The sequence below is a fragment of the Miscanthus floridulus genome, chromosome 14 (assembly GCF_019320115.1).
Source record: "Miscanthus floridulus cultivar M001 chromosome 14, ASM1932011v1, whole genome shotgun sequence".
Taxonomy (NCBI): domain Eukaryota; kingdom Viridiplantae; phylum Streptophyta; class Magnoliopsida; order Poales; family Poaceae; genus Miscanthus; species Miscanthus floridulus.
The window spans coordinates 8,805,891-8,931,021 of NC_089593.1; the positions used below are offsets into that span (position 1 = coordinate 8,805,891).

General features: G+C 42.8%; 9 protein-coding genes, 1 long non-coding RNA gene and 3 pseudogenes across 12 annotated transcripts; 9 read left to right on the plus strand and 4 right to left on the minus strand.

The window, feature by feature from the left end:
- Positions 1-9,241: 9,241 nt before the first annotated feature.
- On the plus strand, positions 9,242-21,224 carry LOC136504280 (xylan O-acetyltransferase 12-like; annotated as a pseudogene).
- Positions 21,225-21,512: 288 nt separating this feature from the next.
- Positions 21,513-28,546, plus strand: LOC136504279 (probable leucine-rich repeat receptor-like protein kinase At5g49770). Of its 2 annotated transcripts, XM_066499147.1 has the most exons (8): positions 21,513-23,335; positions 24,452-25,579; positions 26,165-26,188; positions 26,297-26,776; positions 26,907-27,022; positions 27,117-27,377; positions 27,606-27,803; positions 28,031-28,546. In XM_066499147.1, the coding sequence occupies exons 2-8, from the start codon at positions 25,438-25,440 to the stop codon at positions 28,097-28,099; spliced, it is 1,290 nt and encodes a 429-aa protein (XP_066355244.1). In that variant the 5' UTR covers positions 21,513-23,335; positions 24,452-25,437; the 3' UTR covers positions 28,100-28,546. The 2 variants fall into 2 exon arrangements, with proteins under 2 accessions (XP_066355244.1, XP_066355245.1); XM_066499148.1 differs by lacking the exon at positions 21,513-23,335 and having other exon boundaries at positions 25,440-25,579; positions 26,165-26,255; positions 26,339-26,776.
- A 15,330-nt stretch (positions 28,547-43,876) lies between these two features.
- LOC136504299 (uncharacterized) lies at positions 43,877-44,347 on the minus strand (the record flags this gene model as incomplete). The annotated part of the gene is made up of 1 exon (XM_066499170.1): positions 43,877-44,347. A coding segment is annotated over one exon (471 nt), but the record flags the coding sequence as incomplete, so codon positions are not given.
- Positions 44,348-48,119: 3,772 nt separating this feature from the next.
- LOC136504302 (uncharacterized) lies at positions 48,120-49,579 on the minus strand. Its single transcript, XR_010770843.1, has 3 exons — positions 49,157-49,579; positions 48,674-48,766; positions 48,120-48,236 (listed from the first exon to the last, which is right to left on the minus strand). It is a non-coding gene; the product is annotated as an uncharacterized lncRNA (long non-coding RNA).
- A 2,269-nt stretch (positions 49,580-51,848) lies between these two features.
- On the plus strand, positions 51,849-64,420 carry LOC136502983 (uncharacterized; annotated as a pseudogene).
- Positions 64,421-64,567: 147 nt separating this feature from the next.
- Positions 64,568-68,882, plus strand: LOC136504275 (protein DETOXIFICATION 44, chloroplastic-like). Its single transcript, XM_066499141.1, has 12 exons — positions 64,568-65,223; positions 65,506-65,652; positions 65,737-65,897; positions 66,489-66,624; positions 66,818-66,914; positions 67,047-67,147; positions 67,385-67,548; positions 67,630-67,701; positions 67,794-67,910; positions 68,001-68,096; positions 68,222-68,343; positions 68,510-68,882. The coding sequence occupies exons 1-12, from the start codon at positions 64,824-64,826 to the stop codon at positions 68,559-68,561; spliced, it is 1,665 nt and encodes a 554-aa protein (XP_066355238.1). The 5' UTR covers positions 64,568-64,823; the 3' UTR covers positions 68,562-68,882.
- A 244-nt stretch (positions 68,883-69,126) lies between these two features.
- On the plus strand, positions 69,127-71,751 carry LOC136504295 (uncharacterized). Of its 2 annotated transcripts, XM_066499162.1 has the most exons (4): positions 69,127-69,425; positions 70,976-71,176; positions 71,271-71,329; positions 71,477-71,751. In XM_066499162.1, the coding sequence occupies exons 1-3, from the start codon at positions 69,162-69,164 to the stop codon at positions 71,322-71,324; spliced, it is 519 nt and encodes a 172-aa protein (XP_066355259.1). In that variant the 5' UTR covers positions 69,127-69,161; the 3' UTR covers positions 71,325-71,329; positions 71,477-71,751. The 2 variants fall into 2 exon arrangements, with proteins under 2 accessions (XP_066355259.1, XP_066355260.1); XM_066499163.1 differs by lacking the exon at positions 71,271-71,329 and having other exon boundaries at positions 69,157-69,425.
- Positions 71,752-72,846: 1,095 nt separating this feature from the next.
- LOC136504288 (PRA1 family protein B2-like) lies at positions 72,847-73,819 on the plus strand (annotated as a pseudogene).
- A 1,172-nt stretch (positions 73,820-74,991) lies between these two features.
- On the minus strand, positions 74,992-76,101 carry LOC136502984 (uncharacterized). The gene has a single exon (XM_066498214.1). It carries the CDS (start codon positions 76,099-76,101, stop codon positions 74,992-74,994), a length of 1,110 nt encoding a protein of 369 aa, XP_066354311.1.
- Positions 76,102-87,004: 10,903 nt separating this feature from the next.
- On the plus strand, positions 87,005-91,546 carry LOC136504273 (laccase-23-like). Its single transcript, XM_066499138.1, has 4 exons — positions 87,005-87,153; positions 87,238-87,643; positions 90,217-90,345; positions 90,435-91,546. Exons 1-4 carry the CDS (start codon positions 87,022-87,024, stop codon positions 91,523-91,525), a joined length of 1,758 nt encoding a protein of 585 aa, XP_066355235.1. The 5' UTR covers positions 87,005-87,021; the 3' UTR covers positions 91,526-91,546.
- A 350-nt stretch (positions 91,547-91,896) lies between these two features.
- LOC136504272 (L-type lectin-domain containing receptor kinase SIT2-like) lies at positions 91,897-94,231 on the plus strand. Its single transcript, XM_066499137.1, has one exon. It carries the CDS (start codon positions 91,897-91,899, stop codon positions 94,060-94,062), a length of 2,166 nt encoding a protein of 721 aa, XP_066355234.1. The 3' UTR covers positions 94,063-94,231.
- Positions 94,232-95,303: 1,072 nt separating this feature from the next.
- Positions 95,304-96,855, minus strand: LOC136504297 (SWR1 complex subunit 6-like). The gene is made up of 4 exons (XM_066499167.1): positions 96,604-96,855; positions 96,355-96,457; positions 95,572-95,673; positions 95,304-95,481 (listed from the first exon to the last, which is right to left on the minus strand). Exons 1-4 carry the CDS (start codon positions 96,712-96,714, stop codon positions 95,471-95,473), a joined length of 327 nt encoding a protein of 108 aa, XP_066355264.1. The 5' UTR covers positions 96,715-96,855; the 3' UTR covers positions 95,304-95,470.
- Positions 96,856-122,566: 25,711 nt separating this feature from the next.
- LOC136502985 (uncharacterized) lies at positions 122,567-123,133 on the plus strand. The gene has a single exon (XM_066498215.1). The coding sequence runs from the start codon at positions 122,567-122,569 to the stop codon at positions 123,131-123,133; it is 567 nt and encodes a 188-aa protein (XP_066354312.1).
- Positions 123,134-125,131: the final 1,998 nt, after the last annotated feature.

Here is a 125,131-nt window from a genome sequence, read left to right on the forward strand (position 1 = left end):
AGAATCAAGCTTAATGGAGGATACATTAGCATTTTTGCTCTTGTTATTGCATTCATGCTCTTTATGACCAACTTGCTTGCAACTAGTGCAAAACCGACCATTGTTCTTCACAAAACTAGTCTTGTGAGGAGCAAAGGTCGTCTTGCCTTTCTTGGGGTATAGCCCAATCCCTCTTTGTAGAGAGAAGCTCTTTGACTACCCAAGCACATAAGCAAGCAATCCTCACCACCATAGGCCTTAGCCAAGGTGTGAGTAAGTTTATTGACCTCCTTCTTGAGATTCTTATTCTCAACCATTAGTGAGGCATCACAAGTGAAACCATCACTACTAGATGAGGTGGAAGTAGAAGTACTACAAGAAGGGTTAGCGGGAGCAACAATGATAGGCATAGATAATGATTCATCAATTATATCATAAGTTATAACACCCCTGGTGTTACGAGCTCGTTTAGCACCGTGATTTAGGTCTAAGAAAAATTTCTGAAACAAATTTCTCGGGTTTTTAATTTAAGTCGTACTTGAGGCGATAAGCGATTCTTGTATGACTTAGTTTCGTGGACTCGAATCAACGCTCAAGTTAAATTACTCAGTACATAGAAATATTTAGGAATGTCGAACGACGATGCCAGCGAACGGTATGTTCTGTTAGATTAAGCATGAAAAACAACTTTTATAAATAAAATAAAATTCATTAATAAATAGAACGATATATATATATATACACTCACGTGTTTATTTTGAAAAGCACGCTCAGTTAAAAAGCCTTGGTTTAGTTATTGACTAGCGAGCGAACGGATCCACAGCGATGACGGGACGTCTCCCTACCCTGCTCCGTCGCTTGTCGTCGGTAGTGCGTTCCCTTGTTTGAAATCAATCAACTCCGGTTTATTAGCGTCGTCGAGTTACGTCGTCATGCCACTGTTCCCTCTCCATCGCGTTCTTTCTCTGAGAACACTTTAAAGGGAGTTGGCCGAGCTTGTACTGCTTTGCTCGTTTTTTTCTTTCTCACTGCGCTTCACCCTGTGCCTCTGCTGCCCCTGTCTGCCCCTTTTTTGGGCCGAGTTAGGCCGTGCTAGACTGGCCTCTCACTCCCTCCCTTTTCCTCTGCTCTGCATGTCTGTCTCTGCTTGTTTCTGCTAGCTGCTACCCCCATGTACGATGGACTGTCCGAGGAAAACAACCATGTAGCGTTGCGCATGAGAAGTGAAGCAAGGAGCATCATTACTGTGCAGTGGCAGTGCAATGAATCTGATCGGACGGCCACTACCTCCATGTACTACAGATTACAGACTACAGTGCACAACGACACGGAGGCCTGCATCGTACGTGTCGCGCGTGTCCCTGCCCACCTCGTTCTGTCGCTCTAGTGAACCGCTGAAGCACGCCAACGCCGCTTGCCGATGCTTGCTAACTGCTGCCCCTTTATCAGCTCCTCCCGTGCCGCAGCGCTGAACCGCTCAACTCACCTCCCTCTGTTGCCTCGTGCCGACGCCGCCGTCCGCGCGTGCTCTCGGCCCACGCCGGACCCGCTGCTCCACGGCGCTGCCCTCCAGGCACCTCATCCACACCCATAGGCGCGCCCAAGCTCACGTGTCCCGTGTCACCTCGGCGCTGCCCTCCCACGCGTCCAAGTCAGGCTGCCATGCCGCATCCTCCCGCAGCGCCCGCCATGGTCAGCCGCCGACGCCACTACACGGTCACCGCACGTGTAGGCGCGCTCGAGCCCATGCGCGGCTCTTCGCCCTGCCTCTCATGCGCCTGTGCCGCTCCACCTCCTGCTAGCCTCACCGGCCGCCATGCCCGCGCCGTTCCACCGCTCCATCTCCAGCGCTGGACCCGCTACTACCTCTTCCGTGCGCATGCTCCTCGGCCGTGCTGGTCCATCGGCGCCCTCCTCTTCTTCCCCGCATTGCGCGCCATCACTGTGTCGCCGCCACGCCGTTGCTGCCGTCCGTCCGGCCGGAGCTTCTCTGTCGTCCGAGCCTCCAGTGCCACCGCACGCACGTCGCCGTAGCCCCGCACATCGTCCTGCCATCCTCGCCTGGCCGGCGCTGCCACTGCCGGTGTGCCCACCTCCTTAGCTCTCGCGGGCAGCCTGCTTGGGGCACGTCCGGTCACTTGTTGAGAAGCGGCGGCTTCGCGTGATCGGACGCGTAGGGCGCGCATCAGGTGATGGATGACGTACGCTGACATCGGCTTCGAGAGCGCATGCAGAGAAGAGGAGCGAGGATCAGACGCTGGGGCACGCCAGGTCGACGTTGACCTAACGCGTCCGGTCAATAGAAAACGCCTTGGGGAGCTTACTAGAAACGACCGGACCCTGAGTGGCACCGAGTCCGGTCATTGCTCAGGCGCGTCTGGTCATAACTTAACTAATCGCATGCTCGAGATTCGACCGTTGAGATCGAGCGGCTCTGATTCAAACGAGGACACGTGGACAGCCGTAAGCGATAGGACGCAGGGGCGCATCCGGTCAGCCCAAGACTGGCCAACGGCTCTTTGAGTCTTGGGGCTCTGTAAATAGGAAGGTACCGGCTTTGGGCTCACTCTCTTGGCACTTTGACATTCCTAATATTCTTGTGAGCCTAAGCAAACACCTCTCACTCATCTACATCATTGATTCATCATCATAGTGAGATTGAGAGTGATTCCAAGTGTGTTTGCTTGAGTAATTGCATCTAGTGGCACTTGGGGATCGTTGTGGCTGTGGACCTTTTGTTTCTCTTGGTGGTTACCGTCACCTAGACGGCTTAGAGCAGCGGAGGAGGATTGGCATGAGTTGGTGATTTTTCGTGGCCATCTCTCGGTGATTGTGAGGGGTCTTGTACCGTCCCCGGTAGAGAGCCAAAAGATAACTCTATTGGATTGCTTGTGTCATTGAGTTACCTTATTTGTGGGTAGATTCTTGCGGTGTCCAATTGTGTGGACGAGGTTCGTGCAACACCTCTTAGCCACCGAACCACCAAGTGTTTTCGACACAACGGGGACTAGCGTGCCGGCAAGCACGTGAACCTTGGGACAAAAATTGGTTGTCTCTTGCCCTTTGATATTCTCCCGGTGATTGAATTGGTATTCATTTTGTGAATGGTTCACTCCTCTACGCAGCGGTATAATCATCCTACTCACTTATTTACATTCCCGCGAACTAGTTATAGCAAGCTGTTTAGTGTAGCTAGAATTGAGAGCTTGCTTTGTAGTTTAAGTTTATATAGTGGAGCTCTTTAGTGTAGTAAGTGTGAGAGCTCTTAGTGAGCAGTGACTTAGCCAATTGTATGCCTAGTGATCATAGTAACTAGAATTGTTGGATAGATGACTTGCAACTTTTGTAGAGCTAGAGCAAATTTGTATTTCATTACTTATCATACTAATTAAATTGCTCTAATTAGTTTATAGTTTTTTAATAGACTATTCATCCTCTTTAGCCATATTAGGATCTTTGAACGGGTGGGAGCCAGCGACACGGGGGAGAGCAGCCAGGCATAGTGAGGCGCGGCGAGGTGCATGCCCGTGGCAGCTATTTGTTTGATTCCTGTCTTGTCATGCTCTCTCTTTCCCCCTTCCACTGTTTTGATGGAACCGCCAAACAGAGCGATCAAATATATCTTGCCCACTCGACATAGTGGATTCAGCTCGCCCATGCGGGCAAGGAAAACCTCGCCTTAAAATAGAAGTGCAACTGTATAATATCTGGACATTCGTCACTAATTGATGCTAGTGCTACAGTCTAATTAAGGAGCATTACATTGTCCACACATTCGTTCCGTCGGTAGGATTAGTAAGAAAGATTGGATGCCACCGTGCAATTAGCATCTGTGGAAACTACGCGATTAGTACGTAGTTCATTGCATCGGAGCTTGGCGCTACTCTGTAGCTCTGTCTAAACGGCAATTAGCACCTGATCTGATTACAGAAGTAATTGGCAACCATGGAAATGCCATGCGCTGATGCGCCCATGCCCTATCATATGTGGAGATGGTCAGAGGGAGTAGAGAGAAGAGAGAAGAGAGAAGAGAGGGAAAGAGAGAGGTGAATGAATGATTGTCGGTCGTACTAACAACACTGCATGCATATGGTTTGGTGAGGAGTTGTCGAGGAGGGAGGCATGACACTACTCCTTTTTTGCTTGTCCCTGCATCGTAGCCTTGTAGGTAGTCGGTCCTTTGTTGTCTTGTCCATCTTTTGACTTGAGAGCACCGCCACCAGTGCTCTGTGTTCAGTGTTCACTGTGTGGCTGTGGGTCGTGGATGCTGCCCTTCCTTCCAGCCGACAGAGAGGGATGAATAATCCAGGATTTGCATCAGCCAATCCCAGCTCGTCGTACCGGCCAATTAAGTGGGCACTTTTTTGTACTAGATAGATATACAGAATCAGAGCCAGTACCAGTACGCGAAAAAAGTCCAGTCGTGCAGTCATGACATGCATATGCATACGACGACCCCTGAAAATCAAATCCACCAGTCGCGGTAAAACGTCAATTTCATTCCATGCCTATGGACGACTCCGGTAAACCTCAAACATTCCACATCACATCACATCACAATTCACTGATGATTCACATAGGCCCGTTCGCTTCGCTGAAAAAACAAACCAAAACATTATTCTGGCTGATTTGTTGTGAGAGAAAAATACTATTCCAACTAAAAAAATAAGCTGAAAAAATACGGATTATAAGAGAAGCGAACGAGACCTATGCTCAAAGAGAGCCAAAGAGCACAGTACCCGGCCCCATGGCCCACACATACCATACCAGCAGTCCAGTGACACAAAAGTGTTCAACTAATATAATAGTACGTGCCTTTTTTTTTGAGTAGCCTTGGACAGCCACTAATGACGCATAAACATAATCTCACTCTTAATTAAATGTACTGAATGAATCTTTATTCTTTATTTACATGCTTGTCTCTATCCATCCTATCCAGGACAAGAACGAACGTACCTGCAAGGCCAACGACAGCATCATGTGAGTATTAAATGTAGTATGTGTTATTTCATACTGGTTAGCTATTTGCAGGCAGCCTAGGCCACTAACTGAGTTAGTTTTATCAGAGGAGATGGTTTTTTTGGGGGGAATCTATCAGAATCTTATATGGATCTGCTTTGTCTTCAGTTCATTTTGTCTGAATTTCATTGCTGATTTTGTTACAACACGTGCATAACAGGAACCATGCATTGCTTTGGTTACAATACCTGCATTATTCAACAAATACGAGGGGTATGTCGAGGTACGCTGGGAGGTCCTCCGGAACATATTGAGGCATTACAAGATAGTTGATGAGAATGTGATCAGTAGTAACGAACAAGCTTTATCAGAGATTAAGAGGACTGATACTAAAAAACGTGAGCTCGCCAAGATAGTCAAGTAAATTGGCATCACTGGGAAGAACACACCATCTATAATTCAGAGGTTGAGTGTGTCACAAGGGACTAACCATATAATGGGAAAGAGATGCATTCTAAGACCAACCATAATGGGAAAGAGATGCATTCCAGGCAAAAACAGCTATTGAAATAGTATATGAACTGATATCATAGGTCAATTTGATGCATGGTCCCTTCTCTGGTTTTGGACAGAAACTTGTAACTGTCTGCTGACAATTGAAGCGCTCAGTAGCATATGGTTACTCTGACTGATGCACCGATAGGCCAACCTAACATAATAAGAGACCACTTTGAAGCTAACAAAGAAAAGGACTCAGTCTGATAAGGATGAGGATGAATTGAAGACAGCATAGCAGTATATGTCATCTCAAGCAGTGATTAAATGCTAAGAATAATGTCAGAGTGGGAAAGCATTCCATTAATCAGTGCTTGAAGCACATTGTCCACGTACAAATCGTCGGTGGGATTAAAAAAGATTCGATGCTGCATAATGTCTCTAAGTCCCACAGCTTGATTTGTCATTAGGACTAAACATGGTTGGTGCGATGGTTGAGGCTGGCACAGCATGCTACATTTCTTGCTCGTCCTAGATGTCCAGATGTAGGTAGGGTAGGCCCCTGGTGGTGGCCTCGAATTTCAGAGTCACTGCACTGCACTGCAGCATCCCAGTAGAATGTAGGCAGTAGGCAGCCGACAGGAACAGTGTTACTTGACATGCTTATTGTAGCTAGATGTTGCTCTTCTACCTTCCCTGCTGATGAATTGTAGGCAGAACCATAGAAGAACCAACAAACTGCCATCGTCCTCGGCAAGGTTTTTTTTATCGGCCGAAATTCGTGGAAATTTTCGAAATTTCCGTTCTATCCACAGGGTCCGATAAAATTTGACATCGGCCAAATTTTTCCTTTCTTTTCTGCTTTCACACAGACAACCCAAATTCAGCCGTGCGACAATCCCACACTATAATGTTTTATTTTTGTTTTTTATCTGTGAACAAGTGATGTTTAATAGCTTATGAATAGTTTCAAGTCAAATTCTATGGATTTTTTTTAAAACAATTTGAATTTTTTTGAATTTGGTCCGATATTTCCGATATATCTTGCTTATCCTATTTATCCATGACCTCCGATAAATTTTTATTTCCGATAATAAAACCTTGCCTCGTACACTGCAGACTGCCCAAGATGCATGTGCATCTTCACTCCACTCATGCAAAGTTCCAGACAGGTTAACCCGTCCCTGAGAGTATGTTTCGCACGCCACGTCAGCTACAGTGAATGAATAGTGTTGATCAGACTGAACAAGCACATCATACCTTCCTGTTTGTACTGCATCATCATCATTTCAAACACCAAAAGACAGCTTTATTCCATGTGCAGAACCATGCAAGCAACAAAGATTCCAGAACATTCATCAGTACCATGACTGCAGTCATTTTAGTCTGTAACTGATTGTGACAAGCTTCAATCTAGGAATGACTGCAGAAAGAATAGGCTAATTACTAGTATTTGGTGGTGGATCAAAATCAGAGCTTCCTTGTGGTTATGCGAACATTCAGTGCATTTATCGTTAACATGACAATTACAACGCACACCTTACAACTAATACGTGCCTTGCACTCTTATACATGGGCCTTGTTTAGATGCCATCCAAATTCCAAGTTTTTTCACTCTCTCTCCATCACATCAATTTTTAGCCGCTTGCATGGAGTATTAAATGTAGGTAAAAAAATAACTAATTACACAGTTTAGTTGGAAATCACGAGATGAATCTTTTGAGCCTAGTTGATCTACGATTGGATAATATTTGTCCAATAAGACAAAAGTGGTACTATTTATCGGGTTGAAATTTTTTCGCAATCTAAATGAGGCCATGGACTGCTATTCAGGAACAAATACTACTGGTTGCACGGCTTCTTATTGGACTTGTGCAGGAAGCCAACCCGTGCCTGATCCTGCAGGGAATCATGTGGACCACCATTCGGTTGCAACTACTGATACAGATCTTACCAATCAGCTGGTGTACAATGCAGTAAATAATGGTACCCATTGTCCAGCCAACAAGCATGTTTCCCTGGCCTCTTTTCTTCTCTGCTGCTCACTATTCATGCTTTTCAGACTGAATGTACCAGGCAGAATAGTTTTCTGAAAATGCAAAAGCAAATTATATTCACATCACATATATATTATATTATACCACTTGACAGCCAAGCATTATGATTTAGACCCCACAGGGATAGGACACGATACTCCATAAAGCAAATGTGAGCACAGGATTTCACCTAACCCTTCCTTTTGGTCTTTGGAGCCACTCATTTCTTGGTACGCTTAAAGAAGGAATGCAGAAAGGGCCTATGATTTATAGCACCGAGTAGGGTCATTTTAAGATGCCAAACCAAATTAAAGATAGAATGTGTTGATTTATGATATTACCTCTAGGCACTTCCATCAAATTAAATAATCATAGTGCTCCCAAACAATTGCAATAGTGAGGATCTGCCCTACTATTTTTTTGGGTGGCAAGTGTGGAAAGGAAGGCAAACAAAAGGCAAGGCTAATCATTGATGGTGCGTGTTTGCACAACTCAACGTTTTTCAGCAGATGTTTTTAAAGGAATTCACACCGCACTGTCTTCAAAAGTGACGCATTCGTATCTCACTTATTTTTGTTGATGCACTGATAGGCCAATATGATGGGCCCCCTTTTATTTGGACAAAAGTCTGTAATGGTTGACTCAGAATTACTGAATTAATCTGTAGTATGCACACATGTGGCTTGTGCAAAACATGTAGCTTTCCAGTGTATTCTTAAAAAAAGAAGAGCGACTAACTGTGTATCTTAAAATAGAATGCTTAATTTACTCTAAGTTTATGCATAGATAGGCCAAATTGATCATGACAAATTCCCCCTTTTAATATGAATCCTGCCACACAATAGAAAGGAACACAAAACTGTATCGTGTGCCTCACAGCAATGCTTCATATTTTTAGGTAGGGAGAAGGGGACCGTGTCAAACATAAATCATTTACTAATGTACTGTGTTGGGCAGAACAGACAATTTGCAGAGATAATTCCTTCTTAAGAATTCTGGAAAGCTGAAAGTGTTAGTTCTCAGGGAAATAAAGACTGCACACATATTGGTTTACTAGAGTATAACCAGAAATAGAGGATTATGATGATTTGAATTCAAACATTAGTGATGTTTGCGTTCAGGAGCTTAATAGCTTTAGATTAATCATTATTTATGCTAGGCAAGGATGCATGCTGGCCATCAGCCCATCACCTTTTTTGTTGCTTGAGATGCACTCATTGGTCTTTTGGAGTTGACACACTCAGTAGTGTTTCAGTCCTTTGTTTATTCATTTATTGGCATGCTACAGTACTAGCTAGTCCTATCTATGGTTGGTGTGAGTGGATTGGTGCAGCCGTCGGTGACACAAATAAACACTTCTACATTCTGATATTCTAAACTTTTTGTTTCATTTTTTTTTTGGAAAAAATACTAGTGACAGGTAGATAATATCTGGAGCACACATGAGACTCATCTATAGATGATTTTGCAAATTCAGACAGTATAACCATAGTACACCGATGTATACACACAAACTTTCTATTTCTGATTTCCGTACAAGGGCTATTCTAACTACTTTGACCTGCAAAAAGATTTCATCTCTACAACAACAGTCCAAATAGTCCGACACTACCCCCCTTTTTTGTGGTTAGCCCAAGGGTCAGTGCTCGGGTTGCTTGAGTATCACTACTTTTTGTAGAGCTGGACCATATAGCCATGTGCAGGTGTGTTGCTAGCAGCATTGCCATTGTACAGACTCGATAGGTGACCATAAAAGAGGAGAGCTAAGCAGTATGGTTCCTGAAGAAAGAATGAAGACAGAAGGCCACTCACAAGGCGATAGCAGCAGGTGGCAAGATGACGGTGGTCCATTCTCCGGTTGGAGTGAGGAGCATCGTGACCTCCTTGGTGGCTTTCTTGATCTTGGCCAGCTCCATCGTCTTCCTCCTTGACAGAGGCCAGGAAGAGCAAGTGCAAATGGCAGTCGAGCATGGACGCCAAGAAGTGCAGGTGAAGCTGGAAGCTGGGCTCCAAGAACCAGCGATCAGAGGGACAACTGAAGAGGGGGACGCCAGCAACGAGGAGTGCAACTGGTCGAGGGGGAGGTGGGTGTACGACAACGTGTCCCGGCCATTGTACAACGGGCTCAAGTGTGCCTTCATTTTCCCTGAGGTGGCCTGTGACAAATATGGCAGGAAGGATGTCATGTACCAGCACTGGAGATGGCAGCCTCATGGATGTGACCTCCCGAGGTATGATGATTACAGATTTCCAAGTATTTTTAGCTCAAGCCCAGAAATTCCAGCATATCTAAAGGTGCACCTCTCGAGCAATAAGCTCTGTCAGTATTAGTCAAGAATTTTCCAAGGGTAGTAAATGGTTTTGTTTTGAGAAGCATAAAAACACTGAATTAATCTGTAACTGAATAAAAACACAGGAATAGCTACAGCAGAAGAGGAAGAAACAACTAGTACTGAGATTGCAAAACTGATCTCGTTAGAGTTGTTAGCTGGAGGCCAACAAGAAACTAATTAAACATGCATGGCAACTAATTGATAGTGAAAGATCCTACCTTTTATTTTATCATTTGTACCATTTCAAAGCTTGTATGTAAGAGTAGAAAGGAGATCAAATTTAGCATAACTTTGCACGGTATTTTTGACATTCTGTCTGAATTTTACCTTTTTTCAAAACAGATTCGATGGCATCAAGCTGCTTGAAAAGCTGAGGAACAAGAGATTGGTGTTTGTGGGTGACTCAGTCAACAGGAACCAATGGGTCTCTCTCGTGTGCATGGTGGAGGCCTCAATACCAGATGACAGGCTCAAGATACGCATCTACAATGGCTCACTCATCTCCTTCAAGGCATTGGTATGCTTCCCTTCACAAATCTACAGCCTACAGAAACCAACAATTTTATTTGGTTAGCCTGTTTGAACATATAATTATTTTTCAGGAATACAATGCAACAATAGATTTCTACTGGTCACCACTACTGGTGGAGTCTAACAGCGACAACCCCATTATCCACCGGGTGGAGTACCGGATCATAAGGGCAGACAGAATCGAGAAGCATGCCAGTGTCTGGAGGGATGCTGACATCATTGTCTTCAATTCTTACCTGTGGTGGAGGAAGCAGAAGGATGACATGAGGATGAAGGTCATGTAAGTACATTTTCTAATCCTTCCTAATCATAGATCATAGGTATTGCACCGTCAGTTTCGCATATCAGGAAAAAAGATACCAGAACTGGTAATTAAAATGCACTAACATAGTTACCAAAATGCAATCAGCGAATAGGTAATTAGACCTGTATATATGTGAAGGTATGGCTTCATTTGAAGATGGTGATGCAAAGTTAGACGAAATGGAAATGGTCGATGGTTTCGAGATAGCTCTCAAGAAACTAACCGAATGGCTTGGAGAGAATATTGACAAGAACAAGGACTAGGATCTTTTTTGCAGGATCATCACCAAGCACATTCCTGGTGAGAGAGATACCCACGAATCATTTGCAACACAAATAGTACAATACCAACATCTCCATGACATCTAGTGTTCACATATGGTACTTTACTTTCAGGGCTAGCAACTGGGGTGGAGAAGACAAGAACAAATGCCTTAATGAAACAGAGCCGATCTACAAAACCGGATACAAAGCTGCAACTACAGGACTACAGCTTGATGGCCACGGCGAAGTCCTATTTCCGAACATTGGAGCCGAAAGGCATACATGTTCAGATACTGAACATCACCGAGCTGTCCTGACTACCGGAAGGACGGGCATCCAACGGTATTCAGGAGGACAATTTGTTCCTCTAACGAAAGAGCAAATCGCTGATCCCAGCCAGCTACGCAGATTGCACGCATTGGTGCCTTCCCGGAGTTCCTGATGTCTGGAACGAGTTTTTATATGGCTATCTTGTGCACAAATGAAATACAACGTCAGGTATACAAACGAACTCGAACTCAAAATTCAAATTTTAAAATTTTTGAGTTACTATTTACAGCACTATTTAAATTCGGCGTTCACTATTTAAATTCGCGGCTACTATTCAAATTCGGGATATGAACAGTGCTCGAACACTCACCGCGAGTGGCTCAACCACTTTACTATTCAAGGCACGGGGCCTCTGCAAGTATGGCATGATGTCGCTTTCACGATTAGTTAAGCTAGTGCTTAGTGAATATGCGTATGCGGATGAATATTTTTAAGGATGTTTTGCAGGCTGGCGAGATCAACAGTTCAGCCGGTCATGCGACTATGCTTGTGACAATCCTACTCGGTACTCACCGTATGCATCACTGGCCCGCTTCAGAACCAGGCTAACCCGGTTTATTCCCTCGCTATCCCCAGCCACGCACACACAGGACTCAGGCTCTATCGTCTCCCCAGGCAGTTCCACCCGAAGAGAACACTTCTCTGCGCACACAGGGTTCTCTACAAACGCCGCTACCAGGGCTAATACGAGAACAACACACGCAGAGGCTTCTCCTCTAGGGTCCTTAGCATAGAGACATCGTCCCATATGAACAAGCTTGAAGGAAGGCAGGAATTAAAACAGAAAAGCTTAATTCATTTCCACAGAACAAGCTTACATACGGCTTTCCCTTTCGGGAAACCCCAAGCACTTAGCACAAACATTAGGGATTACCTTACAAGCGCAGGAAGATCACGAGGATCTCCTTTATTCTCTAATTTACAAAGGTGCAGTGATACAACGGTAGTGGATGATTACTACTAATGATGGATGATTCTCAGAGTCCTTCTGAGATCATGTCTTCATGTGTATGTGTGTGGGTGAAGAGTTGGTGGAGTGGGTGATGGATGAGAGTGCGTGTCTGAGGCTTCGGTGTGATGCTTGGCTCCTTGATGATGTTTCGATTGAGCTTTCGATGCCAAATGAATGCGCCCGACGTCTCCATTTATAGCACGAAGGGAGTGTCCTTCATGCTTATCGTTTGAAGGAGCCTTTGAGGCTAAGTCTTCAATTATTCCTTTCTACTATTGCCTGGCCACTTAGACAGAGAATGATTGTCTTGGCTATAGTAGAGTGATTGTATATTCTTTTTGCGCAGTCCTCCATCATGCACGGTAGTATCCTTTTGGATATTCTTTGGTATGGTCTTCCATGCCCAAATGATTGATGTTTTAAACATCAAATCAAGGATAGGCATGTAGTATTCTATCATGGCATGTAGTATTATCTCTTCCCCGGGTAAATTGTTGATAACACCTTATCAACATAGGTTATATATTTCTTATATGGAACATATGTATTTTAATTTTCATCATATTGAAATCTAATATTCTGGTCTTTGTCCATGACCACGGATATCCAACATCTCATCATCATTTTCCTCATAGTCGGATTATCTGAATATCTTCTAATCTTGTTACAATTTTATCTATATACTTTTTAGATTTTATATCTCTATACCAATTTTATGCTAATGATTGCAGACTAATACATTCTATGCATGAGTTTGCTATATGAAAATCTTCTATATTTTTACCTAGCTCCAAGGATCTGATGAAAATGTCACTGATAATTATATAGATGAAGAGCTAGGTGAAAATATAGAAGTATTTCATATAGCAAACTCATGTATAGAATGTATTAGTCTACAATCATTAGCACCAAATTAGCATAGAGATATAAAATCTAAAAAGTATATAGATAAAATTGTAACAAGATTGAAAGATATTCAGATAATCGGAGAAATACCAATGAAGCATTGTGATAAAAATGGTATATTATGTAAGATTAACATAATAAATCCTGACTATATAATCAAGACAAGCCCTATAAAAGCAACACCTAAAGATATAAAAGAATTTAAGATGCATATCGAAGAATTACTAAAATTAGGAGCTATAAGAGAAAGCCGAAGTCATCATAGATCAGCTTCATTTATAGTCAGAAATCATGCTGAAATAGCTAGAGGAAAGTCAAGAATGGTTATTAACTATAAAAAACTAAATGATAATACTATAGATGATGCTTATAATATCCCAAATAAGCAAGAATGGATAAATAGAACACAAGGAAGTAAATATTTCTCAAAATTTGATTTGAAGCTGGGTTTTAGCAAGTAAAAATGGTAGAAGAATCAATAGAATGGACTGCTTTCACATGTCCTCAAGGCCATTTTGAATGGCTAGTAATGCCCTTAGGATTAAAAAATGCCCCTGCTCTATTTCAAAAAAAAAATACAAAATATTTTTAATAAAAATCAAGAATTCATATTAGTTTATATTGATGACTTATTAGTCTTCTTAAAATTCTATAAAGAGCATATAGCTCATCTGGAAACCTTCTTTAGAAAGGTAGAACATCATGGGTTAATATTGTCTAAAAGAAAAATGGAGATATGTAAGGAAAAGATAAACTTTTTAGGTCATAAAATAGGAGAAGGGAAAATTTATTTACAAGATCATATTGCAAAGAAAATTTTAGAATTTCCAGATGTCATGAATAATAAAAAAAAACCCTACAGCAATTCTTAGAAATAGTAAATTATGCTATAAATTATATTGAAAATTTAGCTAAGCTAGCTGGTCCATTGTATGCAAAATTAAGAAAAAAACGGGCAAAAACATTTTAATTCTGAACATATAAAGTTAGTAAGAACTATTAAAGAAAATGTCAAAGATTTAAAACCCCTAGAGTTACCTTTAGATGATAATTGTTTTATTATAGAAATAGATGCATCCAAGTTAGGATGGGGAGCAATATTAAAGCAAAAACCACACAAGTACTCTCCAAAGTTAGAAGAACAAATATGTAGTTATGCTTCAGAAAAATATAAGCTAAAAACAATAAATAATATGGATAGAGAAATTTTAGCTGTTATTAATACAATAAATGCTTTTAGATTATATCTAGGATTTAAATAGTTCACAGTCAGAACAAACTGCAAAGCTATATGCAGATACTACAATAAAGTCAATAGTAAGAAAAGTTCAACTAGGCGATAGGTTCTATTCGAAGATATTATTACTGGAAATGGCTATAAAGTAATATTTGAGCATATAAAAGGTAAAGATAATACATTGCCTGATATATTTTCACGATCTTCTATTTTACAGGAATGAAGAGAGGATGAAAGGTCCTAATGGCTAGAGGGGGGTGAATAGCCTAATAAAAATTTCTACAACAACACTTAACCAAATGGTTAGATAATTATGAGGCGAAGCGAGTGTTGCGCTAGCCTACTCAAAATGCAAGCCACCTACCACAATTCTAGTTTAGATAGTGTCAATTCACATAAGATCAATGACACTACCCTATGTTAGTGTGCTCTCAAAGGCTAACTAAAGAGCTACACCAACCAAGCATGCAAGCTCTCACAACTAGCTACACTAAAGAGCTTGTCAACTAGTTTGCAGTAGAGTAAAGAGAGTGATCAAGAGGGTTATACCGCCGTGTAGATGAATGAACCAATCAATCACGAAGATGAATAACAATGATGACCAATCACCTCGGAATCAATGATGAACACAATGATTTTACCAAGGTTCACTTGCTTGCCGGCAAGCTAGTCCTCGTTATGGCGATTCACTCACTTGAAGGTTCACGCGCTAATTGGCTTCACACGCCAAACCCTCAATAGGGTGCCGCACAACCAACACAAGATGAGGATCACACAAGCCACGAGCAATCCACTAGAGTACCTTTTGGTGCTCTACCGGGGAAAGGTCAAGAACCCCTCACAATCAGCACGATCGGAGCCGGAGACAATCACCACCTCCGCTCGATGATCCTCGCTGCTCTAAGCCATCTAGGTGGCGGCAACCACCAAGAGTAACAAGCGAAACTCGTAGCGAAACACAATCACTAAGTGCCTATAGATGCAATCACTCAAGCAATGCACTTAGATCACTCCCAATCTCACTATGATGATGAATCAATGATGTAGATGAGTGGGAGGGCTTTGGCTTAGCTCACAGGTTGCTATGTCAATGAAAATGGCCAAAGATCTGAGCCACAGCCGGCCATGGGGCTATAAATAGAGCCCCCATCAAATAGAGCCGTTATACCCCTTCACTGGGCAAAACGCGCTCTGACCGGACGCTGGCCCTCAGCGTCCGGTCGCCCGATGGCCGATGGACGCCACGCGTCACCAGCTTCAAACACAGTTCGTCAGATTCCAACGGCTACGAAGCTGACCGGACGCTCCGATCAAAACTGACCGGACGCTGAAGCCCCAGCGTCCGGTCGTTTCCAGTAAGCTCCCCGAGGCATATTTTTCTGACCGGACGCGTCCGGTCCACCTTGACCGGACGCAGCCAGCGTCCGGTGCTCAACCCTAGCCTACTGTGCCGTCTGACAGCTCAACCGGACGCAGCCTTTCAGCGTCCGGTCGCTGAGTGACCCAGCATCCGGTCAGTAGACCGGCGCCAGCATCAATTCGATCAACTCCATTTCAACTCTAACTTCTTCACCCTTGCTCCAATGTGCCAACCACCAAGAATTTTGCATCCGGCGCAATAGAAAATAGACATTTCATTTTTCCAAAAGAGAGAGGGACCCAAACCCATATCAACCCTGCAAACACCTTGTGCACATGTGTTAGCATATTTTCACAAATATTTTCAAGGGTGTTAGCACTCCACTAGATCATAAATGCATATGCAATAAGTTAGAGCATCTAGTGGCACTTTGATAACCGCATTTCGATACGAGTTTCACCCCTCTTAATAGTACGGCTATCAAACCTAAATGTGATCACACTCTCTAAGTGTCTTGATCACCAAAACAAAATAGCTCCTACAAGTTATACCTTTGCCTTGAGCTTTTTGTTTTTCTCTTTCTTCTCTTCAAGTTTAAGCCATTGATCATCTCCATGCTATCACCATTGTCATGTTATGATCTTCATTTGCTTTTTTACTTGAAGTGTGCTACCTATCTCATGATCACTTGATGAACTAGGTTAGCACTTAGGGTTTCATCAATTCACCAAAACCAAACTAGAGCTTTCAGAGGAACAAGTCCTATTGGGGGTGAATGTTTCAGCTTTGAAATTGATAATAAGTTAAGAATTTTTTCACCAAATACTTATAAATTTAAGCCTCAAGTCCATATTGTTCTAGATGATATACAATAATGCATTTTAGATAATTTCTGGTTCCAATATAACAATAAAAGAGAAGATAAAGGTTATATGCTAGCAATATTAAATAGTCTGATTGAATATTTTCATATGATTAATAAGAAAATACAATCAAAAGAACCATATAGCAATATAGAGAAAAAACCCATATATGTTATATATAGGGGAAAACGCCAGGAATTTATATATCATTTGAAGAAGTTATTGCTCAGCAGATAGAGAAAGAAAAAGATGGAGGAGTGTCTTGAAAAAAATATTTAAACATTGATCAAGCTCTTTCATATGCAAGAACTATTCTAGAAGTAAACTATTATTTAGAGCCTACAGCCAAAGACTATATCTAAAAATATAGAAAGGCCAATGAAACAAAATCAATATGGGCAGGGCCAAATATTAAAGAAGAAGGATCGTCCAGACCACATACATATAAAGAAGCAGTAAAAAAAGATATAGATCCATTAAATGAAAAATATGTTAATACCAAGATGAAAAAAAAATTAGAGCCAATAACTCTTCAATGGAAGAAAGACATAAAGAAAGAAATCTTACAAGAAATAAAAGGTGAAATAGATGAAAAATTTGAGAATATAATGAAAGACTACGAAGAAAATATTAAGAAAGATTATGAGTAAAAAATGAATATACATATATCAGACTATGAGAAAAATAATGATGAGATGATGAATATCCGTGGTCGTGGACAAAGACCAGAATATTAGATTTCAATATGATGAAAATTAAAATACATATGTTCCATATAAGAAGTATATTTCTTATATGGAACATATATTTTAATTAAAATACATATTTTAATTGTTGATAACACCTTATCGACATAGGAAGTATATTTCTTATATAGAACATATGTATTTTAATTTTTATAATATTAAAATCTAATATTCTGGTCTTTGTCTATGACCATGGATATCTAACATTTCATCATTATTTTCCTCATAGTCTGATATATGTATATTTATTTTTGACTCATAATCTTTCTTAATATTTTCTTCGTAGTCTTTCATTATATTCTCAATTTTTTCATCTATTTCACTTTTTATTTCTTGTAAGATTTCTTCATTTATGTCTTTCTTCCATTGAAGAGTTATTGACTCTCATTTTTCTTTCATCTTAGTATTAACATATTCTTTATTTAATGGATCTATATCTTTTTTTACTATTTCTTTATATGTATGCGGTCTGGACGATTGTTCTTCTCTAATATTTGGCCCTGCCCATATTGGTTTTGTTTCATTGGCCTCTCTATATTTCTGGATATAGTCTTTGGCTACTGGCTCTAAATAATAGTTTACTCCTAGAATAGTTTTTGCATATGAAAGAGCTTGATCAATGTCTAAATATTTTTTTCAAGACACTCCTCCATCTTTTTCTTTCTCTATCTGCTGAGTAATAACTTCTTCAAATGATATATAAATTTCTGGTATTTTTCCCCTATATATAACATATATGGATTTTTTTTCTATAATGCTAGGTGGTTCTTTTGGTTGTATTTTCCCATTAATCATATGAAAATATTCAGCCAGACTATTTAATATTGCTAGCATATAACCTTTATCTTCTCTTTTATTGTTATATTGGAACCAGAAATTGTTTAGGATGCATTCTTGTATATCATCTAAAACAATATGGTCTCGAGGCTTGAATTTGTAAGTATTTGGTGAGAAAATTCTTAGCTTATTATCAATTCCAAAGCTGAAACATTCACCCTCAATAAGGCTTGTTCCTCTTTTCATTCCTACAAAATAGAAGATCGTGAAAATATATCAGGCAATGTATTATTTTTACCTTTTATATGCTCAAATATTACTTTATAGTCATTTCCAGTAATAATATCTTCGAATAGAACCCATCGCCTAGTTGAACTTTTCTTACTATTGACTTTATTGTAGTATCTGCATATAGTTTCATAGTCTGTTCTAACTGTGAACTCTTTAAATCCTAGATATAATCTAAAAGCATTTATTGCATTAATAACAGCTAAAATCTCCCTATCTGTATTGTTTATTGCTTTTAACTTATATTTTTCTGAAGCATATCTACATATTTATTCTTCTAATTTTGGAGAGTATTTGTGTGATTTTTGCTTTAATATTACACCTCATCCTAACTTGGATGCATCCGTTTCTATAATGAAATAATTATCATCTAAATGTAACTCTAGGGATTTTACATCTTTGACCTTTTCTTTAATAGTTCTTACTAATTTTATATCTTCAGAATTAAAATATTTTTGCCCGTTTTTTCTTAATTTTACATACAATGGACCAGTTAGCTTAGCTAAATTTTTAATATAATTTCTAGCATAATTTACTATTCCTAAGAATTGCTGCAGGGTTTTCTTATCATTCATGACATCTGGAAATTCTAAATTTTTTTTTGCAATATGATCTTGTAAATATATTTTTCTTTCTCCTATTTCATGACTAAAAAGTTTATCTTTTCCTTACATATCTCTATTTTCTTTTTAGACAATATTAACCCATGCTGTTCTACCTTTCTAAAGAAGGTTTCTAGATGAGCTGTATGCTCTTTATAGGATTTTGAGAAGACTAATAAATCATCAATATAAACTAATATGAATTCTTGATTTTCATTAAAAATATTTTATATTTTTCTTTGAAATAGAGCAGGGGCATTTTTTTAATCCTAAAGGCATTACTAGCCATTCAAAATGGCCTTGAGGACATGTGAAAGCAGTCCATTCTATTAATTCTTCTACCATTTTTACTTGCCAAAACTCAGCTTTCAAATCAAATTTTGAGAAATATTTACTTTCTTATATTCTATTTATCCATTCTTGTTTATTTGGGATATTATAAGCATCATCTATAATATTATCATTTAGTCTTTTATAGTTAATAACCATTTTTGACTTTCCTCTAGCTATTTTAGCATGATTTCTAACTATAAATGAAGCTGGTCTATGAGGACTTTGGCTTTCTCTTATGGCTCCTAATTTTAGTAATTCTTCGATATGCATCTTAAATTCTTCTATATCTTTAGGTGTTGTTTCTATAGGGCTTGTCTTGATTATATAGTTAGGATTTATTATGTTAATCTTACATAATATATCATTTTTATCCCAATGCTTCATTGGTATTTCTCCGATTATCTGAATATCTTTTGATCTTGTTATAATTTTATCTATATCCTTTTTAGATTTTATATCTCTATACCAATTTGATGCTAATGATTGCAGATTGATGCATTATATGTATGAGTTTGCTATATGAAAATCTTCTATATTTTCAACTAGCTCTTCATCTATATAATTATCAATGACATTTTCATCAGATCCTTTGAGTTCTAAATTGGTCTTTCCTGAAGTAGAATTTATAGTCTTTTGCTCTTCTGTTATATATGGAATGTTGTCTTGATAAGGGATAAATATTATTCCTTGCTCATGTATAATTGTTATTTGTAAAGAGAATTGTAAAAATCTCAATCCTAATATCATATCATCATGTATCATGGATAGATCTCTTATTGTAATTTCATCCATTATGTATTTTGTGTTATTTATTTGTACTTCAACATCATAAGCTAGTTGATTATGAACCTTTTTTATCCCAGACATATCAGTAGATATTTCTGCTTTATCTTGATCTATTGTATGAACTATTTCTGGATATTTTGCAAAATATTTATCATGTATAATATTTTTTGTACAACCGGTGTCTACTAATGCTAATATTTTATAGGAGATATTAGGCGTTAATTTTACTTTTACCGGTACTCTTATTCCTATAATTTCTTTAAATGATAATTTAACTATGTATTTGCTATCAAAGTTTATTATAGCTTCTTTTAATTGTATCACTTTATCATTTTTTTTCTATTTATCATTGCTTCCTTTAACTCAGTAAGACCTCTATGATTATCTTCTATCTTATTAGCTTCATTGAATTCTATTTTATTCTTTAACTCTTCTAATTCTGCTTCTAAGCTATTTATTCTATTCTCTAAATTTTTAACTCTGCTTGTTAATAATTTATCTTCTGATTCTAGCTCTACTTTTTGTCTCCATTTTTGGTTAGTAATTCTTAGACATGAAGCACATGCTTGCTTTAAACATTTAATACATGTAAGTCTATTTTTTTTGACTAGGATAGAATATACAAAAAGCATATTTTATATTATAATCACATCTTCCTTTTATCCAATCATGTTCACAGTCTTCTTGATTCATTAATTCTATTTGTATTTCTATTGAACTATTAATATTTTCAGATATTACATCTAACCCTTTCATAGCATTATCTAGATTATGTAACTCTTCATCATCTAAAGAGTCTATAAAATCTTGGTAACTCTGAGCATTATTTTCTTCTTCTTCATTTGTAATGTATTCAATATTATTCATCTGCACAACTTCTTTAACTTTATGAGTCTCTTTGTCTTTAGTTTTTAACTCATCTTCCTGTTTCTTTATCACAACAGGTGTTTTACAATATTTATTCTTTATTTCTCTCTCTTTCTTGATATTATTAAGTCTACATATTTTACGTCTAAAGTAGAGTTCTTTTTCTCTTATGGCAGACAATTCACATAACATAGACGTATTATATTCTTCAGGAATCTTACTTAATTTTTTCTCATAATATTGAATCTGACTATCTAAAGTACCCATTATAAATAAGGTATTTGACCTATGTTATACTGACAATATATATATATATATATATATATATATATATATATATATATATATATATATATATATATATATATATATATAGAGAGAGAGAGAGAGAGAGAGAGAGAGAGAGAGAGAGTATATTCAGTAGCCAGCTACAAAATAAGTTATTCTATAGCCACTTCCATTTACGATAATTTTATATACTAATTTACGATAATGTCAATACATATTTACGATAGTTGGGTTACTATAACACATGGGGATATTTACAATACGTTATAGTAAACCACTTAGTAAGGAGTTACTATAATCTCGTAAATTAACATAGTAATTATCGTAACTCAAGGTGGCTACAGAATAAGTTATTTTATAGCCAACTACAGGGTAGTAGTTCTATATATATACTGTACAAATGGCATACTCCATTCATTTAGATTAGGATGCTCTTGTGCAGAGAATGGTTGGACCTATTACATTTACATGTAGAGACAGACAAAAGGAGAAAAGCAAGGATCTGTCTGTGCATCACCTAATGGGATCAGTGTACTATTTGTTTACATCTAACAGAGCAACATGGAAAAGAACAAGTTAAGAATGATTAGCTGTCCTAGACTCCTAGATGTCCCTGAAATCCAGTTCAATTCAATTCAGTCATACCAGGCAAGGAACAAAAGCACACTTGACATTTGAGTGGTGGGTACTGGGCAGGTCAAGGAGAGAAGAGAAGAGCAACCTGAAGCAGCTATCGCTGAGCCGAACACAGGTTCCATGTGCCTTCTAGGCTATGGGATACGGGCTGAAAGGCCAAAACACTTGGCTGATGTGGCCCGACAACGGCCCAAGTTTAACACTCGTCTCGTTTCGTCGTCCTCCTCGCTTATGGCGGCTGCATCTACTGTTTCCTCCCGGATTCCGCCTCCGCTTCCCGAGTCCGACGACGGTAACGCCGCCGCCGCAGCCTCAGGCTTGGTCCTCCTCGACAGGTGGTGCTACATCGCCAACCTCGTCAACGCCATCACCGCTGAGGGTACCACGAGCACCGGCTTGCGCATCCAGGTGACCTTCCGCGCCGCGCGCCCGACACTTGTCTCCCACTTCTGCGTCCACTGCCCCGGCCTCGACTTCCCCAACGCAACTCCCAAGGTCATCACCACCGACGCCGATCTCGTCCTCCTTTGCGTCCCCGTCTACCCCGCCGCCATCGGCCACGGACGGGGCTAGGACTACTTCGTCTACAGCCTGCGCGCCCGTCGCCTAGATCTGGTCCCGAACTCGAACTACAGGTGTCTCACCGACTCTGCAACTGTCCTTCTTAGCCGCGAAGACGAAGACGGCGCCAGCTGGTATGCCATCGCTGCCCTCCGTGTTCCATGGCCGCCGCGTGCTCATTGGGTGGGATTTCGACCTCCACCTGTACAACTCCTCCAATTCCTCAGAGGGGTGGATCTCCAAGGTGATGTCTGTGAATGATCTCGTGAGGGACAGGCAATCCCTTTACCTAATAGTACCCAAGACAGGCTGTACCATGAGACTGAGAAGACCATCGCAATCGGCGGTGAGGGTGGCACAGTCGCCTGGGTGGACCTCTGGCGTGGCATCTTCTTCTGCGACGTGCTCAGCGAGTGCCCTGTGCTCCACGACGTCCCACTGCCGGTGCCGGCACAACCCTGTTCGTTTGGCTGATAAGCCAAGCTGAAAAGTACCGTTAGCTAATTTGTTGGGTGAAAAAGTATGTAATTGATTCCCAACCGTGGGAGAAGGAGAACTGCTGGCACCGTCACTCAGCAATTGATGTTAAAGATGTCACCTTGCAACTGGATGCCAGCAACGCGTGTTCTTCTAACTTGTTGGCTATGCTGCGCTGCAGCAAGACCACAGAAATGTTGAAGGAGCTTCAGATGTCATGCCCCATCATAAGCATGGATGACGATATTGTTTACTTGCTTTCTGCAATCAAACCCAGGCATCTGGACAAGTTTGAAGTGGTTCTTGCTATTGATGTGAGCAAGGGAGTGCTTCGGGGATTGGCCGAGCTTGATGCCCAGAAGAACTTCATTTTGACGGACAACATCTTCAGCAGTGACATCTGCAGGCATCTGAGGAAGGTTACAGGTAACTTGTGTATACCCTGTTAGGTTCACTGTGTGATGACTATGCTTGTGATGTTTAAGGTTTATTAGGGAATTATTTTGTTGCTACATTTCTGTTCATTAGGGTCTAGAGCTTAGCAAGTTAATAATGCACTTAATACAGGAGCCGGGGCTTGGTGACATTGATGCTATGGAAGGTTATTTATATGAGTACATACTTTGTTGCCAGAGTTGTATATCAGTTGATTAAATAAATCCTGGCAATTCAATTGGAATAAGTTTGTGAATTGTGTTTTGCTTAATTTGTGTTCTGTTTGTAAGCTTGGCTCAACATTTTAGTGGCAGAGGATATGCAGCCAAGGAACTGTGTTGAGCCTGTTCCTGGCCACAAGCAGCACCTTATGTGACGTGTTATTCAATTTGCATTTATGACAAAAATTAAGTTCCTCTGTGTTTTTAACTCATATGACAATATATTTGACCAAAATGAACCTGGATAATTGATTCCTGCTTTTATGTTTGTCTATCCTTTTTTTTGCTAGTTATTGTGACTAACATGAGACATGAAAACAGTTCTTGCTTTAGAGATTTTTTCCCTGTTCAAAACATGAGATATTTGCTTTGATGCAGGCACAGTCAAAGCATGAGGTGATTATGAAAATTGTGAATCTGGAATTTATTACTTGTATTCTGCAGACATAGAGTCTTTTATTTATGTACTAGTGAATTTGTGCGGTGTGCCGAGAGTTGAGCTCACTTAGTTGCAGCCATGTATCCTATTATGACGTTTCGTGTGGGACACTGTGTACAAAAAACACTATGTACTTCCGGATGATTCAATAGTGTTCTGTGAGAGAGAATAAACTGAAACAAGCTGAAACAAATCGAGACAAGAACAGCCGAACATGCCCGTCTTATAGTGATAATTCGGGCCGGTAGAGTCATCATTTGGTTTTTGTTGAACATATTTTTATCTGCTTCGGTTTTGGTTGGTCTTTGCGCCCATGTGCAGGCGTACGGATAGTCTAGTATTATCGTATGGACAAAACTGCCCTTAATATTTCCTCCTCTTCATCTCACTTACAAGTGGGCCTTATTTGTCATCTCCTTCCTCCTGCTCTCCCCAATCCATCTCCAGGTTGCGGTGAGCGGGGTGGTTGTGACGTCGACACCTGGAGCCTGGAGGATGGCGGCGACGGCGTGGTGAGCGGGGCAGAGCTCCCCGGCGGCGTAGCCAGCCTAGGGGCAAAGCTCCCCGGTGGCGCGGCCAGCTCCGGGGCAGAGCTCCCCAGCGGCGCGACCGGCTCAGGGGCGAGATACCCGGTGGCGCGGCCAGACCAGGAGCGCATACACGTACATGCAAAAACAGCTTACACAGATGTGCATAAGTTCATTCTCCTCTCTTCTCACTAATTATTTTTTCTTTCCCTTTCCATTGATCTAAGGCTCTAAGCCACCAACAATGCTTCTTTACTTGAACTGTTCTAACACAGCTGTTCCTTGGTTTGTGAATAATTTTCAGTTAAATCATCATGGGAGCAGAAATTGCTTTGCACTTTTCCATGTTTGCTTTCTTGAGCGGATCAATTGCATAACGTCTTTGTGATAATAGAGAATCCCACCTTTCTCCTGTCCAAAAAATATTGAAGTCGGTCTAAATCTTTGACAGCATTGTCTACCATCAGTTTTAGGGGCGGCCCACTCCTCATAATTTTGTGTTAACACTATGTCACTGGCACTTGGGCAGTAAAACTTAGCATGCGTAACAACGCCAGAACCCAATCAAAACTCCCTGTATGTTCTAATCTGGCAGCTTGTGCTGCAACCCATAAAAGTTAATCCAGTTAAACAACAGAGAACACGAAACCTATAGCCCTCTTCATCTCTTACAACAGACGAAATAAGCGATGAAAAGTATGTGACTGAAAGAGACATATAGCTGTCATACTAGCATAATTCCTCTTCTCTCCAACACACTATCAATCAAATATAATACAAAAACGCCAAGATCGATACACACAAGACAACATTAAACTAGTGATGTGCCATATGCTACTGATGAGGAGAATATCCAGCGGAGTTTGCTAAGGAAGAGGAGCAAATAAAAGGTTGGCTATAGGGGCCATGGCAGAGAGTTCTTTGCACCTCTCTAGCTCGATCGATTTGGTAGCTTCAAAGAGAAGCATGGAGAGAGGGTTGTTTCGGCTGATTCCGGTTTTGGTGATGGCTGTACTTGGCTGCAAGGCTGATTGTGATTTTGTGGCAGGTACGCTACGGTTCACTTAATTATCGAATACTCTTGAATATATACTCTTTCATGCATCAAATAAATGATGTTTTGTAGTTGTGATCAACTGTCCCAAACTTGCACATTGAGTTTGAATGTTTAGAAATGGCACTGAATAGATTTATCTTAAAAGCTACTCTCTCCATTCCTGAATAAATCAATTTCTAGAGTTGTTTTAAGTCAGACTTTTTTTTACGTTTGACTGAATTTATAGAAAAGAACATAAATATTTATAACACAAAAATGAACATATTATGAAAAAAATTTATGGTATATCTAATGATACTAATTTGGTATTATAAGTTTTGTCGCTTTTTTCTATAAATTGATTTATTCAGGACTGGAGGAAGTAGTTTTATAAATTTGCTGTATTTTATACATAAGTAAAAGATTGAAGTAGTTGACCTCAGTAACCTCCAAGGGTGTATTAGATTTGTAGTCACCTTGTTTTTTTAGTATTCCCCATTCCCTTTTATAGGCGAAGTTTAACATGGCACGCCTCTCAAATTACATTTTGATTATTTAGTTATTTTGTATCTAATGAAATCTGTCTTAAACTTGCAGATGGTGAATACATCAAGGTCAGACGTAAGTCCAAGGCCTTGTTTTATGCATCCACGCTGCGCACCTCATCAACATTCATCGACACTAAAAAGTCTTAACTCTACAATTACGTGTTCACAAATTATATTTCAGGTAGCACATTTGCAGTCCTGATAGTTTTTGCGTTCCTAGTAGTCGGCATCGCCATCGCGATCACCAAATACCTGAGGAACAAGAAGAAAGCAAACGAAACCACTACAGAATCATCACTAAAATCATCACAAGGCAACTACAGAGTACATAAAGGGGAGGTGAACAGCAAGTGGTCAGGCTTGTACAAATTCACCAAGGAGGAGATCGAGAGAGCGATCAACTATGCGAGCATTAGGATCTACCTCGGCTCCGGTAGCGCAGGGCAGGTGTACCAGGGGGTGCTACCCAGTGGGCAGCTTGTTGCAATCAAGCACATTCACAAGACGGCGATGTCAGGGTCCTTCATGAGGGAGGTGGACCAGCTGTCCAAGGTGAGGCACCCCAACCTGGTGTGCCTCTTCGGCTACTGTGATGAGGAGGGAGATCAGTACCTGGTGTATGAGTACTGTGCCAATGGAAACCTTGCCCAGAGCCTACTCAGTAAGGGAAATGTATATATTCAGCTTTATTTTATTTGAGGCTATCATCTAGTATATAGCGCTTCTCGATCGGTTCATTCGGAAACAAACTCATACAACAATGTTCTGTTATGTTCTTGATTGGCATGCAGGAAGTGACTCTGTGCTACCATGGGAAACAAGAGTGAAGATCCTGAGGGATTGTGCTTCTGTCCTTAGGTTTCTTCACACACACCCCGATGGATGTATTGTCCATAGAGATATCAAGGTGAGAATAATGCTAGTTGAAATTTGCAGGCATAACAACCTGAGGTTGCTTCATTCTGAACCATAACATGCTCTTGCTATTGGAATTGTTGCAGCTCACAAACATCTTGCTGACAGAGAACCAGGTGCCAAAGCTGGCTGATTTCGGGCTGGCAAAAATGCTAGAAATGGAGGAGACCAAGGTGTTCACAGATGTGAGGGGAACCATTGGGTACATGGATCCCGAGTACATCACACACTCCAAGCTCACTTGTTCCAGTGACATATACAGTTTTGGTGTTGTCGCTCTGCAGCTTCTGTCAGGAAGGAAGGTCATAGAACTTGACATTGTTGCACGTGATTCACTTACGAAGAAGGTAAATATATATGATCTTTTATTTCTCAGATGATATATACGCCAAGTGTGTGGAAATGATTCTACAACTTCAGAAGCAGCAGCTGTTTTTTTTTCTTCTTCTTTTCATGTTTACCGAGCAAGGCCCGGCTATGTTCATTTGCAGTATTATGATCCCTTGTATTATCAACAGATTTCCTATTTTTATTAAATATTTGACAATATTAAGTTTTTATTTTTTTATCTGAAGGCCAAGGATGTAGTGAGCGGGAAAAAGCCACTGGAGGAATTCATAGATCCACGAGTTAGGGATGATGTTATCATAGAAGATTTCGTGTTAATACTGAAAATCGCAGTCCTTTGTGTTGCGAGTTCAAGTGTAGGGCGCCCCACCATAAAGGATGTGTTCGAGGAGATGGACAAAGCCTTGAGAAATACAACCATAAAGGTTCAAATTCTGTCATCTATTGCATAGTCTTTTAAACTGGTCTGTGATACTCTTAACTAATGTAAAACATTTTCTTTTAACCAATCAATTTACAAACTAAAAGAATTTTCTGCTCTAACCTTTAACCACACAAATCTCACATTACTACCACTGGAGTTACACTGTTGCGCCTACAAAATGCTTGCATTCTAGCTATGATGGATCGTATTAATATTGTCATTTTGCAGACTAAAGTAAGGAAGGAGATGAATGCAGCAAATTTGATCGGTCAATATGCAAAAGTGTTGGATGTATAGATCGCGTTATGCCTTCAGGTATTACAACCACCGCGCGCATGGAAGTTCCAAGGCCATACTTTCGTCACATGGGTAAAAGGTTCTGACGAAGATGCTCCACGGTAAACAGATTTGACAAAGGTGTGGTTGCAGTGTGGTGAGTGGTGACTGGTGTACCTGCAATACTATTAGTTCTATGATAGCAACTGCCTTGCGCGGTTGCCTGCATGTTGATACTGAAGGCTCTGTATATACACTTGTAATTAAATGAAGTGAAGACGAACCTATATATATGTAAACTTCAGTCAAAATTTGGGCTAGGTGGGTGCAAGTTGGCGGGCTAGGCCCAATACCGGCCCAACATTAAATGGGCCTCAGCTACACACGAATTAGGCTAGTAGCAACATCTGTGGATATGACGAGCAGCCCATCTATGAAAAAAACCCAGAACTAATTCAGAGATTGCTTGTGCTCACTTGAATTGTGATTATTTGCGAATACCAGTCCCCCTTTTTTTCTCAGAGGAGAATTGCTAACGTATCGTTTATTCATGAGAGAGAGATCACTCTTTAGTTAGCAACGGCATGTATATGCGGAGAATATGGGGAACAAGTGCCACCATGTCTGTAAAAAAACTAAAATGAACAGCATTATAGTCCAGGATGATAGATGTATTCAGTGCACATTATGAGAGTTCATTCTTCATTGACGGAAAGCATTCAACCACTACTTGCCTTTGCACTCTTCACCTACCTGAAGCGTACTTGATTATTCTCTTGCACATGACTCTATATCCCAGACAAGCTCACAAGAACATACATGCAGTCTTGCGAATGTCCGTAGCAGTTGTACTGACTCTTCTTGGACTTTCAGGAAGTAGGGAACCATGTGGAGCAGCAAGCATTAGGTTAACAGAGCAGAGCAGAGGGGAGACAGGGAAATGGCCCATGGACCTTGGAAAGGAGGGAAGCCCCTGCGGGCCTTGAATCAGTGGGCTGACCAGGCCCATGAAAGTAATCTCAATGTTTATCGGCCCACAACAACAATCCAGGCATCTCCATGAATTTCCCTTATTTTAAAAAAAAAGAAAAACAGAAATGACCCACACAATTTCCACTTTTGCAAACGAAATCTGAATGCAGAAACGCCTAGCTCCAGTCATGCATGCGACTTTTCGCATATATTTGTCTCGTTTCAGCTTGGTTTGGCACAAATAGCAGCCCCCTCCCTGGTCACGCCTCATGCGTTTATTTTATTTTTATCTTCTGTTGTTTGAACTTTGAATTTTTAGCTTGCTGGTTGGTGAACGTCAAATCTGCTACTAGTACAACCGTAAAAACATGCGTGGTCAAAAACAGTGCACACAGAGAGAACAACCGTAAACATGCGTGGTCAAAGAAGTAAAATATCAAAATATGTCACAACGGGATTAATGTTTCTCATTCGAAGGGTGCTTTGCAGCACTCCTCTGTTTTTCACTGGAAAATGGCTTCTCCTACGTAACGTTTGACAGGGCTTCTTCTTGAGGAGCCCTGCCAAACATGCCCTCGGTATCATAAATGTTGATGTCTTTTTTCTGTAAACACGATCAAACTTAGACTAATTTGATTGAACAAATTAAATAATGAAAGTGCATCTAGCCCTTTAGTGGGTTTTGGATGATTGAATGACAACGTGATTAAAGGACTAACTCGTTTGCTAAGTGTGGATAGATAATAGGTTATCTCACAGGTACTTAATGAAAGCCAAAATGATGTGTTGTTGTATAAACAATCTAGTTCAAGCACAAGACAACAATGCAAATGGAATTCATGCAAATGCTTAATTATTGTGGGATATCCATGTACTATGTGAAAGCAAGCTTGTAAAAATTAATTAATGAGACATAAGGGATTACATATGGATTGGTCTCATATTTGAAGCTTGCTAAATTAAAATGAAAAAGATAACAATACATGAATGGATGATTCAACACAAGATGTGACAAGATGGCTTGAGATGGTGAAGATAGCAAGGAAAGGCTTCGAGGTACTAAGCAAGGGTGAAGGGCAAACGACGGCTTGACGGCCGAAGAACCTAGCTAGGGTGAAAAAAAAAGTACTTGCATTTAGCTGAGGTACTAATCAAGCTATGATGTTCATGTTTATGTGGATGATCAAATCACTATTGGAGTGTTTGATGGAAGTGACTTGATATATTTGGGATTATTCAAGTTTGATGAATGGAATCAAGTCACATGCTCAAGATGGCTATGCTCAAGTGAAAAGATCAATATCAACATGTTAGCACCCTTACTTGATGAAGATTGAAAAAGACGGCATCAATTCAAAATAGATCAACTCAAGTGGTATAAATTCATTTTTCCTTTTATCTTGAGTTTAATAGGTATGTCGTACTATTAAGAGAGATGCATCATGTTGGTAGATAATATTTCATAAGTGCTCAAGCCAACCCATGTGAGTTTTGAGTATTTGAGCGACAAAAGAGCTAACTTTATCTTAGCTGGTCTGGCAATATACCGGACATGTCCGGTATTTGCCCAGCAGCTGTAAAATTATTGTTCTCGGGTTGGTTCGTCGGGAGTTCCGACGTAAGTCGAGAGTTCCGACGGTCGGGAGTCCCGGCAAGGGTTGGGAGTTCCGACGTCTCGCACTTTAACTGACGAGGGTTCACTGTCCTGGTCATACCGGACGTGTCCGGTATGCCTGACCTGAAGCCAACGGCTATCTTCAAAAGCCTTGAGGGTCAGGAGTTCCGGCATGCGTCGGAAGTTCCGATACCTCACTAACTTTAACTCAGTTACATGTTTTTCAAATTTGCTAAGGGTCGGGAGTTTCGACGTGAGTTGGGAGTTTCGACGGCCAGAAGTCCCGGCATTCATCAGGAGTTCCGACGCCTCACAAACATCACTGTAACTTAGTTACCGTTGGCGCAGTGTAAGTGATATCGAACGTGTCCGGTATGCGTCCGGTATGACAACGGCTATAAAACAGCTAGTTTTTTAAGGGGGCTATAAATACCCCCAAGCCTCCACCTTTGGAGGCTGCTGATTCTGCTGACTTACACACACGTTTTTGAGCCTTGCCAACTCTCCCAACCCTCTCTTAGTGAGTGATTGATTAAATTTGCCAAATCAAATTATGGGTTGAGTGCAATTCAAAAAGAGAGCAATCCAACTACTTAAGCACTTGTGCATATTGTCAATCTCATGATTCGCATTTGTTACTCTTGGACTCTTCGGTCCTAAACGGTTAGGCGTCACCGGAGAGCACTCGAGAGATTGTGGTGTGCCTCGGAAAGTTTATAACGGTCGATTCCGCCGCCTCGGAATCATCTAGTGGAAGGAGGAAAAGGAGTTGGAAAAGACTTCGGCTAGAGTGACCTTCGTGGTACCCTCTAGGGCTAACCTTCGTTGGGTCGCCCGCAGCCCCCTCAATAGAGAGTAGGACTCGAACGAGTCCGAACTTCGGTAAAACAAATATCGTGTCTTAATTTGTATTTCATTCGATATTTGTGTTGCTCTAGCTCTTGTGCAGGTTCTCTATGTATATTGATATCTCTAGTAGGTACCTGTAGTTTGGTTTGAAGACAGAAATCGAAAGGAGCAAATTCGGGGCTGTTCTGCAGAAACCGTGCATACCGGACACGTCCGGTATTAGAGCTCTGTGCTGAAAATATTTATTTTCAGTTCTAACTTTGTGTTGCAGGGTTATAGCTTCTAGATAAATTATTTATACCTTGTACACTGTGTGGCTAACTTGTGAGGGGTGGTACTACTCTTTATTTGGAGTTTCTAATTTGGAAACTCCCTTTACTAATTGTTTCCGTATTTAAAGATGTTAATTTTCAGAAACGCCTATTCACCCCCCTTTAGGTGGAATCCTAGGTCCTTTCAAATAAAAATGCCTATATTTTGGGATGAAAAGAGTAGTCAGTACATATGTACACATATTTCCTTCGGTTCTCTGAGAGAGATCGTTCGTTGCTAAAAGAATCTTTGCAAGTTGAGATTTTTTCCCCTAGAAAAATCAAAAGCTGAGATTGATGTTAGGAATTTAGGTATTTTCATTATCAGTTTAATCTAGAAATATAACATCAGTAGGTTTATGACAGCATATATGTGCATGTGTATATTTCTTATGAACGCTACAGCATGCATAGATGACATACTGATTTATACAGTAAGAATACAAAATACAGTAATCACAGAGATTAGACTGTACCCAGCGGAGGGTCCCATGCCGAGGGCATCGGAGGCTCCATTCGCACTAGTCGACATAGTGCGTTGCTTAAAGTCACGGACCACAGTCGATGCAGGAAGATGTTCGCAGTGCAGTCCTATGAACGGATCACCCGGAAGAAGACACCTTGACGTTCTAGGGAGTGGACGGATCCAAGAGCGATCTCCAAGAAGAAAATGGACGAGCAGTCATGGATCGCTCCCCAAAAACCTAATCGCTGCTCACCCCGTGCAGGATTCTCAGGCGAACGAGGCTTTCGAAGGCACCTGCTCTCCCGCTCCTCTATGCGCGTAGAGGTACGAAACGGGGAAATCAGAAGGCTGCTAATCTGTGGTTCTCTCGGGAGTGGTTGCAGAAGATGGGGTCTGGATTGACAGAAGACAAGATATATGGCTGCTGACGACGAAGAGAAGACGAAGGCAGCGAAGAATCCTAAGAGACGGAAAGCGGAAGCAGAAGGGACAGTAACTGACGCAGTCAATTCACCTCCACCATCAAGGAGCAAAACTCCAGTGATAATGTAGATTTAAGTGGCAAAAGACTAGCCACGTCCGCCTACCACGCCACGCCACGCCCATGACCACGGCCCGGTCGGCGGCAGCGCGTGCGCGCGTGTGGCACACCTTTATCTTTTTCTCAGCTTCTCAATTTAGATAAATAATTTCCAACCATATAAGCTGAGTCAGCGTTCAGTCAAAATCCCGTATGGTATTAAACCATACAACACTTAATGTTACGCACCATAAAGTTTTATTTAATTGTTAAATATTATATGGACCAAGCCCATATTATATCCAATAATCCCCACCAAACTCTAGGGTTTGTAACAAAGTAGTCTTAAAACCACATTTCTTTTATATACCAGTGTTTCGATGGAGACTGTTAAGTTGAACATCGATCTAGAACAATAGTTTCACTCAGTCACAACTGAATAATGGACTAAGTCTTGAATTGACAGTTTTGTGTGAGGTGAATGTCACTAAAGTCCTTAGCTGATACTAGACAGCAAAAGACATCCCCTCTATTTGAAGCATATAAGTCATACTTCAGTGCCTTTCATGAGTATTTAGAGATCACCCAAATCTCATAGACTGTGACCAACAGTCTGACTCATATAGGTGTGTTCCTCAAAAGATATTCTGTAGGACAACATCTTTGCTTTGACAAGCCACTTGGAACACATTAAGGTAAAAGTCAGCCTGCCTTACAAAAAGGAAAGATATGCATCAGAAATGAGTCTTACTAAGGATTTTTCCTCATAATTTACTACTAGCTTGTTTCACCGTCCTACTTCACGGGATCTCCGATCACATAGAACATGTTACCACTATAGTAAATTTCAAGTGGGTCTCAAATCCATCTCTCTCGATGCACTTTCTATCACATTACGTGACAGGTCCTTCGTGAATTGATCTGCTAGATTGTTAGACGCGTGGACATAGTACAACGCTATTACTCCAGAGTTTCTTAATTTTCTAACAGATTTTAGTCGTCTCTTAACATGTCTTGTGGACTTCATATTATCCTTAGAACTGTTAACCTTCGTAATCATAGTCTGGTTATCATAGTTCATAGAAATAGTCGGTATGGGTTTTTCAACAACCGGTAAATCCATAAGGAGATCACGAAGCCACTCAGCCTCAGATCCAGTAGTGTCTAATGCTATGAGTTCTGCTTTTATTGTAGACTTCGTTAAGATAGTCTGCTTGCAAGACTTCTAGGAGACAGCACCATCTCTAAGCGAAAACACATATCCACTTGTGGCATAAAGCTCATCGGCATCAGAAATCCAGTTGGCATCACAATAGCCTTTCAGCACTTTTGGATGTCCAGTATAACAAATACCATAGTCCATGGTCCCTTTTAGGTAGCTCATTACTCTCTCAAGAGCACGCCAGTGATCATCTCTCGGGTTTGACACAAACCGGCTCAGCTTGCACACAACAAATGAGATGTCAGGCCTTGTTGCACTAGCAAGATACATGAGCTTGCACACGACAAATGAGATGTCAGGCCTTGTTACACACAACAAACGGAGAGTAGGACTCGAACGAGTCCGAACTTTGGTAAAACAAATATCGTGTCTCAATTTGCATTTTATTCGATATTTGTGTTGCTCTAGCTCTTGTGCAGGTTCTCTGTATATATTGATATCTCTAGTAGATACCTGCAGTTTGGTTTAAAGATAGAAATCGAAAGGAGCAAGTTTGGGGCTGTTCTGCAGAAACCATGCATACCGGACACGTCCGGTATTCATACCGGACACGTCCGGTATTAGAGCTCTGTGCTGAAAATATTTATTTTTAGTTCTAACTTTGCGTTGCAGGGTTATAGCTTCTAGATACATTATTTATACCTTGTATACTATGTGACTAACTTGTGAGGGGTGGTACTACTCTTTATTTGGAGTTTCCAATTTGGAAACTTCCTTTACTAATTGTTTCCGTATTTAAAGGTGTTAATTTTCAGAAACGCCTATTCACCCCCCTCTAGGCGGCATCCTAGGTCCTTTCAAATAAAAATGCCTATATTTTGGAATGAAAAGAGTAGTCAGTACATATGTACACATATTTCCTTCGGTTCTCTGCGAGAGATCGTTCGTTGCTAAAAGAATCTTTGCAAGTTGAGATTTTTTCCCCTAGAAAAATCGAAAGCTGAGATTGATGTTAGGAATTTAGGCATTTTCATTATCAGTTTAATCTAGAAATATAACATCAGTAGGTTTGTGATAGCATATATGTGCATGTGTATATTTCTTATGAACGCTACAGCATGCATAGATGACATACTGATTGATACAGTAAGAATATAAAATACAGTAATCACAGAGATTAGACTGTACCCAGCGGAGGGTTCCATGCCGAGAGCATCGGAGGCTCCATTCGCACTAGTCAACATAGTGCGTTGCTCAAAGTCATGGACCACAGTCGATGCAGGAAGATGTTCGCAGTGTAGTCCCACGAACGGATCACCTGGAAGAAGACGCCTTGACGTTCTAGGGAGTGGACAGATCCAAGAGCGATCTCCAAGAAGAAAATGGACGAGCAGTCGTGGATCGCTCCCCAAAAACCTAATCGCTGCTCACCCCGTGTAGGATTCTTAGGCGGACAAGAGTTTCGGAGGCACCTGCTCTCCCGCTCCTCTGTGCGCGTAGAGGTACGAAACGGGGAAATCAGAAGGCTGTTGATCTGTGGTTCTCTCGGGAGTGGTTGTAGAAGATGAGGTCTGGACTGATGGAAGACAGGATATATGGCTGCTGACGGCGAAGAGAAGATGAAGGCAGCGGAGAATCCTAGGAGATGGGAAGCGGAAGCAGAAGGGACAGTAACTGACGCAGTCAATTCGCCTCCACCATCAAGGAGCAAAACTCCAGTGATAATGTAGATTTAAGTGGCAAAAGACTGGCCACGCCTACCTACCACGCCACGCCACGCCCACACCCACGGCCTGGCCGACAGCGGCGCGCGCGTGCGTATGGCACACCTTTATCCTTTTCTTAGCTTCTCAATTTAGATGAATAATTTCCAACCATATAAGCTGAGTCAGCGTTCAGTCAAAATCCCGTATGGTATTAAACCATACAACACTTAATGTTACGCACCATAAAGTTTTATTTAATTGTTAAATATTATATGGACCAAGCCCATATTATATCCAACAATCCCCACCAAACTCTAGGGTTTGTAACAAAGTAGTCTTAAAACCATATTTCTTTTATATACCAGTGTTTCGATGGAGACTGTTAAGTTGAACATCGATCTAGAACAATAGTTTCACTCAGTCACAACTAAACAATGGACTAAGCCTTGAATTGATAGTTTTGTATGAGGTGAATGTCACTAAAGTCCTTAGCTGATACTAGGCAGCAAAAGACATCCCCTCTATTTGAAGCATATAAGTCATACTTCAGTGACTTTCATGAGTATTTAGAGATCACCCAAATCTCATAGACTATGACCAACAGTCTGATTCATATAGGTGTGTTCCTCAAAAGATGTTCTGTAGGACAACATCTTTGCTTTGACAAGCCACTTGGAACATATTAAGGTAAAAGTCAGCATGCCTTACAGAAAGGAAAGATATGCATTAGAAATAAGTCTTACTAAGGATTTTTCCTCATAATTTACTACTAGCTTGTTTCACCGTCCTACTTCATGGGATCTCCGATCACATAGAACATGTTTCCACTACAGTAAATTTCAAGTGGGTCTCAAACCCATCTCTCTCGATGCACTTTCTATCACATTGCGTGACAGATTCTTAGTGAACTGATCTGCCAGATTGTTAGACATGTGGACATAGTCCAACGCTATTACTTCAGAGTTTCTCAATTTTCTAACAGATTTTAGTCGTCTCTTAACATGCCTTATGGACTTCATGTTATCCTTAGAACTGTTAACCTTCGTAATCACAGTCTGGTTATCATAGTTCATAGAAATAGTCGGTATGGGTTTTTCAACAACCGGTAAATCCATAAGGAGATCACGAAGCCACTTAGCCTTAGATCAAGCAGTATCTAATGCTGTGAGTTCTGCTTTCATTGTAGACTTTGTTAAGATAGTCTGCTTGCAAGACTTCCAGGAGATAGCACCATCTCCAAGCGAAAACACATATCCACTTGTGGCATAAAGCTCATCGGCATCAGAAATCTAGTTGGCATCACAATAGCCTTGCAGCACTTTCAGATGTCCAGTATAACAAATACCATAGCCCATGGTCCCTTTTAGGTAGCTCATTACTCTCTCAAGAGCACGCCAGTGATCATCTCCTGAGTTTGACACAAACTGGCTCAGCTTGCACACAACAAATGAGATGTTAGGCCTTGTTGCACTAGCAAGATACATGAGCTTGCACACAACAAATGAGATGTCAGGCCTTGTTGCACACAACAAACAGAGAGTAGGACTCGAACGAGTCCAAATTTCAGTAAAACAAATATCGTGTCTCAATTTATATTTCATTCAATATTTATGTTGCTCTAGCTCTTGTGTAGGTTCTCTATATATATTGATATCTCTAGTAGGTACCTACAGTTTGGTTTGAAGATAGAAATCGAAAGGAGCAAGTTCAGGGCTGTTCTGCAGAAACCGTGCATACCGGACATGTCCGGTATTAGAGCTCTGTGCTGAAAATATTTATTTTTAGTTCCAACTTTGTGTTGTAGGATTATAGCTTCTAGATACATTATTTATACCTTGTACACTGTGTGGCTAACTTGTGAGGGGTGGTACTACTCTTTATTTGGAGTTTTCAATTTGGAAACTCCCTTTACTAATTGTTTTCGCATTTAAAGGTGTTAATTTTCAGAAACGCCTATTCACCCCCCCCTCTAGGCGGCATCCTAGGTCCTTTCAATTGGTATCAGAGCTAGGTTCTCACCTAAAGCTTCACCGCCGTGAGAAAAGAATGTCGACGCCTATCGAGTTGGAGCCGGTGCTTCTCTAAAATGATGGTTCAAACTTTTTAACTTGGTCAATACATGTACTCAATGCTTTTAGAGATATTAGTCCTCTTGTTGAGCATATTATGGATGCAAGTATACCTCTTTCTATAGTTGATTAGAGCAACTACAAAAATTTGTCAAAAGAGGAAGAGATATGCGTGCAACTCAATGCTAAAGCTATTAATATTATTTTGAGTACATTAAGTGTAGAGATTCAAGATGAGGCAATCTTCAATGGACAACCACCTCCGGAGAGTGCTCATCTCATTTGGACTAGACTTTTTGATTTATATGGAAAATCCAAATGTGATGATACACTTGAGATCGAGTCAATAGAAAGTATGTCCATTGTGTCTTCATACAGTGAAGAAGCCTCACAAGACCTCAAGAGCGCCGAGCCGGAGCAAGAAGTGCAAGCAGCACATGACTTGTTGTCTGCCTGCACATACCGGACGTGTTCGGTATTACTACCGGACGTGTCTGGTATGGCCGAGGCAGCAGACCAGCAAGCAGCTGTTTGCAATGATGCTCAAGCCCAGTGGTGACCAAGTGATGAGTCAACCTCAGTATCTCATGATACTCATCACTTGTGTCTCATGGCCAAGAAAAGCAAGAAAAAGAGTAACAAGAAAGATCAAGAAAAGGAGAAAGCACAAGTAGATGATCAAGATGAGAGTGATGTTGAAGTTGAAGACAACTACAACCTTGATCATCTCAACCGCAAGGACAAGTTCATCATCATGAAGATAGTTGAAAAGAATGATGAGCTTGAAGAAGAGATTGAGAAGCAAGAGCAATCACTTCAAAAGCAAGAATTGTTTCTCATCTCCAAAATGGAAGAACTAAAGGCTCTAAGTGAAAGGTATGAAAAATTGTCAATTGAGCATGCTTTAGTTACTAACTCCTCTTCTAATGTTTCACAACTAGAGAAGGAAAACTTTGAGCTCAAGGCAAGGCTAGATGAACTATCAAACAAGTATAATGTGCTACAAGCAAATTATGTTCATCTAAAGTGCTCTCATGAGGAAGTAGTAGAATCAAGCATCATGCTTGAGGTGGCTCATGAGGTTATGATTACATCGGTAAAATTTTCTCAACCTCTCACACATCCACTCACTAGTACACCATCTCAATTAAATGTTTCTTGTACTAATGAGTGTGCTCCTTAAGCAAGCCAATCTTTGATTGAGCTAAATCTCATAGAAAACATAGAGCTCAAAGAAGAGGTGAAAAGATTAAAGAAAGATATGATTCGATTGAAGGGTAAGGAGAAAGCACAACCTTCTCAAGATAACCGTGATAACATGGTGAAGAAGCCTGAGAAGGGTTCAAACCTTGCTTCCTCCAAAGCCCAACAAAAGAATCACATCTCAAACAAGGCCAACCCAACCAAGAGCAAGAAACATGGAAAAAGGATGTGCTATGGTTGTGGATTGTATGGACATGAGTGGGCTATGTGTCCACACAAGAGTTGGGCCGACAAGGTTGAAGCCGCCAATCAAAAGGCCTCTACCAAGGAGGCCAAGCAAATGAAGAGTGATGGACAAAGCGCTTGTCTCATGAGCAAGAAATTGGAACATCTTACCAAGAAATGCCCAATGTACAAAGAGGCAAGAAAGGAAGCCCAAGTTGCAACAAGAAGATGCTATGGATGCAATAAGATGGGCCATAAGGTTGATGGATGTCCGTACAAGCAAAACAAGCATAGAGCAAACAAAGGCCGCATATGCTATACTTGTAAAAGAAAGGGGCATCTAAGCTATGAATGCCCAAATGGTAACTCACCTAAGCCGAACACATTTGTTTATAATAATATGCTTAGAAAGACCACAAATGGAGTTAGCATTAGCAAGGTGATGTGTTCACCACAAACTAGTGCTAAAGCCATTTGGGTGCCTAAGCACTTGTTGACTAACTCAAAAGGACCCAACAAGAGTTGGGTACCAAAGTGTGCTTAGGTTAATGATGTAGGTACTTTATGATGAGATGAAGGCTTCGGGGTGATTAAGCAAGCAATTTGACAATATTCACTCAATCTATCAATCAATTTTTATCATAATCCCTTATATGATTGACCCGAAGATAATTCAATGAACATATCATATATTTCATCCTCACCATTGGTATCAAGTACCTAAACCTTTTAGGATAGTCACTTTGTTCATTTCGTGTTCTATAGTTCACAAATAGGTACATTTGTGGCACACCTTTATCCTTTTCTCAGCTTCTCAATTTAGATAAATAATTTCCAACCATATAAGCTAAGTCAGCGTTCAGTCAAAATCCCGTATGGTATTAAACCATACAACACTTAATGTTACGCACCATAAAGTTTTATTTAATTGTTAAACATTATATGGACCAAGCTCATATTATATCCAATAATCCCCACCAAACTCTAGGGTTTGTAATAAAGTAGTCTTAAAACCATATTTCTTTTATATACCAGTGTTTCGATGGAGACTGTTAAGTTGAACATCAATCTAGAACAATAGTTTCACTCAGTCACAACTGAACAATGGACTAAGCCTTGAATTAACAGTTTTGTGTGAGATGAATGTCACTAAAGTCCTTAGCTGATACTGGGCAGCAAAACACATCCCCTCTATTTGAAGCATATAAGTCATACTTCAGTGCCTGTCATGAGTATTTAGAGATTACCCAAATCTTATAGACTATGACCAGCAGTCTGACTTATATAGGTGTGTTCCTCAAAAGATGTTCTGTAGGACAACATCTTTGCTTTGACAAGCCACTTGGAACACATTAAGGCAAAAGCCAGCTTGCCTTACAGAAAGGAAAGATATGCATCAGAAATGAGTCTTACTAAGGATTTTTCCTCATAATTTACTACTAGCTTGTTTCACCATCCTACTTCACGGGATCTTCGATCACATAGAACATGTTACCACTATAGTAAATTTCAAGTGGGTCTCAAACCCATCTCTCTCAATGCACTTTCTATCACATTGCGTGACAGATCCTTAGTGAACTGATCTGCCAGATTGTTAAACGCGTGGACATAGTCCAATGCTATTACTCCAGAGTTTCTCAATTTTCTAACAGATTTTAGTCGTCTCTTAACATGCCTTGTGGACTTCATGTTATCATTAGAACTGTTAACCTTCGTAATCACAGTCTGTTTATCACAGTTCATAGAAATAGTCGGTATGGGTTTTTCAACAACCGATAAATCCATAAGGAGATCACGAAGCCACTCAGCCTCAGATCCAGTAGTGTCTAATGCTATGTGTTTTGCTTTCATTGTAGACTTTGTTAAGATAGTCTGCTTACAAGACTTCCAGGAGACAGCACCATCTCCAAGCAAAAACACATATCCACTTGTGGCATAAAGCTCATCGGCATCAGAAATCCAGTTGGCATCACAATAGCCTTTCAGCACTTTTGGATGTCCAGTATAACAAATACCATAGCCCATGGTCCCTTTTAGGTAGCTCATTACTCTCTCAAGAGCACGCTAGTGATCATCTCCTAGGTTTGACACAAACCGGCTCAGCTTGCACACAACAAATGAGATGTCAGTCCTTGTTGCACTAGCAAGATATATGAGTGAACCAATGATCTAGGAATATCTCAACTGATCCCTTGCTATCTTTGATTTTTCCTCAATAGCACACTAGGGTCATAAGGTGTAGGAGCAGGTGCACAGTCACTGAACCCAAAGTGACTCAGCACCTTTTCCACATAGTGGGTTTGTAACAGAGTTATCCCACCATCACCTTCTCTTAGAAGCTTGATATTAAGAATAACATCAGCCTCTCCCAGATCTTTCATCTCAAAATTATTAGTTAAAAATCCCTTCACCTCTTTGATCACTTTGAGGCTGGATCCAAACATCAGTATGTCATCAACATATAAACACAAAATAACTCCTTCACCCCCATCATACCGATAGTACACACATTTGTCAGCTTCATTCACAACAAAGCCAGCAGATGTTAAAGTTCTATCGAACTTCTCTTGCCATTGCTTAGGAGCTTGTTTTAGGCCGTATAATGACTTTAATAATTTACACACTTTGCCTTCTTGACCATTTGCCACAAACCCATCCGGCTGATCCATATAGATCTCCTCCTCCAACTCTCCGTTTAGGAAAGCTGTCTTAACATCCATTTGATGAACGATAAGACCATAAGAGGCTGCCAGGGAAAGCAAAACTCGAATTGTGGTCAATCGGGCAACCGGTGAATAAGTATCAAAGAAATCTTCACCTTCCTTTTGAGTGTAACCCTTAGCCACAAGCTTTGCCTTGTACCTCTCAATAGTACCATCAGGCCTAAGCTTTTTCTTAAACACCCATTTGCACCCTGTAGGCTTGCACCCATAGGGATGATCAACAATTTCCCAAGTTCCATTGGACATAACTGAATCCATCTCACTCCGTACTGCTTCCTTCCATAAGTTAGCATAAGGAGAGGAATATGCCTCTTCAATGGTCGTTGGTGTGTCATCCACAAGGTACACAATATAGTCATCACCAAAAGACTTTATAGTCCTCTGTCTCTTGCTTTTCCTGGTGACTATAGTGTCATCCTCCTCAGGATTTTGCACATAGGGTTCCTCAATTTGTTCTATCGGAGTAAAATTTTTATGCTCACGGGAAATTATAAATTCATGACTAGTTGTGCTAGGTGCATTTTTCATGGAAAACTCATTCTCAAAAAATGTAGCGTCTCTAGATTCCATGATTGTATCAACAGCCATCTCAGGAACACTAGAGTTTATAATTAAAAATCTATAACCCACACTGTGAATAGAATAACCAAGAAAAACACCATCAACAGTCTTTGGTCCAAGCTTTCGCTTTTTATTTATTGGCACATTCACCTTTGCCAAACAACCCCAAGTTCGCTGGTAAGAGAGATTTAATCTCTTCTTCTCTCATTCCTTGAATGGTGTAATTTCTTTGTTCTTTGTGGGCACTCTATTTAGGACATGACATGCTATCAAAATAGCCTCACCCCACCATTCCTTAGATAGTCCCGCAGTCTTCAACATGCCATTAACCAAATTAGTTAGAGTGCGGTTCTTTCTCTCTACAATCCCATTGGACTGTGGTGAGTATAGTGGCGTCCTCTCACGAATAATTCCATGCACCACGTAAAACTCAGAAAATTCATTTGAGAAATATTCTCCCCCGTGATCGGACCGCAAACGCTTGATTTTCTTCTCAAGTTGATTTTCTACCTCAGCTTTATAGACCTTAAAATAATGCAACGCTTCATCTTTTGTTTTTAATAAATACACGTAGTAAAATCTAGTACAATCATCTATAAATATCATGAAGTATTGTCTACCGCCTTTAGTCAATTCACCATTTATTTCACATAAATCAGAATGAACGAGTTCTAAAGGTGCCAAGTTCCTCGCCTCAGCAGCCTTGTGAGGCTTGCGCGGTTGCTTTGATTGCACACACACCTGGCACTTAGAATCTCTGACTAAGTTAAATTTTAGGATTAAATTTAGATTTGTAAGCCGCGTGAGACAGCCAAAATTAATGTGACAAAATCGTGAATGCCATATATTCGACTCATCCAAAACAATAACATTGTTCATTACTTTATTACACACATCATCAAGCAAAGATAAGCGGAACAAGCATCCGCAATCATAACCTTTTCTAACAAATATTCTATGTCTCGACACAACATATTTATTGGACTCAAGCACAATTTTAAAGCCATCGCGACACATCTGAGAAGCGCTAACAAGATTCTTCTTGATGGAGGGGACATGCTGCACTTTCCTTAATAGCATCGTCTTTCCCGAAGTAAACTTTAGAACGACCGTACCAGCACCAAGAACACGCGCATGCGAACCGTTTCCCATCAGCAAGGCTCCACTCCTGCCGGCCTGATAGGAAATAAACAAAGAAACATCAGCACACACATGAATATTAGCACCACTGTCCATCCACCACTCAGGTGAAAGACAAACTGAAAGAACAAAGGGTAAAGAATTACCATACCCAGATATTCCTCCTCCAGTCTCACTAATAACCACATTTGCTGATTTCTTTTTTTGTTTGTATTTGCGGTCTGGGCACGCACTTGCCCAATGCTCATAACTCCCGCAAACAAAGCATCCTCCACCTTTCTTGTTGTTTTTCTTCTTAAACTGTGTGGTCTGCTTAGGCTTTGCATTGTTGTTCTCTTGCATGTTCTTCTTCTTTTTATTACGAGATGCAAATGACTTTTTCTTCTGCACCATATTGGTAGCGGAAGACCCAACTCCTTTTCCACAGTTGTCTTTTGCTCTCGCCCTCTCCTCAACATCAAGAGATCCAATAAGCTCAGCCACGCTAAACTCTTGTCTGTTGTATTTTAGAGAAATAGCAAAATTCCTCCAAGAAGGTGGCAACTTAGCGATTATACTGCCGGCCACAAACATGTCAGGCAACAAACATGGGAAATGTTCTAGTTCCTTTGCCAGTACTTGTATCTCATGAGCCTGTTCGACCACAGAACGGTTTTCAACCATTTTGTAGTCATACAGCTGCTCCATAAGGTACAACTCATTACCAGCATCAGAAACCCCAAACTTTGCCTCAAGAGCATCCCATAATTCTTTGCCTGATGTGCAAGATATGTAGTTTTTCTCATACTTGGAATGAAGTGCACTAATCACGGCGCCTCAAAACAGGTTATCGGTAGCCAAGAACTTTCGCTCCTCCTTAGGAGTAAACTGTTCAGGCTTCCCCTGTGCGGCGTGATAGCAGTTCATCGTAACCAACCACAATACCATCTTTGCACGCCATATCATAAAATTCTTGCCATCAAAATTATTCGGCTTCAAAGCGACAGCAAATCCACTGATAGAAAATTGCCTATGATTAGGTTTTTGGATTGTTAGGAATTTAGGCATTTTCATTATCAATTTAATCCAGAAATATAACATCAGCAGGTTTGTGACAGCATATATGTGCATGTGTATATTTCTTATGAACGCTACAGCATGCATAGATTACATACTGATTGATACAGTAATAATACAAAATACAATAATCACAGAGATTAGACTGTACCCAGCGGAGGGTCCCATACTGAGGGCATCGTAGGCTCCATTCGCACTAGTCGACATAGTGCGTTGCTCAAAGTCGTGGACCACAGTCGATGCAGGAAGGTGTTCGCAGTGCAGTCCTACGAACGGATCACCAGGAAGAAGACGCCTTGACGTTCCTGGAGAGGATGGATCCAAGAGCGATCTCTAGGAAGAAGATGGACGAGCAGTCGCGGATCGCTCCCCAAAAACCTAATCGCCGCTCACCCCGTGCAGGATTCTCAGGCGGACGAGGGTTTCGGAGGCACCTGCTCTCCCGCTCCTCCGTGCGCGCAGAGGTACGGGACGGGGAAATCAGAAGGCTGCTGATCTGTGGTTCTCTCGGGAGTGGTTGCGGAAGATGAGGTCTGGACTGACGGAAGACATGATATATGGCTGCTGACGGGGAAGAGAAGACGAAGGCAGCGGAGAATCCCAAGAGACGGGAAGCAGAAGAGACGGTAACTGACGCAGTCAGTTCACCTCCACCATCAAGGAGCGAAACTCCCGTGATAATGTGGATTTAAGTGGCAAAAGACTGGCCACGCCCGCTCGCTCTGCCTGCCTACCACGCCCACGGCCGGCGGCGGCGGCGGCGCGCGCGTGTGGAACGCCTTTATTCTTTTCTCAGCTTATCAATTTAGATGAATAATTTTCAACCATATAAGCTGAGTCAGCGTTCATTCAAAATCCCGTATGGTATTAAACCATACAACACTTAATGTTACGTACCATATAGTTTTATTTAATTATTAAATATTATATGGGCCAAGCCCATATTATATCCAACAATTGATAAGTCCAAATAAATTAACCATCATCAGGAGGCTGCTAACGAATATAATAACAACTCTTTTTTTGGACGTTAAATAGGAGTGGCGTACCCCTACTAGTATTTTATTAAGGACAAGTTAGAAAAAAAATACATTACAAAGAGAGATAAAAGGGAGCAAGTGGGAGGGGGTTCAGGATACATAAAAGAAAATAATAACAACTCTCGTAAGTCGTAGAGGTGTTTGGTTCTCATGGACTAAAGTATTTTGCACTAAAATCTACACTTTAGTTGGACTAAACAGCTAAATACTTGGACTAAAAGTGGACTAAAATCATTTAGTCATTTAGTCCACAAAACTGGACTAAAATGAACTAAAAGGTGTTGGAGACACCAATGCCTCTTATTTATTGCCCCCTCTCTCCACTTTAGTCAATTTTAGTTCAAGAAACCAAACACCACTTTAGTCCACTTTTAGTTCATAGACTAAAGTGGACTAAAACTTTTAGTCTATGACTAGAGAACCAAACAAGACCGTAAACTATATATACCGATACTATAAACTATATATATGGGGTTAGGGTCAGCTAACATGTGTAGGTACAACTGGATAAGATGTAGAGAGTAATAGATAGATGTATATATGATCGAGCCGCCGGCCGGCTGCTTGAAAACATGCAGCAGCACGCAGCTGTTTTCAGGTTACAATAAGACAAATGTATGTGAAATTTTTGGTCTGAAAAGCTAAATAGGATTTATAAACTCACTCCTGTATTAGATGTTGATTTCGATTTCGACTTGATTGCCTGCAACTACTACGTCACGTCTCTGCCTCCTAGTTAACAAATAATCTGCCTGCCTGCTACCTGTATTATATTATTACATATACATAGCCCTCTGCATGATTACTTTGTAATGAGGCCAAAACAAAACCCTGATCATGTTCTGTTATCTGTGTGCCATCCATCGATCCAAGATGGATGCCTATATACATCAATCATATACAGCCATTTCCATGCATTGCATGATACATACAATCCAAATTGCTCAATTAGCAAGCTAGTAGCATCTAAATAATGATCATATGCGTGCAAGCCGAGCACAGCTTATACATAGCCTGGATTAGATTCGTATGCATGTTCGGATGTTCCATTCGTTAACCCGCAGCCAATTGATGATGAATTAACTCTCTACAGATGAATTAAGGGAATGTACTACAATACAAGTGCTTGGACGCACAATATTGTGTCAATATGAAAAATGATGTTTATATTCTTCACGACAAATAATATTAGACGACCATACACTAGTAGGTATTGACTCTGATTTTGGTCATACCGATAGAGGCCGCATCGCTCGAGGTCACACACGCAGTGAAGGAAGATCTCAACGTCGATGTGGACCAGTAGGTCGACGAGGCTAATTAGATGCTCGTTCTTCGCCCGTGAAACCTGCAAACACCTCCAGGGAAGACCTAGCGGGGAGACGCACGGTGGGGGTGTTCTAGGATTGGCAAGGTCACTTAAAACGCGGGCAAATCCCATCGAGAGAAGTGATGGACCAGCAAGAGGGTTGGAAGAGCTTGAGATAAAAGATAAAAAAAAAGGTAAGGTAGATTGATTTTGTCCATTGTGTATTGAATACCTCAACCGGGCATGACCCTCTAATATATATAGAGGGTGGGGACTTATCCCAATGGAAACCTTCCAAGGATGCAATCTGTAAGTTTTCCATGAGATCGGAGGACTTTGGATCAGAATTGGAAATAGGTAGAGTCGGATCGGGAACGTCGGAACTTCCGACACCCAAACCAACTCCCGAGACCTGGGAGTCTCACGCAACTAGAAACTTCTGACATCTCAACCTCCCAAGTAAACTAGTAATTTGCGCATGCCCATGCGCGCGTGATAACATCTTTGCGATTGTGTTTGAGAAATGAAATAATGCTGAGATAACAAATTATCAACCCAAACAGTATATAGAAAGATCACCACAAAAATATAGCACAGAACGCAATCACAAACCAAGGAAAAATGACCAAAAAAATAGAAGTCAGTCGCTGAATCGCAGGAAGATTCATTGTTTTCCCACCATACATAATGTCAGCCGCAAGTGTATTTCTTACAAGACCATCTGAACCGCAGGGTCCATAGTTTTCCCCAGCTGCAAGTCTATTAAACGGGATAATCTAGCCAACACTGCAGTATTGGGGGGAAATCATATAAGCAGAGGTGAACACGGGAGCAGTTAAATAAGACATCAACGCAGTCAGTAGCCCATTATGCACAAACATAGGAGCAGCTAAATAACACTGAAAAATGTTGTAGGAAAGATTTCCTCTTATCACTTTAAGGCCACAGGTTAATTTTGGTTGCATGATGCACCAGACATCTCTCGGACCCATTTTCATTTGTATTATTTGAATGGAAGCTAAAAATAAATGTTTTGTACAAAGCAGAAGGTGCAACAGGCAACCAGACATACCGGCCAATCTAATGCTACTCTCCGAGAAATACTGAACTATATAGTTGCTAAAGTAAAAAAAGCATGGAATGCAATAGAGGATAATTTGAGAACAACGATCACCTCGTGGAGACTGTCCTCCATCAACTTCAAGGTCCATAACACCTCCTTCTCTAGGATCTGCAACCACCAAAAGCGAACTTTTTAGCCTTCATGTATACAGCTAAAGGACTATAAAAATTTGTCAACAAATTCGAAACAGAACTGCATTTGTAGCATGTGTTGAAGGACATCCGTACAAACTTTAAAATTACTAACCAAGGCTTAACAGATACCTGGATTCCTCGGTTGAACTACTTTATAACTGTAGCTCCATTTTGAAACAACAAAAGAACTTAGCAAACTTATATTAAGAAAAATTGGTTTCGAGCACGTAGCAACAATTTAAATGTAACTGAAAACAGTGGAACACACTATACTGACATTTCATCAAACAGTTCAACGAATCTAAACTGTTTGATGACAAATTGTCTAGGGAATAGCATATGCTACCTTTGGGTCAGGAACACATTCTTGCTAAGGCAAGATAACTTATCGGGGAGAGGCACAGGTGGTACCTTGAGCTGCAAATGGTGGTCGACTGCAAGTCACCACTTTCGATGCCGGGTCGCATAGGCACTGGAGTGATTGGTATTGGTATTACATAGTTCCTCAATGCATAAAGATTAGAAATCAATAAAAGATTTTTTTTATCTATCAAAGGAGAGCAATCAATTAATCTTACAGCCTTTCTGTATTATATAAAGCGAAGCTTTGAACAAACAAACTAAAAATTGCCTACATCTGTACAACTCGGATTTCGTTTGAGGAACGCAACAGTCAATGTAACATTTGATGGGACAAAACTGGTGGCAAGGCAAACCACAGTTTCCATCCATTTGAACAATCCAAGAGAAAAGAAATCGCAATGTATCTTTATTTTAGTAAGGAAAACATATGTTATATGACATAGAATAACTTTATTGGCAGGTAGGCAACATTTCTAAAATAATGTCTAGATATGCTTCTGCAAGAGAATTAAAGTTTGAATTTGAATTCACCTTTTCACAGCAAGAAACTAAAGCTAATCCTTGTTCAGACAAAACAATAAAGTTCATCCTACGGATTCACACTTCTAAACCAACAAAAGGGAATAAAGTTCCTCCCTTTAGCTCATTAGGCTGCAAAATTGAAACAAAAAGAAAGAGGTGATATTAGCAGTCACCTAATCTCTTCAAATTTAGAGGAACAGTGTTAGCTGGAAGTCTCATCGCCTGTTTTTTCTGTATTGCTTCATTGCTGTCATTCACCTATGGTTATAAATATTATTTAGAAATGGAAAGTAATTTCATAAATTGATAAACCAGCAAGCCAACTCCTAAAGAGCGACCAACAAAAAGCTAGTAAGAAATCCACTATGGTCATGCACAAAGGCTTTTCTTCCATAGGTGCCCAGTCAATGCAAAAAAAAAAAATGGATGCAACAAGCATGAGATTAGGCTGGTAAGAAATCAAGCGTGGTCCAAATTAATAATTGCTCCCAAAAGCATCATTAGCATAAACCATACCAGTCCACGAAGCATGGCACACAGCCTGTAGCCAAATTGCAGGCGAAGCCTTTCTGCCTATGCATCAGGGCAAAGAAGCTTTAGCCGTATACATGAAAAAAGGTAAAATCAAAATACCTTGATATGGCAACAGCACTGCTACGCAGGCAGCATCCATCAATTCGTCTGCCTAGCTTCTTCCTTGCCATGGCCCGCAAGCGTGCCTCCACAGCTAGCTACTCACCAACTGGGGCCAGATCGCGTACAACCCCACAGCTTGAATCTTGGATTAGCAAACCTCACAGCCTGGGTGTGCCCACCGCTGCACGAGGGGCGCCCTGGCCCTAGTCAACCATGGAAGACCGCCGGAGGCCGACCGCCGCCCCGGTGCTCCGCCGGGCCAGGGGGTGCTTCGCCGGTTCTTGGCCGCACAATACAGATTTGGCGTCCTCCTTACCCCCAACAGCTACAGACGCTCCACGGAGAAGCAGGCCACCAGTGAGCTGCAACAGATAGGCGGGAAACGAATGGAAAAGTAAGGATGGAGAGAGGCCGGGCGGCTCACCTGGCGCAGCCAGCAGAACGGCAAGGAAGACGGAACGGAGGGGCCGCTCGAGCCGAGGCTGTCCGCGCTGGTGCGCCACCGCGCTAGGGTCCCAACAAGGCAACATCGCCCTCGCGCTGGAGGCCTCCCACGTTGGAGAACAGATCCGCTCGGGCCAGTGCGGCACCGCGCCGGAGGCCTCCCGCGCTGGTCGCCACCCGCTACAGGGCGCCGATGCGCTAGGGTTCTCTCGCTGGAACTGTCTGGGCCGGGGCACCGCCGTGCTAGGGATGTCATGCGACTGTGTCACTGCGCCGCAGACCACGGCGCCAGAGCCACCGACACCGTGGCAGCTCCACACGGGGCTCGGAGGCCACGGTGCCGGAGCCGTGCGAGTGTGCCACTGCGCCGCAGGCCACGGCGCCAGAGCCACCGACGCCGCGCCAGCTCCACACGGGGCCCGGAGGCCACGGTGCCGGAGCCGCCGCGCCTGGGCCCTCCTGTGCCGCCGCGCTAGCTGCACGGAAGCCGCACGCGTGGAGGCCACTGCGCTGGGGCCACCAGCGCCGCCGCTCGAGCCCTGGCTCAGGAGTCGGGCCTCCCCAGCCCCAGCCGCCGCTGAGAGAGGAGCGAGAGGGAGGAGAAGTGGATTTGGAATGTGGAGCTAGGGTTTCAGCCGGTATATATTTGGCATGGGAAGAGCAGCAGCACCGTTGGATTGAGGATCTGATGCTCAGGAAAATTTTGAACAACGTGGCCACCTTGAGGCCGCGCCGTGGCCAGAACAAATTTACTCTTTAAATATAACCTCATGTAGCCTTTTTTGCTGTCAACCTATGGCTCCTTGTTTTTAAAGCGATGCATATGCGAGTTTAAAAACACATAGCAACAAAGCAACGATGTCAAGCTATCGGTTGTTTTGTTTTAAGGGCGATATTGTATAGGGTTGTCTTTCAAGAAACTATAGGCTTCTTGCTCGATTTTTCTTACAACGAGCACGCTGAAGTTTGCATCGTTGCATCTTGGTCAAGTCTGAAGGGGGCCACCTTGCTTCGAAGCACTTGGACTCTAGCTTACTACTCTCGACTTCATTTCTACCTGCAGAGGCAATTTTGCTCCACGTTTTGCATAGTGGATTGATGAGCCTGGTTCTCACTGACAATTGGCTCTTTGATATCTTTAATCGAGACCTCCATAGAGCCAATTATATACGAGATACTCTTGTTTGGCCTGAATTCTTTTCAATCTTGCTGTCTTTCGTAGGATCTACCAAGGTGTTATGTCATCATCTTTTAGACCGTTCGTGGACCGTGTATCATGTCAGGCATTTATATAAAATCACCTTATTTCCATTAGAGCCACCATTTTCTTTCACGGAACGAATTGAACCCACCAGTATTGTACGCACCGTATATGTTGATATATATCTGTGTATATAAACTTGGTTAGATTTTTTTTAAAAGGTTGAGTGTTATAAAATAAAACTGAAATCACCCGTAGTATATATTTTAAAACGAATGGAACAGAAATGGACTTATACTATTACTAAACAGGAAAGCTCATGTGTATAAATAAATAAATAATATATATATGCAGCGCGATCTAGCTAGGCAGAGGAGGGAGAGGGAGCGGTTGGCACCGCACCGCGCGCGCTTGTCCGCTTGACCGGCAGGAGCTAGCGCGCGCGCGCGCGCCTTGCAGTCCATCATTCCAGAACCAATCAATAATCAAGCATGGCGCAGCAACCGGGCGGGCGAGGTGGGGAGGAGGAGGAGGAGGTGGAGGTGGAAGCAGGGGGCCGGCACCGGCAGCAGCAGCGGTGGGCGGTGCTGGTGGCGACGGTGTGGATCCAGGCGCTGACGGGGACCAACTTCGACTTCTCGGCCTACTCGTCGGCGCTCAAGTCGTCGCTGGGGGTCTCCCAGGAGGCGCTCAACTACCTGGCCACAGCGTCGGACCTGGGCAAGGCGCTGGGGTGGTCGTCGGGCCTGGCGCTGCTCCACATGCCGCTCCACGCCGTGCTCATGGTCTCCGCCGCCTTGGGGCTCGCCGCCTACGCCGTCCAGTACTGCTGCCTGGTCGCGTCCGTCGCCGTCCCCTACCCTCTGGTACGTGCGTGCGTGTCGTCGTCATTGTCATTGCTTGGCGGCGTGTCCAGCTGATGTTCGATCGTTGAGGTTCAGCCGTGGTTGGCATATACGAGTATATGCCAGTCACCCTCATCGATCAATTGCCGGCCGCCTCGATCGTTTCGTTTAGTCTATGAGAAAGAAATAGCCAACAAAATAATAAAAGAAGACAGGAATGGACGTAGACGACGATGGAGAGTCTGATGATGGGGAATCAGCCATCAGGGACGGTGGCAGCGAGCAGCAATGGCCAATGGCCGGCCCGGCGGAGCAGAAAAGGACGCCGGCCCGGCCGGGTTGTGCTTGTGCTGTGCATGCCGCTCGTCCTTCCGTCGGTCGCGACGACCATGCCGTGCCGGCCGGCTCCTATTCGGAGGCTTGCTGTGCTTGTATATTTGTATCTGTATATATTCGGAATTTCGGAAACACCAAGCAAGCACGCTACACCACTGACGGCTGGGCTGTGTCTGGGAGCTAGTAGCTCCACGCCTCCGATCCATCTGGCATCTCATTTCCTTTTCTTGAATAGACTCAGCTGCACCCGTCGGAACGGATCTCCGTTTCCTTCCTTACGTTTATTATCCGAACGAAACCATTCTCACCTTCCCTCTTCTTTGTTGTTTCACCTTTTCTTTATATATATATATATATAGTCATAAAATTTCTTTCATTTTCACATAGTGATTATTGTCTCTGTAAAGCAAGAATCTCCCCAAATGGCAGTGTCTGGCATTTTTATTTTTCTATCACGTTCTCGTTTTCCTTACAAAATCCAAACAAAGGGCCGAGCAAAAGTGACATGACATGAGATGGGGATTAGGACATATATACCACAAATCTGCTGCTACCAACATCCATCATCAACCAGCAGTGGCGGAGCCAGGATTCCAAACTTGGGTATTCCTACTTCCACGTCAATAAAAAAAACAGTTGTTTTTAACTGCAATGAGTGAAAATACTACAAAATATGAGCCAATTTGAGAGGCTGTTTTTTACTGTTTTGGGCTTCAATGAGTGAAAATACTATAAAATATGACATTATGCATATACATATACAAGTATATACACATATATACATAGAAATGTGCTAAAATAGTTGGGTATTCCTGGGAATATGGGGAATACCCTCTGTATCCGCCCATGTCAACCAGTGAAAGTAACCAGAGATATCCTTTTTTTTAAAGAAAGTATCCAGAAATAGTCAAGTTACTTCATCAACAACCAATCAACCAACCAGTACATTTCAAACTCAACTCTGCTTTTGACTGCTAGATGAGCCACCTGCACGGCTGCACACCACGCGCGCGCCCACACTTCTGCTTCTTTATTTGTCTAAACCCTTCAAAAAAACACATCCTCCAAACTGTATGCATTTCTTTTTTTTTTCTTTTTCTGGTATACATCTTGTTCATTGACAGGTGTGCCCAATCCTAAAAACCTTCATCTCTCAAACAGTGACCACATATTCCATCAACTGGCATCAGGGAATCAACATCCTGGGCAAGTGTAAAATGTTCTTGCTTCTGTTAACAAGCAAACCATTCAAATTCATTTACCCCAAGCACCAACAGTACACTATCTTTATCCAAACGAAAAAGTCTTGAAGGACTAGTACTAAGTTCATACACAAAGTTTGGTAGGTTCTCAGCCACTGCCAAAAAAAGTCTAGCATCACAACAACAAATACACATCGCAACCACATCAACTAGGTACCACAACGTCCCCACCGGCATCACACACGCATGAGGCATGCCATTCCATTCTCACAAGTCACGGCTGCATCATCCACCTACTCCACATCTTCCTTCAATACATTCAGGAGAAGTATGTGGCATGTCACAACACATAAATGGAATCACAAAGTTTTAAGGTCACATTGCCACGGTGCCGTTACAAAATACTACAGTTTTTGATACCTAACCTCAATTCCCTGCTCAGCTACTCAATGCCTACCACATATCTGGGTACTGGGAATTGTTGAGGAAAATGAGATTAGATGTCCCATTCCAAGCACGTTCTAAAAGCATTCATCACTACATCTTCAAAGGAAAATAAAAAGGATGTACATTCTTCTAGTAGTAAAATGCATTCCGGACCCTATTGATAGACCTCCCAGCATAGAAATCAACCCTGCAGTTTTCAGTAGATAGCCTATATTAGCATACCGGTTTTCTTGACAAACTGATTGCAAACACTTCACTCGAATGTATTCAAGCCAAGATGTAGAGACGACAGAGGTTAAATAGTCAATTAAAACCATAACATGCAAATGCAATTTATATTAAACTTAATTATTTGATCAAATTCTGATTCATATGTTGGGCCCTGCAGGTGTTCTTGGTCTGCTTGATAGCAGGGTGCAGCATCTGCTGGTTCAACACAGTCTGCTTTGTTCTCTGCATCCGCAGCTTCTCTGCAAACAACCGCTCCCTGGCCCTCTCCCTCTCAATAAGCTTCAACGGGCTCAGCGCTGCCTTCTACACTCTCTTTGTGAATGCCCTCTCCCCTTCCTCCCCAGCTGTATACCTCCTCCTCAATGCAATCCTCCCTTTTGGTGTCTCTATTCTTGCACTCCCAGCAATCCTCTGCCACACAAATGACAGCCACCTCCAAAGTGCGCCCAGGCATGACAGGCGTGTCTTCCTCGGTCTCTACATCCTCGCATTCATCACCGGCATATATCTGGTGGTCTTTGGATCTTTCACTGCAACCGGCTCTACTGCATGGGTCATCCTCACAGGTGCCATGGTCCTCCTCGCCCTTCCTCTCATCATCCCTGCCTGCTCCAGTTGCTCATATGTGGATACAGATGGCCCTGACCCTGCATCACCACTAAACCATGATGATCCACATAAGCCACTCCTAGTCAGTAACAATCATCGGATGGAATCCAATGCGATGGTGCAAAAACCAATGGAGCACCAGACGCAGGGCAATTGTTGTGGAACAATAGTGGGCAAGGGCCGCCTGGAGGCCCTCGGTGAAGAACATAGTGCAAATAAGCTCATTCGGTGTGTGGACTTCTGGCTCTACTACACAGCCTACTTCTGTGGAGCCACTGTTGGCCTGGTATACAGCAACAACTTGGGGCAGATCGCGCAGTCATTGCAACAGCAGTCACAGCTCACGATGCTACTTGCTGTCTACTCATCCTGCTCCTTCTTCGGTCGTCTTCTTTCTGCACTACCTGACATCCTTCACAGGTATCTGTTTTGCTTTATACACAAACATATATCTCATCATATCACATGCTTCCTAACTAAAATTTGTATACAGGAAGGTGTCACTTGCTCGCACAGGGTGGCTTGCTGCTGCATTGGTCCCCATGCCAATGGCCTTTTTCCTTATGTGGACCCAACAAGATGCAAGCACCCTGGTAGCAGGAACAGCACTAGTTGGCCTAAGCTCAGGGTTCATCTTTGCTGCAGCAGTGTCAGTGACCTCCGAGCTCTTTGGACCAAATAGCGTTGGGGTGAATCACAACATCCTAATCACCAATATCCCGCTGGGCTCACTCCTCTATGGCCAGATTGCTGCCATGGTATACGATGGAAATGGCCAAAAGATGACAGTAATGGATAACAGCACTGGCATTGTTGACACCATGATTGTGTGCATGGGGATGAAGTGCTACTCAACCACCTTCTTCCTGTGGGCTTGCATCACATTTCTGGGGTTAGCATCAAGCATAGTTCTATTCATACGAACAAAACCAGCTTATGCTGCTGCTGCTAGCCGGTCAAGTTGTAAGCACATTCACCAAGTTTCTAGTTAACAAAGAAACTCCTCCATCAGTTCCTTACTGATTTGAAACCAGAGTTAGCTTGTACAAAAAATTGACTTTGTTCTAGGTGAAATGGGCTAGATACAATACACAAAATGAATACCATGACAAGAGACATCAAGAGGATAGAAGATTATCAGCTTATCAGCTGGTATGTAAAGTACAACCAGTAATCCAGTATTACCTTTACTGCGATTAATACTAACAAGTAGGCCCAAGGTTGGATGAAGTCAGTTTGGAATGTTTATTACTGGTTGACTGAGACATGTGCAAAATCCTCCGTATTTACTGTTGTTATGTACGTTGAAATTTCGATCAATGAAAACATGGCATTTCAAAGGAACGAATTATTTTTTTGAAGTACTTCTCACGGTAATTCTAGTAACATCTATACCTTAAATAATCAACCTAATCATTCTTATACATTTATGATCAAAGTTAAAAAAGTTTGATTGACAAGAATATTCTGATTTGGAGCTAGTGCTACTTAACAACGTATCACATGGTAGAGTTCAGAGCAAATAACTTATCTTTCAATCTTTGTCAGGGCAATAATGTTTACATTAAATAAGGATGGCAGCGAGTTGCCGAGTTCTCTAAATAGCAGAAAATGACACGAAAGTTCTAAATTTTGGAAGGATGTCCTAGATGGACCACTCCAGTGAGCTGTAATAAAAAAAGAAATATAATTCAGTATGGAGCCCATGGAGCATTCGATTCAGGCAAAGAAATGGACCTTTGTCACCTTTCTGAACATATAATTTTGTTATTATATTGTTAAATAGCACGGTAGAAAGCGAATCCAGTGTGGACACATGCCTACAACAACAACAAAGCCTTTAAGTCCCAAACAAGTTGGGGTAGGCTAGAGTTGAAACCCAACAGAAGCAATCAAGGTTCAGGCACGTGAATAGCTGTCTTCCAAGCACTCCTATCTAAGGCTAAGTCTTTGGGTATATTCCATCCTTTCAAGTCTCCTTTTATTGCCTCTACCCAAGTCAACTTCGGTCTTCCTCTGCCTCTCTTCACGTTACTATCCTGACTTAGGATTCCACTATGCACCGGTGCATCTGGAGGTCTCCGTTGCACATGTCCAAACCATCTCAACCGGTGTTGGACAAGCTTTTCTTCAATTGGCGCTACCCCTAATCTCTCACGTATATCATCGTTCCGAACTCGATCCCTTCTTGTATGACCGCAAATCCAACGCAACATACGCATTTCCGCGACACTTAGCTGTTGAATATGTCGTCTTTTCGTAGGCCAACATTCTGCACCATACAACATAGCCGGTCTAATCGCCGTCCTATAAAACTTGCCTTTTAGCTTCTGTGGTACCCTTTTGTCACATAGGACACCAGACGCTTGCCGCCACTTCATCCACCCTGCTTTGATTCTATGGCTAACATCTTCATCAATATCCCCGTCCCTCTGTAGCATTGATCCTAAATATCGAAAGGTATCCTTCCTAGGCACTACTTGACCTTCCAAACTAACATCTTCCTCCTCCCGAGTAGTAGTGCCGAAGTCACATCTCATATACTCAGTTTTAGTTCTACTAAGTCTAAAACCTTTGGACTCCAAAGTCTCCCGCCATAACTCCAGTTTCTGATTCACTCCTGTCCGGCTTTCATCAACTAGCACTACATCGTCCGCGAACCTTTAAACATTCCTGGAAGCTACCATCCAGCAATTTCAGAGTAGGAGAGAATATTCACTGGAATGCAAAAAGAATCACATTTGTATTACTTCATTTGAGGGGTTACAACTGGAGGATGTGAATGCAAATACTTGAACAAAACAAAGATGATCGGAAAGTAACGGCTTAATAGCTGATATGTTAAAGTACAAAACCAACACACCATTCACAGTCCACAGAGCATGAATACTAACAAGTTTGCCCAAGATAGCATGAGTCAGTTTAGACTGTCGTTGCCAGTCAAATAGAATTGTGTGCAAAATGTTCCATGTTTACTGTTTTTATGTTATACTTAATGGCTTAAAGTATGCAGGACTTCGGAGATTGGATCTGATTGGCTTTTCAGCTTTCTGCCTAAATTGAAGTCAAATAACTTCTCTTTCAATCTTTATTAAGGAGATACTGATACAGTAAACAGGGGATCAATGAGTTCTTCAGATAGGACAATATGACACAGAGAGTTTAAATTTTGCAAGAATGGTCAGGATGAACTACTAAGGTGTTGAAAAGGAACTAAACTTCATTGAGCAATAGTTGAAAAGGAACTACACTTCAGCGAGGGATCCACAGAGCATTCAATTATTGTACAAACAGATATACAACTTTCACCTCTTTCTATACCTACAATTTCGCTGTTATAATGTTAAAATAACACATAACAAGTGAAATCCAGTCTGAAAGTGTATAGTTTGTTCCCTCGAAAAAATAAATAGCTTTGTTACCTATAGCCCTTCAACCTTTCCTGGAAGGTACCATCCATCCAGCCATCAAGCTATTTCAGAGAAGTACGACAAATTATTCACCAAATGCATAAGACTGATACAATCACTTGACAGGAGCAGGACACATAACTCATGACTGTTTCTTCTGTTCTTCGTCATGCTTGCGCCATGGGTTCAGGGCTTCCCTCATAGCTTGGGCCTCTGGACTGCTTTCCCAAGCTCGTTTTTCTGACTCCAAGACAACAACCTTATCATCTGTAGCATCAGGGGGGGGGGGGGGGGGGGGGGGAGGTACAGAAATGTAAGAGGCCTTCCTATGCAGCAGTGAAAAAATAGAGAGCCTGACAGGATTAATGGTACTAGGCAATCTGAACTCGTTGTGTGGCCACCAAAGTATCAGAAGTTGGGATTGTTGTTGTTAAATGGGAACATGCACTGAAGCATCAAATTAAAATAGCCATCCCCCCACCCCCTGGATTTCCCAAAATGAGCTGATCTGAATTTCTATGACAGGAAAATGCAAGTGGCAATTGGATCTAGAAGTAGAAATGCTGCAGTTGAGAACTTTGCAATCTGCCTAAAGGTACCTTCATGTTGGAAAAAAAAAGTGGGGACTGGATGTATGCTCTCAGATGGACAGCCAATAATACTTGTTTCAAGTGCGATTGATTATTAGAAATCAGAAATAATATATTACAAGGGTGAGGGGGGTTGGATGCTGAGCAGAGCAGGGAGGGAGAAGCGTACAGAAGCCCGTGTGGATCATGAAGAGCTCCATGGCAGCGCCAATGGAGGCCCCGACCGCCGTGATCTTCAGGTACCAGCCCGCGAACCTCATGCACGCACCCTCTGGATTCGTCCCTCGGCCAGGGAGAGTTTCCTCTTAAAAACTGCAATCTGCGAACGACGCATAACGCGGCACGAATCGAAGGCCAGTCCCATGGATGGAATGGATGAATCTCGCGGCGAGTGCTAGTCTGCTTGTGGGGATAAGGTAGGGGCGAAGGGGCGTTGGTACTTACGGGTCGGAAGCTAGTGGTGGCCGGAGATGGGGACGGGGACGACGGAGACCAAAGCGGCGGCGGTTTCCGGTGAAGACGAGTGGCGGCAGTGGCAGTGCTCCGCGGCGCTGGTGTTGGGCTCATCGAACTGATTCCATCGCGGCAGTGTGTTGGCTCGGCCCCGTCCACATTGGCCCATGAGCCCATGGCGGCCTAGCAGGGAAGCCCACCACAACATGTATTTTTTTTTAACAAAAAATTCCCGATCAACTTTCTCAAAAAAGTGGCACGGTACATTTTTTGTCCATAAAATTTTGAAGTATTATTATTAATTTTAATGTGTTGAAAATGGTACGGTTAAAATCCTTAACACGTTTTTTGCCATCGATTATTTTTTTGAAACAATTTTTGCCATCAATTAGCAATATGTTTATACTATTATTAATTACTCCTTATAGTGACCGGAGGAGCATACGCCTCTTTTATTTGAGTGCAATTTTAAATCCGATATCCCCAAGGGGCACGGTGACTGAAAAAATTTAAAATGATCATTTGGCCTAAATTGAAGGCGAGTATAGCAATCTCGAAAGATCTATTTGGCAGACTTGTTCCAAGAACCACACATATCATTTGATTCATCTGAGAACCTGCTCCTCGCAGAACCTTTGGAATCCAATTTGCACGGCCATGGTCCACACAAAATACTCCTTCCAAAATTGTCAGCTTTCTAACGTATCTATGCTCAAGCAATCAGTATCAGGCTGTCAGCATCGCCAAGATCATCACGTGCCAAAAGGAGATGATGCTTTCAAATTCCACCGATTTAAATCCTAGTTGGAATGTATATGAATTATACATAAAGTGCTTTTTCTACAAGAATTACACCGTATCCCTATTATGTAAAAGGTTCTTGCATCTGTGGCCATATGTCCTGTCCCGTCTGTCTGCAACTTTGCAACTCTGAATTTGTGGCTGAATAGGAAGCGAGATATTTTTCTCTCGCTCGCGCGCATGGTGACCTCGCCGCCGGTGACGGTGAGGGCGGTCGCCTGCGCTCTCACCCTGACCCCGTCATCACGGCTCAACCAAGCCTCTTTTCGCAACTGCCTCGCACAGCGCCGCCGCGGGCCCGCTCGATGTAGCGGTAAGCAAGCTGCCGTGGTCGAGGACGAAGAGGAAACAGCTTCTACGCGGGAGGCCAAGAACGGGGAAGAGGGCAAGGGGCGCGGGGCGCAGGGCTGGTTTGCTCTGGATACGGTTGGGCTGGACATTCTCAGCATCGCTCTGCCCGCCGCCCTCGCGCTCGCCGCCGACCCCATCGCGGCGCTCGTTGATACTGCCTTCGTCGGTCACTTAGGTGAAGCAAATCTTCCTCTTTTCCTGAGTTTCTGCCTTTCTGGGGTCAGTTTGTGGACCGCTGAATGCTGATACGTCTCATACTGTACTTCAGATGGAAACCTTTCATAGATCTTTCCTGTTTTTCCTAGTCAATGAGCATTCACTGATATTTAGATAGTACACACAATTTTACTGTCATCAGGTTCGGCCGAACTTGCTGCTGTTGGTGTATCAATTTCAGTCTTCAATTTGGTGTCCAAGCTGTTTAATGTGCCCTTGCTTAACGTGACCACATCCTTTGTTGCTGAGCAGCAGGCAATGGATGATGATTATGCTGGGTCAAGAGAAGGTAAGCTGATGAAGATTTCGAACATTTGTTAGAAATGACCCCACTATTTGTGTTACACTAATCCGTTATTTAGTTCTCGCTTAGGATACGACTTTCCAAGGTCTCCTGAAGAGTTGACCCCGAAAAGGAAGTTTCTTCCAGCAGTATCAACGTCGTTGGCTTTAGCTGCTGGTATTGGGCTGATGGAAACTGTAGCACTGATTTTTGGATCGGGGACACTAATGGACATGATCGGCATACCTATTGTAAGTATAAGAATAGTTTCATTTCTTTTCATTCTCCAAAAATTTAGTATCGACTACTTGACGCCCAGTTGGTTATCCGCTTAGCCAGTATTTTTTTATCTTCATGAGGAAATGTGTCAAGTCAATATGAAATTGCGTTAGTTACACTACCCAAATGTTGTCATAATATAGCTATGTTTCTTTAAAATAAAAGTATCATGTACCTGTCATATAGACATATACCTTGTATTACTTGTTGAATTTTGGACATGACTAACTGTAATACTAACACTTTATTTTAGTTTTGACATTTGAGCCCCAGTTTTTTATTATCTGTAATTCTTACAGTATCTGTACCCAAAACTGTCAAACCTAATGTACTGTATATTATCTATGCAGGATTCCCCAATGCGGATACCAGCTGAGCAATTTCTTACATTTAGGGCATATGGTGCTCCATCAATCGTGGTAGCACTTGCTGCACAGGGTGCATTTCGTGGGCTCATGGATACGAAAACACCTTTATATGCTGTGGGTAAGATTATAGGAAACTCTTTTAGCTGAAATGAACAAACTAGAGCATGTGAACTTTTGCAATTATGTATTTCTTATGAGCAAGTTTCAGGATGAAATGTCTTGTGCATTTAGTTGCCACTTCAGTGATCTATTCAGGAAGGGCAGGCCTGGTGCAGTGGTGAGAGTTGTCTCACTGAGTCACCAGGTCGTGGGTTCGAAGCAGCCTCTCCGCAGATTTGCAGGGGGAAGGCTTGCCTCGGTTTTTCCCTTCCCCAGACCCCACTCATGTGGGAGCCTCCGGCACTGGGTTCAGTGATCTATGCACCTAGTTCAGTGGTCATCTAGAAATTTAACAATAATTGACATGTCAATGTTATCAATTTTAGATTTAAAGTATGAGCAACAATAAGAATTAGGAAGTGATAGCTACTACAAATGCAAGTTGTGAGAACCTAGCCTAATGATTGTCTTATTTATAATGCTTTATGTTTCTGCAAACGACAAAAGTAAAGATTTAAGCACTCTGGATGCAGGTGTTGGCAACCTGGTAAACGTCATACTTGACGCCATACTTGTTTTTCCACTTGGTTTTGGAGTTAGAGGTGCTGCCTTGGCAACAGTGACATCAGAGTATGCTGAATTCATTTTAAGAATTTCATGTGTTTCCTTTGTTGGATTGTCTTAATTCCTCCGTTTTCATCTCCATAATTGCACCCATGAGAACTAAATCCTTGGTACAACTTTCTGCCTGTTGTCAGGTATGTGATTGCTTGCATCCTCCTCTGGAAGCTGAATAGTAAAGTAGTAATCTTTTCCCGAAATGTAATTGGTGGAGGAATCATACATTATCTAAAATCAGGTTGGTGGATGCTCCAAATATTTACTAACAAAGTAATTGATACAGGACAGGCTTATTTTGTTGCTCAAACTTTTTGTTGCAACTCCATTAATCTTTAACATACTCCAAATTATAGGTTACTAGTTCAGAGCAGAGCTCCATGAGGCCATGATAGCCACTTTAACTGGAAACTATTCTGTAGGTGGACTTCTGATTGGCAGGACTATTGCAGTACTCCTGACCATGACACTGTCGACATCGCTGGCTGCAAGAGAAGGGCCTGTTCCAATGGCCGGCCATCAGTTGTGCTTGCAAGTGTGGCTGACAATTTCTCTGCTCAATGATGCGCTAGCTCTTGCTGGGCAGGTCTGTACATTTTACGTTACTTGGCATTTCTCATTTAGGTTCTTACATTACAAATCTGTATGTGTTCTGTTTTAAAGTGTCCATAGTTCAATGCAGGCTCTACTTGCGAGTGAATATGCAAAAGGGAATTACAAGCAGGCTCGTTTGGTTTTATACAGAGTTCTGCAGGTTAATAATGCACTTTGAAGTTCAGAAATGCTGCTGGTCTCTTGTCATGAGCTGCTTGCTGATACGTTTTGTTATAAATGTAGATTGGAGGTGTAACTGGAATTGCACTGGCTGTGGCTCTGTTCTTTGGGTTTGGGTCTTTCTCTGTGCTGTTCACAAATGATCCGGCAGTTTTAGACATTGCCAAATCTGGAGTCTGGGTAATGAAGAATAATTGGAATAAAGCACCTGACTTTCAGAAGTAAAGCATGATATTGTTTATGCTCATTTTAAAATATGAACTCTTGCAGTTTGTCACTATTTCGCAGCCGATAAATGCTATTGCGTTCGTGATCGACGGGCTGTACTATGGCGTGTCTGACTTCGCCTATGCTGCATACTCTATGGTATGGATATCATTTTCTATTGTATCCCCCATTTGGTTGTCATAACTAAATGTAGCAGGATTATGGCGTGCTTACAATTTTTTGGCATCTGTGTTGTTCAGTTTTTTGTTGGGGCTATTTCATCGGCATTCCTACTTGCTGCTGCTTCTAAGCTTGGTCTTGGTGGCGTTTGGTCTGGTCTAGTTCTTTTTATGAGCTTGAGAGCAGCTGCTGGATTTTGGAGGTACTACCTGAGGTTCCAGCTGCCCCTTTTCTTGAAATATGGATAGCGAACCTTGGTGGCTCATAGTATTTTGCTGTTGTGTGCAGGTTAGGGAGCAAAGGTGGACCATGGAAGCACATCTGGTCAGATACTGAACTGATAAGTGACAAGAAATGACCATGTCTAGGTGATTCGACGAGAAGATGTAAAAAGATTATTGACAGCTAACGACAGATACATGTAAATAACCAGTAGAAGTTGCGTATTAAGTAGAAGAGTATTAACTGTCTAGGTCCTCATCTTACAATCATATAAATTGTGAACTACTACTAGGTGATATGCAGATAGTGTGGTGGTGAGGAAGAGTGGTCATATTTGGGCAGGCCCACTTTTGCTGTAAATGTGGAAGAGACTAATTGGTCTGAGGCTCGTGGATGTACTCTGCTTACACCCTAGCTTCACGTAAGCTTTAGGCAAAGGGTTTTTGTTGTAAAGTCATAAAGTAAATGTGAGATCTGGCAATCGTCTCAATTGGTAATGCAGAGTATTTGGGAAAACGGGGTATGTTTTCTTTTATGAGAGCGAAAAACGGGGTATCTTTCGAGATTTGAAGTCTGAACATTTTTTTAGTGGAATTTGAAGTCTGAACATGATAGCCTCAGTTGAATTTGTGCACGATACTAACATTTGATTGATATGTTTTTCTTTTTCTTTTTGAGAGGACTAACACTTGATAACTTGTGAAATTGGCCCAGTGGCGGATTAGGAAAGGGCCCACTAGGCTGGAGAGGCCAAAAGCCCATAGATCTCCCAGGGCCCACCGCCACCGAGCCCAAAAGGCAGGCCCGCATCGCGTTCAATCCAACCAATCACACTCCGACCACTGTGAGTCTGTGACCACTCGCTCGCGCGCCCATGGCGGCGACCTCGCCGACGCCGACGCCTCCGAGGCCTGCAGCCACCACGCACGCCCGAGCCCCGTCCGCGGGTCCCAGCCGTGTCTCCTTGACCTCCTGCCGCTGCCACCGCCGCCGCTCTACTCCGCCTCGGTGGAGTCGTTCCCCGCGATGCCCTCGTGGTGGTGGGAAGCCGGTCGTCACAGGCGTCGTCGACGAGGCGGCACCCGATAAGGGTCCAGAGACTGAGATTAAGGGAGATGAAGAGAAGGAGGTCGTCCTGGGGCGTGGGGCTCCTGGGTGGTTCAGGCTTGACGGGGTTGCGGCGGACATCCTCGCCATCGCCGCGCCCGCCGTGCTCGCGCTCGCCGCGGACCCCATCACGGCGCTCGTCGACACCGCCTTCGTCGGTCATATCGGTAATCCAGTATTCTGAGCTTTTGTAATCCAGTGCATTTCTTCATTTCAAACCTAGAATCATGCCATACCTTACTCTTTACTCCGGCACGGCAATGTAAAATCTGGCTATCCTTTGTGTTATATGATGATGTGAAAAGCTCATGGGCCTCATGAAGGCCTAGATACCAAAATTGGGAAGAGACCGGTTTCAGTAAAAAACAAATGGGAAGGGACCAGTTTCAGTAAAAATTAAGAGGGGGTCAACCTTTTCATCCATTTAATGAGTTAGAGTCTCTTGTCAGGTTCGGCTCAGCTTGCGGCTGTGGGTGCATCTACTTCCATATTCAATTTGGTATCCAAGCTGTTTAATGTGCCGCTACTTAATGTCACCACATCCTTTGTTGCTGAGCAGCAGGCAAAGGATGGCAATTCTAACACCACAGGGGAAAGTAAGCAAATGAAGATTTCCATTTGTTTTCTGAAAGAAGCTCTGTTGTTTGCATTACACTAATTAATGTTTAGCTCTCACCTAGGAGATGAATTTTTTACGCCAATAGAGAAGGCAAGGCAACAAAAGAAGGTTCTTCCGGCGGTATCAACATCCTTGGCTCTAGCTGCTGGCATTGGATTGTTGGAAATGGTAGCTCTGATTGTTGGATCTGGGACCCTGATAAACATCATTGGTATACCCGTCGTACGTAAGACCAATTTATTCGCATGCTCCGATTTCTAGGATCTATTTCTGCCCTTGAATTTGATATCAGCACTGGGTGTTAATATTCTTAGGTGTTTCATGTATGTTTGGTTGGCTGTTGGTCTGAACCATCCAATGTCTATGTGGCTAAATTCCTAATGAAATCTCCTCACAAAAAAAAAAAAAAAAGTTCCTAATGAAATCTCTGCAAAAATCATTGTGCCTAAGCCACTATTCCTAATGAAATCTCTGAAAGTGCTTTCACCTTATTATATGAATCTAATGGGAAGGGAAACTTGTCCACAAACATTTTCCTATCATGTCACACATTTGGCGCTGCAAAAATATAGCACTTCTAGACTATTTACCTTGTCCCGTTTTGTGGTGGGTGGGCTTCATGAATTCAGTCTATGAAACCAGGTTTCCATGGTCTGTCAACTCAAAATTTTCTGACTTTAAGGTTCCATAATGTTGCGACTATTATAAATTATACTTAATGACACCTTCTGTGACTAATTCCCTATACTCTTGCTGTTTTCTTTCAAAACACTCTTTGCTGAACATAAGTTTTTTTATTTATTGTCACCACAGGATTCACCGATGCGAGCACCAGCAGAACAGTTTCTTACACTGAGGGCACTTGGTGCTCCACCAATCATAGTGGCACTTGCAGCTCAGGGTGCATTTCGTGGATTCCTGGATACGAGGACACCATTGTATGCTGTGGGTAAGTCTTTGCCAGTTCATTTTGACAAAATAATGTAACACATAACACTATTTTTTTTTCCATCTGGAATTGTTTTGACCTTGCTATTTAAATGCAGTCTTTTGTTGTAACTATTTTTTATTTCTTATTCAAGCTACTCTATGTAACTGATTCAAAATGATCAAGGAAGGAACTGATGGTATGATGCTTACAGGTGCTGGCAACCTATTAAATGCAGTACTTGATGCATTACTTATTTTTCCACTTGGTCTAGGAGTAAGCGGTGCTGCACTGGCCACTGTGACCTCTGAGTATGTTGATGCCATCATGATATTCTTATAAATAAAATGAGGTTTACTTATTTGGAGTATCTTTGCCTCTATTACTATTATCGAACTTATTATTATCTAAAGTATTTGTATTTTTTGTCTACATGTATTCAGATACTTGACAGCATTCATCCTCCTTTGGAAGCTGAATAAAGAAGTAGATCTGTTCTCATGGAATATAATTGAGGATGGAGTCATCCGCTACCTAACATCTGGTTGATCAATATCCCTCATGCTCATATGCAAGGATTTTTCATCTGATGGTTTTTTGCCTAATCATAAGAAAGTATTGATTCAAAACAGACAGACAGCTCTTCATGAATTCAACTTCTTTTGATAGTTATTGCATTAAGCCCCTAACTTACATCTTAGTGTAATATATTTTTGGGTAAAAAAAAACATATTAGTGTAATTGACCTTTATGATAGCCACTTGATTTGAACGATTTTCAGGTGGTCTACTAATTGGCAGGACAATTTCAGTATTCTTGACACTGACACTATCTACATCCCTGGCTGCAAGGGAAGGGCCTGTTCCAATGGCAGGCTATGAGATATGCTTGCAAGTGTGGTTAACAATTTCTCTGCTCAATGATGCTCTAGCCCTTGCTGGCCAGGTCAGCAAAATTACTGGAATGGAACTTTCATCGAACTAGTTACCTGTGTATTTACTTGTGAAGTATTCCTAATTTGCGCAGGCTCTACTTGCTAGCGAATATGCAAAAGGGAACTACAAGCAAGCCCGCGCGGTTTTATACAGAGTCCTGCAGGTTAAGAAGTCATTTCTTGGAAATAGTTCGGAAATGCCACCGGTTTATCCTTATCCTTAAGGAGCTGATACTGTTCATCTTTTTCCTAGTAGGTTGGAGGTGTGACTGGTGTTGCCCTTGCTGCTTCCTTATTTGTTGGGTTTGGATCTTTGTCCTTGCTGTTTACAGATGATCCAGCAGTTTTAGACGTTGCACGTTCAGGAGTCTGGGTAAGAACATGCTTAAGAAATGAGAAGTTTACACTTAATTTCTGAAGAAATGTACAGCAATTTATGTTCACAGTTGTTGGATATTTGCAGTTTGTCACTATTTCTCAGCCGGTGAATGCTATTGCATTTGTGGCTGATGGGCTCTACTATGGCGTTTCTGACTTTGCCTACGCTGCATATTCCACGGTTCTGATTCATATTCCTACTGTCACATTCTTATGTCTCGGATACTATCACACTTTATCATGTCATCAGTTATCACTTTAACACAACTTTACCATCCTAATCGTATTGAATCTTCGTTGTTTCAGTTTTTTGCGGGGGCAGTCTCATCAATATTTCTACTAGTAGCTGCTCCTAAGTTTGGTCTCGGTGGCATATGGGCTGGTCTTACTCTGTTCATGAGTTTGCGTGCAGTTGCTGGATTCTGGAGGTAGTAATAGATGATCCTTTGTTCTTCTCTGGTTTAATTTTTTTTCATAGTTTTTAGGAGCCAAGTTTCAGACTCAAGGAAAAGGGAATATTCATGTACTGGAGTCTCGAATAGAAGCAGCATGGAAGTCTTAAAATTTTACAATCGATTTTTTTCTTGTTTTCAGGTTAGGGAGCAAAGGTGGACCTTGGGAGGTTATCTGGTCAGATAGTGAGTAAAACATAGATATGACCATGTACATTCGATTGTTCAATTGATCTCCCACAGCCAGCAAGTAAAGGGTAGCGGTAGCAAGAAATGTGCATGTATAGCCCTGCGTGACAGGTAGCTGATGTAGCTCCGTGGAAGATGTGTACACTTGTAGTTGGTGACTTGGTGTTGGATAGCTGGGTTGACTTGTGGCTGTTGTAGGAGACTAGTAGGAGCTCACAACTTTAAACTGTGTGTTGCATACCATGTACTGTGCAAGAAAGCTGTGTTCAGTTATAACCCAAAAAGGAAAGAAAGCTGTGTTCAAATAGAAAATCTCTTCCTGTAAATTTCGTTCTGTCCAACGTTCCAGTCTAGGATATGTAAATCTGGTGATCATTTTTGGCATTATGTAACTCAGTGATTATCTGAAATAGAATAATCTGAGTTGGTTGTACCAATATTGTGCAAGTGCATCATCATCGGACATTGCAAATTTGCTACGATTTTTTTTTCCCTGCACCATGGGCTCTGGGCCAAGAGAATGCTAGACAGACAATAGGCTAGAGCCCATAGCGAAGGGGAAACTAACAGGCCCAAACAGCCCACTATTAGCCCAGGCAGAGCATATGAGATTCCTTTTCCGTGTAGCACAGGATAGAGAGGGAGAGGAGCAGCAGAGACCAGAGAGAAGTGAGCGGAGCAGAGCAGAGGAGGAGAAGGCGGCCAGCCGGAGGCAGTCGCGGAGCGGAGGAAGAGGAAGAGGAAGCGAGCGAGCGAGGATGCCGTGCCTGAACGTGTCGACCAACGTGAACCTGGAGGGGGTGGACACCTCTGCCATCCTCGCCGAAGCCTCCAAGTCCGTCGCCGACATCATCGGCAAGCCAGAGGCCGTAAGCTTCCGCCTTCCCCTTCCCCCAGACTTCTCTCTTCCCCTCTGGTTCCTTTTATCTTGTTGCTGGTGTAGGCTCTTGTAGATTGTGAGTCTATTTGGTTGGTGGAGATTATGCTTCCTTGTTTTTAATTGGCACTTGGCACTTGACAATCTGTTAGGGTTTTGAGCAGGATGTGCATCGCTGCATGACACCTTTCTGTACGTTATCAGTCAGTTGATCGTGTTTGTTGATGTTAGTTTAAAGAGAATTAGTGTTAATCAGTAAATCACCCAATATTTCTAGTCTTTGGTAAATACTGCAATGGGGATTTTTACCTACAATCCCTAACCCCTAGAATGGGACTGCAATTTCCTGCATATAGAGGCTGTTTGTTTCAGCGTTTTCAGCCCGCCATCCATTCACAGCTTAGATGGATCACGTTGTTTTCCGTTTGGGACACATAGCCTGCAACTGATCACGCCGTAAACTGATCCGGCCCCATAGAACGTTGCTCTCCCACCCTCCTCCGAGTGGTATCCGCTCCCTTGGCGCGCTCGGGGAGTCCCATCTCCATCTCGCTCCATCACGCGGTCCCCTCACGCGCCACGCTGCCAACCAAACAAATACCTGGTATTCCTTGCACTGCAACTGTTGGCGTTGGATTTGATTGCATCACCATTGCCGTTGCTGGTCCTCGACCAAACAGCACCATAGTAGCCATGCTTAAATTGAGTTCATAACTTCATATATAACTAAACTGTAGTTTTTTTCCATTTTAATAGTTTCAGCACTGAGGAGGACAACTAGATAACTCAAAGTATGAGACTGCATCTCCATTGTCTATGTAGAACTGATATACTGACCATTGCGATCATGCAGTACAAGAAATGCCAAACCATTCACCTACCATTTTCACTATCCTTCCAATCTGATTATTGAATGTGGTATATTAAGAATTGATGAAAGTCTATGCTCACAGTTTTTCTGGACTAGATTTCTATCAACCAGCAGTCTATAACATTCTTCAGCACTAATATCAAGTAGGCTGTTAAATATGTAGACCATAGGCTGCATGTGCTTTTCCTTTATGTTACCCTAGAACTACAGCCATCAATTTTACATAGATCAAATTTGAATGCTCATGTGTATCGGTCACTTTGTGTTAGTGTTACTCGGGCATCTGCTTTGCTATGTAGTTCAGTACCCAAATTTTATGCCCCGTACTAGAAGTCACAGATTTTCACCTTCTGTTAGCTATGTAGTCCATTTAGTGTTAGTCAGGCAGCTGCTTTGCTACTATCCAGGAGAAAAATGACCTCTCTGAATACATTGTATTCGTAACCTGACCATGCTAATCTCATTCTCATACTAACATTATTTTGGATTCTGGGACTGAAAGGCTTCTTTGTTGTTGTTGCCTAGTTGTTGACATGTGGACTGTGGCACTAGGCTCAAATTACTGAACTTTAGCCTTTATTGTTTCTCTGTTCTTGACCTATTTGGGTAAATCCATTTCTCTTGAGTACTATCATCTTGAGGAACTAACTGGAATGGTTGTCCTCCCACAGTACGTGATGGTTGTTCTCAAGGGTTCGGTCCCTATGGCATTTGGAGGTACCCAGGAGCCTGCAGCTTACGGTGAGCTCGTTTCCATCGGAGGCCTAAACCCTAATGTGAATAAGAAGCTAAGTGCTGGCATTGCTTCTATCCTGGAGTCAAAGCTGTCCGTTCCCAAGTCACGCTTCTACCTCAAGTTCAATGACTCAAAGGTAGGCAGCCAATATTTCTTATTGAGTGCGCACTCACTCATGGGGTCCTTTTAACCTTCACCAAAGTTCTCATAATAATTTTGTTGTTTGTTAGGCTCATCCTGCACAAGAAAATGCTCAATGTTTGCATGCTTTGCATCAAGAATAGATCATGTAAATAACCACCTGTTGTTTCACTCCATCTTCTTTGTTTTGCATCTTCTTGCCTACGTAGATGGTGTTAAGATCTTCACTGTCAGCATATTCTCAATTTCATGCTAATCATGAGCACTGATACATTCATTATAATGAATCATGCAGGGCTCGGACTTTGGTTGGAATGGCTCCACCTTCTAGACTTGAGGCCCGCATCTTTAATAAAGGAAATTCATGGTGCCTAATGCCATGGCTATTGCCTATTAAGGACAATGTCATTAGATGTGTGTTAATTGGTGCTGAACTGAGAATCGGTAACTGTTGTGTGGAACTGGAACTGGGACTCATACGTGTTGAGTGCCAGCTAGCATGCTTGTGCTATCTTATTATTGGCTTGAGATCAGTCTATATTATCTTGGTTGGTCCTTCGGGTATGGTAATCGTATCTTCAAATGGTGTGTTCTTTGTTAACCTAGCAAAAATCTGCCAATGCAGTGTTGTTTTATAGCCTCACGGTTACAGGGGAAAATGGCTGGTAACTGAAATTTCTTCAGTCACTATTTGTTGTTTCAGACTAGTCTTTGCCGTCGTGATTTGCTGGCCTAGACGCCTAGTAGTGGTGGTAGTGGTAGTAGTGTGTGTGTGTGTGTATGTGCACACATACACACACACACATTCAAGGAATAACGCAAGGGCACATACACACACACATTCAAGGAATAACGCAAGGGAGGTTTGCAAGAACTTTGCTGGTGTGCTGGCTGTTTCTTCTAGATCCAAGCAAAGTACATGGTGGTTGATTGATATTGAAAAAGGAGAAGGAAGATTTGTTGCTGGATCTACTCTTTGTTGCTGCCTAACCTGGAAAGGGAAACTTCTTCTGCTGCTCGAGCATTGTTTCTTGTGCATCACAATTTCAGAGCACATTGGCCCCGTTCGCTGGTCTGAAACTTGACTGAAACCAGCTGAAAACACTGTTCCGGCTGAATTGTTGGGAGAGAAAAATACTGTTCCAGCTAAAAAAAAAAAGCCAAACAAGCTGAATATAGGGTAAACTGAACAGGGCCATTGCGTCGTTACCTTACCTAACCATCAATGTTAGCTGCATAATCACTGGCTTTGCTGCTTTTCTCGGCAACTCGAGCCTGGAGTGACTGGCCATGCGACATGGCCCGTATGAATTTTGAATGCATGTAAATAAAAAAGGAACTTTGGACGTAGCCCATGAAAAAAAACCTTTTCTTTCTTTTTGCTGTTATTTACAATTGTCAGCCAGTCTCGCAAAAAAAAATATATTTGTCAGCCAGTCGCAGTTCTGAGTGTAAAATAAGGAACTCTTGATGGACTGGAGCCAAGGAAAACAACAAATTATTTCTCGACAAAAATAAATAAATATAAAAGGCAGATTTTTAGGCCATTTTTCACCAGAAGAAAACGTGCAGCGTGGTGAGTGCTGACTGGTGAAGGGCGTTGACCCGTTGTCGGTGCGGTTCGGCCTTGTTTGGCAACCACGACGGACAGGGTCGGTCGGTCTCGGTCAGGTCACCATTTGTATTCGCGCCCATCTCCTCTCCCTCCTCAGATCCGCCGAACCCGCCGAGACACAGAGATCGCCGATCGCCACCTCGCCATGGCCGCGGCCTCGCCTCCGCTCCTCCCCACCACGGTGGTTCCGGCCGCCGCACCATCCCCGACCCCCACGGCCCTCTCCTCCGCGGACGCCACCGACACCAACCCAGCGGCGATCCGGGCGTTCTTATCCGGCCTCGTGGACACCACCCGTCGCGCTCTCTCCGGCGCGCGCCCCTGGTCCGAGGCTCCGAGCTGGCGGACCGCTCGGCGCTCTCCCGCCCAGAGTCCCTCGCCGAGGCCACCTCCCGGCTCCGCAAGAACCTCGCCTACTTCCGCGTCAACTACGCGGCCGTGGCCGCGCTGTGCCTGGCCGCGGCGCTCCTGGCGCACCCGTTCTCGCTGGCCGCGCTGCTGGCGCTGCTGGCCGCCTGGTGCCTCCTCTACGTGCTCCGCCCCGCCGACGCGCCGCCCCTCGCCGCGTTCGGCCGCACCTTCTCCGACCGCGAGGTGCTGGGCGGGCTCGTCGCCGCCTCCGCGTTCGTCGTCTTCCTCACGTCCGTGGGCTCGCTCATCTTCTCCGCGCTCGCGCTGGGCGCGGCGGTCGTATGCGCGCACGGCGCGTGCCGCGTGCCTGAGGACCTGTTCCTCGATGAGGTTGACCAGGCTGCTGGTGGCGCCGGTAACCCGCTGCTGTCCTTCATCGCCTCCGCCACCGGAGGCCGTGTCTGATGAGTCTCTGTGAGATCTCGTCTCGCCAGGAGAGTGAGGGGTCATTATCAGTTCTTGAATTCTTGATCGATTACGCCGAACTATACTACAGCACTTAGCTAGAGTACACAAGGAAATGAAGCATTGGACTTACTAGTCTGGTGGTGTCCCATGTATGATCTGAGAAACCTGATGAGCAGAAAAATATTCTTGTTATTATTCATCGCATTATATTTGTATTTTTATTACCCGTTATGATAATAATCAGTAAACATCACGAAATTTGTGTTCAACTCGCACCAGTAAAAGATATGGTTGCGTGCACTTGATTTGGGCTTTATATATATAGGCAAAAGATTATAGTATGTCTTATATGTGCAAAAAAATGAGTTTTCTGGAAACATAATAAGCAACAGAAAAGGAAGGTAAGATTTAAAAAAAATATTATAGTATGTCTTGTATATGCAAAAAGGAGTTTTCCTGGAAACAAAAAAAAATATTGAGTTTTCCTGGAATAAAAAAAAATATGCAAAAAGGAGTTTTCCTGGAAAAAAAAAACAAAACAAAAATATTGAGTTTTCCTGGAAATAAAAAAAAAATACAAGGTGACTGAGCTAGACGGGGCTGTGTGATCGTGACATCTCCTTCCAATGGACAAGCTGCCGGCGTCTCGCTTGGGCAATGCCTCCACTCTTGTTTGCGGGTGAGGATAGCGCTGTAATCGCTCCATATATTGTGGTACGAGACTATTATTACTACCGAGTTGTCTTATCATTATAATCCTTAGTAGTTAGTACGTTGGACCTGCTTTTTGACGATGATGTATAATAATAAAGAGATATGATGTGCTTACTAGCTTGGCCTTCCTTGTGTTTGTTGTGGTGGTAATAGCTTTCACAGATCGAGGTGAGACCCTCTCCCTCCCTAACATCATACGTTCTAAAGTTGCAGAGTGTATATGTGCTCTTTAGTGCTGCAAGGATGTTGCCCTTGTATAAACCATAATGTTTTACAAGAGTTAGGATGCATGCCACATCCAAATAGAAATCTGCCACAATTACATCCTCATTAGCAGGCTGCAGCTGAAGCTAGTGGAGGCAGAGGAGCGGTGGTCACAGGAGCACAAGTGCACAAGACAACAATACGTTGGATGCAGCACAGCTGCACATCTGATTATCTAGATGAACTCAATAGCCTAATGAGCTGATTGGGAAATATAAGCAAATTGATTATATTTTAACAAAATCCTATGAAAAGAAGATATATAGTACCCTGCCATAACATGAAACCAGGAGTATGTTCTGTATGTATACAAACTTACATAGTTGTTCGTATATGGTGTCTCTTCACATAAGTTGAAGTAAAATCACAAGAAAAAGAAATAATGTATATTTAGCTAGCTAGCTAGGTGGCACAATCCAGAAAGGTTTGCGCCAGAGAATCAAGTTGTCATGATGGTGGACTCGGGTAATCTGTTGGGTGTTTGTTTCTAAGTCAAAAATGCATAAATCAGCATCATCATCCATGACATCCTTCATAAAGAATATCTGGTTTGCTTTCAGTCCCAGAGCGCTCGCCGAGCAAGAAGCCGCCATGTTTGTACCCTCCAAGAGAAACACAACATCTCCAATGTCATGCACACTGCGCCAACAAGCTTGTGTTGAGGAGAAATCCATCCTATGCACCGTTACGGTGCCAATGTTGTTTAGATCAAAGCCAATGAAGCAGGTGGTGACTAAAAAGAGTTGATCCTGCGACTCAACCAACCAGTGTCTACCCATGGACACTCCTTTAGGGAGATTGGCCAAAGGGACATTGAATTTTTGGAATGTAGGGTGGTTTTGATGATTTGTTGTGGTGGAATTGCAGGATGAGAAATCCATGGTGCACATGCCTTTAGTGAAATTGGTGAAGTAGATTTTCCCTTGTACGGAAGCCATGAAGGTGATCATGTTCTTGGTAGGACGGCGACGGCAACGGAGGCGTGCCTTTCTCCCCTTCGGTGGCTCTGGCATCGAAGGATGGTTACCGATGTCATATGAGTAACGTCTCCACCTCCTGCTGCTGTTGTCGCCATCGCCGGTGGTGTGGCAGTACCAGAGATCAGGCGCGGCGTTATTGAAGAGCACCACAACACATCCTGGGTGAGTTGGGTCCTTGTGGGAGAGCAGGCACCTGAATTGGTATGGGATCTGGTGTTCCTCTCCGAGATCTGGCAAGGGTAGCTTGGTGCCGGTGCTAGGGTTCCATAGACACGTCGAAGAAGACATCGTGCCACGGTCCTGGGCGAGTATCCAGCCCTGTGCAGTGGTCCAGCACATGCTGCTGCCTGCGGCTAGAAGGTCATGCTCCATGTTCTTGTGCAGGCTTTGCTTGGATATGCTGAACATTAGCATCTCGTCGTCACCGGCGTCCTCTTGGCCATCACCAGGATGATGGTGGAAGACAAGCAAAGGCAAACAGGACGACATGGACGATCCAAATTTAGTAGCGTCCGCGTGTTCCACCATGGTTCTTCTTCGTGGAGACCTGGACGAAGACGATATTAGGGATCGGAGCGGGTTAATCAAGCTGCAGAGACCAATTGATCGGCTGATTGGAGCATTGTTATTGCTTGGTACCCTCAGCTATATATATGCACGGGGGCATCAGGATCGGAATCGATCCGTGCGGTGCGGCATAGCTACATCGTGTTGGATGAAGTTGGCGTGGTCTCGCCGGTCATGACCCATGAATCCGCTTCCCTCACGTTATTATGGTTTATATTTCCAAACGAAACTTTGGTGCCGTCAATGTGACAATGTCATGTTGGCATGCGACGTGGCAAAAGGGAGGTCTAAACTTGTTGGCTTGCAAGTCCAGCTGGTTTTTTTTCTCTCTCTTTTTTTTAAGGGAAAAGTCCAGCTGGGTGTAAGCAGAGCAGGCACGGAACCCCTCTATCTGGGCCGTGGGCTTGAGGCCGAATACGTGGTGGAACACGTCACGGGCTCGTCATGGCCCAATTGCTGGACGACAGCGGATAGGGGGAAAATCCAATTTATTTCCTCAACTATCGCGGCCGTTTAATTTTGTTGAACTACAAAATTAGTCTTTTTTTACCTCCTCAACTTTTAAAAATACTCATTTTTTTTATCTCAAGTGATTTTAATGGTGGTTTAACTGATCTGGCGCCACGCTAGAAGAGCAAATTGAACTAGAAATATATTTTAAAAAATATCCAAAAATTCATAGAAATAAAATTTCACAAAATTATCCAAATATTTTTATATGGAAAAATAATGCAATTAAAAATCCTAAAATTTGCATTAATCTTCGAAAAATCATAGGAATTTTTTTACCTCGGAAAACTATGAAATTAGTTTTAGTTTTTTTTTAAAAAAAAATCATGTTATATCTTATGGTGCCTAGTTTCAAATTGTTTGAGTTTTGGTGCTTATTTGCTAGTAGAAGCTCTCGTTATCTATTATAGTTAGTGGATGTAGGTCATCCAAACTTTTAAAAAATATAATAGATCTTATACCATTATGTAAAATTATAATTGGACTGGGTTGGGCCATAGTGTTAGCCACCTTGCGCTTGCTCAATTTTTTATTAGGTTAATTACATCTTATACCATTTTATATTATCGCTTTTTTATATCTACCGTTGCTATTCATCATACAGGAGCTCCCATGTTTGCTATCTCGTCTGCTAGTTTGCTTATCTTGTGTAGTTGATCTTTGCTAGTGTGCTTATTATTTACTCAATTATAGTTGTTGTGCCTTGTTAATCTTGTGAACTAGAATTGTGCATGTGTGCTAATTACCATAAGTTGCTCTCTAGTTTAGGGTGCTAGTAACCTTGTACTAGAGGGTGAAGTCGTGGCTAGGATGAAGGTTTAATTGTGCAACTTAAATGGCTAGCCTCTGCAGTTAGTTTAGAAAATGACTATTTACTCATGCCCTCTAATCGCCCTCATTGATCGAACACCTATTGATGAGGACATGCCACCGATTACTCAAGTTACACATAAGCAAGTGTATGAAAGGCCAATTACGTGTAGACTGTAGCCATGCAAAACTACTCCAAAAAGAGGTGAACTCACTCCTAGCTGAAATTAACTTTGATATATTTGAGAATGTTATACTAGCTAAGTGCTCTACTTTGGTTGTACTTAAGTATACAAATAAAGAGGAGGATGTTACTCTACATCGGACCAGCACTGAGAAAAACGGACCATCAGATCGGACTAGCACAGTAAAAAACAGACCATCAGATTGGACCAGTACAGTGAAAACGGACCAGCTAAAAGAAACATTTGTAACTCTCAACTCCATGAAGCTTTGGAGGTCCATGAGGACATTTTAGAAAGCTTATCAAGTCTAGTTTCCAATGGAAAAAGTTCCAAGTATTTTGGACTTCCCAATGTTGAGATATGAGCAGATTAGTGAAAACTGCTCAGAAGGTCAACTGTCTTCCTAGGACAGAATGTTGGTTCAACTTCCCGTGCAAAACTATATCAATCTATAAAGTTTCGTGGTGCATGCTGCACAGGGATGGAAAGCTCTTTGAGTCTACTTTCACGCCCAACAAACGGTTCATCATTTGGACTTCCCAATAAGGAGTTATGGCTAGATTAGTGGAGACTACTCAGGAGACCAACAATCACGCGAGACCACTTTAGGAATCCATCTCGTGGTGATCTTTCACATAGTCTATGTTCAGAAACTCTATTTCGTTTTCACACCCAACTAGGAGGGTTGTTCCTAATATAAATATCCCCTACCTCTAAGCTATTAGGAACATTTTGATGATTTGATAAACTACATGATATTATAGTCGCGTTGTCAAGTGCCTTACTCAAATCTTTGTTCTTCTTTGTTCTTCTTGGACTTTGTGAAGTGATCCCTCTGGGTTCTCCTAGTTCGTGCTCTACGATTTCCAGTACGACTGCACTGTTTTGTGTGGATTAGTTCGGATTGTGGTTCTACAGTTGTTTGAAGATCGAGTCAAAGTCTTCACGGTTTCGGTGCCTCTCTCCCTGTCGCTTGGTCGCATCCAATCTTGGACAGGTATAAAGTTAGTTACCCCGCTGTTCGCAGCAAGTTATCTTCGATTCTTCGACCTACTGTCGTGAAGATCGAGCCATCCCCTTGCCAATTCATATCGATACTTATCACCTATTTATTGAGGCCTCCAAATCTGTCCTCTCAGAGCAACTCTAGCAGGAGTCCTCAAATCAGGCTCATAGTTTTGATTTTGAAGGCTCCATGTTGGTACGAGTGCCATGGGAGGGGAATCGACAGTGACATGGGAGAGAGTTGGGTTTAAAAGAAAGACATGAGAGTGAGTTAGTGTGGGAAAAATTCTTAGAAAAACCCTTGGGAGATGGGGTTGAGGGGGAGATTTGGGGTCACCATAAAATAGAACTTGAATGGGGTTTGTTGGATTAAGTCTTTTTGCTCTAGTGGAAAAATAGAGTAGGGGTTCTGTTTAGTGTCCCCGTTGGAGATGCTCTCAGTCCCATCTTCTCGGCATGTATTCTCCCTACTTCTTCTAGGAATTTTTTTGGCCATCAACTCACCGTCGTGTCTATCTTTTTTTCCCCGAGTCTCTTCGGCACTGCCGCCAGCCTATTCTCCTCCTTGTGCGGCTGCCCCGACAGAAATTACGAGAAGAGAAAGAATGGTTTAAGTAGAAAGAGAGATATCTAGGAATTCTTTGATTCTTTATTCTCTTGATCATCATTTGTTGCGTTTCTAGGTAATTTTCAGTTTGTATAGGCAAATATTATTTGCGCTAGAATCGTCCCTGTAGCAGCCTACGAAGAAGGATGGAAACGAGCAGAATACTACTAGTATTAATAATGCGATTTTTTTTTTCTATCTGATTTACTTGTCTGGCCATAGGAGAGGGCGGTGATGATTCTGCTGAATCAGCATGAGTAGCTTCTGAACTTGCTATTGTTACCTGATCTGTTTCTGTTGTGGAGCAATCAGCAATAGCCTGAATTCACGGATTGACAGTTACATGTTGTAGTACAATAATAGTACTGAGTTTGTTGTTTGTGTCTTGTGACATCACATGAACAACAAGGCAAAAGGTACCTGCTAAGTACTACTAGTCAACTAAAGATTTGAGTGTGAATATGCACACAAACATTTCACTGCAACAAGCTAAGGTCCGGTTCAGTCAGATGCAAACAACACCAGCAGCTCTTCTAGAAAACGTCGAGGAATTGGTACTGTTAGTGTTAGTCATTGCTTCGAGCTTACTAACGAGTTCCTGCATGTGCCAACATATGTCCACATTATACAGAAATTTTTTTACAGAATTGACGCATAGGGTGGGCCGGTGGGGATTGAAACTAAATACTGAAAATCAAGTATCATCAATTCAGTTATGTCAGTCCCTTATAGCAGCATGCTTGCAGGACTCTGCAGACAGAATTTTGTGAGCGCAACGACAAGTATTTCCAAGCACATATTGTGAGATGTTTAGACAACAGAGAAGAATGAAAAAGAGAAAAACGTATATTGCTAGTATTAATAGTGCATTTTTCTATTTGATTTACAGGTTCATGGTTAGAAACTAAGGATGGTATGAGATCATGAATAGTTCATGAATTTTGCATAGTGCTTCATGCCGTCCAACAGTTGGCGTTCCTGTGTGTGGGTCAGTCAGGTCACGGATGGAAATTACCTAGAGGTTGGTTGCAGTTGCCCAGCATGAGAAGCAGTTGAACTAAACCATCAAGGCTAATTCCTATACTTAGCATACTGCTGTAATGTAATTGGAGTGGCAAAACGCACCTAGTATACTAGTCAACGGAAGAAGCTTGTCCAATCAGCTTATTGGTTAGGCAATGCATGCAACAAAGGAACTTTTCTAACTAACCTTTTTCATGACCGGTTACTATACTAGACTGCATGCCTGAAAATAGCATGACTACCAAACATCCTAACCACTATGTGTCTGGACCATTATAAGCATGCGTATAGTTGTTGTGCAATCCCTTCAGGTAAAGACGAGGCATTGACTAATGGCTACTCGGTCGCTCGAGATCTAACGGTATACTTATATATTAGTATAAACAGGAGTATAAGGCAGGCAGTTGCTCCAAGATAAACACTGAACCCCTTTCCTTTGCAGTTGCCGTGTTCAGGATGAGTCTGACTGTCAGACAGAAAAACACTGCAGCATGTCAGCATCTACATCAGTTTCATCAAAGCACACAGGTTAGGTTGTCACTCCCGTCAACTCAAACAGCCTACCTGTAACTTATCCTATCCATGCAGCCAGATCAATCTGTGGTATTGCACGCACAAGTGCAATTGTCCTCTTTACTGCAGTCAGTTTTTATTTGGTGCGAGGTGTTCAGACTTCAGCTTAAGCTATCACTGATGACGAACGGCTTTCAGCCACTAGACTGTATGTCAACAGATTGTACTTGTACCATTTAATGTATACCACAATTAATCAGTGTACTGAGCATCTTACCTAAATGCCCTTCCCTTTGTCTTGCATATATAGGCATCAGGATTCAGGAGCTCAGGACTGAAGTTGGCCATTTCCTGCTGCAACTGGAAACAAGCATATGACCGGATCAGACATGTTTACATACCAACCTTTTCAACAACTATTCATTTCTCTGTAGTGGGATACGGACGAATGGAAGTGCGAATGTTGGTTAGCTAGCTATTATTTCTCCATGCAAAACCAGTTCTTAATTATTAGACTGATCAACAAGGGTAATACCTTGGGTTCCATATCTCCATGTTTACATCAGTGGTTCATTATTACACCAATGAGGTTTCTCTGTCAATTATACTGTCATGGTCTCATGGGTTCATCACTTCAAAAGAACTAGAAGAAAAATTCCATCAAGTAGATGCTTTAGAGCCACAAATTAAAAGGCCTAGCCAACTGAAAATACAAATGATGGTGCGCAACGACATTCAAATATACGCTGCTGTGAACCGTTTCTGGCTTTCAAATATAAGTCTAGACTGGACAAAACATTTCATCAAGACAGGCCAGTCCATTGCAGGCCCCAAAGAAGCATGGGAAGATCATTGCATCTATCTTATTTGTGACAGAACTGTACGTGCTATCTAAATGTTGTTTGACTTTTTTTTTTTGCTTCAACTACTTACAGTTAAAAGGGTTAGTAAAGGTGCTTTAAGCTTAATCATTTTGGTGGAAGCCAATTGGTGTTGGCCATTCAGTCGTAGTCTGATTGTTGGTTGCACAGCACAACTGCACAATTTCTTGGCTCCAACTTCATGGTAACCGTTCAGCTAATCATCACTAGGTTTAATTTCAGGTGTTTCAACTAATCACTAGCAGAATTTCGTTTTGCCAGTGAGTACTTGCACCAATTTAATTTTATCGTTTGAGATTTATCTGATGCGTCACACCTTCGTTACATCGCCAAGAAAATTCAAATTTAAGATTGGTCAGTCAGGCAGTGCTAAAACATGCGAAATTGTATTATGGTTCTTTATCGAAAAAGTAACCATCCCACGTCATGATTGTACTCGGTTCTGAATTTTTGTTACTTAACATTGATGCAAGTTGAAGAAAAGTTGTGCCGACACGTTTCGTTTTTTGAAGGACAAGTAGTGGAGCACAAGAGTTGTTAGATGCCTCCAAATTGGCTTCAAGCTACATCTCAGGCTTGGTTTAATTAAGATATTTCTTTTAGTCTTTCTCCAACAGGCAAACATCACCATTTTGTGCTCAATAGCATCTTTCTTTCTTGTCAAGATTCTTGGTGTTCTTTCCATTTGACTTTTGGTTGCCTTGAATTGTAAGAAACAATCTGAGCTAAACAGATTGGATACTTGCCTACTGAATCGATGAACAGTCCTTCCCTTTGCATATGTAGTGGTTAGCACGTAGCACACACCACGCATGTTGCTGTACTTTTGCCAACCACCACAGCCCGTGGACATGAATCATTTGATGGAACATGCATTTGACAATCTTTAATTTCATTTCCAAAATCTGTCAAAAATATTTCGTCAAAAAAAATCTGTCAAAAATATATATATCTAACCAATAATTTGTTTTCCCTGTACATAAGTGCGATTAAGCTTTTATGACCATTATACTGTTAAAATTAACATTATTTTGATCATCCACAGGAGCAAATTAAACATGTACTGAAAATTCTTTTATAGGTAAAATATAATAGTACAGGTATATGCCAGGAGTTAATTAAATTTACTATTCTCAGTGCATTGGATTCCTATACCACATACTCCCTCCGTCTCTTTTTAAGTGTTGTTCTTAAATATCGAGGAGTCAAACGTACTCAACTTTGACCAAATATATATGAGATTACTAATATTTATGGTGTGTAATATGCATCATTAGATTAATCATTGAATATATTTTTATAATACACTTGTTTGGACATACAAATGTTACTAATATTTTCTAATCTAGACCACACTTAAAAAGGGTCAAAGGGAGTATATCATAATATCACATCTTCCTTACTTTTTTTAGTGATGCAAGCAACAAAAAGGAGACAATCTAGCCGTACTGATGTGCTTTTGATCTTTGACACGCAGAAAGTCAGAACTGTTATTACAGACAAATAGTGGGTTATTAACGCCATGTAAAATTTGACAGTGTGATATCAATTATCTCCTACGATTAAAAAGACTAAAAGTAAGATTATTTTTTTGTGCGACTTTTTTTTTGGGTTGCTCCTCCCTTCTAGCCATGCGATAGAAAAAGAAACTGCCGTCCCTGCGATCCCCGCCTGCTTTGAAGGAAACAAATCGATCACCTGAGGTCACATGCATAGAAGGAAACAATAATCATGCATGCAAGAAAACAATTGGCAAAGATCAAGCAAGACTCATCACTTCCGGCCATGCGATACCCCGCGCGATAGAAAAAGGAACTGCCATCCCTGCGATCCCCGCCTGCTTTGAAGGAAACAAATCGATCACCTGAGGTCACATGCATGGAAGGAAACAATAATCATGCATGAAAGAAAATAATTGGCAAAGATTAAGCAAGACGACTCAATGACGTTGGCCCTTAATTTTAGTGTTTCCAGCATGCAGACCTGAAATTAAAAAGTGACTGCTCCTTAAGAACATCAGTGGTGCTAAATAAAAGATGTGCATGTTATACATGGTGAGACTGGTGAACCTTCTGTAATTTCCTAAACGAATATTCCCACTATTCGTATATAGGTCCATTCCCTTGCGTTTCTTCGTGCTCCAATTAACATATAATATGAAAGTATTGTTGTGTTCATCACGACTTTCAGTTGACTACTCCCATTAGCATATACTTCATCTGCCCCAAAATATAAGTCGTTATGGGATGTGTGCAGGTCAAACTTTCTCAACTTTAACTAGGTTTGTAAAAGAATACGTGCAACATTTAACAATCAATTGGTCGACTCCTGAGGCCACATGCATGTAAAAAATATCTATATTATAATTGGTCGAAGTTAAAAAAAAAGTTGACTTATCGAAAAACGAGAATGAATTCTATTTTGGAACAGAGGGAGTATATGAAAGAAGTGTTGAAAATATTTTAACAATCAAGTTCGTCTCTGTCTGATTGGTAAGCTTAGACATCATAATGGCATCAAAAATTTCGATTCTCATGGACACCCTCATGAATCAGTGCAAAGCATCACAATCCTACAACATACACAAATGGTAACCTTAAAGACCATCTTAGACGTTCTGGCATTAGAGTATATACGTGCAGACACATAGACATGGTGGTACAAGTGAGCAGCCAGCAGGAGTCGAGAGTTAAGGGGTATTTGGATCCCAGGACTAAACTTTAGTCCCTGTCACATTGAATTTTTAGATATCAATTAGGAGGATTAAACGTGAGCTAATTATAAAACTAATTACATAAGTTGTGGCTAATTCGCTTGCTAACGCCATGTACAGGATGGTATGGAGATGTGGTGGAACTTATTCGTGGATTTGTTGGCGCATGAAAGAAATGGATATCGAAAATCTCTTCCTGCCGGTATAAAAAATGATCTTAGCCACATCACAGAAAGATCTACACAGTAGAGTTTGTGAGTCTGCGACGCTATGCTCTCTGTGACTGTATAAATTTCACGAGCTTAGCTTTTTGGATTAAATGTCACTTTAACGTCGGTCTTATACTTTTACAGTATTGTTATCTTATCGTGCGATCCGTGTGTTTTTAGTACAAAAGTTTAGCTGTCCCGTAGCAACGCACAGGCACGAACCTATTTACATATATAATCGAATCTGTGTGTACATGATTATATGGAGATGCAGTGGAACTTAATCATGGATTTATTGGCGCATAAAAGAAATGGATATCGTAGAATTCTTTCTGCCGATATAAAATATTATCTTAGTCGTATCACGAAAAAGTCTATACAGTATAGTTTGAGCTTGCGACGTCGTGCTCTCCGTGACTGTGTTAATTTCACGAACTTTGCTTTTTGAATTAAATGTCACTTTGACGTCGGTATTTAATTTAACAGTACTGTTATCTTATCGTGCGATCCGTGTATTTTTAGTATAAAAGATTTAGTTATCCCGTAACAACGCACGGACACACTACCTAGTCAACTACTAAAACTAAAGCAAAGACTCAGTGGCAGAGGTTTGATGTCATAGTCAAAAGGAGGAAAGAAAGTTGTTCATAACCATCAGTGGCAGAGGGAGGGGCCAAGACCACTCCCCTAATTCTGGCCACGTTTGCTTCGCTGAAAAAACAAGACGAAACACTGTTCCGGTTGATTTGTTGTGAGAGAAAAACACTGTTCTGGCTGAAAAAATAAGCTAAAAAAGACAGATTATAAGAAAAGCGAACATGGGCATAAGTTTTAATTTCAAATTTGACCAAATTTTAATAAAATTTATACTGCTGCCCCCCACCCCACCCCACCCAAAAAATGACAAAATCACATTTCTGGCTTCATTATGGTAACCATGTTCCTCGTCTGTCACGGGAGGAGCAGAATTAGGAACAAGTCTTTGGGTCTAAACAAAATGAAACAAAAGTTAAAGATCCTTTGTGGAAAGTGGAAGTATTTGGGCTTCACAGGCTATGATTCCTTAATTTGTGCACAATGATTCTCCTAATGGAAACATACCGATCGTAATTTAATAAGATAAAGAATAATGTGATGCAAAATGATCGTCATGCTAAGATAGTATGATGCCATAAGTTGCAGAGAGATCTACAATACTTAGTTTCAGTTAGAATACATTTTGGATGGACTGAAATACTTAAAACATACTTGTTGATGAACTGAAACGAACATGAGATGGCTATAGATACATGTATAACCAATTAGCTTGGATTGAACTCCTTTCCATCTCTGTTTCTGGGAAAATTATGTACTGAAGAGTACATAGTCTGTTACTATTTGCTATCAGTCATCAGAGAAAGCGGATAACGCGTTGATTTGACAGGAGAAAAGGATCTCCAAAATGCAGTACGTACATAATAGTGTAGTTGATGCGTGTTGATTTCCAATTGATTCTGATGGCTAAACAAGCAGTGATCTCGGATCCATTGATCATGACAAGGCAATGTACGTAAATAAAATATTATAAATGTGCATGTAGTACACAATGAGCCCATTTAGGCCAAGCCATGATGCAACACACAATAAATGGTTGAGTATGTCCTTAGCTTCCTTTTAGGATAAGTGTCCTGTTCGCTTCATGGCTGAAAGTATTGTTGACTGATTTGGTATGAGAGAAAAATAATGTTCGTTGGCTGAAAAAGTACGGCTTATAAGCCAAGCGAACAGGGTGAGGCACACTCATTAATCTTGACATCTTGTAATATATGAAGGCTCTATCCTATGATCTATGGTATGATGATGTTTTAGTAGTCAGATTATTATTCATTCACTAGGAAAACTAAACTTGTGATAGAAGCATGATCACAGAAGTTACATGGCTGGCTAGCTAGCTGACCAAAAGGCAAAGGGACGAGTTGGCTAAAATTACTAGTTTGGAACTCTGATCTGTTTGAGAAGATGTGCAGTGGGTGTACCAACTGGAGTGCTTGTTACTGTCATTGGCATGCACGTCGAATAACGGGCATGGATCAAGTCAAGTGACTAGTCAAGGAAGGAAGGTTGTAAAAGCAAATTTCAAGAGGAAATAAAGCAGAAAGCAGAATGTGAGTGCGAATGAAACAGGCCAGTGTGCATGCATTGGTTCATCACCATGAGAATCAATTCAGGAGCTAATCACGCCAGCCACAAGACCACCGCTGCCTATGACTTTGCAGCTACTACAAGCACCATCTGTTTCCTTTGTGTACGTGATCTGTAGTATGCTGGTCCTGGTCCCTGCCCTGCACCTGCACCTGCACCTCTTGCATATAAGCAATTCTTAGGCAGCTCACTAGCTACTAGGCAGGCAACCAGGTAGCAGGGTCAGTACGTAGTTCCAGCAGAAATGCATGCATCACTCGGCATGTCAAGCTCAAGCAGCAGCTCGTCGTACTCCTCCCTGCTCTTCACCACCCTTGCTCTAGTTCTCCTCTTCTCCCAGCTCACCATCGCCAAGGAGCAGTACCATGAGTTCGTGGTAATGTAACTAACCAAACCAACTGACTGAATACTGCACTGATCGATCGAATGAGTTCCATGACTAATGCCTGCCTGTCTGCAGGTGAAGGAGGCGACGGCGACGCGGCTGTGCGGGACGCAGCGGATCATGACGGTGAACGGGGAGTTCCCGGGCCCGACGGTGGAGGTGAGCGAGGGCGACGCGCTCATCGTGCGCGTCGTGAACCGGGGCAGCTACAACGTGACGGTGCACTGGCACGGCGTGCGGCAGATGCGGACGGGGTGGTCCGACGGGCCGGAGTTCGTGACGCAGTGCCCCATCCGCCCCGGCAACTCCTACACCTACCGCTTCACCGTCGCCGGGCAGGAAGGCACGCTGTGGTGGCACGCGCACAGCTCCTGGCTCCGCGCCACCGTCCACGGTGCGCTCCTCATCCGGCCACGCACCGGCGTGCCCTACCCGTTCAACGGCGGCAAGCCGCCCGCCAGGGAGATCCCCATCATCCTAGGTACGTACGTAGTACGCGCCACTACTCAAATCTATAGGTATATCTGTACGTTTCAGCCTTAAGATACTCGCGGCACTAGCACTATTCATTTCGACGTGTCCAATATACTTTTTTTTTCTTGCACAAATATAATTAAATGTATCCGTCACGGTGTCGAGGCAGTAAAAAAACTAAACAACGAACAAGTACTCCCTCCGTCATTCTCATTTTTTTGACGAGTCAAATAATATTAACTTTGACTAAATATATACAAGCAATTATTAATATCTATGGTGCATAATAAGGTCACTTAGACCAATTTCAGTGGAGAGTTTCATGACACGGTTACCAAGACTGTCACATCAGCTTTTATATATCCCTCTCTTCATAAATAAGTTGTCAAGTCATCAGATTTGTTGATGTGTCACCGTATTAAATGAAAATGAAACTCTTTTCAAACCCCCCATTGAGACTGGTCCTACACTTGGACTATGAATCTCTAGCTGTAAGGGCAGTCCCAATGATGCATTGATGATGGTTTCTATCCTCATTAAATGACTTGCCACGTAGGCAAAACGCTGATGTGGCAACGTAATTAATGAAGAAAGAGAGCAAAAATCATAGAAATAGTTTCTTCATGAAGAAACCAGGTCTACTCTTGACCCAATGCACTAAGAAACCATGAAATCGCCATTGGGGAGAAACCACCAGTTTCTAGGGAGCTAATGTCGCACTCCCATTGGAGGAAAAGATAGAGTTGGGAGAGAGAAAGAGAAAATAGTTATTACTCATAGAAACCATGGGTTGGAAAACAGTACTTTTTTGGTGCGGTATCCTATGTTATAGAAACTACTAGTTTTTTTCATTAGGACTGCCCTAACAATCACAAATAATCGTGCCAAACATCCTGTGTTTTCTACGGTTCTCGCGGCTGTCCACGACTCACTCACCACGAGATCGATTAGGCTTTTTTAAACCCTAATTGACTTTTTTTGAGACAACAGGGAACATAGACCCAAATTTAGGATAATATATAAAACTAATAATTAGGCTTCAACCCTAGCTAGATGCTGGTCAGACTGAAGAGTGTACACCCACAGTAAGCTCCCACCAATTAAGCTCATGATTGGCCAGGTTTAGCGAGTAGCTACTAGCTAGTGTGGTGTAGCCCACATATACAATGATTAGCATTTCTTTTTTCTCTTTTGCCTTTCCCGCATCTTAAACCAGTGTTATCATTCTGTTAGTTAGTTGGCGCCAGCTTTCTTTCTAGCTAGCTCTCGTATTTGAGTACCCATAGCAGAGCAGCGGCTGCTGCTTGCAGCAGCAGAGTCAAACTAGCTAGCTCTCATATGGCCCGTTCGCTTCGCTGAAAAAACAAGTCGAAATACTGTTCTAATTGATTTGTTGAGAGAGAAAAACACTGTTCCGACTGAGAAGAAGCGAACAGGACCAAACATGCAACGTCATCATGTCAGATCCATAAACGTGCACCTTTATACACACCAAACGTCATGGACACGTCTTTGGACTACCTTCCTACTACCAAAAGGAAAATTCGTCGTTGACAGTCACAAGGAAAAGTCTTCTTTTCATGACGTATCCACGTGAGATTAATTCTTCTTTAGCACTTTTAGTGGATCATACGGCAGTATGGCACCGACTTGTGGGGCCAACACCACTCAGGCAACAATACCATGCTCTCTTGTGTTTCGTTTCATTTTTCAGACTGAGAATCTCAATCAACTGTACATTTTGTGGTATATTTATTGCCCTGAAAGGTTGCCTCTTGATACGAAAAGGAATAGCATGGTGGGTCACTACTGGCTAGCCTAAGCAATATATATGGCCATATGGGCAACTTGTTGATCATATTTTGTTGCTAATGTTAGTATACCACCTGTTACAGAAAGATCATCAGTTGGTTTTGCTAGAAAAAGTTATCGCCCTGTTCTTAAGCACTACTTCAGCAGACGAACAATGTTTTCCTCTCACAACAAATCAGCATAAGCCAAATTCCATCTGAAGCATCCTGAAAGCCAAACAACTGGCTTTGATCAGAGCGGGTTCAGTTGGATGAAATAATTTCCTTCAGAAAGAACTCGTATACTAAATAAATTAGTCTATATAAAGATAGCTTAATTTTTTCCTATAGTGTAAACACTTTTCAAGATGGTTAATCAAAATGGCATCATTAAGCTGCTGCTTTTCTATTTTTTTGGGCTGCTATTGTCACCCACATTCCACAATAGGCCTAACATGCATGTACCCTTCATAGATTCTCACAAAAAAAAGCATGTACCATTCTACCATCTTAGGTGTTGAATAAATTAGCTCTTTACGACCAAAATGAAAAGCTAAGCATCAACTAACTCTTGTCAATCAGAATCATGATTGCAAAAATATTTAAAATGTATATAATTAATGAAACTAAATATGAATCCTTAATAAAAATTGGTGCAGCAAATTCCAGAGGTTGGATACTTCTTGGATTGCATTGTTGTAGTTATTACTTCCACAAACCGTAGTGTACGTGTTTTTCCTAGTGACTACAACGTGTGTAATTTGTTGTCCAAACAACCGGATGGAAACAGGGGAGTGGTGGAACATGAACCCCATCGACGTCGTCCGCACCGCCACCCACACCGGCGCCGCGCCCAACATCTCCGACGCCCTCACGGTCAACGGCCAGCCCGGCGACCTCTACAAGTGCTCATCCAACGGTAAACAATAAACAATGCAACACCTAGCTACTCTACTCCCATTGTTGTCCGCGGTGATCGGAAATGAAACTGAACGCTGGCGTGGACAGGCACGACGACGTTCGCGGTGAAGTCCGGCGAGACGAACCTGCTGCGCTTCATCAACGCCGCACTCAACACGGAGCTCTTCGTCTCCCTGGCCGGCCACACCATGACGGTGGTGGGCGCCGACGCCTCCTACACCAAGCCGTACGCCACGTCGGTCCTCATGATCGCGCCGGGCCAGACCACCGACGTGCTCGTCACCTTCGACCAGGCCCCGGGCCGCTACTACCTCGCCGCGCGCGCCTACGCCAGCGCGCAGGGCGTCCCCTTCGACAACACCACCACCACGGCCATCTTCGACTACGGCGCCGCCAACACCACCTCCACCGCCAGCAGCCCCGCGATGCCGACACTCCCGGCGTACAACGACACCGCGACGGCGACGGCGTTCACGACGAGCCTGCGCGGCCTGCGCAAGGCGGAGCTGCCGACGCGCGTCGACGAGAGCCTCTTCTTCACCGTCGGCGTCGGCCTCTTCAACTGCTCGAGCGGACAGACCTGCGGCGGGCCCAACAACACGCGGTTCGCGGCGAGCATGAACAACGTATCCTTCGTGCTTCCGTCTACCACCTCCATCCTGCAGGCGCACTACACCGGCGGCGGGGCGGCGTCGGCACCGGGGGTGTTCACCTCCGACTTCCCGGCGAAGCCGCCGGTGCAGTTCGACTACACGGCGCAGAACGTGAGCCGCGCGCTGTGGCAGCCCGTGCCGGGCACCAAGGTGTACAGGCTCAAGTACGGCGCTGTCGTGCAGCTGGTGCTCCAGGGCACCAACGTGTTCGCCGCCGAGAACCACCCCATCCACCTCCATGGCTATGACTACTACATCCTCGCCGAGGGGTTCGGCAACTTCGATGCGGCAACGGACACCGCCAAGTTCAATATGGATGATCCGCCGATGAGGAACACCGTGGGCGTGCCGGTGAATGGGTGGGCGGTCATCCGGTTCGTGGCGGATAATCCGGGGGTGTGGCTGATGCACTGCCATTTGGATGTGCACATCACCTGGGGCCTCGCCATGGCGTTCCTGGTGGAGGACGGCGTTGGGGAGCTGGAGTCCCTGGAGGCACCGCCGGCTGACCTGCCGGTCTGCTGAAAGCCTGAGAGGCTCAAAGCATTAGTAACACTTTCGGTAGTCTTAATTTTGGCCATTCATCAGCTTTATGAAGATCATTAATCATTCAGGATATTCACATTTTACTGGGGAGTAGCTATCTGCATTTTACTTCAAGCAATGCAAAGGCCATTGTTCAATCAAACGAAATAACTAGTCAATTGTATTCGCGCTTTCTCAACAGCTAAAGGGTCCAACACCGCGTGGAAACACTGGTGAGTGTTTGGACTATGATTGTACATCAAAGTTGGGTACCTGTGCTGTCATCGTGTTGGACGAGTTAGGTAAGGCTTGCGTGCTTGACCCAGTTGCGGGTCTCCTCCCGAGTAGTAACATTGAAATGAGACAAACCTATGATCATTGACCTGTTAGCTGGTTACTCGATAGATCTATCAAAATTGTGCGGAAGCATCGCATCCTTTCTTCGTCTGGCTACCTCTAGCTGGACGGATATGGATCATCCCTGGTGCCTTCTGCACCTGCAGCATCTCCTCCTCATACCCCTGCTTCTGATGCTGCCTGCCTCTCGGACGACTGGCGCCTCTGGTGATCGTTACGGTGAGTTCATCTTCGATGGTTTCTTTGGTAACGACCTAACCATGGATGGTGACGCCGTAGTCTCTGACGGTCTTCTAAGGCTAACCGGCGGGCAGAACCGATCAGAAGGTCATGCTTTCTACACTTACCCTCTCAATTTCACGAGTGACATCGTCCTGAATGGTTCTTCTGTTCCATCCTTCTCCACAACATTTGTCTTCACCATCCTCCCGCAGTTCAGTGCCTCCTTGGGTGGCCATGGTCTTGCCTTTGTGCTTTCTTCCACCAAGGAGTTGTTTACTGCCTTGCCTAGCCAGTACCTTGGCCTCCTCGATGCCTGGAATACTGGTAACACGTCAAATCATCTTCTTGCAGTGGAACTCGATACCGTACAAAGCTTCGAGTTCGCAGACATCGACTCCAACCACATTGGGATTGATGTCAACAGCTTAGTATCCATGGACTCCCATACTGCAGGCTACTATACCACTGATGGTGAGTTCAATCCGTTGAGCCTCATCAGTACAAAACCGATGCAGGTGTGGGTGGACTATGACAGCAAGCACACCATCCTAAATGTCACCATAGCGCCTTACTACTCCATGTCTACCAAACCTAGCAGGCCATTGCTCTCGGTTCCCTGCAAACTTTTCTCCATTTTGCCAACCACGGCAGTGTATGCTGGGTTTTCCTCAGCGAGTGGCTTACTTAACAGCAAGCATTACATCATTGGTTGGAGCTTCAAGCTCAATGGAGAAGCTGCAGCACTTAACTACTCTGCCTTGTCTCTCAAAACTATCCAAGCACAGGAGCAACAAATTGGAGTTCACCGCCCCCACGGCTACAAGACAATAGTCTGCATACTTCTCTTGCCAACTGTGGCAATTTCCATACTTGCTTCTGCTGTTATTGTTAAGGTCCATATGAAGCGGCGATTAAAAGCAAGAAAAATTGAACTAGACTGGGAGAAGGAGTATGGGCCTCCATCCTTCACCTACAAAGATCTGTTTGCTGCCACCAATGGGTTCAAGGACCATATGCTCCTTGGTAAAGGAGGCTTTGGGAGTGTCTTCAAAGGGCTGCTTCCCCATTCCAAGCAGATAGTTGCTATTAAGCAGGTGTCGCCAGAGTCAAAGCAAGGGATGAAGGAATTCATGGCAGAGATCATCATCCTTGGTCACCTCCGACACCGCAATCTTGTTCAACTGTTTGGGTATTGTCGGCACAAGCAACAACTCATTTTGGTGTATGAATACATGCCCAATGGAAGCCTTGATTGCTACTTGCACACTCAACATCACAACACCACCAATCTATTCTGGGCTCGAAGGTTCCACATCATCAAAGGTATCGCATCTGGTCTCTTGTACCTCCATGAGGAGTGTGAGCAGGTTGTCATCCATCGAGACATCAAGTCCAGCAATGTCCTTCTCGACAACGAGATGAATGCGAGGCTGGGCGATTTCGGCCTCGCAAGGTCACATGATCATGGAGTTGATGCTCACACCACACGTGTGGCAGGTACTTGGGGCTATATTGCCCCTGAGCTGGCCCGACTTGGCAAGGCAACCAAAGCAACTGACGTGTTTGCCTTCGGCGTGCTGATAATGGAGGTTGCCTGTGGAAGACGACCAATCTGGGTGAACACAAACAATGGGGAGCCTCTAGCTCTAGCAGACTGGGTGCTTACCACATGGCAAGGTGGTTCCATTACGGACGCCGTTGATCCAAGACTAGATGATTATGTGGAGGAGGAGATAGAGCTGGTCCTGAAGCTTGGCTTGCTCTGTTCGCACCCCTCACCAAATGCGAGGCCTTGCATGCGCCTCGTCATGCAGTACCTGCAAAGGGATGCACATCTCCCATCAGACTTGGAACCCAATAATTTGCTGAACATTGGTTTGGTTCAGGATGAAATGCATGATCAGCATGCCATGTCATGTCCAGCGACTGTTATAACCGATCTTTCAAAAGGGAGGTGACACTGCTGTGCTACTTGGTGATATTATCTACAATGTGCTCTTGCTTAGTGTTGGTACTGCATCACCGCTTATGTGTGGTGCTGCTCTTTAGTGGAGTTTCAATGAATTTGGAGCATGTACCAAATCCTATGATGTTGTTGACTTAATATGAACAAGTTATTCAGCTAGCATTGAGGAGATCAATATATACTAAATATAATATTAATGGCACTAATTTGCTATGTGCAGCACAAGAAGCTACAGACTATTGTGAACGTGTATGTTTTGCCTTTCAGAATGTTGTAAAATTTTGGTTGAATTTCTGATGAGTCTGATGACTAGTCAGGTCATCTAAGAACCTCCATCTGTTAGCAGACTAGTCTATATTTGATTCAGCAAATTACTTTTTATGCTATTAAGATGTGCTCATATTTGAAGCAGGCTCAAAAAGAATTTATAGTAGGAAAGATTTCAATATTTTATTTTTCGGATCATAACGTATGCTACTAATATCAGCCATTCTTCTAGATGGGTCCAAGCATTATCATAGCATTTGCAGTAATATGTATTTGGCATTTGTTTACCTTATGCAAACTAACTAGGGTATTTACATACCAATTCACATCTACTACCAGAGTACAGTTGCGTGCACATTTGATTCACCAAGAAACAATGTCAAATTACTATTTAGATATACTGATATAAAGAGTTACTTTCAGCTCTACTGCATAACTGCATACCAGTGTCACCTGCAACTGCAGTCTACAGTACACTGCTGAGAAAATGGTTTTCTACCACTTACCTTACCAACCCACTCCTACAGAGTACAAAACATACACAGCAAGAATACCCTTGTAAGTTGTAACAAAATGTGTTTTATTGGCACAGTGAGGCACATTTTGCTGGAGGCATAAAAAAAGTCCTAGAAATGATTTCGGTGGAATAAAGGCGGTGACCATTATAAATATTATGAGTTCAGGACAACAATAGCAAATTATGGCAAATCAGGCTAAGCTAAGCATAAATGCAGCAACGTACACTCATATCATTTCTGACAAAAAAAGTGGCCGGCCTACAACCTAGCAATTTCAACTGCTGCACATAGCTAATAAAATCAGTTTCCTACCACTTACCTACCCCATCATACAGAGTACAAAACATAGCAGCAAGTATATCCTACTGCTCAAACTGAACAAGGGAGTGGACATACATCAATCGTAGCTTGTACATATCCAGCCGATCAAGCCATAAATTTCAGGCAGCGTGTATCATTGTGTATGACTTGACAGCGGCAAGAACAGAACCGTGTTCCACACCTCACGCATGTGTAGTTTGCAGAACTACCGCAGACTGAGCAGTACTGCCGTCGAGATGAAGTGCTCGGTGGACCCACAGCAGCCCTAAAATATGCGGAACATGAGGTAGGGACTCAAGATTTGCCTGTCACAGTTCCAGAGTGAAAATCTTCTAAGTACCCTCCTTAGAAAATATACATGATGAGAAAGAAACTTATAGCACAAGGTTACTTACTTCTTGTGACATCCATGAATGATCTTGCCGCCCTCTTCTCCAAAGCTTGCCCTTGCCTTGTCTTGCGTTTCATAATCTTGGACTGCTTCTTTTGCATGAGTACTGTAGAAACGAAATTCAAAAACAGAAAATGGCTTACATCATCGAAATTTAATTAGTTCAGTGGGTAGAGCATTTGAGTTGAATGTGCATCCACAGATCCACAACCCAAAAGGCCTATATCAGTATACAACACAAATGCAGCATTTGCAGAAACTGTGAACACAGGAATCTTTACAGTTGACTAGTTGTAGGCTTGTAGCATGAGGAGTTCAAATATATGTATAAATAATAAATTACTGACGTTAGGGGCATTCCAGATGCTAACAACACAAGGTTGACAAGCTGTAGGCTGTAGCACGTGGACCTCAAAGATGTCTAAACGACTGGCTTTAGGGGCAATTCCAGATGCTAAAAACAGTCACCTTACAAATATTTTGTGGGGTCGTTCATGCCAGCTGTGTTCAAAAGTATGTTTTCAATATTTCCTTTGAAGGATAGTTTTAATTCTTATTCATCGATGCAAGGATAAGAAACACAGAATGCTGTTCCTTCCCTCTGCAAAATTGACACTAGAAGTGATATCAGAATATGTCATACACAAGAAATCTGTGTTTCAGTACTTGTCATTTGCAAAGAGTTAACATTTTGTCATCGAGCTTGTACATACTGTATCTACCTTATCCTCTTTCACATCATGGCATTATTATTACTACAATGAAGATAAATGAGAAAGAAACTGACCAGGGTCTTCCTCATCAGTGGATCCATACTCATCATCATTAAGATCTACCACCTCAACACCGGCATTGTCACTCTCAAGAGCTTCAAGGCGAGCTAAAGCAGCCTGCATGGCATTACAGATGTGGAGGTATTCATAACAAGGCAGCAGAGCATAAAGGGGAATAATTTCATGAACGAGAGGGAAACGGCTTGATTGGAATAGGAGGAAGAGGGGGGAAGCAGGAGTCGTGACTCCAATCCACTCTTTACCTGGGCGCGGTTGTCAGAGCTGGCGAACGCGGACGCCATGCGTGTGGCCATGCGGCGCGTGCGGGCGCTGGTCCGGCGGAACGGCCCGATGTTCTCCTCCTCCCCGTCCATCTCCGGTCGCCAGCAGCAGCAGGCAGCGGCGGGCGGCCCTTGGAGTGGATGAGCCAGCAAGTGTGGAGCCCGCAGAGGCGCGGGCGCGTGGGATTGAGCGGGCGGCGGCGGTGACTGGTGAGCGCCGTCGGCGGTCGGCAGCCGGCGGTCGACTGGGCTGCAAAGTCCGGCGTCGGCTCTCCTTGTCTTCCCATGGCCTTTCAGATGTTTGGGCTACTGGGCTAGACGAATGTTGGGCCAGGCCGTCTGGTTAGCAGGCTGCCTTCTCGTAGTTTCTGTTTCTTTTAGTCGAGAAGCAAAGCAATTAACCCCGGCTTCTCGAGAAAATTGTTATTATAGGACGCGAAATAATGAGCTTCGTTATTATAGGGCTTCAATCGTCAACTTTGCTAAAACGACATTTGAAATGATGACACTTTGTTTTACATGACATTTGGTCATTTTAATCACTTTTCTCATTTCAAATACACGTATTTTGCCATGGGATGACCGTATTGCCCTTCAGTCATATTCACGTAAGAGTGGGCAGGCAAGTGCGTGGGCTGCCTGGCTGCTTGGCTGCTTTAAAGCTCTAGTTTGGTTTTGGTGAACTGATGAAACTCTAAGTGCTAACCTAGTTTATCAAGTGATAATGAGATAGGTAGCACATTCCAAGTGATGAAGCAAATGAAGACCATGACATGATGATGGTGATGCCATGGTGATGATCAAGCACTTGCACTTGAAAATAAGAAAGTGAAAAACAAAAGGCTTAAGGCAAAGGTATAAATGGTAGGAGCTATTTTATTTTGGTGATCAAGACACTTAGAGAGTGTGATCACATTTAGGTTTGATAGCCGCACTATTAAGAGGGGTGAAACTCGTATTGAAATGCGGTTATCAAAGTGCCACTAGATGCTCTAACTCATTGCATATGCATTTAGGATCTAGTGAACTGCTAACACCTTTGAAAATGTTTGTAAAAATATGCTAACACATGTGCACAAGGTGATACATTTGGTGGTTGGCACATTTGAGCAAGGGTTAGGAACTCCACCGGCGGAGTGTTCGCCCGTAGAGTGCGGACAGTCCGACAGTACCACCGGCGCCCTAGACAGAAAAGATGGAGGTCACTGTAAGTGACCGGACGCTGGTCTCGGTAGGACCGGCGCGTCCGGTCAGAAGAAGCAGCAAAGACGCTGGCGTCGGCCTCTGACCGGACGCTGGCGTCGGTCTCTAACCGGACGCTGGGTCACTTAGTGACCGGACGCTAGAGGGTTGCGTCCAGTGCTGCTGACGTGGCAGTGCACAGAGGAGATGTCGAGTGACCGGACACTGGGTGAGTCCGGTCGAGCATGACCGGACACGTCCGGTCGTGAAAAGTTGTCTCTGGATGCTTACTAGAAACGACAGGACGCTGGAGTTTAGCGTCCGGTCACTTTGAGCTGCTGCATCCGGTCATCACTTGACCGTTGAGATCGGTCAATCAACATTTGAAGAGAGGGGATACATGGCACGCATCACGTGACTGGACGCTGAGGTCCAGCTTCTGGTCGATATGACCGGAGCGTCCGGTCACCCCATGTTGTGCCCAGTGAAGGGATACAACGGCTCTATTTCATGGGGGCTTCTATTTAAGCCCCATAGCTGGCTCAAGCTCACTCTCTTGGCTATTTACATTGACATAGCAACCTTGTGAGCTTAGCCAAAGCCCTCCCACTCATCTCCATCATTGATTCATCATTTTTGTGAGATTGAGAGAGAATCCAAGTGCATTGCTTGAGTGATTGCATCTAGAGGCACTTGGTGTTCGTATTTTTACTGCGGGATTCACTTGTTGCTCTTGGTGGTTGCCACCATCTAGATGACTTAGAGCAGTGGAGGAGGATTGGCACGAGTTGGTGATTGGTCGTGGCCATCTCTAGTGATTGTGAGGGGATTTGTACCTTCCCCGGCAGAGCGCCGAAAGGTAACTCTAGTGGATTACTCATGTCATTGAGTTACCTCACTTGTGGGTAGGTTCTTGCGGTATCCAATTATGTGGACAAGGTTCATGCAACACCTCTTAGTCGTCGAACCACCAAGTTTGGTCGACACAACAGAGACGTAGCGTGTTGACAAACACGTGAACTTCGGGAGAAAATTGGTTGTCTCTTGTCCTTTGGTATTCTTGAAAGGACCTTGATATCGCCTAGGAGGCCTAGAGGGGGATGAATACGCCTGTAAAAATTCAACTCGAAACTCTATTAGAACAGAGGGCGGCACTGTGGGCCTTATAGAGCGGCACTGCCGCTCTTCAAAAATAAAGCAGACAATGTTGAGATTTCATAGATAGTAACCTGACCCTCTCAGTTGCTTAATCCTACAACAGAAAAACAAAATCTAGTTCAAAGACTGGATACCATAGAAATCTCACACAAGAGAGGATCGAGCTACCAAACCCTAACAATCAGCTAGCAAAGAGCTGAACCAGCAAGAATACAAAGTGAAGCATGCGAGACAAAATTTATCCTATGGTTCAGCTCGCCACCAAGGCTTGCCTATGTCCACGTTGTTGAGGCATCCACAAAAAGGATTGGCTTGCCACCAAGGCTTGTCTTGCCCTCGTTCTCAAATCAAGAGAATGAACTCTTGAAGTGAGGGGTAATTTCTTAGCTATAGGATGAGGTTACAAACCTCCCAAGGCTGCCACATGAGTTGGCAAGCACAAGGGCGACGCCTAGCCGGCTAGGAGCAAGCTCTAAGAGTAACAAACCCTAGAACCACCGACCAAACATGAACTAAATGCTCTTAGACTTTGGGAATCAGTGGATCTTCTCTCCAATCGAGTTTTGCTGCCTTTTCTCTTAAGTTTTGATGGTGGGAATCAAGGATTTGCTTGAGGGATGAAGGAGCAACAATGGAGGAGAGAGAGGTGAGCTTTAGTCTGTTCAGTTTCAAACTAAACCGTTGGAGAAGAAGGATCTCTGTTGTGGGTTGGCCCAAATGGTATTTATACCTCTTGGGTCCCAACGGTCGATTATGGGCGGCACTGTCGCCCTCACAGGGCAGCACTACTGCCCTAGTCAAAACAGGTAGAATCTAGAGATTTTTGGCTGCCTGCTTTGGCTGGGTAAGAGGATATAGATCTGTAGTTTTGAGCATCTAGTTGCATAGTTGACCAACTGTACTAGAATCCCTCTTTATAGTACGGCTTTTCCTAAACTCAAATTCAAAGCATAAAAGAATGTAAATGCCTTTGAGCTGGTTGCCACTTTATTTGGCAATTGAAAGCTTCTATTATTGAATATGTTTTCCTCATTCTCATTATACCATGATTATGTGAGTTGAACCATTTCCATACATATGAGTTCACCTTCATAGCTTCAAGTCACTTTCACTAATGATTTGATCCTCAACACAATATGACTCTCCATAGCTTGATTAGTACCTCGACTCAATGCAAGTACTCTCTTCTTCATCTTAGCCATGGTACCTCGGCCACCAAGCCATCGCTTGCCCTTCACCTTCGCTTAGTACCTCGAAGCCCTTTCCTTGCTATCTTCACCCTATCAAGCTATACTTAAGTCACATTATATTAAGCATCCATTGAAAAACATTTCTTTAATATTTTGATCCTTGCTTGAATATTTTTTAGATATGAATGTTGAGATCAATCAAGCTTCAGTTTGTCTCACATAGAGACATACATGGATCAACATCAATATGGTCAAGCTAATTCACGATTCCTTATTCCCTTCTCATTTTGGCTTGACATTCCAATTGATCTTTCATATATTCATCCATGTAAGCAAGCCAATGTAGAGACCGACTTATATCCACTATACATTGTCATTTACCAAGTATGTTTGCTTTCACATGATACTATGATATCCCACAACATAGAAGCCATTTCATTGATTCTAATTATATTGTTGTCTTTTGCTTGAACTAGATTGCTTCTAAAAACTTCTAATACAACAATACATAGTTTGGCATTCACTTTAACACAATATGGCATATCATCAAATTTGCCTACTAGTTGAACCTTGTATATACTTGTTAATACACAACCCACAAGTATATGCAATAGACTCAATTTTTTGTTCAACACTTAGCAAATTTATTAGACCTTTAATTATGTTGTCATTCAATTTACCAAAACCCACTAAAGGGCTAGATGCACTTACAATTCTTCCGGTGATTAATAAAGTATTCATCTTGTGATTGGTTCACTCATCTACACGGCGGTATAATCACCTCACTTACTCATTTATATTCCCGCAAACTAGCTATATCAAGCTCTTTAGTGTAGCTAGAATTAAGAGCTTGCTTTATGGATCAAGTTCATCTAGTGGAGCTCTTTAGTGTAGCATTTGTGAGAGCTCTTAGTGAGTAGTGACCTAGTGGATTATGTGCCTAGTGATCATAACAACTAAAATTATTGGATAGGTGACTTGCAACCCTTATAAAGCTAGAGCAAGTTTGCATTTTGCTAATTGTTATACTAATCAAATTGCTCTAGTTGATTTGTAGATTTTAAATAGGCTATTCACCCCCCTCTAGCCATATTAGGACCTTTCACTGCTGTTGCCGCCGTTTGGATTGGCTAGCTGGCAGGCTTGCCGCCACCGTTACCTGGGCAGGCTGGCTGGCACGCTTGCTGCCGCCGCCGGGGTATGTCACACATTATTAAAATTCACAAAAATACAGTAAAAATTTCCATAAAATTAGAGTAAAATTCTGGACATATAACACAATATTAAGTACACATGAATTCATCTCATATCATAATATTGTTCCAAACAAGATTCAAGTAAATTTTAATAATGTGTGATATACCCCGGTGGTGGCGGTAAGCGTGCTAGCCAGCCTACCCAGGCAGCGGCGGCGGCGGCGGCAGCCAGTCAGCCTACCCAGGCCAGGCGGCGACCAGGCAGCCCACGCACCTGTCTGCCCACTCTTACGTGAATATGACTGAAGGACAATACCTGCCTACCCAGCCCAGGCGTAAGTTTCAATTTGTTTCACCTTGTTTCAGTATGTTACCACAGGTGCTGCTCCCCACACGCTCTAACTTGTGGGCACGCACGCGCTGCACACACCCAGCCAATGCTGCCTATGTGTGCATGCGGGCCAGCTCTAACAGTTGGACGTGCACGCAACGGACGGTCACTCCCTAGTCAAAGTGCATGCGTGCATGCAGAGCGCTAGAGCGGGCTAGCACCCAAACGGAGGCGTGGCCCCCACAGTGTAGCATGTAGCCCGGGTCAACCCATGGGTAAGCGTGATGTGCTCTCTCTCTCTCGCATGCAGCTGGGAAGGCCCCAGACGCATGCTCTCCGGGCAGGCGTGGGGCACAGCAGAAGCAAGAGCAGGTCGGGGCGCAGCAAACGCAGTAGCACGCGGTCGTTCAGACGCGCGTGTCCGTCCGGACGTCTGGACGCTAATGTAACACCCTAGGTGTTAAGCTTGCATTATCACCTGCATTCCATAAGCATAAGCATCATTTATTCATTCATAATCATACGCATATGATAATATTTTTGATTTAGTCTACAATGGTTCTATGTGATGCTTTGCTTTTAATGTGTGACTTTATTTGTTTAGGTGATAACTCAAGTGCTTGATGTTTGATCACCTAAATAAGTTAGATCAACATAGGATCACAAATGAGTTAGGGTTTGTGTTTATCATTTAGTCAAAATATGCTTCTAAGTGTTTAAATTAGGTTTGAAGCCTTTTTCATGATGCTGTTTTGACCAAAATATAATTATAATTTCAGTACCCTTTCTGAGGTTTGACTCTAAATAAAAGTTGAAGTGTTGGTTGTGTACTACAAACTTTGTTTAAGGATCAAGGATCAAATCCACTTTTAACAAGTCCAAATAGTAGCCACAAGTTTCAATCTAGTACTGTTTTGAATCTCTTAACAAAATTTTCAAGTCTAAGATTAGCAGTTAGCAAATTCAATGTTTGGGAATTTATCTAATCAATTTTTATAAACAAAATTTGTACAACTTTGCTTCTATGAATTGGTGTGATGTTTGCACTTTGATATTGAGCTATTGGTTGGATTGTTTGGTCAATGTTTAGCTATTAAATAAATTGCCCAAAGTAGCAAATCAATTCATTTGTAGCCATGTTAACTGAATGCAGTTTTTCAGTTTCAAGGTTAGATTTTTAAAATTCAAAATCTTCCAAACTATCAAGTTTTTGTGGTTACTCATTAAAGCAATGTCGGAGATCTCTTTTAGTTCTACAACTTTTAGTAATGACGTTTTAGCTGAGGATGAACAGATCAGGAGAGTGAGAGCGAGGAAGTAGCTCTGTTAGGCTGCTACAGTGCCGCATAGACAACAGCCAGCTCGGTTGCTACACTACCGTCGACAGTGTCCTTCTCGGTGCTTCGCCGTTGGGATACGCAGCCGCCGTGAATAGGGGCCGAGCTACACTGGCGAGCCTGGAGAAACATCGCTCGTGCCCATTCAATGCCCAGCGCCAGCCAACTCCTTTTCCTCCCCTTGCTGTGCCACCCGCCGTTCTTCTCTGTCCGCTAGCTGTTTTTGCAGCCACTACTCGCTCCCCATCCAATTCGTCGCGTCCATAGCTTCGCCATGCGCGGCTCTCCCATCCCAACCTAGTTGCGACGTCATTCTTCGTAGGTGAGGGCCCTTGGGCCAAGCCGCCGCCATGGGCGCCATGGCCACCAGCTCGTGCCTGTCTCCCTCTTCTGCCCTTTCTTCTTATTTTAGCATCACCTTTGGACGTAGAAGCTAGCTTCGAAGCCAATTTAATCTCTACCACCGTTCCCTCGTTGGAACACGGCTTGCCGCTGTCGCGCTCTGGCCGCCGCGCCGCCATCCACGCGGCTACGCCTCGCTGCAGCCCCGCCGAGCCTTACCCTAACCTCTAGATCCTCGTGCGAGCTCCCTAGAGCCCATGCTCGTGGCCACCGGCCAAACCTTGGCCGGAGACGGTGAGTCCGTTGCCGCCATCGTGGCTTAGTGCCATCGCACCGCCGCCTAGATTAGGAGTCGAGCACCCCACCTTAATCTACCTCGTTAGATGCAGAATGAGACGAGGAGTCTAACGATGGTGGTCCTGTTGCCGACAACCTCGCTGATGGTGAGCTATTGCCTGTTAACCAGGCGGCTCTGCTCTGTCCCTATGACAAGTGGGGTCGGTGGACCTTGGGCCCCTGCGGTCAACGCTTCTGGGTGCATGGACCGGGTGCACTTAGCTGTGGTTAGAGCGTATTTTGTTTGTTTGTTTTCTGTTTTTCTTTTTTCAGAATTTGAATTAAACTTCAAAAATACATAACTTGAGCTAGGAAAGTCCAAAATTGGTGAATCAAATTTTGTTAGCTTTGTCTTGCTGTGCTCTACATGTTAGAGTCATAATTTTTTCTGTTTGAAAAAAATTATATACTGTTTTTATTTACCAATAATAATACCTTTTTGCTTCCAAAAATGATATTTAAAACTATAGGTATACAAAATTCATGAAACCAATTTTCATAGTTTTCTAGTGACATGCTCTATGCAACATAATTATGAAATCTGTTGTTTGACAATAAAAGTGGGCTGACCCTGTTTAGGTTAAATTAAGTATATATTATTTGTCCTTTTTATATATGATACTCCATGTATTCAAATGTGATGAAATTTGTGTGGTATACTATTCATAGCACATATGTGCTGCTGTATTTTTCTGCAAATCAGATTTGTACAGCAGCTGACCTTTTTCTTTTATGCCTTGTTTACTAAGTAAATGGATTGGGCATGCTACAAATATTTTTGGGTTGCAACTTTAACTTTCTTATCATGTTTTAGGTGTGTCTTAGCTACTGTACTGGTTGTGAACATATAGGATTCCTTTTGATGCGGTCTCTTATTTTCCTATGTTTGTTATGTTATGGCTTGCCTAGCTTCTAACTTTTTTCGGTAGATAATTGTTTGATCATGCCAGGTTGCTTTAGGAACTTTTGTTGATGTGCCAAACATATCCAACATTAGTAAGCTTTAGATGAATTAAAATCTTGTCTTCTCTACCAGAGAAGTGATATGCACCTACTCAGTAAAAAGATTTGATTATAAGCCACACTTTGTCACCTTTATGTTGTTAATACAACCCTAGTTTCCTATGTTATTAGGGCTACATGAGTGCATCCTTATTTCATATCATGACATCATTACCTTGCATCTTTTATGATTCACTTTATTTATGCACCGCCTACATACATATAGGATCGGAGGAGGACATTCCATTTGAGTATGTGATCGTCGAGGAGAAGAACCCTCAGGAGTTGCCACCCAAAGGCGAAGGACAAGTCTTTGAACCACTTCCGGGGTGCCTGAACCATGGACCCTCCACTTTTCGCCAAGGCAAGCCTCAGACATTTCACTTTCCTATCTATCTCTGTTTTAAATTACACTTGAGTAATGTTAAACTTTAGTTATGCATTAAGTTGCTAGGTGTTGATTGGTAACCGTTGCTGCATCTTGTACTTTGACTAGAAAAAATTATCTCCCTTTCTAACTAAAAATAGACCGTTGTGGGCCGGCCCAAATGGTATTTATACCTCTTGGGTCCCAACGGTCATTTTTGGGTGGCACTGCTGCCCTAGCCAAAACAGGTAGAATCTAGAGATTTTTGGCTAGCTGCTTTGGCTGGGTAAGAGGATATAGATCTGTAGTTTTGAGCATCTAGTTGCATAGTTAATCAACTGTACTAGAATCCCTCTTTATAGTATGGTTTTTCCTAAACTCAAATTCAAAGCATAAAAGAATGTAAATGCCTTTGAGCTGGTTGTCACTTTATTTGGCAATTGAAAGCTTCTATTATCGAATATGTTTTCCTCATTCTCATTATACCTTGATTATGTGACTTGAACCATTTCCATACATATGAGTTCACCTTCATGGCTTCAAGTCACTTCCACTAATGATTTGATCCTCAACACAATATGACTCCCCATAGCTTGATTAGTACCTCGACTCAATGCAAGTACTCTCTTCTTCACCTTAGCCATGGTACCTCAGTTGCCAAGCCGTCGCTTGCCCTTTACCTTCGCTTAGTACCTCAAAGCCCTTTCCTTGCTATCTTCACCCTATCAAGCCATACTTAAGTCACATTATATTAAGCATCCATTGAAAAATATTTCTTCAATATTTTGATCCTTGCTTGAATGTTTTCTAGATATGAATGTTGAGATCAATCAAGCTTCAGTTTGTCTCACATAGAGACATACATGGATCAACATCAATATGGTCAAGCTAATTCATGATTCCTTATTCCCTTCTCATTTTGGCTTGACATTCCAATTGATCTTTCATATATTCATCCATGTAAGCAAATCAATATAGAGACCGACTTATATCCACTATACATTGTCATTTACCAAGTATGTTTGCTTTCACATGATACTATGATATCCCACAACATAGAAGCCATTTTATTGATTCCATTTGTATTGTTGTCTTTTGCTTGAACTAGATTGCTTCCAAAAACTTCCAATACAACAATACACAGTTTGACATTCACTTTAACATAATGTGGCATATCATCAAATTTGCCTACTAGTTGAACCTTGTATATACTTGTTAATACACAACCCACAAGTATATGCAATAGACTCAATTTTCTGTTCAACACTTAGCAAACTTATTAGACCTTTAATTGTGTTGTCATTCAATTTACCAAAACCCACTAAAGGGCTAGATGTACTTACAATCTCCCCCTTTTTGATGATTGATGACAACACAACTAAAGCTTACAAGAGATTGATAAACATTAAGATTTTGAATCCTATTATATAGTGAGCTCCCCCCTAAATATGTGCATTGAAGGAATTCAAATTTTGGCCTCAAATGCCAAATGCACATATTTTCAGATGAAGTGTGGGAACTCCCCTATATCTTAGCATCTATGGGGTGCAAGGTGTAACATGATAACCGTGATGCTCATGACAGTTCATGCACTCAAAGATTGCTGACCAGCAGAGGGCGGCACTGCCACACCAGAGAGCGGCACTGCCGCACCTGCCTGACCAGCACAGGAGAAAATAAGCATCACTCAAGGCATGAATGCCACACACTAGCATAAATGGTCCTTATCAAGAGCATCAATTTAAACTATCTTTGCACACACCACAATATTTTTTTTATTAAACCTTATATGTATATGTATGCCTCTCCTTTACCCCTTTTCATCCTCATATCAATCTCTCTCCCCTTACATTCTCCCCCAATATTTCTCCTCCTTTGGCATTTGGCATTAATCTCCAAAAAGGATCTCTCCACCAAAAGGAAGAAATGATGGTACAAAATTGGCAGAAAACAGCCCAGTTTTCAGAGAGCGGCACTGCCAGCCTCAAGGGGCGGCAGTGCCGCCCTACCATGCTGATTCCAAATCCAGCAAAGCTTCCTGTGTCATTTTCAAAATTCTTTTTCTTGATAAAACCTGCTTGCAGCTGTCTCTAACTCATCATCTTTTACAGTTTCTTATCAAGTCTCATTTAATTGCATAGATGGACCAAGCAAGAAGAAATGATGGTCGACACATGAGGGCAAGAGTAGGTAAAAGTTAAGCATATGGGATTTCTCACCTATTTTCTACCAAACAAAGTATGCAACTTTTAGGTCAAGATTCTTGAGAGGTTAGCATATTTGGCTCATACCTCACTTAGATGATAGTATAACATGAGACAAACTCATGCCATCACCACAAGAGGTATCAACCAAATATCTAAAGAATTCTCTAATCGCCACCATAAGAACAAACTTATGGTGTGACTCAAAAATTGCATACACATGCACACACTAGCATGTAAAGGCCTAGATGCACAAAGGTAATACATGAGTTCATGGAGTTATATATCTTTGTTCTAAGCCTCATAATCTCTGCCATGAAGATGATTTCAATACTTGGATTTAATGCTTTGATGGGGCTAGTACTTCTTTGTGCAAGATAATTTCATTTGTGCCCATCTCTCATCATCATCTTCAAGGAGATTCATAAATTTGTGCTTGATATCAATTGAAAGTCCATTGCTAGCTCTTGTTGTCATATTGAGATATCAGCTGAAGACAAATTTCTTGATATACTAAGTTAAAGATTATCAATCAATACCAATTGAAATATGATCTTCATAATTTTGACACCAATTGAGAGGGTCTTCACAAGGCTTTGTAATATTTTGATCGTCAGCAGCTAGCCCAGGGGCCGTGGGATGAGTATATATACACCTAAAACCAAAACTAGCCATTGGAGTTCAAAAACTAGACATCAAGACCTGTACAAGTGCGGCACTGCTGCCCTTATGCACGGCACTGCCGCAGGCCTATAGCTCTCAGAAACAGCACAGGTCACCTCATGGAAAACGTCATATCTCTTTACTCTGAACTCCGTTTTTAGTGATCTTGGACTTTCTAGAAAGCTTGTTTCGAGAGCTATCCAGCCCAACCAAGAGAAATCTCAAGATCAACAAGTGCAAGTGTTGTTCTATTGAAATGATCTTCACCAGTTGATGCCAATTGGAATGCATGCCCATATCTCATAATATCATCTAGGTGGTGCAATTTGGATTGAATTAATGTAGCATACCCATGAGAAACTCATTCTCAGCAAGAGACTACACAAATTCACTAGAAGAAACGGTTAGTCTTAAAAGACACAAGGCATAGGATGGGCTCCCCCTTAATATGTGCATCAAGTGCTTGAATTACTTGTGAAATGCACTAGAATCGGTTTAAGAGTCGAGGGGAGTTCATCCTATATCTTGGTCAAGGCATTATAATTTTGCAACAACTAAAATTATGCCAAGGAAACATACCACCACCAAGGTAGATAGATCACCACACATATTTTCATCGATATGACCATCATAAGTTAGACTTCAATGATTTGGATGGCTATAGTTCACTCTTGATGAAATGTGGTGAATTAAAGATTTTGTGATCATCCAAGATCTATATTAGTTTCCTAGTTCTTTCTTTACCTAAAGCAACTCACACAGAGAGCAAAGGTAAAATTCATAAAATTTGTAAGTTATGAACTAGGAGTTACCACTCTTTGTTGATAAGATCCTGGGAGATCAATGGGATGGATCATAGGTACTTGATGAGCACTTAGAGAAGAGAAATAGCAATGAAAGCCCACTCTTCAATTATTTTCTCCATCTCATCCAAATCTAGGTCCATTTAAAGGATTGTGATATTCAACATTTAAACCAGGACCACTTGGTTTGTAAAGACCAAGACCTCCTAGAATAATTGTGAAACACCTAGAGAATCCAAAGGAACTACCCATCCTTCTTTTTCCATGTGTGGGACTGCACATCAAACACTTGAAAGAAACCAATAATCCCACAAGATATAGGCCGAGCTCCCCCTAAATTTGTGCATACAAGAGTACACAAAGTTCACTTAAGCACATTAACAATATGAGGTTGTAACAGAACCGACCAATTATAAGAAATTAAGTAAGAAAATCATCCGCCAGGGCAGACGATTTAGCAAACTTAAGCCCGTATAACCCGGTAGTCCATGAAATCGCGAAGGATTTCAAACTAACTTCCATTCCAGCCAAGATCGTAATAAGTTTAGCGGTCACCATCACATATTACATAAAAGTTCACAATCTCAGATACATCAGAGTTTCAACATAGTTATTACAAACCAGTTCGAATAAAAGTAGCGGAAGTCATTTGTTCAAACCACACACACACTCACGCGGAGTTTAAATATAGTGCCAGCGAATGATCATCTCCAACAAAAGCATCAGATGAGACGTAAGGAATGACCATGCCCATGGTCCTAAGCATCACCCATCGCAGGATAAAGGCAGTTGATACAGTAGCCGTAATACATCTGCCCATCTGCAACAAGTGGGAATAAAACCCTGAGTACGAGAAGGTACTCAGCTAGACTTACCCGACATAACCGAAAATAAATGACACCAAGGATTATGAAGGGCTTTATAGTAGGGTAGCTGACTCATTTGCAAAAAGAAGCATTTTTAGCATTTCAAGAACCTTTCGAAAAGCATTATTGCCAAGTTAATTATTATTAACCTGTCGACTAGATTTGCACCTATACTAGAGTAAACATGTGATTAAGCAGATAATGATAACCAATGATCATTAAACAACTTCCATACTGTCATATTCATTATAACTGTCCAAGTGTTCCATAACATTTACTACGATGAAGTAACTCAAGTCAAGTGCTCACTATCCAGGAGCGATGGCGATTCGAATCGATTCCTAACCAGCTGGTGATTTATTCCTTACACAAACCTCACTCACCCGCTAAAGTGAGATATTGATCACCGAGTCAACTTTCCAGGAATCTCGAGTTTGCCAGGAACCACATGTACCCGGGGGCCGACCGACTGCACTTTGGTCTTATCATCCCGCCCCCGTGTCCTACCACACCTGCTTCGGCACAGTGCGTTGCGGGCAATCTACTCGGCCCGAAAAATCTCCCAGCTTCGCGGTCGGAAGGTACTTTATCCGGCCAGCTAAATGTAAGGCATGCGTTCAACATGACTCGAGGCCCAACAACGGTCGGTCCTTAATCGACACAGACGGAAACACTACAGTCCAAAACTCTGCAAGTCTCCGTCCGGTCTCAACTTCATTTAACACTTAGTTATACCATGACTTCATAGTCATCCAAGCAGATCCAGGTAACCACCTATAGCTCGCAGGTGACAGGAAATCACCCGACTTCTACCGGTCTAAGCCAGCTAAGCATTGACTCGACTGCGGATACCAGGGTAACAAGGATATAGTATAACAAAGGTAAACAAGGTATAATGCAGCAACGGTTGCAAACAACTCCTGAACGTAATGCATCAATTAAAGTAAAGCATTTAATTAAATAATTGCAAACCGGGAGAAAAATGCTCCGGGGCTTGCCTCTCTCGAAGGAGCTCGGACGGTGATCGGGGCACTCCGGAAGTTCCTCAACGTCCTCCTCGTCGGCTTCTGGCACTTCCTGCGGCTGCACCTCGAACTGCTCCTCGGGCTCCTCGGGTATGACGACTGGGTTCTCGGTTTGCGATCCTGTATGATGCAATGCGCGTAAGTGATTATGCAAACGGTGCATCGAAGGAGATGAATGCAATGGATATGTTTAAATGCAAGGTAGTCAACATCATCCAAGAAACTATACTACAAGCACATGTCATCTACTGCATTCTCTTCTACTACTAATATGTTTAAGTCAACATATCTTATGAAATGCCTCAAAGATACACCAAAGCTATTATTATTAACTAACCTTGTATTAAAGAGGATTATTTTATTTCCTTTTTAATTAGGGCTACAACAGCAATCTCTATTTCTGGTGCTTATAAAAATCTGAGAAAATTACAGTAGCATGGTACTACTCTAAGTAGACTACCATCAGATTTTCATGATATTTGAATGAGTGGATTAGCCTACACAAAAATCACAAACTATGGCATGATTTTGTACATGAAAATACTTTGAACTGTGAAAAGTGTCAAACAACAGAATTAATATTTTTCCTAGGTTCTTCATAGCATACAATGACTGTACAAAAATTATCACATGCATGTTTTATACAAAGTTTGCTCTCTAGCAAAAATAACAAAAATCAGCCATTAAAGGTACTTGAACAACACCTCAAAATTTTCCCACAGCACATGCATGAAACATATTTTTCCTAGGAAGTACATGACATAAGAAGATTAACAAACTTGGAATCATATTTTTCTGAAGACTATAGATTTTTCTACATATTTTTCAAGTTATCAGCAATATACATGATTAAATAAAATCCTACAGAAAAGTATCCCAAAAATGACATGCAATAATTTTCCCAAGTAGATCTGATGATAAGGAACCTAGCAAAATTTGTTTCAACAAATTTGGAGCAAATTTGAGTACCCAAACATTTTTCAAACCATTTCAGATTTCAAATAATAAAGAATAAATGAAAAACAATTCATTTAAACGATACTGGGCCAGCCCGCTGGAAATCAGCTGGCCCACGGCCGTTTTCGGCCTGCGCGGCCCGAGCGCAGGGGAGGGGAGGACGGCCCAGCAGGGCGTCAGCCCACTCCGCTCGGCCTGGCTGGCCCGGCTCGCTGGCTGAGGCATAGGCCTCGCCGGTGTTCGCGCTGGCGCGGCGGCGTGGCTCGGCCACGAGGCTGGCGGCCATCTCCGGCCACGGCAGGGCGAGCTGGCGAGCGCACGGGATGCGCGAGAAGACGGCGAGCACGGTAGGGTAGCTAGGCGAGGCTGGAGAAGAGAAGGAAGACGGCTTCCATGGCGGCCGAGCACGGCGGCGTCATGGCCGTCGGTGGCGAGGCTCGGGGAGGCTCAACCTGTGCTCGGAAGGCAGCGCAAGCGCGAGCGCGACTTGAAGGAGGGTGAGGCGGAGTTGCAGGCGCGTGATTGCCGGTCGAGGTGAGGAAGCCGCGGCGAATTGCGCCGGCGGGTGCGTGGCGCGGCGAGCGGCAGAGCTTGGGGCTCTCGGCTCTGGCGGGGAGGAGAGGCAGCGCGGGCGGGAGTGAGCGAGCGCACGGGCACCAGCAGGTGAAGGCGGGCGCGGGGTCAAACCGCGGCTGCCACACAGCGGGCGACGCCGGCACATGGTCGCCACGCGGCGGGAGTTCTCTGCCGCGGTCGGCGCGTGGACGAGCGGGCCAGCAGGGGAACGGCGCGGGCTGGGCCGAGGCGAGCGCAGCGCGGGATGGCGTGAGCAGGCCGGCGCGCGAGGTGGGCCGACGCGCGCGGGCGGGTTCGCTGGCGCGCTGGGCCGGCTTCGGCAGGCGGGCCAGAAGCGAGGCGGCGGCCCGCGAAGGAGAAAAATCCTTTTCCAAATAAAATTTTCAAGGAATTTTTAATTGCCATCTTTCAAATATTATTTTGAACAAGAAAATGACATCTTTTGAAAATGTACCAAAAATGAAAGTTGTTTAGAATTTAATTCTCTACAACTTTGCTTTTATGACCAAAGCCAAATTCTTTCTAGATTTTGAATTGTAACATCAAAGTCCACGTTTAGCTCAAAACCCTAATTTTTGGAATTTATTTTTGAAGCCAAATTTTGAATTAATTTGAATACAAACATTGCTCCAAAAATTGAACTAAACATTGCTAGATGATTTACAATAGTAGCCAAACATGTTTTACTAACCTAGCAAGAAAAATTCAGGGCAAAACAATTCTTAAACAGGTGTATGCAACATTCAGGTTTCACGCATGTTTCAGATGTTTCAAAGCAATGTTTCAATTGTTATTCACATGATTAAGCATGTATGATTTGGATGCTTGATGATGCATGATATGCGTGATTTGCAGTGCCTAAATGCAGGCATAACACCGGGGTGTTACAGCCCTCCCCCCTTATAAAAATCTCGTCCCGAGATTTGGGTTACGAACCATTTGTTATAAAATTCTTCATAAGCTTTTTGTAGATACTCTCCTGTTTCCCAAGTTGCATCTCCCTCATCATGATGATCCCACTGTATCTTGTATGTTTTCACCACACTATTCCGAGTAGCACGTTCCTTAGTGTCTAACACCTCGGACTGGTTGCTCACGATACACCAAATCTGATTTGAGTTGAATACCTCGAGGTTCTATTCTTTCCTCCGGAACACGCAAACATTTCTTGAGATGTGATACATGGAAAACTAGGGAAAACGGTACTCATTGTCTCAGGTAACTCTAACTTGTAGGCTACCGGACCTCTTTGTTCCAAGATCTTGTATGGTCCTACGAATCTCGCGGCAAGCTTTCTTCGGATTCCAAACCTTTTCTTCTTCATTGGCGTGACTTTCAGATAAACATAGTCACCAACTTCAAATGCAAGGGGTCTCCTTCTTTTGTCTGCATAGCTTTTCTGACGTGATTGGGCAGCTTTCATATTCTGCTGAATAATATGAACTTTCTTCTCGGCTTCTTCTACAAAGTCAATGCCATAATACCTTCTATCACCAGGCTCGACCCAATTCAATGGTGTTCTACATTTTCTGCCATATAAAGCTTCGAATGGGGCCATCTTGATGCTTTCTTGATAACTATTATTATAAGAAAACTCAGCTAACGGTAACCATGACTCCCATGATCCCTTAGAAGACAATACACAGGCTCTTAACATATCTTCCAAAACAGCATTCACTCGTTCAGTCTGACCATCTGTCTGAGGATGATAAGCGGTACTGCGAATCAAACTAGTTCCTAAGCCTTTGTGTAAATGTTCCCAAAAGTGAGCCGTGAACTGTGAGCCTCTATCAGATACTATGGTCTTTGGTATACCATGCAACCTCACAATTTCTGCGATATACTTCTCGGCATATTGAGGTGGTCGATAATCTGTTTTGACCGGCAAGAAATGAGCGGTCTTGGTAAGACGATCCACAATTACCCAAATCGAATCATGTCCTTTTTGAGTAGTGGGCAAACCCGTGATAAAATCCATACTGATATCGTCCCACTTCCAACTAGGGACTGATAAGGGTTGCAACATACCGGCAGGTTTCATGTGAATGGCTTTCACTCGACAACATGTGTCACATCTGACAACATATGCTGTAATTTCTTTCTTCATTTTGGTCCACCAATAGCGAGATCTTAGTTCTTGATACATCTTACTACTTCCGGGATGGATAGATAGCTTAGAAAGGTGAGCTTCATCCATGAGTTTATTCCTAAGCTCTCGATCCTTGGGAACCACAAGACGGTTGTCAAACCACAACACGCCCTGTTCATCCACTTTAAAGTGTTGAGACGGCTTTTCTTTTATTTTCTCTTTGATGTGGAATATCCCCTTGTCAGGTTTTCTGGCCTTCTATTATCTTACTCTCCAAAGAGCAACTAATCTGAATACTATGTAACACAGCAGGATGCATTAGATCGAACCCATCTTCAAGTAATGGCTGCACATTCAAGTAATGTGACTTTCTGCTCAAAGCATCTGCCACTACATTGGCTTTTCCAGGATGATATTGCACATTCAAGTTGTAATCCTTGATCAATTCCAACCATCTGCGCTGTCTCATGTTTAGCTCTGGTTGGGTAAAGATATACTTAAGACTCTTGTGATCCGTGAAAATATTGCACACATTACCAAGTAGATAATGTCTCCAAATTTTTAGGGCGTGCACAACTGCAGCAAGTTCAAGATCATGTGTTGGATAGTTGACCTCGTGCTTTCTCAATTGTCGTGATGCATAAGCAATGACTCTCCTTTCTTGCATAAGAACACAGCCCAATCCAGTCTTCGATGCGTCGCAAAACACATCAAATGGTTTCTCGATATCTGGTTGTGCTAGAACAGGAGCAGTGGTCAACAGTTTCCGCAAAGTGTGGAAAGCTACTTCACACTCCTCTGTCCATACAAACTTGTGATCCTTCTGTAGGAGACTCGTCATCGGTTTGGCAATCTTTGAGAAATCTGGTATAAAGCGACGGTAATAACCCGCTAGTCCTAAGAAACTTCTAATCTCAGGAACTGTGGTCGGTGCTTTCCAATTCATAACTTCTTGCACCTTACTTGGATCGACTGAAACTCCATTCTCTGACAGAATGTGACCAAGGAAAGGAACTTCCTTCAACCAGAATTCGCATTTGCTAAACTTAGCATACAATTGATGATCTCTAAGTCTGGTCAAGACAGTTCTCAGATGCTCTTCATGATCTTTCTCGTTCTCGGAGTACACCAGAATGTCATCGATGAACACTACCACAAATTTATCCAATTCTGGCATGAAAACTGTATTTATCAGAAACATAAAGTATGCAGGAGCATTTGTCAAGCCAAAAGACATGACAAGATACTCATACAACCCGTATCTGGTGGAAAATGCAGTTTTCGGTATATCCTGTGGCCTAATCTTGATCTGATGATAACCGGATCTCAAATCTATTTTTGAGAACACCTTGGCCTTGGATAATTGGTCAAACAGAACATCAATATGTGGCAAGGGATATTTATTCTTAATGGTCACAGCATTGAGTGGCCTATAATCTACGCACATTCTCAACGTGCCCTCTTTCTTCTTTTTCACAAATAAGGCGGGACATCCCATTCAGACTTGCTTGGCCGAATAAACCCCTTTTTTGACAAATCTTCTAATTGCTTCTTCAGCTCAGCTAACTCATCTGGAGGCATCCGATAGGGTCTCCTTGAAATCGGAGCTGTTCCGGGGACTAGCTCAATTCCAAACTCAATCTCCCTATCTAGGCGGAAGACCAGGTAGCTCATCCGGGAATACATCCGGAAATTCACACACTACCGGAATCTGATGAATAGGAATGACTGCCGTAGCACATGTAACACTTATAAGGTCTGTTCTTCGAGGCAATGGTACTTGGAAAGTACCCTCACCTAGGGGATCCTTAAGGGTAAGTACTCGACTTCCAGTATCTATGACTGCTCCCCAATCCTTCATCCAATTCATCCCTATAATGACATCCAAGACTAACCCAGGCATAACTATCAAGTTCACTCGGAACTTCCTGCTACCTAATTCAAGGGTTGCCCCTCGAACCATCCGGTTGGTCAAAACATCAGCCCCTGCTGAACTTATACGGTACCCATAACCCAATTCTGTGCATAGTTGTCCATGTTTCTGTGCAAATGCTTGACTCATAAAAGAATGCGATGATCCAGAATCAAATAGAACAACTGCAGGGTTTTCGTTGATAGGAAACTTACCAGCAGTGACGGGCTCTCCCTCTGGAATTTCATCCACTGTTGTACTATGCACTCTAGCATTATAAGTCTGCTGCTTCTTCTTGGGCGGGTACTGGACAAAACCTCGAGAAATGACCGGGTTGATCACAGTTATAGCAGGGTCCTCTTCACTGTCCCGGCAGATCCCACAGCTCCCTTGGAACTGCCTTGTACCGCAGTTGCGGCTGCTTTGTTGGGCTGTACTGCCATCTTGTACGGCTTTTGAGGTCCACGGAAATTCTGACTTCTTGGCTGAGGTGGCCTGAATCTAGCGCCAGGTGCCGATGGGCGATATGGAGGACGACCTCCCATAGGTGCTCTAGCTTGAGACGGCCCACCTTCAAAGGCTCTCTTGCGTGTCTTGGCTGCGGTGCTGGCGTTGTTATTCTTCTCCTGCTTCAGACAGTCGCTGATGAAGTCATTGAATCTGACGCGGTTGTTGGTACCAACATGCTTCATCATTTTTGGATTGAGACCCCTCTTAAAACTGGCTATTCTTTTAGCATCTGTGTCAACCATGTCGGGAGCATAGCGACACAAGTTGTTGAAGGCATGCAGGTATTGCGTCACGGTCTTGGTGCCCTGGTTCAATGCCAGAAACTCTCCCAACTTCATTCTCGGTCAGCCCGGGTGGAATATAGACTCCACGGAAGGCCTCAGCAAACTCTCTCCAAGAAATCTGAGCATTTGGAGGGAAGGTGGTGCGATGGTGCTTCCACCACATTCCCGCCGGTCCTTGCAATTGAAGTGCAGCATACTCCGTTTTTAGAACCTCAGTCATCCTCAACACACGGAATTTATCTTCCATCGTGTTGATCCATTCCTCAGCATCGAGTGGCTCTGTTGCTTCCTTGAATACTGGCGGCCTGGTGTCCATGAAATCTTTGAAGCTGCTATATTGGTTCACTCCCATGCCACCACCTTGATTGTTACCACGTTGAACGTTGTTGGCGATGGTGCGCAGAAAATCCTCCATGTTCTTCTGGGATTGTTCCGCGTTGCGCTGACTCCCGAGCAGCTGTGCGAGGAACATCTCGGGGGTAAACGGGGGAGGAGGTGGCAAATGTGGTTCATGGGGAGGTTCATTGTTGTTGCCGTGGTTTCCACCACCACCACCGGTCCCCGCACCGTTAGCACCGGGCTCAGCGGCCTCATACGTGGTTCGGCGAGTGTTTGTCATCTGCATATTTCAGCAACAAGTAACGATTGAGTGAAGCTGTAATAATTGCGAGTGAAGGAAAAATTATGCCGTACTGAATTTACTGGAGAGAATAAATTCATACAATAAAACAGAGGCACAACAATCGCATCCCAATTAAAACAACAGCACTTAATCGAATTACTTAAACGGCAAACATCGCGTCCATACAATCAAATTGCCAGCATACATACACTGGACTTTTTATGCGTTCAGATATCGCATTCGAAAATCAAGTTCCAACCACATGCCAAGTCTCATACGTTCGAAGCAACATACGATAGGTTACAATGCCAACAAAAGAAAGGTCATCGCGACAAGACCTAGATACTAGCGCAAGGCAACTAGCCTACTCCTCGGGGCCATCGTCGGGATCGGAGACGTCACCAGTCGCCTCCAGGTGAAACTACAGGCTCGTCCTGGTTGTCGTCGTCGATGTCCATGCCAGCGGCGTTCGGTGGAGCATATGGGCCAACCCCATTGTAGAGCGCGTGAAACTCCTCGTGCAGGTTGCCGTTGTATTCCTCTAGCTCATCGACCCTCTGCAGCAGAAGGTTTCTTGCGTTCCAGGCTTCATTCCTTTCCTGAACCAGCTGTCCAATCATGCGGTCTGCATTGTTGTTGGCTTGAGTCAACGTATGCACTCGCTGCATAGCTCTATCACCTCTCTCAACCGCCTGATCTCGCTGTAAGTTCATATCAGCCAACTGCTCCTGCAAGCTAGCTATAGCACGTGCCTGTCTCTTCTTCTGCTTCTTCCCTTTTAGCTTATCCTCACTACGCAAGCCCGTCAAAGTCCAGTAGGTACTCTCGAGACCTTCATACGCTCTGATGGCGGCGAACATAGCACTCATTGCCTGGTTGTCGCTAGCCTGTCCTTCAGCTGGACCTCTGACCAATGCACTTCCCTGAGGCTGAACCCAAATGGCATCACGAGGATCATCCCTAGGAAAAGTACCAGCTAGAGCTGCTGCAAGCTCACTGGGAAATCTGCTCATAATGTCCCTGATGACACGGAAGGCTGCTCCCTCTGCACCCTCAGCTGGAGTGCGACCCTCAAACTCCAAATGCCAACCATCCCAATCTGGAGCATCACCGAGAGCAGGAACCGTGATCTCCACCACTGCGAGTCCATCCTCTGCTAACTGGCTCTCATTCCAAGAGTACACCGGCTCTTGACCCTCTGGGTACCCCACATCATGGAGCACTCTCCAAAGCAAAGTTGGCATGCCAAACTCGCTCAAGAAGGTGTCCGTGGTGCGGTGCTCCCTCAGGGCCAACGGACGTCGAGGTGCTCTTCCTCCGGTGGACTTACGGGCGGTCTGCTTCGTGCGGGCCATCTGTAGCAAAAGTTCTTTTATTACCTCGGGGAAACATATTTTAGGTGATACAACTTTTATCAAAAGGAGATAATCAATTTATAAGGGGAGGAATGCATGACATGAATGAAATGCATAAGTAACATGATGTATGTACGTGCCGTACGTTCTCACAAACTTAGGAAATAAATAATTTCTAACGACGAATTCGGTGGCATACAACGATCTCTCAATACGTAGCTAATACGTTCTACACGATATCGTTGTTATGTACCTGCAGAAGATTCATTTCAGCCCAATTCCCAATGAATGCATAAAAGCAGTAAAGTTTTATCTACACGCTCTACACGAATCCCCAGATACGTGTACAACGGTAGTAACTACCCGAACCATCGTCCTATTGACGGCATCGCCTCAACAGACGGAAGACCCATACATGAGATACCTTTGTAAAACATGCGTAGAACATGTAATTACTCCAGCATCATATAAGCATTCACCCTAGATCGGCGGTGTATCCGATCATGCTCTCACAACTCACACTTACCGACGCGTAGAGGCAAATGATCCATTCATTACCACTCAAACAAGTGGCACTCATACAATAGCACGCCGTATGAGCGACGAAAGAGAAATATGATGCAAGAACCCCAGTCAGTACTTAATTAAGCCACCTAAAGTCCTTAACTGGGCATAAAGGATATGATCACTGGCACACTTTATAGTTTTAAAATCACGTTTTCCAAATGCCTTTTTGTTTTAAATACACTTGTGAACAGTAACACGCTAAACCATGCTCTGATGCCAGCTGTAACAGAACCGACCAATTATACGAAATTAAGTAAGAAAATCATCCGCCAGAGCAGACGATTTAGCAAACTTAAGCCCGTATAACCCGGTAGTCCGTGAAATCACGAAGGATTTCAAACCAACTTCCATTCCAGCCAAGATCGTAATAAGTTTAGCGGTCACCATCACATATTACATAAAAGTTCACAATCTCAGATACATCAGAGTTTCAACATAGTTATTACAAACCAGTTCGAATAAAAGTAGCGGAAGTCATTTGTTCAAACCACACACACACTCACGCGGAGTTTAAATATAGTGCCAGCGAATGATCATCTCCAACAAAAGCATCAGATGAGACGTAAGGAATGACCATGCCCATGGTCCTAAGCATCACCCATCGCAGGATAAAGGCAGTTGATACAGTAGCCGTAATACATCTGCCCATCTGCAACAAGTGGGAATAAAACCCTGAGTACGAGAAGGTACTCAGCTAGACTTACCCGACATAACCGAAAATAAATGACACCAAGGATTATGAAGGGCTTTATAGTAGGGTAGCTGACTCATTTGCAAAAAGAAGCATTTTTAGCATTTCAAGAACTTTTCGAAAAGCATTATTGCCAAGTTAATTATTATTAACCTGTCGACTAGATTTGCACCTATACTAGAGTAAACATGTGATTAAGCAGATAATGATAACCAATGATCATTAAACAACTTCCATACTGTCATATTCATTATAACTGTCCAAGTGTTCCATAACATTTACTACGATGAAGTAACTCAAGTCAAGTGCTCACTATCCAGGAGCGATGGCGATTCGAATCGATTCCTAACCAGCTGGTGATTTATTCCTTACACAAACCTCACTCACCCGCTAAAGTGAGATATTGATCACCGAGTCAACTTTCCAGGAATCTCGAGTTTGCCAGGAACCACATGTACCCGGGGGCCGACCGACTGCACTTTGGTCTTATCATCCCGCCCCCGTGTCCTACCACACCTGCTCCGGCACAGTGCGTTGCGGGCAATCTACTCGGCCCGAAAAATCTCCCAGCTTCGCGGTCGGAAGGTACTTTATCCGGCCAGCTAAATGTAAGGCATGCGTTCAACATGACTCGAGGCCCAACAACGGTCGGTCCTTAATCGACACAGACGGAAAACACTACAGTCCAAAACTCTGCAAGTCTCCGTCCGGTCTCAACTTCATTTAACACTTAGTTATACCATGACTTCATAGTCATCCAAGCAGATCCAGGTAACCACCTATAGCTCGCAGGTGACAGGAAATCACCCTGACTTCTACCGGTCTAAGCCAGCTAAGCATTGACTCGACTGCGGATACCAGGGTAACAAGGATATAGTATAACAAAGGTAAACAAGGTATAATGCAGCAACGGTTGCAAACAACTCCTGAACGTAATGCATCAATTTAAAGTAAAGTATTTAATTAAATCATTGCAAACCGGGAGAAAAATGCTCCGGGGCTTGCCTCTCTCGAAGGAGCTCGGACGGTGATCGGGGCACTCCGGAAGTTCCTCAACGTCCTCCTCGTCGGCTTCTGGCACTTCCTGCGGCTGCACCTCGAACTGCTCCTCGGGCTCCTCGGGTATGACGACTGGGTTCTCGGTTTGCGATCCTGTATGATGCAATGCGCGTAAGTGATTATGCAAACGGTGCATCGAAGGAGATGAATGCAATGGATATGTTTAAATGCAAGGTAGTCAACATCATCCAAGAAACTTATACTACAAGCACATGTCATCTACTGCATTCTGTTCTACTACTAATATGTTAAGTCAACATATCTTATGAAATGCCTCAAAGATACACCAAAGCTATTATTATTAACTAACCTTGTATTAAAGAGGATTATTTTATTTCCTTTTTAATTAGGGCTACAACAGCAATCTCTATTTTTGGTGCTTATAAAAATCTGAGAAAATTACAGTAGCATGGTACTACTCTAAGTAGACTACCATCAGATTTTCATGATATTTGAATGAGTGGATTAGCCTACACAAAAATCACAAGCTATGGCATGATTTTGTACATAAAAATACTTTGAACTGTGAAAAGTGTCAAACAACAGAATTAATATTTTTCCTAGGTTCTTCATAGCATACAATGACTGTACAAAAATTATCACATGCATGTTTTATACAAAGTTTGCTCTCTAGCAAAAATAACAAAAATCAGCCATTAAAGGTACTTGAACTACACCTCAAAATTTTCCCACAGCACATGCATGAAACATATTTTTCCTAGGAAGTACATGACATAAGAAGATTAACAAACTTGAAATCATATTTTTCTGCAGACTATAGATTTTTCTACATATTTTTCAAGTTATCAGCAATATCCATGATTAAATAAAATCCTACAGAAAAGTATCCCAAAAATGACATGCAATAATTTTCCCAAGTAGATCTGATGATAAGGAACCTAGCAAAATTTGTTTCAACAAATTTGGAGCAAATTTGAGCACCCAAACATTTTTCAAACCATTTCAGATTTCAAATAATAAAGAATAAATGAAAACAATTCATTTAAGCAATACTGGGCCGGCCCGTGGGGAACAGCTGGCCCATGGCCACTTCTGGCCCGCGCGGTCCGAGCGAAAAGGGAGCGCGGCGGCCTGGCAGGGCGCCAGCCCACTGCCGCTCGGCCTGGCTGGCCCGGCTGGCTGGCTGAGGAAGAGGCCTCGCCGGTGTGCGCGCTGGCGCGGCGGCGCGGCTCGGCCACGAGGCCGACGGCCATCTCCGGCCACGGCAGGGCGAGCTGGCGAGCGCACGGGATGTGCGAGGAGAAGGCGAGTGCGGTAGGGTGGCTAGGCGAGGCTGGAGAAGAGAAGGAAGACGGCTTCCATGGTGGCCGAGCACGGCGGCGCCATGGCCGTCGGTGGCGAGGCGCGGGGAGGCTCGACCTGTGCTCGGAAGGCGGCGCAAGCGCGAGCGCGACTTGAAGGAGGGCGAGGTGGAGTTGCAGGCCACGTGATTGCCGGTCGAGGTGAGGAAGCCGCGGCGAATTGCGCCGGCGGGTGCGTGGCGCGGCGAGCGACAGAGCTTGGGGCTCTCGGCTCTGGCGGGAGGAGAGGCAGCGCGGGCGGGAGTGAGCGAGCGCACGGGCACCAGCAGGTGAAGGCGAGCGCGTGGGCACGGGTTAGACCGCGGCTGCCGCGCGGCGGGCGACGCCGGCACATGGTCGCCACGCGGCGGGAGTTCTCTGCCGCGGTCGGCGCGTGGACGAGCGGCCAGCAGGGGAACGGCGCGGGGCTGGGCCGAGGCGAGCGCAGCGTGGGATGGCATGAGCAGGCCGGCGCGCGAGGTGGGCCGACGCGCGCGGCGGGTTCGCTGGCGCGCTGGGCCGGCTTCGGCAGGCGGCCAGAAGCGAGGGCGGCGGCCCGCGAAGGAGAAAAATCCTTTTCCAAATAAAATTTTCAAGGAATTTTTAAATGCCATCTTTCAAATATTATTTTGAGCAAGAAAATGACCTCTTTTGAAAATGTACCAAAAATGAAAGTTGTTTAGAATTTAATTCTCTACAACTTTGCTTTTATGACCAAAGCCAAATTCTTTCTAGATTTTGAATTGTAACATCAAAGTCCACGTTTAGCTCAAAACCCTAATTTTTGGAATTTATTTTTGAAGCCAAATTTTGAATTAATTTGAATACAAACATTGCTCCAAAAATTGAACTAAACATTGCTAGATGATTTACAATAGTAGCCAAACATGTTTTACTAACCTAGCAAGAAAAATTCAGGGCAAAACAATTCTTAAACAGGTGTATGCAACATTCAGGTTTCACGCATGTTTCAGATGTTTCAAAGCAATGTTTCAATTGTTATTCACATGATTAAGCATGTATGATTTGGATGCTTGATGATGCATGATATGCGTGATTTGCAGTGCCTAAATGCAGGCATAACACCGGGGTGTTACAAGTGCCACATAATCAGGGACAACCAGCTGCCAGGACGATTAGGATTACCCTGCCCTTGGGCTCAAGGTTGGCTCCCTACACATTCTTACTATCATCCAGAGTACGCACTTTTACAAAATGAGGCCTGATCTGAGTTGGGCTACTCGGCTTCATGGTCGAAACAAGTTATCCGGACAACTAAGTGATAGGCAAGCGTTCAATCTTGTCAGAAGTGCCAACAACGGTATGATCCTTAATTGGCATAGACGGAATCATATGAGTCAACCTACACATAGACTCCATTCAGTTTCCATTTATATTACCCCATGGTTCTTTTCCACGATAGCAAATATAGCCAACCGTGCCTCGGTATCCACCTATATCTCGCAGGTGACAGGAAATCACCCGACTTCTACCGATCTAAGCATGGCTAAGCATATATTCAATTATGTACCTACATAGAGTTAAAGGTATATGTATCTGGACAAGGTAGTTCTATGCATCAAGTGTTTCCAATCAACTCTTATAACCTAATGCATCAACCATAAAGGACTCAAGTAGTATTTTGTAAAACATGGAAGACTTAGAATGCTCCGAGGCTTACCTTTGAGGAAAGAGGTAGGTCGATGATCCGGACACTCAGGGAGCTCTTCGGGGGTCTGCTCCTCTTCTCCTAGAGCTACGGCTTGAGGAGTCTCCTGCTGACTCTCCTTCTCTTCATCGTTGAATTCCAACAACGTTATCTCTTTGGACGATCCTATATGCATGAGGATGAAATAAGATATCACGAATGCATATATGATGACACATGTAATATGATATAACGTCATGAATGCATCCCTATAAGTATTTTCAATAGCATGGTATTAAAGTAGTAATAAGTGCATCTTATTTTATTGAGCAGGTGCATACCTCTTCTCTATTACTTAAGCAAACACTTCTGTAATCAATTTATCGGACTACAAGACAGCAGCTAATTGTTTTGATCATAACTGGAGTTATATACATCAAAATAATATGGTTGTGGATATTCTAGAAAGATTTTAAAATTGTCTACAACTTTCTTTTAATACTCTTAATGTGATTCAACAGTTATCAAGGTCAAACAATTCAATTATTCAAACCTGTCCAGAAAGTAAACATTTCGTACAGCAAACTTCTAACAACCAAAACTCTTAAACCCTAAGGCCTTTGACTATAAAAATTTAACACAAGATAGATCAGTAAGTTATCTATAACTTTATTATTAACAAGTTTTACAGAAAAGACAATTATCAACACGAAATTATCAGCTCAACCGAAACTATACATGCAACCATCTATTTGATTTATAAAGCAACAATTAATTAGTTGCATACAACCAATTGCTTCTAAGCCTTACTACTAACCTCAACAGTTCATATGTATCACAAGCACCATAGAAAACATCAAGGTCAAGCACACTTTATTTATTTACATGCATTTATTAATTTAATTAGATAATTAAGGGAAATAACAAATGTGCACCA

Bases quoted from the DNA above. Each gene is read 5' to 3' on its own strand.
- LOC136502985 (XM_066498215.1), top strand. From the start codon at position 122,567: ATGGTGGCCGAGCACGGCGGCGCCATGGCCGTCGGTGGCGAGGCGCGG.
- LOC136504272 (XM_066499137.1), top strand. From the start codon at position 91,897: ATGATCATTGACCTGTTAGCTGGTTACTCGATAGATCTATCAAAATTG.
- LOC136502984 (XM_066498214.1), bottom strand. From the start codon at position 76,101: ATGGTGGAACACGCGGACGCTACTAAATTTGGATCGTCCATGTCGTCC.
- LOC136504297 (XM_066499167.1), bottom strand. From the start codon at position 96,714: ATGGACGGGGAGGAGGAGAACATCGGGCCGTTCCGCCGGACCAGCGCC. The intron at 96,458-96,603 runs GTAAAGAGTGGA...AATGCCATGCAG, and splicing joins GCTCTGACAACCGCGCCCAG to GCTGCTTTAGCTCGCCTTGA. The intron at 95,674-96,354 runs GTCAGTTTCTTT...TCGTTTCTACAG, and splicing joins CACTGATGAGGAAGACCCTG to TACTCATGCAAAAGAAGCAG.
- LOC136504275 (XM_066499141.1), top strand. From the start codon at position 64,824: ATGGCGGCGACCTCGCCGACGCCGACGCCTCCGAGGCCTGCAGCCACC. The intron at 65,653-65,736 runs GTAAGCAAATGA...GCTCTCACCTAG, and splicing joins TTCTAACACCACAGGGGAAA to GAGATGAATTTTTTACGCCA. The intron at 66,625-66,817 runs GTAAGTCTTTGC...TGATGCTTACAG, and splicing joins GACACCATTGTATGCTGTGG to GTGCTGGCAACCTATTAAAT.
- LOC136504279 (XM_066499147.1), top strand. From the start codon at position 25,438: ATGGCAGAGAGTTCTTTGCACCTCTCTAGCTCGATCGATTTGGTAGCT. The intron at 26,777-26,906 runs GTAAGGGAAATG...ATTGGCATGCAG, and splicing joins CCTTGCCCAGAGCCTACTCA to GAAGTGACTCTGTGCTACCA. The intron at 27,804-28,030 runs GTTCAAATTCTG...GTCATTTTGCAG, and splicing joins TGAGAAATACAACCATAAAG to ACTAAAGTAAGGAAGGAGAT.
- LOC136504273 (XM_066499138.1), top strand. From the start codon at position 87,022: ATGCATGCATCACTCGGCATGTCAAGCTCAAGCAGCAGCTCGTCGTAC. The intron at 87,154-87,237 runs GTAATGTAACTA...GCCTGTCTGCAG, and splicing joins AGCAGTACCATGAGTTCGTG to GTGAAGGAGGCGACGGCGAC. The intron at 90,346-90,434 runs GTAAACAATAAA...TGGCGTGGACAG, and splicing joins CTACAAGTGCTCATCCAACG to GCACGACGACGTTCGCGGTG.
- LOC136504295 (XM_066499162.1), top strand. From the start codon at position 69,162: ATGAGATTCCTTTTCCGTGTAGCACAGGATAGAGAGGGAGAGGAGCAG. The intron at 69,426-70,975 runs GTAAGCTTCCGC...GTCCTCCCACAG, and splicing joins TCATCGGCAAGCCAGAGGCC to TACGTGATGGTTGTTCTCAA. The intron at 71,177-71,270 runs GTAGGCAGCCAA...GTTGTTTGTTAG, and splicing joins TCAAGTTCAATGACTCAAAG to GCTCATCCTGCACAAGAAAA.